Below are 140,459 nucleotides of genomic sequence, written 5' to 3' on the forward strand. Positions count from 1 at the left end.
TAAAACAACTTTTAGAGTTAGAAAATCAGGAAAATCAAAATTTATTAATATAAATTTCTCAGTGTACAACTATTCGAGAAGTTTGAAATTCTCATTCCGTTTTCGTATGTCATAGGAATGACTCAACTATTTGTGGTTAGATATCAATTTGACAAAAATCAAACGAATTGACAGTGATGATGAAAATTAAAACATATTCTGATATCTGATATCTCGTTTTAACTATAAATATTTATTTATTATTATTTATGATATTCATTCTCACCGTGCTTTGTGAGACATATTTTTTAAACGTCTTGAATGGAGATTTTCAAGTTTGCTCTATGACCAATGAAAAAGTATAGGCTGATTGCGAGTATTTTTTTACCACTGCTGTCACATGTTTGAATCACTATTTGTGGTAAGTTTTGTTCTGATACCTCCTTCAGGACTTGGGATATGAACCAGAAAACAAAAACCATTGTATATACTATATAGAGATTTGGGTAATTCCTAGACCGATTTCAACTATTTTTATCACCAAACTATTTTATATCTAAGATTATACGTCTACTTAATCTTGATAAGATATCATCTCACATACTAACCGATATATTCGGTATAAAGTCGGAAGTTTCAAAATCCTAATATGTGGTATATGGAGGCTAGAGGAAATATTATTGACCTGATTTTGTTCATTTTTGGCACAGAGACACTCTATTAGAAGGAACACTTCTCCTTTGAATTTTTTTAGAATATCTGTGAGATTTACCGATATTTTCAAAAAATGAGTCGCAAACTTCGAGGTCGATATCTAGTGATGATCCTTTGTACTAAATTTTAATTTCACAACTTTATTTATGATTTAGTTATGACACTTTATCTGTTTTCGGTTTTCGCCATTTTGTTGGCGTGACAGTCCGATTCCGAATTTCCATCTACGAAAGCAACACTCTTACCAAATTGCAATTTCTACTGAAGTTAACGGTACCCATAGTCCCTGACGCCATATGACAGTTGGTCTTACAGGTGGGTATGGTGCAAGGAAAAGTTGATAAAGACTTGTTATTGGTAAAAACATAATTTTTCTATTGAACATTATCGTATCTGGCAGATACAAATTAGTACAGAATAATATAGTATTTAGATATTAGTTATTTCTTTTCATTGCTTTTGAATGTTCCAGGTGTTACGACTTTTGGACTGGTCCTCATTTCTCTTGTCAACATCTTTGTGACCGCATTTGCGCACTTTCTTTTGGTCTTATACCAATGTGGGCATATTTCAATGAATAATTGTTACCGCGCCATGTATTCCAGATGATGCCCATCCCTGCTACTTTGTGTGGGCTATTAAGATATTGGCCGTTTAGGTTACTACAGAAAAAAGAAATAATATTTAGGCGTAACATTTAAAAAAAAATTTGAATTGGATTTTACCTGGTGTGACACCCGTTGTACCACCAGGCCCCTTTGAAAAACTCCGCACAATTAAAAATCCCATCGTCGTTGTCCTGATCGAATGTGCTGAACTTTCGTCCACTGTGTAAGCGAAGCAAGGCATCGCCTGCACTCCCTGAATATGGTCCCAAAACATTCAATACATATTTTTCACTTTCGTTACCAACAGCGAAGCTGTCATAGTTGGCGTACTTAACGGTATCGTTGAAATCACACAATTCGATTTGTAACTCATTTAGTTGCACTTGTGTGAGCGCATGCAATGTCCAGACCAATGAAGAAATTTGTGCCCAAGTTTCCGAAGCCAATCTTGTAATCATTCCAGTTGCGAAAGAAGTCGATATGTTCACTCTGTCGTCGCTGCACTAACAACCAAGGATCACCGCCATTGACATCGAGTAAACAGTAAACGTAGAAAGGTCGATGCTCCCAACCATCTAACGGTAAGCGTATTTGATATATACCGCTTTTGGCCTTTGAACCCGCTGAGCTCACTGCCTCGACACAGTTGGAAGGTAGCGGTCTTGCACTCCTCGATTCATTCAATATTTCCGTCGTGGCTGTGCTCAAGAGGAGCATAAGCAGCGCAGCGTTCACCAACATTATTTTGTAAGGAATTACCATGTCGTTTGATTCTTTTGAACTAATCACTGGAAAAAATTCGGAACAAACAAATTGCGAAATAAATTGCACGGACTCTTCATGATAAAGGGTTTCTCAATGAGGACAGTGTGAAATAGAACATACATATATGCAATTGAAAAAATATTGTTTTGATAAAGCATGCATCTAAGGTGTTGTGTTATCAGCTTATTTTTCATATCTAATAGTCTTGATTTTGCTACACATGATTTTGTTGAATATAAACACGAACAGCCGAACATTGTATACTATCGCCAATTTGACACAGTCAAAGCAAAGCGTATACACAAATGTATAATTATAATTTTTAACGCTATGATAACGAATGCGAGACGATTTCACAATGAACAGACTTACTGTGGAACAGTGTTTATTACTGAAATATGGCACCAATTATTGCAAAAATTGGAAGGAAATTTTACCTTTCGACTCGAATTTATTCGAGCTAGCCACGGCGGCCACTTGTCCAAATATAATTTTTGAAACAGAGACACACTATTAGAAGAAAAAGGTTTCCTCTGAATTCTGAGAGATTTACCTATATTTTCGGAAAATAATGTCCCCTTAGTCACTGAATTTTTCATGTTCGATATCTGGGGACTTAAAAAGTTATAATCCGATATTCACAATTTTTCCATAAGTGATGCCGCACCACAAATGTAGTATTTGTGTAAAGTTTCATATAACCCAAACTAGGTGTTACAAACAACAGTTATGTAAACAACACTATTATAATGTTGCGAGAGTATAAAAACATTATTTAACTCGCCAAACCTTACCGCATATACGCCCACAAATTTACACACATTTGCTCAATAAAAAACTAACAAGTAAGGAAGGGCTAAGTTCGGGTGTAACCGCACATTTTATACTCTCGCAATTTATTTATTTAACTTTATTTATATTATATAATACACAATTTGACCCACATATTCGTTATATATATTGTATAAAGTCCATTGAAAGTTGGAAACCATAATATTAGGTTAGAAGCACCGAGGTCCTCGTGTTCGATATATGGGGCCTTAACAACCTATGGTCCGATTTCGGTGATTTTAGAATGGGGCTGCCACACTATAAACGTAGTATTTGTGCAAAGCTCTGCACCGATATCTTCACTAGTGCTAACTTTATATATTGTAAAGTAAGCGATTCAGATAGTCTTAAAATTCTGGTATATAGGAAGTAGGCGTGGTTGTGAAGCGATTTGGCCTATTTTCACAATTCACATATCATTGGGATGTAATGAAACTATTACAAACCAAGTTTCATTGAAATCGGTCGAGTAGTTCCTGAGATATGGTTTTTGACTCATAAGTGGGCGATGCCATGAACATTTTTCATTTTGTAAAAAAATCTGAGTGCAGGTTACATCTGCCATTTCTTATGTGAAATTTAGTGTTTCTGGCGTTTTTCGTTAATGAGTTAACCCACTTTTAGTAGTTTTCAACATAACCTTTGTATGGGAGGTGGGCGTGGTTACAATACGATTTCCTCCATTTTTGGACTGTATAAGGTAGTACCTAACAGAAAAGACTCTACAAAGTTTCCTTGATATACCTTTAGTAGTTTGCGAAATATAAACAAATAACCGATTTGGGGGCGGGGCCACGCCCACTTCTCCAAAAAAAATTACACCCACATATGCCCCTTCATAGTGCGATCCTTCATACCAAATTTTATTTCCATAGCTTTATTTATGGCTTAGTTATGGCACTTTATGTGTTTTCGGTTTTCGCCATTTTGTGGGCGTGGCAGTGGTCCGATTACGCCCATTTTCGAACTTAACCTTCTTATGGTGCCAAGAAATACGTCTTCCAAGTTTCATCAAGATATCTCAATTTTTACTCAAGTTACAGCTTGCACGGACAGACGGACGAACAGACAGACATCCGGATTTGAACTTTTCTCGTCACCCTGATCATTTTGATATATATCATGGTAATAATATATAATTTGATATCTAACTCGTTTAGTTTTAGGACTTACAACCAACCGTTATGTGGACAAAACTATAATACTCTCGTAGCAACTTTGTTGCGAGAGTATAATAACCCCCTGAATTTCTTCAAAATATCTTCACTAGTGCTTATTGTATATATTGTAAAGAAAACGATTCAGATGGACTTCAAAGTTCTGGTATATAGGAAGTGGGCGTGGTTGTGAACCGATTTGACATATTTTCACAACATATCATTAGAATGCCAGAAAACTATTATAAATCGAATTCCAATGAAATTAGTCGGGCAGTTTCGGAGATATGTTTTTTGATCCCTAAGTGGGCGTAAACACACCCATTTAAAATTTATATATACCAGTTTGAATGCAGCCCTTCTGTACCTTCTTTATAATGAAATTTAAGGTTTCTAGTGTTTTGGGAGGTGGGCGTGTTTATTATCCGATTTCTACCATTTTGGGTTTGTATAAGGTAGTACCTAAAAGAAACGACCCTTAGCAACTTTGTTGCGAGAGTATAAAAATCACGAATGCATTTGTTGCGGTTCAATAAAATATATTATGCGCATAATATGCTTCATTTTGGGTATGATTGTTTTGCTATTTTCCACCTAATTTATTTTCGGCGCAATTGAACGCATTGTCAGCAGCACATATAACGGTAAATTTGCATTGCAAATCCACTTCCGCTGGTAATTGCCTCAACGCCATTTTGTAAAGCGAACAAAAACAAACAAACTTATATATGTTTACTATGTAAACGCCATTGGCTATCATTCTTGCATCGTTAACTTTCATTTTCATTGTCGGCATTCGCCATTATTCCACTCTATTAAATCGGAAATAACAGATATTAATTCGATTCCGTTTCCCGTAACTATCGGTTTCCAATGTGGCATGTGTTTAATCACAATTACTTAATTTACAATAGTGTATATGAGGTAAATTAATTTAATTTTGGATATTGTAATTCCAAAATATAATCAAAAAAAACATTTGTAACGAAGATAGAAGTGGTTTACTTCCTCATTTAGATAATTCTAGCAATAATATATACGGTTTTGTTATTCCAATCTAATATTTAGGTAGCTTTGTATCCAGCCTGGACATAAATTAATTGGCTTTTTGGTTGTGAATTCATCTGGTATGATGCCATCAGCGATCAAAACGGGATTTCTGATTTGTTCCGGGCAATGGAATATGGTGAACCAGCGCGAATAATTCGTAGTGCCTGCCAGGCAAGTTCTGGTGTAGTATCTCTGCAATTAAACAGTTATATATTAAGTTCATTTAATAGTATTTTATCAGAAATAACTCACAGTATTTGTCATCAGTGCGTAGCAAATGCGAAAACACTCTGCCTTAGCGCTACGTGCAGCTCGTTTCATTTCAAAATCTTCTATGTCTACTGAAAATGTGTGAAATATTATTAGTATTCACTTTTTTATTCAAGTATTTATTCCTTCTTCTAATGTATTTTCCTACTTTTTCCTATACCCGCGCGCACTTTGCATGTGTGATAAGACACTTCGGCAAAACAAAGTAGTTTTCCATAAAATGCTATTAATATAGATATGGAAATTAACAGAAATATTTTCAGTCCGAGTGCCATTTCGATACAGGAGTATTAAACAATTTGATGCTGAAACTACTATGGCTGAGAATATAATATATTTAATGAAAGTGTATAGGGACATATATTCGAATAAAATTCGAAACTCATTTAGGGCGAGTCCATTTGATATTGTTGAAAAATATATGATAATAATATATATTATGATTATAAATATATTGACTACTTCATGAGAGAACTTGAGGTCCCTCTCAAATCAGTGGATAACATCAAGTATTCATATGAGAATATTTCACTGAAATAATATATTCACTTCACTTGGAAATTTATTGATATCATATTTATGGCCAAATTGATTTGTATGTATGTTATTGGCGTTCAATCGTTTAGCCGGTTATAGCCGAATCGATGAGAGCGCGCCACTCTTCTCTTTCCTTCGCAGTTCGGCGCCAGTTGGAGATTCCAAGTGTAACCAGGTCGCTCTCCACCTGGTCCCTCCAACGGAGTAGAGGCCTTCCCCTTCCTCGGCTTCCTCCGGCGGGTACTGCATCGAACACTTTCAGGGCTGGAGTGTTTTCGTCCATTCGGACAACATGACCTAGCCAGCGTAGCCGCTGTCTTTTTATTCGCTGAACTATGTCAATGTTGTCGTAACTAACTCGTACAGCTCATCGTTCCATCGTCTGCGGTATTCGCCGTTGCCAATGTTCTGAGGTCCATAAATCTTGCCCAAAATTTTCCTCTCGAAAACTCCTAGTGTCGTCTCATCTGATGTTGACATCATCCATAAAGCAGGACGGGAATGATAAGCGACTTGTAGAGTTTGATTTTGGTTCATCGAGAGCGGACTTTACTGTTCAATTGCCTACTCAGTCCAAAGTAGCACCTGTTGGCAAGAGTGATTCTGCGCTGGATTTCGAGGCTGGCATTGTTGGTGTTGTTGATACTGGTTCCCAGGTATACGAAATTATCTACGACTTCGAAGTTATGACTGTCAACAGTGACGTGGGAGCCAAGACTCGAGTGCGCTGACTGTTTACTTGATGACAGGATATATTTCGTCTTGTCCTCATTCACCTCCAGACTCGCTTCGCCTCCTTATCCATGTGGGAAAAATCAGAACAAACGGCGCGGTTGTTGCTTCCGATGATATCAATATCATAGGCGCACGCCAGGAGCTGTACACTCTTGTAGAAGATTGTACCTTCTCTATTTAGCTCTGCAGCTCGTATTATTTTTTCCAACATCAAGTTAAAGAATTCGCACGATAGTGAGTCACTTTGTCTGAAACCTCGTTTGGTATCGAACGGCTCGGAGAGGTCCTTCCCAATCATGACGGAGCTTTTGGTGTTGCTCAACGTCAACTTACACAGCCGTATTAGTTTTGCGGGGATACCAAATTCAGACAACGCGGCATAAAGGCAGCTCCTTTTCGTGCTGTCGAAAGCAGCTTTAAAATCGCCAAATTGATTGAGTCAGTGATAAAATAGCTTCATTCTCAATTTTCCTAAAAATTTATGGATTTAATTTTGAAATATTGTATTTACTTTTTCGTGGATATATAATTGATGTTCGAAAGTGAACTCACCCTAAAGTCTCTTATTTATTAGTTGCAATGAAATTGTAATTAGAAAAGCTCAATTAAAAACACTATAAAAATGTAATCGTTAAATTATTAATTCTTCACTCAACATTAATTACTGTCAGTAATATGAGAGCCATATGTTACTTTGATTCGTAAGGAAAAAGTAAAGAACTAGAAACTAATTACTAGTGCTCTAGTGCTTTCTAAGTCCCTTAAGTTCTAATAAAGAAGTTCTTCTTATTATTACACCAACATCACCATACCTCATAAGATGAATCGGGAGCTAGTCGAAAACGAATATAAGGATATAGTCTATGATAGGCCCGGTCACAGATTATCGCGTTGAATTCATACAAGAGAGTAAGTGGATACTTCTTTAAAGTGGTAAAGTTTTGTTTTACACATTTTAGATAACTCACAATGTTAACAAGAAAAAACGTTAACTTCGGCTGTACCGAAGCTAATATAGTTTCTTTCAGTAACTATGTGTTTAAGCAAATCTAAAGATGTAAGAAAAAGTAAGTAAAAAAAACGAAAACATTTTACTAATTCTTTATAGCATATAGTGAACCGATCTGAACAATTTTTTCGGAGATCAAATTATTTCTATGAGCAATAACTCACACCAAATTTCGTGAAGATATGTAGTAAAATGCGGAAGTTTTCCATACAAACCATTGATTCCGATCGTTCAGTTTGTATGGCAGCTATATGCTATAGTGAACCGATCTGAACAATTTTTTCGGAGATCAAATTATTTCTATGAGCAATAACTCACACCAAATTTCGTGAAGATATGTAGTAAAATGCGGAAGTTTTCCATACAAACCATTGATTCCGATCGTTCAGTTTGTATGGCAGCTATATGATATAGTGAACCGATCTGAACAGTTTTTTCGGATAGTAAATTATTTCTATGAACAATAACTCACACCAAATTTCGTGAAGATATGTAGTAAAATGCGGAAGTTTGCCATACGAGCCCTTGATTCCGATCGTTCAATTTGTATGGCAGCTATATGCTATAGTGAACCGATCTGAACAATTTTTTTCGGAGATCAAATTATTTCTATGAGCAATAACTCACACCAAATTTCGTGAAGATATGTAGTAAAATGCGGAAGTTTTCCATACAAACCATTGATTCCGAGCGTTCAGTTTGTATGGCAGCTATATGATATAGCGGTCCGATATCGGCAGTTTCGACAAATGAGCAGCTTCTTGAAGAGAAAATAATATCTGCAAAATTTCAAAACGATATCTTAAAACCTGAAGGACTAGTTCGTATATATACATACAGACAGACGGGCATGGCTAAATCGATTCAGTTCAACATACTGATCATTTATATATATACTTTATAGGGCCTCCGACGCTTCCTTCTGGGTGTTACAAACTTCGTGCGAAACTTAATATACCCTGTTCAGGGTATAAAAATGACTTCAAAAATAAATTGTTGTGAAAAATTATAGTACAACATCATGGTGTACCTTGTTCAATTGGCTAATCTCCAACGATAGGAGAATAGATGATTATATGTATAGGTATTTCTAAATAATACAATATGTAAAACATGCTTTCTTTGCGCGTAATATATATTTTAAAGCAAGAGAAACTTGTGTTTACAAATAAATTATTTAAATACATATCCTATATGCAATGTTTCTACTTTAAAAATATACATACACACATATTGGAACATAATTCTTTGCACATATCTGCTCACTTTTTATGCTAAACTAATAAAAAGGCAAATATTTTGCTTTGTAACACGGCAATCATCCTTACGTAATACACAATAAACACTTCGTAAACATTTCGGCATCAATTTAGCAAAGGGTGCGTAATTGAATCACATATAAAACCCCAGAAGAGTGCAAAAACATAACGCACAGTGAAACAATTCCAAACAAAGTCAAAGCAAAAGCAAATTTCTCAACACAAATTCAAATATATTACAAGCATGGAAAAGCGACCGCAAAATACACACTTTGCCAATACTAAAATAAAAATTTTCTAATTTTTTTCTAAACATAAAATATTTGTTTAAGTTTAAATGTTAAAAGCGCTACTGTGTTCTGGGGTGAACGTATACACGCGCACCCCCGTTCCAGCCGAATGCTACAAACATAAATAGTGTGCAAAATCGCATTTACTTGGGATAACAAAGGGTTAACGTTAACCCTACTCAACTGCCAATCAGTGGCAGTGATAAGTGAGAAAATTGGGGGTACACCTAAAAGCACATAATGCCAATGCTGTAAATAATAATAAGAAAAAACTAGCTTTTTGTAAGGAGAAACGAAAAACAATTGAATTTACGGTGTTATCATTTTCCACTGCCTCCAGGTCGCACCGACAGGTAAGAAGTGAATATGCATAGCAAACAAACGGAAGATCTAAATCTATGCGAAAACAAGATGTTTAACAAAAAAAATATACTTTTATATTATGCTAATAGTGGTGACACTTTGGAGAGCATCATTAATATTATATTTTTGAGATAGAATATCACTAAAATGAACTTTTGACTTGATCTTACAAAAATTCTCATTAGAACCATCGAAGATAATATTGTTTTCTGAAATAAATCGAATTGGAAATTTTTCCGAGGATCTTTCAAAATAGTTCATATTTTCTGATCTGCCACACTGTAACAAAAGCCGCTACAAACAGAAATCGACTTCTATCGAAATATCGATCATTTTCTCCAATCACCACTTTTCGAAACTTCGCTTGTAATAATTTTATCAGCGATCAGAAGCTTTGTGAAATCTAATTTTCTGATATGTAGGTATGTATACAAATCGACATATATTTATACTCTCGCAACAAAAGTTGCTAAGAGAGTATTATAGTTTTGTCCACATAACGGTTGTTTGTAAGTCCTAAAACTAAAAGAGTTAGATATAGGGTTATATATACCAAAGTGATCAGGGTGACGAGTAAAGTTCAAATCCGGATGTCTGTATGTCCGTCCGTCCGTCTGTCCGTCTGTCCGTCCGTGCAAGCTGTAACTTGAGTAAAAATTGAGATATCTTAATGAAACTTGGAACACGTGTTCCTTGGCACCATAAGAAGGTTAAGTTCGAAGATGGGCGGAATCGGACCCCTGCCACGCCCACAAAATGGCGATAACCAAAAAGAGCTATAAATAAGCCATAAATAAATTTATGAAAATAAAATTTAGAACATACGATCTCATTAGGGAGGGGCACATTTGAATGTAATTTGTTTGGACAAGTGGGCGTGACCCCGCCCCCAAATAGGTTTTTTTTATATATCTTGTAAACCAATAAAACTATATAAACCAAACTTTCTGCAGTCGTTTCTTTTAGCCGTTTCCTTATACACTCCAAAAATGAAAGAAATTGGATAATAACCACGCCCACCTCCCATACAAAGGTTAGGTTGAAAATTACTAAAAGTGGGTTAACTCACTAACGAGAAACGTCAAGTTTTACGTAAGAAATGGCAGAAGGAAGCTGCACTGAGATTTTTTTACAAAATGGAAAATGGGCGTGGCATCGCCCACTTATGGGTCAAAAACCATATCTCAAGAACTACTCGAAAGATTTCAATGAAATTCGGTATGTAATATTTTCTTGACACCCTGATGACACTGGTGGAATATGGCGAAATCGGTTCACAACTACGCCTACTTCCCATATAACTCAATTTTGAATCCTTCTGATTCGTTCACTTTTATAATGTATACATAAGGAACCGATAAAGATAGCGTAATAAAACTTTACACAAATACTATATTTGAGCTCTGACATCACTTGTGGAAAAATTGTCAAAATCGAACCATGACTTTTCAAGGCCCCTGATGTCAAACATGAAGAACTCAGTGCCTAAGGGTAATTTTTCACCGAAAAAATATCTAAATAAATTGCGAGAGTATAAAATGTTCGGTTGCACCCGAACTTAGCCTTTCCTTACTTGTTTTATACACCCATTGCCTCTGTTTATATGTATGCAAATTCTCTGATAGTAGTGACAGGTGTAAACCTCATTTTGTGAATCCAAATATTTTGTTTTTATCAAAGGCAACAACAATATTGTAATGCAGTGAATTGAAAATCAATGTAAAATTCATTTAAAGCAAAAAATAAAAAAAAACAAGAAATAAAATAATAACATCACAACAGCAGCACCACCAACATAACTGGATATAAGGGTGGTACGAGGTTGCACTGAAAGCGACCGCAATTTTTGCTCAAATTGCCTCAACGAAATGGGGAAAATCGCTGTTATAAAGACAACGAAAGGGAGCGTTGCAATAAGTGGGTATGCGTTAAAGGTGGGCACACACATAGACACGAAGGAAAATTCATATCATTGTTTTCAGTAAACACATGCAAATGGGTGCCTGTTCATTGGGGTGAAACAATGCTTACTTAAACTCATATAAGAAATTTTTGGATAATATTTGGTGAAGTTTACTCTAGTTTTATCTTCTAAAATTCCAAATACGTATTCTGCATAACTTGAAACCAATTCATATATAGTAACTCATGACTCAGCAAAGGAAAAGACTACAAGACACATAAAAAAATATGCCACACCCTATTAAATTTTAATATATATGTATCATATATATAAATGTAACTTATGACCTCTGTATGGGTCGTATATCACATTCGCATTTAAACAGGCCTGTAAGTGGCACAGCTTAAACACACACGCATGCAATTGGACGTAGGGTAGATATGTATTTTCGCAGTTATTATTATGCCCTCGAGTGTTATTGTGAATGTGAAGTTTTGAAATCGAATTTGTGTTTTAGACACTAGCAAGCCTTTAAATATTTTTATGTAAATTGTACCTTTTTTCAATCTTTCCACACCCCAAAAAAAGGTTCTTGATTTTGCAGTAGGCATAAATAAAGCTTAGCAAATCGCTATTATCTTCGTATGAAAAATTGGCTGGCATGCACTAATCTTTACATTCTCTGATAATTTTTAATGCTCGATTGTAATATAAATCTAACACCGAACCACGATGTTGAAGTTTCTTCTATATTGAAAATTGTTTTGGAATAGTTTTAAAACTGTACATACTTTATCTAAATATTTCTTAAGTACTTTTTTGAAATCAAAAGGAGTTAGGTGTAAAGCAACCACCCAAACTACCGGATCACTGCAGTATATTTCAAGCGGAGGTGTTTGCAATTGGAAAAGCCGCTGAGCTATCCTTAATCGCACCAATAGGATACTAAACATATACGTCAGGCGGCAATCAAGACAATATCTTCCTTCAACATATCGGCCGAAAGTGTCTTGAGTGGTAAGACAGCAGTTGATGATGGCGCCAGAAATAGGCGACTTCAATTCTACTAGGTGCCAGGCCACAAGGGTATAGAGGGTAACGAAATAGTGGACGACTTTGCCAAACGAGGCGTAAGACTGTCATCCGAAAACATGATGAACGTAGATAAACCCATACACTGTCTATATGATGATCTAGACAGAAGCTTGGTACAAAAGTTCAAAGCGCGTTGGAAGAATATACCGGGATGCAAAACCGCAAAAGTTATGTGCAAGCGGTAAATAAGAAGTACACGAAATTTCTATTGGCGCTCGATAGAGACACTGGTCACTGTCTTGTGACGGCGCACGCCTACAAGATGGGGCTGATAGATCGCGAAGACTGCAGGAGATGTCAAGAGCAAGGCACCAGAGAAACAATGGAGCTCCTCTGCGAATGTCCTGCATTATCAAGACAACGGCTTCAGCATTTGGGGGCTACACATTACGTTAATCTGGAAGATTTTTCGTTGGTGAAGCCACAATGCCTTTTGAAATTCGAAACAAGCGCAGGCATCCTAAAGGATGATTACGCTTCATTAACTAAGTGACGGCACTCCATCTGGTATCGCAAAGGACCAAATCTGGGCCATGTGTGGCTTTTTAGCCTACCAGAATAACCTAACCTAACCTAACCTTTTTGAGATCAAGGTGTTATTTTTGTAACCATTATAAATTAAAACTTACCGATCCAAACAGTGTTAAATCGTCGAAATAACAGTGCCTGAAGTAACAGTTTACCCGAAAAATTCAGGTCAATACAGGTCCGATATCGTGGAACCGGTTGTTGTGGCAATTGTGTAACCTGAAATTGTGGAGAACTTCGAGTGTAATTGCCTTTAATTCTTCTAATCGGTGAATATTTCTGCAACATTCTTAAAGTAAGCAAAGCACTTTAATAAGTAGTATATTACGTGGATACTTCAGAATCTAATTGGATATTTTAGGAGAATATCTCTCTTTATTTTTTGGGTGTTACATAAGACACGGAGACTGGTAGAAAGTCAATTTCTTTGATTTCAAAAAATAAGTCTAATACTGCCCCAACATAAGGTCTTCTCGTAGGACTTCAGTACTTACAAACAACTAATGGTTCATTCAAGTTGCGTCACAGAGTCGAGTTTCAGGCTTCGTGGTTATTGACCAATAACTACTACTCCACTTTGTAGCGCAAAGTGAACCTACAGTAACCTTAACCTCACAAACTTTGGGGATTAGTGTATAATGTACAAAAGTCACAACTACAAATATTGTATAACTGATTGATTTTAAATGATTTGAGGCAGTTTCAAATTATTTCGAGGTTAAAGAATTACTATGTACGAATGATAAAAAATGTATGCGCATATGCAGTTAGCAAAAGCAAAATTCACGTAATCCAAATTTTTGCATACAAAATGTTCCCCATTGGCGTATAAATAAGAAAATAAAAATGCAAATACAAGTGAACGCTGGCAAGTTATTGTTAAATTATGCCAAATGTATTGAAAGGAATAATTTATCACCACAAATATTTGTTCTATAGAATATATGTGAGAATTTTAGAGAATTATACATTTTGAAATAATAAATATAAGAGCGGCATTATAAATTTATTTCATGTTATTTTTATTTAGCTCAAAAGCAGCAACTCCCCAGTGAACTTGAAGGTTTGTTCGATAATACAAACTACTTTCGCAAAATTATCCTTTCTTGAAATACGACTTCTTTCTATTTTCTATCATGAATGATACAAGAGACCTCCTAAATGCCTTATTTTAATTTATTCGTGCCAAGAACTTATGATCCTTTTCAACAGTCCTCCAAATTATTTGTTCCCAAGATGTGACTTACATTAATTGCAATTTTCATTCGCTGGTCTAATTTGTCTTGCCCTTAGTCCCATCAAAAACGGGACAATAAATTTCAACTCCTTTAAAAAATATATAAATGTATATAAATTTGTTACAAATCTCTAATTAGTAACTCTCCCAGATGCAGACGAAATCAACGCATTTGGTCATTGTAGTACTCATTAAAACCTTGTTAGCGACAAAAAAGTCAATAGCAGCCCGGTAGGAAATGTCAATCAATAGCAATGCTCTGCAATTGACGCCGGTTCAATACTCAAGCTTCATTACGTCATTGGCAGATGCCTCACATACGTCCACGCTTCACACTTCACAACAATGCCTTGACTGTCAATGGCAGCATTTGAAAAGCAACAGGCTTCATCGACCAGATCATTTTCATTTCTTACTGCCAACAGCAGTGTCTGAAGTCAATTCCCGTTGTGAGAAGCGCAATTAACACTCGCTTCACCTTATACATCCACACCCCCTGCACAACAAGTTCGTCTACATTTAAACGAGTTTCCAGCTGTCGCTTTGCACACGCTCTGCACTGTCGTTTTCTCTGCGCCACTTGGTTTCTTTTCAGTTTTCTCCACCCAATCCGGAAGCTACCTCATCTAATTGGACTTCCGTATCCGCAGTAGCATTGCTAAGATTACGCAGGGATTTCTTTTAAATGCGAATATTACCTATACCAAATTGCTGCGCCCGGACGAGACCCCACGTCGTCTGTGCCGTTAGGCTAGTTTATTTATATTTATTTCATTACATTGATAGCCAGCCGTGTGACTCGACTACGTGTGCGTATGTGTATGTAGTTTACTGAAGTTACACTTTCATGGAGACATATCTATGTATTTGTATGGAGTCTCTTTGGCTTCAGCAGTACGTCCAATCTGACTCATTATCGTTCCAACTTTAAATGCTTCAGCGCAGCATCAACAATCTTACAAGAAGCCAGTCGCCACGACGTCTACGAAGAAGTGAAAGCAACAGGCAGAGCTACTAGTCAAGTAAAATGAAGACTGTGCTTGCAGTTGGGTATCGGGGTGTACAGATCCTTTCGCCGGCTTGGTGTGGCACAGTGTGAAGTCGTGGCCAGCAGCGCGTCGAGGTGTTGAGTCATTTTTAATTGAAGTCAATTGCGCCATTGGTGGCAGTCATCAACGTTCGCCCCCGCTCTGGGATTCAGGCGTCTTTAAAGATAATCGTTTTAACTACTTTCATTTCAGCAACGGCTTATTAGAGTTGAATGGCTTTATGTTTTTCTTGGATATTATTATGAATTATTATATTTTTGCTAATTTTTGGACTAGTACGTAAGGCATGTGAAGATAGAATAGATTGCTAAAACTATCGTAGAAGAAAAATTTCTCCGGTTCTATTCCGCCATACTGAAGACTTTCGACCCCAAGAAACAATAGAATATTTATTTTCCGATAAGCTGATCGAATAACTTTCAGAACAATGATAATCGATATAAGAAACCTTTAAGACCCCTTACAACTCTTGGAACATATTCTGGCAAAGGGAAGAACTTTTTTTCATAGTTCTTGAATTTAGGTGGAGAAGTCTTGCGAACTAAATGAGGTTAGACAGATGTCGAGACGACATTTAAAGCTAAACCAAGGTGTGTTAAAGCATATAACTGGATACTGTCATTCGAGGCCACTAGCGATGTGACTATACGGTATCTTCTATGAATAAGTGGAGTATTTGCTTCGATGAACTATACCTTTAATACTTCATAATGCCAAATACTATATGAAATATTAAAAGATGTAAGAGTAACCGGTCTACATTAAATTAATTTTAATTCTTCTTCTTCTTGACTGGCGTAGACACCGCTTACGCGGTTATAGCCGAGTCCACAACAGCGCGCCACGTATCCCTCTTTCTGGCAGTTTGGCGCCAATTGGTTATACCAAGCGATGCCAGGTCCCTCTCTACCTGGTCCTTCCATCGGAGTGGAGGTCTCCCTCTTCCTCGGCTTCCACCAGCGGGTACTGCATCGAATACTTTCAGAGATGGAGCACTTTCATCCATTCGAACAACATGACCTAGCCAGCGTAGCTGCTGTCTTTTTATTCGCTGAACTATTTCAGTGTCATCGTATAACTCATACGCCATTGCCAATGTTCTGAGAACCATAAATCTTCCGCAAAACCTTTCTCTCGAAAACTCCTAGTGCCGTCTCATCGGATGTTGACATCGTCCACGCTTCTGCACCGTAAAGTAGGACGGGAATGATGAGAGACTTGTAGAGTTTGGTTTTTGTTCGTCGAGACCTTAAACCTTAAACTATAACCCACATAAAAACTGGAGCTTTAACCACAACATAGGCAGCGATTTACATATAGCGAAGGCATTTAGCCGTCAATAGACAAAACAAAACGGAAACTCGCTTAAATCCGAACAGAGAATAAAGCTACTTAAGTTTTGAAGAAGTTTGCGCTTATCTTTAATCTCAGGAACTTTGGTTTTCATACTCTTATTTCTGCTGGCCATACTTGATTACAACATGTAACACATAAATACTTGCGAGAAATATGAATATCGAAAAAGATAACACAAAAGAACACTCATGCACCCTCAAGAACACTTTGAAGCACGTAGATATGAAGACCAATTCAACTTTGCATAGCCCATTGTGCTCGAGATAATATCAACTTGTTTGGCTTACGTCAAACCACCATACGGCGCTTCAATAGCTGATTGTCACCTGCCAGGCGAATTGTGCGCTCGCCTTCTGCCACGCCTCGCTCCTTCAACTACAAGCACAGCCCGCATACACTGCACACACACCCTCGCACACATTCCCATTGGAGAAATTTTACTTTTGTTTGGATGTGTGTTTCCACGAACAACTTGAACTAAATTAAGTTTTGATAATTCCTAATAATCTGTTGCGCAAACTTTTCCCACAAAAATACTCACAGTACCCTCACTTTACTTTGTACACTTCCTGGGCATTATACCCATACATCCGGCACAGGGATTAAGTGATTTGTATGTGCGTTGCTGCGGCAAAGGCCGAGTGCGTATGCGAAGCCACCATCAACCCAGTGTCCATTGCGCCCGCTGCTCAAGTTCGTTTCAAGTGAACAATCGCCTTGTCAGTCTGTGGCGAAAGTTTGGCGCTAATGAATTGTTAAACAGTGTAAAGTAAATTGTAATATCTAGAGTCTCATCTAAGTGCGCTCATTGTTACCCTTATTGTTGTAAACTTTCATCTTTAATACAAAAGCGGTGGTTTACTCGAAACCGCAAGTAGCAATGGATGTATTTAAATACGCAGTTTTGTCAAAGTTTAGTGTGCTTGTATAGCTTTAATGATTTAATATGTCCAAGTAGTAATATTATATAAGTTTCCTCTCAGCAATTATTTTCGAAATAAATAAACAAAAAAATGTTTGTCATGAATGGCGGATCCAATATGGCGCCGCTTTTTTGAACATCGGAATCGCTTCAAAATCGTTATCCTGGGGTTTTCGGGATCGCTGATTACGAATTTGACGTTACTTTTTTAAAATTCAAAATGGCGAGCCGTGGCGGACATATTTTAAAACTTCTCTATATTGCATCCACCATTTTGAATTTTGAGTAACAAGTTTCAAACGATTCCGATGAATTTTTCAAAAAACCGTCCGCGATATTGATTTTCTAGAGTTATCTCAAAACCCTGATCTGATGGGGTTAAATGGACCTCGGATACGGTTTCAGTGACCCCAAAAACAAATAGCACACATAGTAAGATCCCCAGGTCAAAACAATTTTTTTTTGTGTGGCTGTGTTAGCAGATATTTGTATAGCTTTAATGAGTTTAATTTTCAGATCCTTTTCATCGACTATTTTGAAAACACATATCATATCTGCATAGTAATCCGAAATAGTTTGACTAATCGCACAAAATTACAGTTAACCTTATTACTTATTATATATTCATGAGTTCTAAAATGGCGAGCAAAACAATCGGTGGTTGATAGGTTAAAATTAGGACCAAGGCGAGTTGTGAACTTTTAAGTGTTGGGGATACGATTTTTCAGGACAATAGTTTACGTAGTCAAATTTAAAGAAAATCCAACACAAATTAAATCAATTGCATTGGTACTTTTACCCCTAAAATATCGGTGAGCCCTGATTAGGAAGAATGCGAAATAGCAGTACTAGAGCAGAACCATTATGTCAGTCCTGTAACATTAAGAGGAGACAAATAGAACAGTGGAGAATTGGTATTACAAGGATTGGCGCCGAAAGAGCCAAGGCTATCCCAATAATCGAGTTTAAGAAGTATTTCGACAATTGAAAAAAGCGCTGGCATAAGGGTAGCTATTTCGAATATGACACTTAGACTTTCTAAGTCGGATACAAGCACAAATGAACCAAAAGCATTTACGAACACAGTGTATCCACGCAGTTCGGACATCCGTCCGTTCGATTTGCTGTTGTAGAAATTTTACAGTCTCCAATGTCATGCAAATTATTGCATTTCGCTTCATTCTTTACAATTCTTATTCCAAACCAAAAAAAAAAAAAGTTGCAATTGCCTGCACATTTTCCATATGATTCTACTTTTCGCAAAAGACATTACTCATACGCAGTGGGTCACGAGTTAAGCGCAAAATTTTCCACTGAAATGCCCCACTAAAAGGCAAAACCACCTAAAACAACTTTTTTCAAAGAACAGAAATAAAACTTTGCTTTTTCAAATATGTTCTCACACATATCCAACATTGTATGATTCTTGCTTGCATAAGGATTGAATTCCATCGTTACTACAGCTTAGTCTGAATCTATATCTTTTTGTTTTAAAATTCTAACTCCCACGCAGACAGCAATCGCTTGCATCCAAGTGCAATTCCTAACACATTCATACCTATGTACTCGTATATATACATTGGTGCGCATAACTGTGTCTAAATCAAGCGGTAAATTCCCAAAATTCAAGTGTACAAAATCCAAGAGGGCAACATTTCTAAAAGCTTAATCGATTTCGGCATTCATTTTTGTTCATTCACGCATTTTTCAATTGTTCCAACTGTTCTTCTGTTACTAGCAACAGGCCGCCGGTCATTTGGGAAATACAATGGAATTGCAAACGAACTGCCAACATTTACTCTTTCCTTCCTTTTTTGCGTTTATTTTGTATTATTTTTTCTTGCTTCACAGCACGAGTATTTCCTTAGGCTCTTTCATTTGTATTTTTTTCTGTGTTGCTTACTTCCTTTCGGGCTGTTGCATTCAGCTTACCCATCCTTTGTGGCCTTGCTTCGAAATATTTTTGGTATTTAAAAATGTTTCAGTGTGAACTTGTATTTATGTGATTAGTTGTTTTGTTTTTTGGAAATTTATTTTTACTGAGAAAATTAATTGCATGTTATGAAAATTAATTTTAAGTTTAACTCTTTCAACTATTGTAGAATAAATACGTGATTGTTGCTCTAGGAGCCTGGTATCAGGTGCATAAAAAATTCCCTAAGTGTTTTCCTAACCTTAAAAAGCTCTAAAATTTATTGGCATGAGCTAACTCTCTACTCTACAGATGATAGAACTTACTGAAACCCTATAAGTCTCAGATAAAATGATTTGTAACACTTTCTAAGAGATCTATTGGCGAATATCTAATAAAGCCCTAACAATTGCAAAGCTGCGTTAGCCGATTAAATATGGGATGAATAAGACATGGAACATTTATACCGAAATTGTTATATCTACATAGAAACCATCAGACGAAAGCTTGAAAGCCAATTGAAATTGTAAACGAGTTAGTCCTATTGAGGAGACTACCCGATTAAAGGTTATTTTCATAATGCCGATGTCCGCATTGGACTTCTTCGCATAAGATGTATGTATATGGAAACTAGATCAATTTGATATTGAACAAGAAACGTAAAGTCATACCCTTTCGATTGACTGGCTGTTCGATTTAAACTGAGAGCTTTGAAGTTTCATGTAGCGTATATTAAGATTTCACCAAATAATCCTTCAATTTTTGAATGAATTTTGAACTGTACGCCACTTTCGCCTATTTTTCAGATTTTAAAAGATCTAACAATGACTATAGAACCCACAATACACCGAATTTGATCGCTTTGGCGACCTTGGCTAGATCAAACAGGTTTATCATGAAAACGGTGAATAACTTCGAATAAAGTTGCTGCTACTACAAAAACTACATTAAAACAAAAAATTTCTGGTAATCTAACAACAATGTCAGCCTCGAAATCCAGCGCAGAATCACTCTTGCCAACAGGTGCTACTTTGGACTGAGTAGGCAATTGAAAAGTAAAGTCCTCTCTCGGCGAACCAAAATCAAACTCTACAAGTTAAGCTTATCATTCCCGTCCTGCTTTATGGTGCAGAAGCTTGGACGATGTCAACATCAGATGAGACGACACTAGGAGTTTTCGAGAGGAAAATTTTGCGCAAGATTTATGGTCCTCAGAACATTGGCAACGGCGAAAACCGCAGACGATGGAACGATGAGCTGTACCAGTTATACGACGACATTGACATAGTTCAGCGAATAAATAGACAGCGGCTACGCTGCTAGGTCATGTTGTACGAATGGACGAAAACACTCCAGCTCTGAAAGTGTTCGATTCAGTACCCGCCGGAGGAAGCCGAGGAAGGGGAAGGCCTCCACTCCGTTGGAGGGACCAGGTGGAGAGCGACCTGGTTACACTTGGAATCTCCAACTGGCGCCGAACTGCGAAGGAAAGAGAGGAGTGGCGCATTATCATCGATTCGGCTATAACCGGCTAAACGATTCAACGCCAATCACATAGATACATACAATCTAACAATACTTATCAAAAAGCCTGTCTTTAAACCTGAACTTAATACCTTTTTAGAGCTTACAATTTCACTTTTTTACTCCAATTCCATCGTCCATTCCAGAAAACACAAATAATTTGAATAAGTTATGAATTTTTATTTTCTTATTTATATTATTCACGACTTTTTTTTAGTTTATTAATGATTTCACTGAAACATCGATACCATTTGGGGTACTAATATAGTATTCAGTACTTAGGTTATTTTTTTCATAATTTTTTTCATATTTTTCAATTTATACATATACATATCGATTTGTTGAATGTATGTAAGGTTGTATGTTTACGTGTAGAAACAGCTATTGACTTAAAGGATTTTAGATTTTGTTTGTTGCTTCTCGCTTTTCTTTTCTTTTGGGGAATTTTGTGAAAACGTTGCAGCTACTAAGAGATATCGGTGTAGACAGTTGTTGACTTTCCATCAATGCAATGTAAAAATGTATGTATGTGTGCAGTTATTTTAAATATATATATAAATATATTTATATATATATATGAGTGTGTGGCTGTGTGTATGTATGTATATCGCTTCATAATCTCCAATGCATTTGTATGCATTTATATATGTATGTATGTATGTATAATATGTATTTATGTATGTATATAAAACTTCATTGTATTACAATTCTTTAAAACAATTACAATATTTCATTTACTTAATATTTCGTTAATTAGCGCTACTAACTACACACACACTTTGACGTTTGCTATTACAATAGATAATTCATTTTTATTAGTACATACAATATATAATGATATTTTCTGTTTTTTTTTTTTTTTATTTATTATTAATTGTTAAGTATTCAATATTGTATTTCTTGCGCTTTAAATTCATTTCAATGGCCACGTTTGTGGGATGGTGCGACACAGTCGCTTTGTGACGACGTTCTTTTTTGGTTTGTTTAACTTTTGTAAGCAATTCGAATCCCGATTTTTTCATGAATTTGCTGTTTAATTTTTTATTTTTTATTTATTTAGTATTAATGTATGTGTATATGTACGCTTTATTTATAGGCTAAAAAGCTGTTGCTGCCGGTAGGTATTATTTTCCATTATAAAGTCGGTATTTAAAAAGCTTTTTAAAATATATATTTTTCTATTGTATGTTTTGGCCGTTTGCCTCAATCGTAAACACGCTGCTGATTTTTTTTTTTTGAAAAAAAAAACACTTTCTGCTGAGTTAAAGAAGAAATGATGAATTTTAAACGGAAACAAAATTCGAAAAATATTGTGTTTTGAACCAAATTTAGTAGTTAATTTAAAAATCCTTGTTTACAAATAGAAAATTGTTTACCGCTGAAGACCAACAACATCATTTTATAAATTTAAGCACTTAAAGATTATTTTATAATATAATATTAACAATACATACAAAATATTTAATTATAGAACATATACTCGTACATATATTTACTTTTTTTATATAATATATAGAATTCGTTTGCAATGCCAAGTGTTATAACAGTTATTACAGCGATATTAAAATAAGAAATATATATTTTATTTTTTTTACAGCGATATATATATTTGACAAACATAAATTGTACCCTAGTAAACCTAAAATATTTCTACACAAATTTGAGCAAGTATTAAGTGGAACCCTTTGGTCCGAAAATATGGATCATACAAATTGCAGTTAGACTCCACATACGTTCCACAGAAAGTAACAGAGCTTAATTTTTCTTTGCATTGTTTACTGAATATACAAATTTAAAACACATAATTAAACAAATATTTACAATTAAAATTTGTGCGAAAATTTTGAAGAATTTATAAATATTTATCAACATTGACTCAAACACGTATGTAATTCTACAGATTGTAACACAAATGTATAGTTTTTTACTTGAAAATTGCAATAAAAATATTTTCTTGATCTCTTCTAGAGTGCATACTACTTGAAATGTTACAAAAAAAAAATATTAAAAAAATATAATAAAAGTAATATATAAAAAAAAAATAAAAAAAAATTTAAAAATAAAAAAATATAATAAAAAAATGTAAACAAAAATATAAAAAAATTTTAAAATACAGTTGAACTTCAAGCTTCCTTAACTCGAAGTTCTCCATAACTCGAACTCTAGAATTGGCAATAGAAGTCAAATTTCATACAAATTTCCTACCATAAATCTATCTTTTCGATCAGGACATCATTTTTTTGTGGATTATGGTGATTCGAGTTAGGGAAGTACAACTGTATTAAAAATAGCAAATTATTTGTATGCACTTATTTCCAAAATAGAATCTATTATTTATATTCCAAAACCTTCACCCTCAAAATATTCAAATATTCTTTAGAGTTCTCAACAGCAACCAAATAACCTTTTCAAATGCATAAAATTTCATAAAACTGATCTTCAACTAAATCTTTAGAATACTAACATTGATACAGCTTAGCATTTTTACTATTTTCATAAATTGAAATATGTAACGGATATACAGATTTTGAAATTTAATTTTCAATATTGTACAACGTTAAGAATACTCCGGCAAACGCGTAGATATCCAAGGAATTAAGTAGTGACTCAAATTTGTTTTTGCTAATTACATTATATGGCAAAATCGATTTTTTTCTGGTATTGTACCGGACTCACGTTTTTTCTGGAGAATATATGGATTCGAAGTTCGAAAAAACGACTTTTTAAAAATAGTATTATTAATACATTTTTCTGTTAATTCAATGGTGTATAAAACTTTTCCGCCAAGCTTATCTAACAGATGCTAGGAAAGGTCAAAGTTTGATCTTCGAAAAACAAAAATTGTATATCGAAAAATACTGGACCCCTTATAACATCTGTCATTTAAGCTTTAATTAAGAACAAATTTAGATTATATCTATATTTTGGATTTTTTAGTATCTATATTCTGTAAGTAATAATAATTTTTTAGTCATTTTTGCGAACTTCGAAGGCAAATATTTCGATTTTGAAGGCTAACTTCGAAAATCGGAGAGTACACATTTTTTACTTATGACTCAATCTCCCGGAAAAAGTGAGTTTGGTTCAATACTCAGCAGAGTGTTGCACAGTATTATTTATTATTGCGTTTTCTAAAGAACTCAGCTGTTTATAGAGTGCACTACATCGAAAATCCTTAGCTAACTGCTAGCAAATTAGAAACTACAGGAATGTTTGTGTATTTTGTGTGTGCAATGCGTTGTGACATACAAATCAAATTTTTATTTTACAAATTTTGATGATTACATTTAGATTAGCGCCAACAGTTCAGCTACATATATAATATAAATACTTTTCACGGTTCTCGTAATTGTGCTGTGTATGTGTGTGTGTGTGGGTATGTATGTATGTGTGTGTGTGTTTTAAAATGCAGCAAGTTTCTTTCGTTTTAATTTGTTAATTTTCTTCATTCCACTCCACTCCACTCTCTCTTAATCCTTCAACAGGTATACAATTATTATTTGTATTTTTACAATTAAAGCTTATATTGTTGCTGTGGCATATATGTATGTACATCAACAACATCAATATGTACTACCTTTGTTATCAACATATTTAAATAAATATATTTAAAAGCCGTTAAAAAAGGATTTTTTCTTTTATAAAATTGCAAACCTTTGTAGCTCATACATATATAAAAAATAAACACGCGTATTTTCGTAAGTTTATAAGCATATATGCATGTAGTATGTACGTAATAGCACTAAAATAAAATTCCATAATAATATAAAGAAAAATATAATATGTTAAAAAGTAGTAAATACATTTAAAATGCATGTTTTTAGCTTTTTGCTTTTTGCGCGATGACAGTTTCGTTTTTCGTTATTTGCTTCTACACGACTCTTAATCTCAATTATTCAAAAATTTGACCAAAATGCCTTAGTTCAGTTTCAGTATCAGCAGTAGTAACAATTTAGCAATATCCAATATCATTCAAATTTTACTTTTGGGATGTTAAACATCCATTTTGCACAATTATTACGCTTTCAACTTACATTACTAAACTTAGTTACTAAGAAATATTCAATTTAATTCCACAACTTTACAAAATAACTTTGTTTCTACTTGGCAAACGACTCGTACATGTGTATGTAATTAAAAAAAAAAAATCAAAAAACCAAAAATAAAGAAATTGGCAATTATAAGGATACAAATTTGCAAAATGCAGACATCAGTGCGCACTTCGCAACACACATATATATATGGATCCATTTTACGTATACCAAACCAATTTATATGTTACTTTTAAGCATTCTAAATGATCAATGTCGGCTCAACGCAGCGCCATGACAGCTGTTCCTTTGTCTAGGCCTCAGTTTCGGCGCCCTTTAGCCGGAGCCGTGCGAAATCCTCAAAGATAATGTCATCATCTTGTGAATCATCCTCGTCCAATTGTATCAAATTGGTTGTGGGCACCTCTTCGGGCTGCGCCTCGCTAACACCATTGCCGGTACCAACAGCTTCCAATGACAAGCCACCATCACGTAGGCTCTGACGCGGCGACTTATCCATTAATAGTGGATTATCCTCCTCTTCTGGCTTGGGATGCATCAACGTGAATGGCAATTCAGCGACCAAATCATTGCCCATTAAAGCGCCACTGATGAGCAGTTTAACTTTCACCTTGTAGTGTACAATGATGCCAAGACTTTCGCGTTGTGCCGGATTCGTTATGAGCGTGCTGGACGCCAGATTTGTATCCTCGTGCTTCAACTGGCCGTCGAGCGCGAGTCCCCACTTGTCCTTGTTGTCGGCAAGCAGTGGACACAGTTCGAACACTTTCGACAGCGTAAAACCGGGCAGCACCTGACAACCGTCCTCCGATTCGGTTTCCGCCACCACCGACTTGTACTGCGCCGTCGAGAAAAGGCAAATGTCGGCGAATTGACGGACACAAACTTTAATCTTCTTTACGTTGCGATTCGAATTGTTGGCTATATGCACATTGACGGATATCTTCTCACCATGATGATAGAGCTCCTTATCCAAACTGGCTTCTAGGTGGATTTTATTCGGTTTCAACAGAAACTCTTTGCTCACTTCGATGGATGGCTGCTCGCCCACCTTGGACGGTGCGTACATAACCTTGCGTATGGTCAAACGGACAGAGTTGCGTTTATGCGGTTTATCATCGATGTGTTCGCCTGTGAAAAGTTGCATTTCATTGATTATTATTGTCAGTATTATTAATGTAAAGCAAAAACAAATGGAAAACAGTGTGTGTAATTGAAAATGAAAGGTTGTTGCTTGATCTTGAGACTCCAAAAAAAAACTGCGCTAAAACTTGTGATGAGTTTACACAAACTCATTATCAAAAGCATCATGTAATGCCGCTTAGAAATTCCTTAGCTACCGTTTTTTTCTAAGCGCTTAAAATCTAGCAATTAATGTTTTCCAGAGGATTGTCGTTGTTGTTGTTGTTATAACGGTTACCCAAACCTGCCTGAACCGGTAAGCCTAAATTAATTGTCATCGAAGTCAGCCTTCGGGAGGCCCAGAAAACGAGGTTTGAACCAAAGTGAAAGTGGTGTTAGGTGAGTGGGGTTTAGGGGATATGCAAAGAGGTAGTTAGTGTCATGCGGGGACTCTTTGCATGCGAGACAAATATTGCGTATGTCGGAGTCTAGTCTGCATAAGTAGGAGTTTAACCTATACAGAACGAAGTTGCCAAGTTCCACGAAAGTATCTCAACATAAAGTGTCTGGAGAACATTTCGTTATGCAACCTGTGGCTGTCCGGAGAGCGGTATTCTAACAAGTCTAAAGCTTCCTCAACAGCGACCTACTGTATACAGGCCGTATAGGGGCTGCATAGTTTATGACCGTCCCGCCGATAGCCTGGTAAGTGCCAAACAAGTTTCTTTGTCTTTTACTCCATGTGCTGCCGGCTAGCGCTTGAGGATTTTGTTGCGGATCTGTACTTTGGTAATAATTGTGGGGTTATTGGCAGTCGGAATGTTGATGCCATCGACAGAGATGTTCAGGTCTAGACTATACTCTTTCGCACAGTTGGCGAATAAGGTCGCTGTTGATTTGGTAGGGACTTAGGCTCCTAGCAGTGAAGAAGCAAGAAAGGTCGACAAAAGCAAAAAATCTGATCCAAAATATATTTGCAAATGTTCCGTTTGTTGCTGACCGGTAAATTTAGATTTTAAAAGCTACAATTAAACGAAATCTTCCAACATCCGTTTCCTAAACATTAATAATTCAGAAAAAGAACATCAAACATGAGACTTCTAAGCACTTAATTTAGCATTAAAACAAATAGCATCCTCTTTAAAGAACTTTGAAGAGGCAAAATTAAAAAAAAAAGTTGAATCTTTCGTATTTTATTTTCTCACGAGTTTGATGTGCTACACACGCATACACTTGATTACATATGTACATACAATTACGTATGTATGTATGTACGTAATTTCGATTGAGCTGCTGCAGTCGAATGCTAAATATGTTGCTGAAATTTACAGCAGATCTACTCATTAAAATTTCTGTTTAATTTCAGTGAATAGTAATTTATAGGCAAGTCAATTTGCGTCAATGTTAGACATGTGTAGACTCTTCGGTGCAAAGGGGGTAAAGAAATAAACAAAATTCACTTTTATTTACTATATGTATGTACATGTACAGCAAAGCACAGATGTATTGACTTTATGGCAACACAAGCACATGTTACGACATACAAACATACATACATACATATGTGTATGGCTACATACATATTTAGGCATGGACGTGCAAGCCAACTATGAGCAGCAGCTATTAAAGTTTCAAAAGTACTGTATACAAATGAGAATTCGTTGCTGTTAACAAGTTTATATTAGAATGCGTTGCAAAAAGGCGGCAAAATTAAAATTATGTTGTTGCGAATTTGTTTAAACAATTTGCTTCGAATTAAATTTTGCGAAAATCATTTATTTCTCAATGACCCTGGCCTATAAAAATTTTTATTTGAAAATACTTATTTGAAAATTCCATACGAAAATTGCAATTTTTTTCTAATTCTAATTCTAATTCTTCACGCTTCATTTTGGTAGGCGGATGTGAGTTGGTTTTGCAACACACATTCTACTTTTGACTGGATTTTATATAGCCACGACTGATAGCCTAAACGATAAAGCCCTATAATTATGATAATAACACTTCCACAATCTATACTGATTAATATTGAGTGTGCCACTTTTGATTTTTGCAATAATTATATGAATTACATGTATAGATGTATATAGATGTGCAAATGTATGTGGATATAGGCATGTAGCAGTTAATTATCGGAGAATAATTAACTTAAATGCTTGCCGATAGAATAGAAGCAGCAAATAGATAGAAGTACGATTAAGAAAAATAAACAAAAAGCGAAAAAAACACAAAAATCAACACAGTTGTATTTTATTATGTTCAGAATGGCATACCACGCATGTAAACGCCGAGTACGCCGAATACGCCACAGGCACAGATAACCAATACAGCAAGCGCAAAGCTCAAAGGCTTTGCTGTGAAAAATATACAGACAGACACACACACACAGTATTCGAATGTAGTGTGTGATCGAAGGCGATATCGTTTTGCAATGAAATCCCAATAACCAAAACGGCCAATGGCAACAGCTAACAATGCAATAAAAAATAAATGAGCTGAGTGGAATGACATAGCGGCAGTGGTATAGGCATTAGATTGATGAATCATGATTTATACGCCATAAGTGAAGCTTACTTTGAATTTCGTTGCTTTTAACAAACATTTTTTATCGTAGCAAAGCCGGTTTTTCGCAAGTAATTTAAGTGGAAATTTATTTTAGATATTTTAATATTATAAGAAAGCGTACGTGCTAGAATACATTCTGCTATTTATTGATTGTATATTAATAGGAAATAATTAGCGCAAAAATACGGGATATTTCTAAATTCCCACACATATGAAATATGTCAAGCATTACATATGTACATCTAAATGAAGAAGAAACATGAATCAATTAGTTGACGCTAACTATAACCGCGTTAACCCCTATACGTCATGGCTTTAAATGGTCTGCAGCCACTTGCGCAACAATTAAAACTGCGCACCAATGACGCACTCACACCCAGCTAGCCGGTGGCATTGTCGAGAAATGTGCCATATTTTTTGCGCACAGATAAACCCAAAGCAAATATATGCATAATTGAATCACAGTGTTCATTGTCATCATATTATTATCGACTAGATTAATTAACCTCACTGTGACATGCGTTATCACACACTAGCCACGACGACTACCAAAATGCGACTTTAGCAGTGAGGGTGTGCGCAATGAATGAATTTGACTTTGAAAATGACCTGAGTATACAATATTATTTGAAAGTCCTAAACATTTTTCAACTACAACCGACTTCAAAAAAATTAAATTTTAATTTTAAAATAAAAATTACCACACTGCACCACATTTAGTTTACTGCGGTTTACTTACCAACAAAGGCTTTTAATTCGTAGTCCACGCCACAAGATTTGCCGGTGTCGCCGGGAGCTGGTTGTAGCGACACTGATGCCGGACAGTACGGAGGAACTTCAAAGTAAAAAGGATATGCATTTGGTCCCAATTTTTTTATAAGCCGCTCTTGTAATCTTGTCAATGGCCGCTCATTTTGTTGTGGCGGATATATTTGTTCATGCGCTAGATACAGATCTTTGCGAAAAGTCAGGCCAAGCACATCCAAATCTTCACGACCATACCGAAAGGCGGCAAGTACTTGTCCAAAAACTTTGCGATCTTTCACATACTCGGGATCGATGAAGACTACACCGTCGATTGGATCGACATGTGTAACGTGATCGACGAAATCGCGCTTTCCTAGGTACACTGTGACCTTACCATTAGATGAACTCTTCTTAAATACTCGTGTGGCTTGGCGCCGCGAACTAGCATCAGCATCTGCACCACCACCTCCGGCCTCATCTGAAGAGGGTGTGGCAGTAGTTGCGGCTCCACTGGTGGAAAGGCTATTCATCGGTGTATATATTTTATTGAAACAGCCTCTATTCACTGGTTCGTTATAGGTGGTTACGCTTGCTTTATCAAATCGCTGCTATTATTGCATCTATCTGCAGGTGACACGATGATAGTAGGCTCATAAATTCCGTGAAATATCACAATTACCTTCTTAAGCGTTTCAGTTTGCTAATAAATATTTCCAAAATTGTATATCCTCAACTACGACTTCAGTACTATATTGCTATTTCTGGTATATTTTGTGTGAATGCACTTTTATTTTAGATAAAGTGTGTCTACGATTTTTTCCTCTAATTAACTCGTCCTCATTCTTTTTATATTTTTTAAACGATCAGAAATTAACCAACGACGACGACCAACCCAAAATATTCAGCAAAAAATTGACACGAAGGAAACGTCACACGGAATGTGTATACCGTACGGTGTTGCACATACAGAGGGAAATAACGACAACTTATCATCCAATAAGTTATTCAGTTAATTAAGATTTTAAATCATTACAGTCAAAACATGTGTTTTGTGAATCACTATAAACTTAGATATTAAGTTTTTATTACAAATTTTCTTGTGATATTTAATATCAAATATATGATTTTAAATTATATGAAAATTATTAAAGAAAACAACACTGGCAATTACGTCACAAATAAATTCGTAGACTGTCAACAAGAAAATAAGTCTCCCATTTTGTAATGCGTTCAAAAATGTGTTTAATAACAAAAAATACATTTGGTATTATTATTTCCACAGTGATTATTATTACGTTGTAATTACATTTAAATTAATGTAAAAGGGAACAACAACATTTAATAACATTTTACTAATTAGGGTAAGTTAATTTAAATAACGTATTAAGTATTAAAATCAAATTTTATAAAAATTTAATAAAATTTATATTTTATTGATGAGATATTTGAACCGAATTTTTAACCACTGAATTATTATGTCCCATCTGGGTAGTTCCGAATTTTTCATTTACATTTTAGTGGATCTGGCAACATTATTCAGCATCTACCATATGGCAATGCTACAAATATTTTTTTTATAATAAACACGTGTGTTCACAAGTAGCGTGGTTCATCCATATCATACATTTTCTCACTGATTCGATTCGATCAATTACTCTTTGTCAGAAAAAATATTTTAAAGCTTAAAAATGAAACAAAAGAAAGGAAATGCTGTGGCAAAATCACCCTTGAATGGTGTAAAAAACGATAGCATCATAAAGAAGCAAAAAAGTGAAGTTAGCACTCCAGCAAAAGGCACACCGGCAAAGAAAAATCAGAAGAAATTTGGCAAAACTCCTGTTAAAGAAGTACCTCCAAAGAAGGTAGAGGTGGAAGAGGAAGATGAATCCGAGGAGGAAGAAGATTCCGGTGCTGATGTCGCAGAAGATATAATTAACGAAGCTGAGGACTCTAATGCTGAAGATCAGGAGGAGGACGACGAAGACGATGATGATGATGACGATGACGAAGATGATGACAATGAGGGATTGTTAGATAACGAAGCAGAGGAAGATGATGATGAGGGTGATGACAATGCTGAGGACGACGAAGATGATGAAGAACCAGCTGAAGCACCCATTGAAAAACAGCCTACTGAGGTACCAGCCAAGGCTAAGTCTAAGAAGTCGAAGTCTTCGGAGGAGACTGGTGTGCAGAAAATTAAAACTGGTGCTCTGCCAAAAGACTTTCCAAAGGAGCAGGTGCTTGTGGTGAAAAATCTGCCCAAACGTAAGTAGTATTGTTGGATACATATATAAAGTATATAATATAATATCTTGCATTTTCACAGAATACAAACAAATTGACATCGTTGAGGTATTTGCTAAGTTTGGTCCCTTGCATGCAATTCATAATATTCATGGCCCAGTAAGCAGCATTGCATACGTTGCATACGAATCGCCTGAAGAAGCCGAAGCGGCGCAAGCAGCAACAAACAATACAGCTAAGGTAAAGGGAGCCGTTTTAAGTGTTAGCATTCAAGCACCAAATTCGAAGAAAGTTAAAAAGGCCGAACTTAAAAAGAAGACTTCCGAAGAGAAAAGAGAATCATTTGAAGAAAACAAAAGAAAGATTGAGGAAAGCAAAAGCCGCACTATTTATGTCAAGAATTTAAAAGCAGGTACTACACAAGACGAGGTTAATAGCCATTTCGCCAATTGTGGTGCCATCGAAAGTGTTAAAGTAATCACCCGTGGACAAAACTCGTTCAGTTTTGTATGTTTCGAAAATGAATCGGCAGTTCCTGCTGCTTTGAAACTACACAATTCTATACTAAATGATAGTAACATTTGGGTACTTAAGAGTGACCAGCAATTCAAAGAGATGACAAAGGATCCACAACGCACGATTCTGCTTAAGAATAACACAAATCTAAGTAGGTTACTATGCATTGTTGTTGTGTCAATATGCTAATTTCTATTTATTTGCAGCAAATTTCGAGTCTTCGAAATTGGAAGCGATATTCTCCAAGGTCGGCGAAGTAGAAACATATTCGATTTTGTGCAAGAAAAACGTATTGGCTTTTATCACATTCAAGGATCAAAAGGCTGCAAAGAAAGCTTTAAAATTGAATGGAACTAGTGCGCAGGGCATTGATTTAGAGATTGAAGAGTATAAAGTAATTACACCTAAAAATAAATCCTCTATATTTATACAGAATTTGAAACAAGGTAAGCTTGACAACATATTTAACTTTTACAAAAACAAAATTAATTTATTATGAGTTATATATATTTCGAAAAAATAATACAAAATCATTAAATTAACGCATATTACAAACATTTCAGGCGTAACCGAAGAGGAGATCCGTGAGCTTTTCGCTTCAACTGGACCAATTGAGAGCGTGAATATAATTAACAATTTCGCCATTGTTAAATTCGAGGATACTGAAAGCTTTTGCAAAGCTTTCCTCTTAAACGAGTCATATCTGCGCGGACAAATTATTTTCTTGGAACCATACTCGGATAAGAAACAACAACAGCTAAAGAAAAATCATCAAAAGCCAGGATTCAACAGAAAGAGACCGGCGGACTCGCAACATAAGGGCTTTGCTAAAAAGAATAAGCCTAACTAACTTAGCTATTGCTAAATACATTTTTAACTTCTTCTGGTATAAAAAGTAATTTTTACACATAGTTTTAAATATAATGTATAAAAGAAAAACCGTTTTATTTTCATTTGGACCACAAATCGACTATTGAGATTTACTATGTAATTATTAAACTAGTAGGAACAGATTATGATTATTTGACAGTGATCAGTTCAACATTCTTCCAGCTCCTATTTGTTAAGAATAAAATATCTATATAGTTCTTCAAAGTCTAAAAACACAATGCGGTTTTTGTCTCGTGCAAAAAGGTTTGAATCGTAAGAAATATTTGGAAAAATAACATAAATTGTTAAAACAGTATTTATTTATTTTTTGTTTTTAAAGTGGGTTTCTGATGGTTGAGTTTTCATAGGAACCTTCATATTTTGTATTTAAAAATAACCGCGGAAGGATATAGAAAATACTTTGAAAAGTATAGATGGAAAAAATTATTCATATTTTATATAACTATGCAAATTAGTTGTATTATGATGATTGTACGATTAACAAGAATAAAAATAGAATTTTATATTGTCTTGTATATGGACAGATTTAGGTATGTAATTATGTAGAAATCTTTGTCGTAAAAATTGATCTATGTCAGACTTGTAAATGTATATTTAATAATTTCATTGCACGATAAATTATCCGAAACGAACATTACTCGTTAAAGCGCTTTAACATATAAACTGATAAAAAATCGTAATTTCGGTGTTAGAGGGGTTTAAAAATTTATAAAAATAGAAATTTTGACTTATAAAATAGTACAATATGTTTAAAATATTATCCAAAAATATCAAATCGATGCGAGTTTGGTATTTCCTCAATTTTTTAAGTCGGTGGACAGGATTTATCGAAAAGTTATAAATTGATTTTGCTCAAATTTTGCACACAACACATTACATTATCCAGGTAATGAACGAATGAATGAATGAATTTTATTTTTATTACAGCTATTTCTTTCGAGCCAATATATGTAGTATGTTGAAAATGTGAGCAAAAAGCCGAGGTTTTTTTTTTTGTTAAACATTTTACATAAATATAAATTTTAATATTTTCTACTTTTACTTCGTTCATCAACTAGATTTATCCATGTATAATCGAAATATATTTGGTTTATTGATTTTGGATGAACCAATTGTGAGTTATGCTGTCTACGGCAAGAGCATTTTTTCAGGACACGTCATGGGAAATGAGGTCGAAATTTTTAAATAAAATTTTCACACAATACTATTTAAATACGTATATTTGATATGCCGAATTGTTTAAATGAAATATAGGATTGCATATATTTAGAAAAAATTGTAAACATACCATTTGTTTCAGCCTCTGAAACCCACCTAACCCATTAACTCGAATTAAGCTACTCTTATTTACGACTGCAATTTTTTCGCTGCATACCTGAAAACCTGCATAGGTGAGCAGTACAGTATATACACAAATATATTTCGTGTGTGATTCACTGCGACGCCGGTGGTTCATAGCACGCCGTATTTTTGCGCATCGAACTCAAAAGTCGCGTGATTCATGAAATTCACACTTATGCGCTGTTATATTTGTGATTCCTCCACCGAATCTTTTTTGGTTTTCGCTCTCCACACCACGTTTCCAATGAGTGTGTGCGCCAATGTACTGAAACGAGTATAATATTCCAATATATACATGTATGTACCTGTGTATGTACATATGTAAATGTGTATTGTTACGATCACGTCGATCGCTTTACCAACAAATTACATTCACTTTTGCATTATTTTTATATTTTTGTTATTATTCCGTGTTGATAATAACGAGAAGCAGATCCCCACGCCCAAATATTTGCGAAAGGTTTCTCTCACCTCCTATGCCATTGCACAAACCGACTTTCACATCACACACACACACCAGCGGATGTATGCACGTGTGTACGTATGTATAGCTGAGCTTGTACTATTTACAAACTTTTTGAAATTGCATGATGTGCCGTTGCATGTGCACCAGCCATGTAGCTACGTACATACATACATACATTGGAGGTCGTATTAAATATTCATATTGAAGTGCAAATAAATATTTGTACATACATACATTTGTATATACTTATAAATCTATACTGCGGCAGGCTGTTTGATGTAGTTAATTAAGTATCTATTGCCCCTCCGAGTCCCTGAGTTCAGCTATTCTCTTTCTGTACTTAACTCTTCTTTGATTTGTATTTTTTGTTTAGAAGCCCAGGGTTAGTTTAGGTTAAGTTAAAGAGCAGATCACTGTGTCACAGGAGATCCCACTTGGACAGCTAAAGACGTCAACCCTTTGTGATGTCGCAAACCCCACATAATGGATGACACTCACAATGACGCCAAAGCACTTTGAGCGTTTTACGAATTTTTACAGGCTTTAATTTATATTCTGGACAGTTCAACTGGTTCTCCCAAGTTCGTCCTTGCCAAGATGTTTCACCCGCAGCCTATCAAAAACTGACAATGAAGGAAAAAGTGTGTCAGTCTCTAATTTGGATCTGTCAGGATATTTAGCCTCACGACATGTAGGCCCATCGAGCAGTGTCCAGTAACTTTGGTAACAGGTTACTGTTACGAACAAAGAATCTCACTGAGATTCATAAATCCAAGAGTAAATAGCTCAATGGATCTCCTGCAATCCACTTTGGGCCAGAATGTTCTATCAGTCGCACAGGTACTGGTGGTTGTCCAACACCTAACGTGTTCATTCGATGATCACTGATCCGACGCGGATATGCAGGTGGATAGTATGCTTCTCTGAGTCGAATTGCCACCTTCGCGGCAATACACCTAACCGAAATATCAAGAGGAGCTTTATATTTGTAGAATGTCAAATTCTTATAAAAAGTAAGGGATAAACATCGATTTTAATTAATTTGAAAAACCATATGCCGTTGGAAAATATTAATCAGATCATCAAGCTCTACGGTTATTACACTTCTCGAGAGTAGAATAGGTGTTTGACCTCTAACTTTCCATACACCCGCTCGATATCATTTGCATAAAGAATATGAATAAAAGACAAGTTTAAAATAATTTTGAATTTTTAACATTTATTGTATTTCTAATATCGGCCACTTTAGTTACAGTGGTTGTTGTTAGTTACATGCACTCATATATATGTATGTATGTTTGTGTATTTGATGTCATGTCTATCTTGTACCACTTTGGGTATTTGTTGTTCTTTATTGGTAATTAATTAAACATATGTATGTTTGTAGTTCCGCTGGGTTCGTGCTTCGGCAAGTTTCATATTTTAATCTTTATATTTCTTATTACTGCATTAAATCAGTACATGTTTTGGTTGTTGTTGTTGTTGTTATGTTGTTTAAATGCATTTCTATGCAACTACATTGCTTGTATGTATGTATGTATGTATGTAAGTAAAAATGTATGTCTGCATGCACTTGTAAACATGTAGTTCAATATGTAATCATTTATTTTTTACCTTTGCATGGTATTTGGCGATCGCACTGATTTTGCTGATTAGATTTTCTTTAAACAAATCAGTCGTAATATTTTCTATGTCTGATATATGGATGTATGGTTTTTTTAGGTGGCAATATGCAATGAATAAGTCTACGCACATTTTATATGTATTAATTGATAAATGTCCCATTTTGAAGGGTAATTATTTGGTTTTAAAAGATATTCATAGCATTACGCACTAGTATTTTAATTTTAATTTTAATTTTCATAATTTTAATTGTGTATAATTGTATAATATGCTCTAGATATATGTATGTATGTAAATATAAAAGTTACATTTAAATTTTCAAGTTCATGGTAAATTCTATTGTAAGATACATAGGTAAATGAATAAGGTTTGTAAAAAAAAGTTCAAGTTCAAAAAAGAACAGTTCTATAAATACCGCAAATCAGTTTTTTGTTATGTATTTTGTAGTAGTTGTATAAGATATGTATGTATATGCATATACATATTAAATGTAAACTGTTTTTCCAGGTGTGACCGTGCAAATTACAATTGGAAACAAAGCTCAAGGTCCCGCTCGTATTAAAAAAATTTCGATTGTTTAATATGTGACTCATAAACGCAAATATCAATTTGCAATAGAATATTTCTGCTTTTTCTTATAAAATTTTTTGAAATTTTGTAAAACTTCGTTAAAAAAGAAATTGCTTAATATGAATGTTGCTTTTTGCGTTTGGCAAAAATGGCGAAATACTCGATCCATTACTTTGAAGGACCCATTTAACAATTTCACAAAACAACACTTTGTCAAGTACAAAGCGCCTTTTGTTCACTATAAAATCATACAAAAATTTCACACACTGGAAAATAAGAAAAAATCGTTTCTGCTAGATTTGATATTACCAATTGGAAGTACACTTTAATGCAATATGGAAGCTAACTAATTACTCGAAGAAAACCAGGGAGTTAGAGCATAAGAAATCTCGCGTAAGGGAAGCTACCGCGCATATCTATGTTACTGTAGTCAGTCTCCTTAATTAAAATATTTTATTAAAACGTCATATCTACCCATACAACACAATCATTATATACGGATTTAAGCTAAAAACACAGCAATATCAACTGTTTGTTTCCCCTCCCCCTTCAATCAAGTGCATTACAAAAGCGCTACTACCGTTCAATATCACTTGCATACAATTCAATTAACAATAAGGCAAATGAGATGTAAAGGGCACTACTGTTAAAGCAAGCAAAATTATTGAAAATAATTTATTTCACAAAGAGCTATTAAGGCTTAGTATTTAATAATGTTTTTTTCTTTTTGTTTGTTTGTTTGTTTTTCTAATGTGTTTTTGTATTTTGTGCTCTACTTGTTTGTTTTAAGCGGCACCATACCTACAATAAATCGATAATCGTGCTTATATACGCGCACATGTACTACAATAAATGTATGTGAGAGCAGGCAATGTGAATAAATTCGAGTTGTGAGTTGATTAAAAACGATTTACGTTTAAGTCTTAAATACTAAAATGCAATTGGAAAAGTGAGTGTTATATAATTTAGCGATTTTCAAAAATATATAAATTTAAGTACAACTTATAAGAGATTAAACAAGCTAACGAGTGTGTGTTTGTGTGAATGTAGAAAATGTGTGCTGTTGAAAAGAAAATAAAGAGTTATGGCAGAACATAATGTAATTATAACCTTAATTAAAAAAAATAATACAAATAATATTGAAAAATAAAAGAAAACACATGAATTCGTTTTATACTTTTTTGTAGCTTTTTAATCGTTTTTTTGTTTTGCGTACAAGTTTATCGTAAAAATTATCGTAGTTTTGAGAATAATATAATATTATATATATATATATATGTATGTTTGACAGACTTATAAGTTGAGAATTTCTTTTTTTTTTAATTTAAACAATAACAGAAAATAATACAAAGGAGCACAAATAAAAAGTAGGAATTTTCGGCATAAAATTACAAAAAATAATAATAATAATACACTGGGTAGGAGCACAGCAAGTCCACAATTTCTTTCATAAATAATATTTACTTGTGTTTTGTTTTATAATTAAGTATACTGTTTCGTTTTCTTGTGTTATACATTTACCACATATTGTCAACAGGAACAGAATAATGAAGTACAAAAATATATCAAAAATGCACAATTCGATCGTTAATGTGTTTAAAGATTAAAAGATCTTTTCGCATGCCATCTAATATTTAAGATATTCATATACATATGTGTATAAAAGATAATTCCACTTCATATATATTTTTACTTATGCTGCGTACCGCGCATACATTTTTTTTTAATATATTTTTATTTTTTATTAATTTTTTTGTTATGCTTATTTGCATTTAATATTTCTTTATATATTTTTTTTCTTGTTTTGCGTAATATTAGTTGTCGTTGTTAGGCCAAAAACTACTGGCTCTCAAAGTGGTAATAAGAAATTTTTTTCTTTAGCTTTTTCATAAATTTTATGATTTTTATTTCGTTTTTCGTCTTTCCCATACATTCACCAGAGCACAAAATCAACTATTTAAATAAATGACAAAAGTAAAAAAATTACTATGATAAACAGGAAAACATAATTAACGATAAGCATTCCAACATCAATTCATAGATGATAATGAGCATTAAAAAAAATAACTGAAACAATAAATATTTTTTGTCTTTAAATATGCAATAGAAAGGAGTAAGCCAAATCAGAGGAAATGACAAATATAATAGCAGAATTCACCAACGTGGTCTTATCCGAGTATAAAATAGCGAAAAAAGTATTTAAAACATTAGTCACCGAACTATTCAAGACAAAAAAGTATACAATGAATATAAATTAAAAAATACACATTAAAAATTGTGTTCCCTTTTCTGAAAAGGTTAACAATGTAGAGAACCATGCAACTTAATGGACTTTATCGTCCAATCAAGTATATCAAATACGTACATAATTGGGATGTGCAGTTTGTTATTTATGCAGTGTTCATCGCAATTAAGCGACACCAATGACAACTACATAAGTATTTTAGTTTAAATTGAAAATATTTTCGTTGAAAATATGCAATAATTTCATTTTTATGGTTTTTTTGTTCGTTTCACATACTAATTGTCATTTCAATATACCTTCATTCTAGTCACATCTGTATTCCACTATCGAGAGTTATTCGTTTGTTATGTGAATTTCCCGTATCTCTCATCTCAATCTCTCATCTTTCTTATCAAAGTTCGTCTAATATTATATAATTTCCTCTGTCAATATACTCTTCTGATTTCATTTGTTTTGATTGTGATTAGCAAACTGCTTAGCAATACAATTGTAAAAATTATGCGCAGCTGCTTTTACCCACCACTCCTTACTAATAACCCTCCTAGTACCTTGTGCATTATGTCTATTCGTCCAAAGGTAAATTCCCCCACAAAAACAAATATTAAATGACGACGATCGCTTTCTTTGATCTAACATTTCTTCATTTTGCTTACTGCACTTTAAAAAATACAAAGTCTTCTATTCCTCCTCTTTAAGCATCGATCAGAGATGCCTGTATATGCTGCTCCAATAGTGGATTTTCACCATTCTCTAGCTCAAGTTTGTGAATACCATTTTCTATCAGTTGCAGAGCATCACCTTCACCGTTACCGTTCAAATGTGGTTTCTGTTCCGATTGAATAGCAGCGGGTTCTTCTGCTCCTACAACAGCGGTACCGTTTGTCTTTGTCTGTTCTTCGGTATGTTTCAAATCTTTTGCAGATTTAGTTGGAGTTACTGCTTTCTTAGTTACATCTTTGGTTTTCGCTTTCAGAGCTGAGCTTGCCGTTTTCGTAGGCGAAAGTGAGGATTTGCCAGTTGTTGCAGGTCTGGTGGCACCCGGTGGAGTCTTTTTCAGCAACGTACTGCTGGTGGTTTTTGCAGCTGTTGCACTAACCGATACACTACCTACGGTGCGACGAGTCGTAGTCGATGTTAAGGTTGATGAATGCGTAGTCTTCGGGGCAGGGCGAGCAGTAAAAGTCTTAGTAGTTGTAGTTGTTGTAGTGGTAGAAGTCGAACTCTTAGCACGACTTGCTGCAGTGGTTGTTGTGGTCGAACTTTTAGTTACGCCATTAGCAGTTGGTGCAGTAGTCTTAAGAGGACTTTTAGCCGCAGCTACTCCAGTACCTGTGCTAGTTGGGGCCTTCCGCAGCTGCGATGTCAAAGTGGTGCGTGGCGATGACAACTTCGGTTTGGTTGTACCCGATAGACCTAAAGTGGTTGGCTTAGTGGGTGCACCGCTGGTTGGTTTGGGCTTGGCGGTGGCTGTGCCATTGGTGGCAGTCGTCGATGCCCCTGTGGTAGTTGGTGCTGAACGACGAGCCGTAGTCGTGGTAGTGGTACGTGAAGCAGTCAATTTAGCAGCAGTCGGTGCTGTCGCTGGGCGTGTTGTAGTTGTTGTTTTAGTAACTGTTCGAGATGCTGCAGTAGTGGAGGTTAACGGCTTGCGAGCAGCAGTAGTAGTTGATGATTTAGTTGTTGTTGTAGTTGTGGTCGGTTTCTTATCAGCGGTAGCAGTCGTCTTAACCGGAGCAGTACGTGGTCTAGCGGCTGACACTGTCGATAGAGATGTTTTACCAATCGGTTTTTTAGCTGGTTCTGCAGCCTTTTTAACATCGATAGCCTTTGATTTCGTCGAAGTTGGAGTACGAGGCTGTTTAACATCAGTTTTCTTGTGTGCATCCGCAGCAACTGCAACAGCGGCAGCCGTAGCTGCCAGAGCACCTACAGCAGTTGCAGTGATTACAGTTTCTTCGACAGCTGACGCGGTAGACTCGTTAGCAGCTAACTCCACATTGGCTTCTGTAGGAATAGACGAAGAATGTTGATCTGGGCTTTCCAAAATTGGTTCAGCCACAGCCGATACATTTGCATCAAAGTTACTGCTTTCGTCTAATACAATTACAGGCTCCGAAGGCAACACTTCTACTTCCGGCTCAGGCTGTGCAATAAGCTCTGGCTCAGTAACTGGTTGTACTTCTGTCTGTGGCACATCTTTCAGTTCTGGCTCAGATACGGTCACATGCTCTGGCTCAGCAACTGGCGACTCCACTGGTACTTCATGTTCTGGCTCAGCGATGGGTGACGCTACAAGTTCCGAACGAATATCTTCATGTTCTGGCTGAGCAACGGGTGACTCCAACAGGTCTACATGACTATATTCATGTGCTGGCTCAACTGATAATTCAACAGACTCAGGCTCGACTGGATCAGCAATATTGCTTTCCACAGATAGAGCAGCTGGTACATGCTCCTCAAATCCATTCAGTTCCAACTCCAATTGAACAGGTGATGCTGCTGGTGGTTGTTCATCTTCTGGCTTTGTTAATAACAAATTGTCCTCGTGATGTTCGTATGTGGACTGTGCTGTTTCCTCCTGTAGGTGCTGTTGCTCCTGTTGTTCGTTGTAGTAGCTTTGTTCGTTTTGTTGCGAAATGTCAGCATCTGGCTGCGATTCGGTTGAAAATACTTGATTCGCTTCAATTGGTGTTTCCTCAACCGTTTCGTGATGTTCGGGTTCTGAAGCAGCAAATGGATTCAGACTTTCGACGATGTTAGCTGCGGTTTGTGCAACCTCCTCTACCTGTAAAAACAAGAAAAGACATAAATAAATATTACTATATGTATATTAGCTTTAAGAATACGCTACTGTAAATAACATTTAATTAAGGAAAATACTAAAATATAACACATTTTTACCGTTCTCCAATTTAAGAAATGCCTCAAAAAGAAAACAGATAAATTGTTGTACACAAAATTTCATGTTCGAACACAAAATCAACATTTCTAATGGAGTTGTACACATTTGTGCTGCATCATTAACGACGCTCCACGTTTGAACCATCATTCATAGTGAAGACGTTTCATACCACGTATGTACAATATGTACCAGTGTATATGTACATATGTATAGGCAAAAGACATTGACATTTAAATCCACGAAAGTAAATAGTTTGAGGCACACAACAAAGAATTTTTCACAGCTGGAAGTATGTCCGTCAGCCAGACACTGCTATCGATGATTAACAACAATTAAGAAAACTATTTGATAATTGTAGACAACAAAAATATATGAAGTTGCACACTGACGAACTATAAATTGGATTACAACTGCAGAGTCGGCAAATTTCGCTGAGTAATGAACTCTTTAATAACAGTGATAATGATGAATCTCAAGCTACAAGTTGGAAACATAAAAGCGTACTATATATGTATTTGTATATGGATAATGTTATCCGGCGAAACACAAAACAAATACAAAGTAGTGGAATAGTTAGAAACAAATAACGGATAATAATCAGGCAGAGCAGAGAACGTGGAAGTAATGGAAGTGACCGCAGACAGCTACAGAATACAATCACAGCGCAAAATTAGTTTTCGAAGACGAAGCTACACATACAAACGCTTTGTAGAACAAAAGCAATAATAACAAGAAAGAGAGCAAAGTGTAAGCATAGAGAGTTAACAAATTAAAACGGAAGAAAAAAAAAACATTTTTAAAGTAATTAGTTACAAAATAAAAAAATCTCATAAAAAATCAGAACAATATTCCATAGGGTATATATTTGTAATTAAATAGAAGATTATTGTAAAAAAATATGACAATACAAAGTTAAAAAAAAGTCTTATACACATATGAATATATATATCTTTCAGTATTAAAAGTCTACTTAGTTTTTATAACTTTAATATTTTATCCATTATGACTTTTCCATATGAAGTTTTTATTATTTCCTAAGCCTCATTGCCTCCCCGCTCACACACTGCTCGTTTAACGTTAAGGTTTAATGTACGCTAATACGTTATCATAGTGAGCTTTAAGCGAACGAAAACTACAGACGTTCATGAATATGTATGACAAAGAATTTTAGGAAGTGAGTTTTGCAAAGTAATTGCACGTGCTTGGGGTGCGCAATTGAGTCAGGGAAAGATTTATTTAAATACAATAGTTCATGAATATCTATACAAACACTAGACCGAAAACGAACAACAGTTCCTTAATAGTTCAGCTAAGACAGTGAGAGTTTAGAAGAAATGATGATTCAGATATTAATTTCTTCTCAAAGCTTAAAACTCTCAAGCTCGGAAAGTATTAAGCTTATGTCACTGTAGTTTCAGTAGAATATATATTATGATTTGTTTCGTCTAGAAATTTTTTAGAATATAATGTCTAGTCTTTGTGAATATTGATAATAATAAACACTTTATTAGCGAAAGGTAATGAGAATATTCACTACACCAACGGATGCGAGGTGACACAAAAATGTCTAAAAAAACATTAACGAAAGCAAAGCCAGCAACGAAAAGCACCAAATAATGAAACATGAAGAGGATATACGATATAAATATAATTTTGTGAACACAATACCATCAGACTTTTACATATACATATGTATGTATGTTTATATGTAAATCTATTTTTTTAATGACGGAAACAGTTTGCGGGAGCAGCACTTTGGAGTCGAGGAGGTCGGTTTGGACGATGCTCGAGCAGTCAAATAGCCCACAACAACAAAAACTTTAGCGTCAAAATAATTTCTTGCTAAACTTAGCAACTCCTCACACAAGTAATGTAGAAGTTAGTATCAATGTATGTATGTATGTAAGTGTGCAGCATGGTGCGTTCTAAAGGGAACAACAAAACGGCAAGACAACAAACAAAAACCAGAGTGACAGCCGAGGAAATAATAAAAAACAAAAAATTGTGGCAACAAAAACCAGAAAGTCCAAAATCCAACAAATACAACAAGAGCGCTGAAATAACGGCAGTGTGGAGCTGGTTTTTGGTGTTCAGCGTTTGGCGTTTGGAAAAGTTATTTAAAACAAATGAAGGCAACTGAAAATGTCATTGACCAAACCTAGAGGCTCAGGCACAGCACAGAGGCAGCAATAATAAAAGCAACAGTTGCTGGCATTCAACTAATAGTAGCAAGCGCTAACGCCACTTGCAACGAAATGCCAGCTTTTGTAGGTATTCATTTGTGTAAAATTTCTTGTACACACATATGTATGTATATATGTGTATAGTTGATTATGTACAAGTATTATGTAGCGTTTGTCTAAAGCTGGGAAAAATTATGGTGCTCGGCTGCGGAGCAACCAAGTGTAATGAGGTCACATATTAAGCCGTGCTAAAATCAGCAGCACATACACATACAGAAATACATATGTACGTAGTACATACCAACATTAATTGCGCCAGTCTGCTAATGCCAGCTTTACTGGTTATGAGTTAGTCATCCGTCCAGGCAAAGAGCTACTGCCGGCATTTACAAGCCGCATATCTATATAAGTATGTAGGTATGTATATTCAAAACAGCTAACAACCACACAAATTTGTTGTCTAAGCTCGACTCGCAACGCCATCAGCTGTAAGCGCCAACTAGCGATTGTCTAAGCAAGCAGACGCCATCGTCAGCGCTGGCACAGAGATCGATGCACTGCACGCTGGAATTGGGCTACAACCACTCAAGCAGCCAGCCAGTCAGTCAGCCAGCCAGCCAGCCAATGCGCGAGCACCTATGTACCCATTGCCTGCACAAATTCGCACGAACAATTTTCGTTCGCATGCCAGCAAAAAAGGCAGAGAATTAAATAAGAAATGGAGTGGCGAAAAATGAAAAATCCAATACCGACTAACTTTAGCTCCACAACACGAGAAAGTAACACGCTCGCAAAAGGCAAATGTGAAAGAAAGATATATGTACTTGATAATGATGTATAATTAATTAATCATGTGTAGATTTGCTTTTTCTTCAGCAAAAAAAAACAACTACAAAATGTGCCGCCCAATTTGGTGGTGTTGCTTCGCTATTTTTGGATTTGTGAGCGATGAATTATTAGATAATTTGCACCAGAAAAGGCGTTGGCTTCGACACTCATACACAATTCATTTTCATACTTGTAATGAAATTGATTTGTTACAGGCATTCGAGGAGCATTAACATTACCTTTAAATATTTTGTTAATTTCAATTAGATGTAAATATGTAGATTACAAATCGATACGTGACGATTGAAAATTCAATGTATTTTTCATAATTTTATAATTTTACAAAAATGAATAACTTTCAATATATTCCGTCAAATACTCAGGTGCCACTTATTCTTGAATATCAAATTATTTTGTTCAGTTAAAAATTTTGTGTACAAATCTTGAGACAATCAGAATTGAGGTTTCAAAATTGTGTTAGATGAACTACTATTCATTCGAGCAACGAAGAAATTGTTCTCGGCTATAAGCTTCTGAAAACAATTTTTAGGTTAGAACTGTACACCTTATCTCATTATTACGCTTTATTCAATTATCACCAGCCGCACACTGTTTAGACTTTTCTTTAACCTGGGACCTTTAAGTTATGTAAGTCGCACAAATGGGAGACGAGATTTCTGGCGCCTCGTGGCGATTGTAATTCTATATGGAGGCACTATTTTTAGAATTTGGAAAATAATTTTGCTGCGTTGCACATTTTAAAGGCGCCTATGTACATTTAAAAGCTAAGTTTTTGCAAAAAGCACTGCTAATCAACAAAGGCTATCGCGAAAGCATCTTAGTGGCAAAGCAAAAACAACAACACTTACTTATGTATATAGCTTTGTGTGTATTTATAAACAAACATTTAAATCATTAAATGTATAGTAAGTAAGTGTTCCTGTTTACCTAACTACCAGTAAGTTTTTGACAAAAACATTAGTTATACATATGTACATACAGGCAAATGTGTTTAGCTGTACCCATGCGTTGTCTTCTTTATTTTTATTTTAATTTTTGTGTTGACTAATTTTGAAATCAAATAGAAAAGCGGAGAAGCCGACCGGCAAAATCGGCATATTGAATGTAAATACATGAATTACACTCACACACATGCAAGCGTGCCAAATAAGATTGTACACTCATGTTGAAAATAGTAGCAATAGTGTATATAACATTTATGTATGTGTATGTGATTCATTTAAGATTTATAGGTCGTATTCATAGCAGATTAAACTTTGAAAATTGTGTCAAAAAGTTGCATATAACCTATACATATACTCTTATGTATAAGCTTGAACTGTTTCCTGCCACAAACACATGCTGCTACTTTCCATAACCAGACTGCACACACACACACACACACACACACACACACACACACATACACACAAAGCCAGAGTATTTATTGGCAAATAAACAAAATGCTCAAATGATGACATCAACAATGCGCTGACAAACGCCTATGTACACTCATTCATTCATATGCGTATATAAAAAGCGCAAACAAACGAAGAAATGAGTGTGCTGTTGAATTATGAAGTGTGCAAGCGTGATAGTGGGTGACGGACGCCGTTTGCCGGCTTCTAGCTCAGCTAAAATGCATAAGCCCCACAAGCAATCCATTGAAACCGACAAGTATTTGCCATCGACTTCAACAGAAATTGTACAGCAAGACAATACATTTGCGTTAACGGTGCTACAAACATATATACAAAGGTATTTGCTGCTTGTGTGAACAATTACCGGCTTACATACATACATACATACATACATATATACCAAATCGCTCAATGCCATATTAACACTTTTATGGCGAGCCAAAAACAAAAAAAATATATAAAATAAAAGAAACGTCTACATAACAACATTGAGGTAATAGCGATTATTCACCATTAACTTTTGCAAATTTGGCACCAACTAAATATTCACTTAAAAAATATTTAAGAACGACTTGAAAACCGATTGTCAGTTTGAGATGGTTTTTGCGCTTTTTTGGTCACTACAAGAGGCAAATAAAGAAGTCAAAGACTGAGTGGCTTGAGTGGAGCGGGTTTATGGGCGTTAACGCATTTTAGAAAACTGAAAAACAGTGTGTAAGTATACATATTTATATGTATGTGCAAGCAATTGTAGCTTTACGATTTATACATTTTCACTCCTTGTAGTTGCGTACGAGCAAATACATTCCATACGTATATGTACTCGTATATGGTATTACAAATATGCCTTTGGTCATAAAGCTAAATTAAGATGGCACACAATTACTCTTGCTACTGTAGCTTAAGAAAATTTATTAGCTTGAAATATTGACGCTTTCGACTTTATTGTTTAATTATGCGTAGAGGAGCAGCAGCTGGCGACAGTGACAGCGTTGCATACGCCCGCGCTAACGACAAACTTTATGACAACATCCACAGCCATACAGTGACTCATAAAACAGTTCATAAATGCGTCGTTGTCTTTTTCTTCAATAGTAGATTCAAATATATAAGTTTTGCATATTAAATATATATTTAAATATTTTATTAGTTAGGGTATGCCTTTGAAATAAAATAGAAAAACGTTTTTGTTGCTTGTATATTTTTTACCGTAGCATTATCTTTCCTTTTAGCAACCAACAATGATCGCGGTGCGCAAGGTCAGTGCAGTCTGGTAGGTGATAAGTATATTAAAGTTCATCTTATACCGGGTACAGCTAAGACAACGCGATAAGTTTAAGGCGAAGTTCGTGCAGATCTTAAATAATTAAAAGAAACAACGGTTGTATGGCACACACAAAGCGTTCTACAAGCTACTTTATTCTTTAAATTATTTGAATATTTTCAGGAAGTGTGGAGAAATCAGAAATTTTTAGATATTTTTGTATTTATATTCTGGAATATATACATTTTAGACCAGATATATTCCTTATATTGTAGTAAAGTATCTAGAATAAATCTTATTTTAATGTGTTACCTTGAATTTCTGCATATAAAAATATTATTGTGGCATATTTGAGTAAATGTTAACCTCAAATTTAATCTTTAGTGATTTCACCAAATTTAATTATTTCTTTTTGATTTCTGACACTCATCTATTAAACAAGCGATTCACAGCTTAGAATGCTATTGTCGGCTACTGTCTACTTTTAATATTGGAATGGCGTCGGAGAAATGGGGTGGAACAAATGGGAAGTTTTAACTGTTGCACTAAACAAATAAGTATGGATTTCCGAAGTGAACCACTGGCTGGGCATGAGTAATACATTATGACATATAAACTATGCCCTCACATGGACAGTACGCGACATACACAAAAGCCAAAAGTAATGGAAATGCCAACCATAGCTTTTATCGATGGGCCATTAAGCCTTAAAAAGGAAAACACCATAGGCCGAAAATGAGCCAGCCAGCAAGCAAAGAAATAACAATAAATACTTGGCGGCTACATTTTACACTTTATTACATTAAGTGCATTCACGAATTTACATACAACTTAAAATAATGGTTTGCATATGTACTTTATTTATACACTTTTACACCGACGTGTGTGTGTGTGTACTTTGTATGAAATTTATTTGAAAATGTGTGCGCGTACACATTTTGTACTTTGCCAAATTAAGCAGCCAAATATCGTAATTTCTATTTTTAAATTTGCGCAACGTCGAAGTATTCGAGCGAAGAGACCGAAAAATTAAGCAACAGACGAAGGCTTGTCATTGCTCCTCCATTGCCGCCTGCAAATGTTGCTGCCACATCACACGCAACAGGGCATACTCGTACATACATATGTACACATGTGTGGCTGTGCTTGCCATCAAGCGATCGTTAAAGAGATGTAAGACTGACAGACAAACTGCCGATGTGCCATACTGTCAGTCGGCAAGCCGTTAAAGCATTCACCGCTCGCTTGTTCGGTTACTGCTGCTGTGACTGTGAGTAATCGAAGCGTGTGGTGAAAGAAGCGCAACAAACCACTAAAATTCAATTGAAATTTCTACACGCCACCAACAATAGCTAGATAGACACCGAAACAACCACATAGACATGCGCCAGCGGCGAATGGGAGTTGGGGAGTCTAAGGAACCAACCCAATATAAAAGGGGACGAGTACATATGTACATTTGTTCTTTTGTGTGTACTTGCAAGTAAGTATACGTCACCATAAGTAATGATCATGCGCATTATGAGTTAAGTTTAGAATTTAATTTGTGTATCACATTGTTCTTCATGAGGGCAACTCGTTGCAATGTGCCACCACCATCAACACTACCACCACCACCACCGATGACAAATGCTTTATACTTTCTGGTGAGACAATTATAGCTGGAAGCAGCAGCGTTCAACATTCTCCTTCACTTCAGCCATTTTCACAACCACCGCATACAAAGTGAGAGGAATTAGTCATCGTTTTACCACACCTAATCACAAGTCAAGTATCCTTTTATTATACCGCATACACTTATGAAGGTGCAGGCCAAATGAATTGTTGCGTGCCAACCAATGCATTACTGACTTCCCACAATTCATAAGCTTTTTAAATGATTGTATGAAAATGATATCACTACAAAGCCGTTAGTCATGTGTAAAAAGGCAAAAAGTGACTCGTTGGACTTTTCAAAACGATAGCACTCCCCACTTTCCGTCTCACACTTAAAGTCAATGTGTAAATGGAGAACATTTACAAGAAGTTTAATAGAAAATAATATTAATTGTAAATGATTATTTATATTATTTCACTAATTGATTATGTACGCACACACACACTTTCACAAATTTATATGGTGGACCTATATATGGTGAACTTAAAGTGTAAATACACACATCATTTTAATTGGCATTACAGCCGCCTAAGGGCCACACTCATACAAGTGCTTGTGTATTTTGACACTATTCTCCAATTTGTAATGGTTGTAAATAACAAAGAAAAATAATTTTGGGTATGACCGGAAGTCTCACCGTATTCCCAATAGAGTTGTAAAGAAAGAAAATAGTAAGTAAAATAGGTGTTGGCAAAGCATAAAAAATATAATAAGAAGAAATTGAAATATCATTAATCTTTTTGAAGGTGCCTACTGTAGCGCATAAAAGAATTATAAAAGCATCACATGTTGGAAATTACAACATAATGTTATACATATGTTAGAAGGCATGTACCATATCTAGATGAGAATATGAGAAAGAATAATGAAAACTCATTCAAAACAGTGGGAAGTAAAGTATGTGTCTGTGCATGATATGATGAATATTCATTAATGTACATACATACGTATAAATATATATTTATATATAATATGAAAGTGTATATAAGGGCGTGTATATGTATAGTTAAATGAGTTTATTAAAGATATGCCGCCAACACCAACACTTACATTATTTGTAATGTAATGTATGTATGTAAGCCAGCTTTGTAGCAGCAATCAATTTATGGTGAGCTTATTTTGTCTACCAAGACTTAATTGTAGGTGACTACAAAATTTATAATAAGAAACTGTTACGATTATTGCTTCAGTGGTACAGTTATTAAGGTGTGTGGGTGTTGGGAAACGGCATTAGCCAACAACTATTCGTCAGTGCGTTGACTTGGCGCTAAGTTCGGATTATGCTTTCGGCAAGCGCATATTTCAATCATTGGACAATTAAAATGTAGCCAAAACAGCTCAGCTGTCAGTCAAATTTGTTTATGGGAAAACATAAGGGAAGGAAGTGACTTTCACGGCAAGAGACACCGAAGCGGAATGCCGAAAATTTCCTATGAATGCATACAAATTGTCGTGAAAATGCCGTGAAAATGTCTCAACACCGCGATTTGCATAAATAAATGATTTTCGCCGAAAAATAAATAAATAATACCGGTGAAAGGTGATTGCTGTTGGCCAATGAAGATGCCATTGGTAAACAAACATTTTAGATTTCCACGAACCATGACCATATTTTAGTTCATTACACTTTCGGAAATATGAAAGAGTTGGTATAATCAAACTACGAACAAACATATTTCCGACAAGCCTATTTACCTAGATTCAATTGTTATACACATACAATTGCATATCAATGTAGACAAGTCTGGGAGTATGCAGTTACTAAAGTAATAATACCCACAACACATTTATTCGACAGCGAGATAGCAAATTTTATAAAAAAACTATACTACTTTAACAAAATGAAACTATTAGTTAACAAAGGACGTTTCTCTTACAGAGTAATTTTAATTCTACATAACCTCAATAATTTGAAAACGATCTAAGCAAAAATGCTTCATTGTAATAAAACTTAAGGCATATCAAACCTGGCAAAAACAATATTTCGGAGAAGACAGAAAACTTTTAAAGCCCTCTAACTAATAAAGTACTAAAGAGTACAATCTAATTAATCTCTAATTAAAGTACAATCTCATAATCTCCACAGACTTTCCCCAATTTCGATTAGATGTATTTTCTACATTCACAAATCACGCGACGAAAACTGCACATTATTTTGGACTATCCAATTATGTAACCAGCAAAAATATTTTATCAATAATGATATTAATGAATAAATATGCCGATTATGTAGTTAGTTATAGATACTAAATATCTAAACGAAACCGCTAAGACTTCAACAACACAAAAAACAACAAAGGTATTAGCGTTGTCCACAGCAAACCGGCGGAATTTTGCGAATTGACGTGGCCGCTCGAAAATTGCGAATTGTGAATTGCGCACGTCGAAAGTCGAGAGATACGAGCAAATTTTCGCTAACGAGAGACAAAAAAAAAACTAAATAAAACAAAAACAATTTAGCGAACGAATGGAAGATGGGAAATAGAATAGAAAATAATAAGGCCGCAAAATGAAAAAAAAGAAATGCTTTGCTCGAATTGTGGAAAAGTAGTGAGCAGCAACGAAAAGATGCAAAGCTATCCAGGTGTGTTGGAGCAACATAGATTCGAATGTACATATAACTGTGTCTGTAGCTCGGTACGACTGAAGTTATTTGGGAGTTAACGGTGAAGTACTGCTCTTGCTTGCGTTGTAGTTGCAATAGCTGACTTTTCGATATAGTAAAACAATACACAAAATAGAAAGTTAATTACAAATACTCCAACGGATGAAAGAAAATTAAAAATTCCAAAAGGAAAAGGTAGATATCAACCAAAAAACAAAGAATCAAGGTTGATGAACACCATTGCAAACTGTGATTCATTAAGAATACACGTACACGAAAAGAGTGTGTTTGTGTTTTCACGAAAAGTCGCAAGCGCAATAAAACTGCACGAACGAGAAGCAAACAAACCATGTGCAAACGAAAAGTGTCGAAGTTGTGGCATTGTTGTACATACACACGTATATTTGTATGTCCACTTGTCGCTTTTGGTTGGAAAATATGGAAATGTATGACTATAAACTGGACCATTGTGTCGAAAATACCAATCGGTATTCGATGCATATGTGCAAGTGTGTCTTTAGAATGTGATAGTATCTAGATATATGTACATATGTAAGCCACAAAAGCAGCAAGTGGATACTGAAAGTATCGCAAAACCGACTGATAGTGCACAACACATTTGCGTAGATATCAAATATTTATATGTGTAAATATAATAAAAGCAAAGCACAGAAAAGAGAAAGGTAAGCCGCACCAATAAAACAATATCTGTAGGTATAGAGGCATGAAGGTATGTATGTACCTCACAAAATATCTACACCAGCTATAAAGGTATATACTATATATACCTAGGTTAATGCGCATGAAAGCATCTACAACAGTACATAATATACACACACACTCCAGTTCTAATAAAGTCAGCTGAGCTTTGCGCCAATGCACGACGTCAGCGACGACGGCAACTACGGCGACGACGTGCAATCGATAAAGCGTTTTTAACTGTTTTTTTTTTTTGTGTTACCATTTTCCTTAATATTTTTTGCAGATTGTGAAAGTAGAATAGAAGTAGCAGTGAACTGTATGTATGTATGTACGTATGTATGTTAGTGCAGCAATGGCTTAGAGAAATGTTGAAGAGATAATTGTGTTGCAACCACTGTCCAGTATATGGAAGTACATAACGTAAAACGAAAAGAGTAATCATAATACGCTTAAAATTATAGTGGCACGAAACAGCTTGGAAAGGTAATAAAGCACCTGACACAATGCTTGCCGTGCAATGGCCCACGAGCACAGCTAACAGCTAGCAAAAGCTAACGCTTAGTGTACAACCAGTGAGTATTGGCCGCTGATGTTGTGTCTTGCGCACACAACTATTGTGGCTTCTACTTACTACTTACTACTCGTGGGTATTTTAGCGCTGGCTTCTGTCAGTAAATGCACTAAAGTACATAAAGTCCATAAATTTTATGCATATGAGCATGCCCAGTTGGCGTTAGAGAAGTAAGTTAGAGAATATACTCGTATAAATGGAATTTGGAGAACTCCAGTTTGGCATTAGAATAATTATAATTATATAGAATATTCAATATATCTAAAATCAGTTATAATGTAAAACACACAGTCTCGAATAATAAAATAATTTTTATTTTAAGTTTTTTCTTAATTTGTATACACTTACAAATGGTGCAAAGAAAATCCTACTATATTATCATTAAGAGTATGGCTTTTCCCTAGCGGGTTACAGGAATGTGTACATATACGAATACATATATTTAATGATACTTGAAAGCTGCAGGCACAAGGCAATTGCGAATATAAACATGCACAGCTGAGGAAAATGCAAATATGGCAGAAATTACAATATGAAAAATGCACGGCCGCAGTACCAAAAGAATCTGCCACAGATATGTTTGTATGTATTTCATGCAGCACACTTGCCACGAATAATTACACTCAAGTATTTTAACATTCTTACAACATCTTTTTGTTAGGACGGTTTCAAAGTCATTGCCTTAGCACGAGTCAGTACTGGTCTATTTTATATGTATGTGCTTTAACATATTTAATACATGTAATTTAAATATAAAGTTAGTTGAATTAAGAATATTTTATATTTACATAATTTTAGAATTATAAAAACCTTTTATAGCAAGAATTGTAATACTGAAACGAAGGGAATTATATCGAAGAAATAGTTCCTTCAAAATTCAATATTTAACAAAATCTTATTTGCTTTCACTGAGTTCATTTCGAAAACGCTTCAGCGCACACTAATTAAAACTTGCGGTTTATTATTGAAAACTTCAAATTAAGTTTACCTAAACTCGTGTTTCTTGTAAAATTATGTTAGCATTTACCTAAGAGAAAAATTTCAATGGAATTTCAAGCGTAAATATATTTAACACCAATTCAACACGAAAGTTAGCTTCCAGAATAGCAAGACATATAAAGGAAGAAGAAACTAGATGTGAAAATATGTGCAACAAGAAAACGTTTTAGCCGCCCTAATAGGAACGTGATTGCGCGATGGCTTCACGGTAACGATTTGCAGCGCTCAAAACTGCTTGGCAACAGCGAAATCTATCGCAATGGAGTTAAAATCTTTGTATTATGCAATTATGCAGTGCCACAGGAATACGAAGTGTGCCCACTCAGCAAAATCCCTGGAGAAATCAATAAAATCTAGACAACTAGTTTAGCTTATGTTGAACGCGAAGTATGTAAGTACATAGGTGACTATGTATGTAAGCAGGGGCACTTTTGGCTTTTTTGGGTTGAGTGAAAGGTGAATACCGTTCACTACACTAACATATCAAATTTAAAGGAAATGTAGAGGTCAATAAGAATATCTGCATATTAAACAACACAAAAAAGTGTTGTAACTCACCAAAACACAAATAAAATTAAAAAAATCATTAAAAAAATATACGTATGAATTAAGTGCTGTATACAGAGAGAGAGAGAGACCGATCAGCTGACATGTTGAACATGGTTCAACATTCAACAAGTTTACTCAAGCAATTGTCTCTTTTTGATGAATTTGAACTGAATAACCTTTATGTGTGGTGTCAACTAATGATTAATATACAAACTTATTTATTTTAGGAAATTTCGAAACTTTTTCTCGAGGTTTATTTTACTGCACATGCGTACATATATGAATAAATATAACTTAAATTTCAAAGCAAAACTAAATTTTCTTCCTTCTGAGCAGCAACCCTATTTTTACTCGTGGCATTATTCGACCCCTTCGTCTTACGCCACTTTCATTTTGCACTTATTTCCTACATAATTCGTTTCTTTTTTTAATTATCTGCAATTTTCACTGCAGGAGGGAAAATATACACACATATAATGCATGGTCTCGGTGGATGCGTCGGGCTGACTATGCAACTGTTGCCATCGGCACGGCACAGCATCTTCCATTGCCTTCCGCCATGCAACTTGACGGCATCTAATTTTGAAGATTATTCCTATGTACTTTCGTTTGTTTTCTTTTCTTTTGCGTCTTCTAAGATAGAAGGTGAACATGGTGTGTGCCGTCGTATCTTCAAACTGTGGGTAGAAACATCCGATGAGTAGTCAGTCGCAAGATAAATGGCTTACATGTGCTATGGAGCAGCGAGTGGTAAGTGCCAGTTAGCACTGCGTAGTATTTGATGTGCAGCAGAGAGACATTCATAGGAACGCTGTGTAACCAGATAGCTATATATTTATGAAGATAAATACACTTGCGCTCCCTGAAATAGACATGCTGCTTTATAACGTTAAAGTTATAAAACATATTTATTGTCTGCGCGTTGTTGCAACAACGTAAATATATTTTTTTATGAAACTTTTCGCACAAGTTTCAGCGGTTCCCAACCCAAAAAGTAATCGATTTACATTTATTTAATGAAAATATTGAATAAATTAGAATGGAAAGAGTTAGAATTCACACTAGCTTACTGAATTTATTGAAACACAAATGTTGAATGAACTAGTACTTTCTCCTAACTATTTTTTGATTTTATATCGTGATCTTGTTAGAATTTAAAATTTTTGCTACCTTCGACTTTTGTTGAAATTTGAATTTATCAGAACATTAAAAGCTGAACTTTCATAAATTGTCTTATTGATCAATTTTCACTGAAAGGACACGAGCGCACATCTATTATAAAGCATTTTCGCCACTCAACAAGCGAAATTATTTTACTTCTCATAGGTGTGTAGTACGTCTATTTACAAAAATATTGTGCATATAACGCCACATGCATTAATATACATAAATATACTGCGCAGCTATTGAACTTGGCACTTGTAAAGTTTAAAAATACACAAAATCGTATTTCAACGTTGCAGAAACGAAAGTAAATTTTTCTGGCTGCAGAGACACACATCAAATGGATTCAAACTATAAAACAAATGACAACCATCAGAAGCAGCTAAAGGCTGACAAGTGAGGCCAACAGCCCACAGCCGAACGACGCATACGAAATATCAAGACGTGAGGCTAGCCGAAGAACACAACCAAAAATAAGGCGGGAGAAACAACCCACCGGCAGTGCGAACGCTAGAGTGCAACGCCTCCATAAGAGCAACAATTTGAAATCAAAGCTTTTAAAATATTTCGTTATATTTAAAATAAGACACGAAAGGAAGCGAAAGTACAGCATTATCGTTGAAGAACATGCGAATATTAATCGGCAAGAATTTTAAATAGAAATTAATAGACATTAAACTTTTTATTCATTTTTTTTAAGATAATAAAAATGCTTTTGTCTTCGCTATCATTATCTTCTATCTACTCGTTACTATAGACACGATATTTATATACACATGCGTACATTTGAAAACATTTATATTTTTATAAAATGCATGTACTGTCTCCTGCGGTTTATTTGGACTCTCGTACGCTCTGTTGCTAGCAATATACCGGCAGCAGGCCACTGAGTGATTAGGTGTCGTCCACCCGCTGTGCTATTTTTACAATATACTCTGCAAGTTTTCGCTTTATATATCGTTTGTTGAGAGTCGAAGGTGCTGCTAAAACAGAATACGTTTTTTTTTTTTGTTTATTAGAGTGTGAGGTTTAGTAGATTAGTAGACTCTGCAATTCAATTGATCGGCGAACGATTGGCGATGTGTGCAATTACGAATGAGATGCGAATCTGCTTTCTCAATCTTTTAATGGAAACCTAAAGAGCGATGCATTAAGGCAAAGCGCGGAAATTCAGATAAATCTTTGCTGAAGTTAATTAAATTAGAGCTGATTGCGCACTTTATGTACTTCCGCCATTCAGAGAGTATGCACGCGAACTTTTCAAACTATTTGCGATTGACCAATGTTGGGAAAATTTAAAGTGAATTCATTATTTATAGCATACCTCGCTTAAATGTACAATTCTTTTAATTTGAATTCAATTAATTTCGACTTCCAATCAGACTTTCTTAGAGATTAGTAATGTAATTTTAAACTGTAGTTTATAGAGGAAATGGTTTATAAAAGAAAGCGCATTTAGACAATTGTTAAGAATCACAAAAAGCGCTAAAACGAGTCTAACTTGCAACTTATAACTTGTAAAGTCATTGTAAGCAAATGTGACTTAACCATATAACGGTATATTTTGTTTAATGTAAGAACTGCAAATAGCAGCTTGTCTATTATGTAAACAGAAGAACCAGTTTCCGATATACATACATATAGAGCTAGCTTCCTGTCGACATCAAATTTTTATGGTCTATGCAAACATTATCTTCAAAAAATCTAGTTTTTTTACAGGTGCAACTTATATTCATTTGTATGTATGCATATTATTGCAGCATACAATTTACTAAATTTGACCGATATAACAATTGAGGCAAGTACTTTGTAATTTTTTTCAACAAATTTTTCGTAGTTTCAAAGGCAAACCCACAGCACACCAACACGCTCCACAGAAAGGTGCTCCAAAGACGCATATACTGACTCATACATACAGAATATTTATGTATATAAATATGTATTATGTGTACGTGTCTAGAGTTGAACAGCGCCAACATGGTGTGCACTCATTAGGAGTAAAATCCAGTTAACCCACACATTGATAATTATTTTTGCAGACATTTAAGGTTTTGTATTTTTCTTTTACTGATTTTATTTTTAATTTTTTTGTTATTTTTTTTTTGAAGCAAGCGAAGCGTACATCTTTAGCAACTATGGCACCAGCAGCAACGTCAAATGAAACCCGTTTTTTTGATACGAACAATACAATGCAAAGAGTTATAATTTATTTTTGTCGTTTTTAGGGGGTTTTGGGCCGAGGCTGACTACACCAACACACCAACAACGACTGAAAGTGGGTAGGCAGACCGGCCGGCAAGTACACACACCTACATGTACACACACACACTTTTATTATGTTTGTATTTGTATTAACTTGTGCACACTTGGCATGGTAAGTGAAGTTGTCTTGGAGGATTAATGTGGTTGCCACACACAACAGCCGCACGAACGAATATTGCAATGGAAATTGGTTCATATTTTTTGCTCTGTTGGTGGTGCCGTTTCAGCTGTTTCTCTGTTGTCATTGTTTTTGGGAGTTGAAGTTGCCGTCGCCATTACAGCGACTGTCTCACTACTACAAGCGCTGTAGCTGTTGTGGTTCGAGTTGTTGCAGCTTGTTGGCATTTGTCCCACGTACCCGTTTTTTGTAGCACATTTTTGTTTTTTTTTTTTGCAAAACGAATATTCCAGTATAATATGTCAATGCATTCAAATAATTCATTTAATTTCACGACCGAATCAGGCGATTTTTAGAAATTTCCACAAAACTACATTTGAATAAGCAAAATATATACGTGGTTGGGAATATTAATTTTTTTTAAAGCAAATATGAGTGTAGATTAACGTATGCACGCGTTTAAAGGTATTAAATGTGTTTACAGACTTGTGAGTTATTTTTTTATATATATTAACAGAAAATATGCATAGGATTACCTTTTATTATAAAAAATCGAACAAAAGATTTAAAATATATAAAATAAATATTTAAAATCAAATCCAAACCAGAATACTAATGTACCGCTCCCTCATTTCTAGAGCTGAAGAGCTTATTGATGAGTGAGTCATTTACGAAATTTAAATAAAATATATTTTACAAAATCTGACGTCCAACTAATCAATTTGACAAGTTAAATAGTCTAATGAGAAAGAAAATACGTTTAAGGTGATTCACGCATAAATATTTCCGAAAAAGATTCAAATTTAAATGTATACACAATGATGTTTTATCGTAGATAACTGTGATATTCTTCTATTTTAGTATTTATATAAATCACTAATATAATAAGCTGTTAGTATTGTACTAAACAACTTAGTATGTAGTATTGTACTAAACACCTCTTCAATTCCATTAAATTTTCAACACTCTTATGAATGCTCCTCCTATTGGACTAGTTTAAGTCTATGTGAGAAAAGTCTAACCCCACAAGCCTTATAAGATTTAGATTTACGTCTAATTAGACCTTAAATTTAAGTTTCCTAAAAGTGTATACATATGCATTTTGATTACTGAATTATTAGTCATGAAAAGTTATATAATAAAATTATATAAATGTATATATGTGTGTACATTCGTATGGGTTGATCTCTGTTATTGATTTGAAAGCGTTAACTGTACATACAAATGTATGTTAGCTGTCAAAAAAATTTAATTGCATACAATTTAATTATCCCACAGAAATCGTTAAATTATAGCAATTTGTACATTGCTTCAACGCCGCAGCAGCAGTGGCGTAAATGAGTAGCGCAATATCTTGTACTTACAACGAAGCTCAAAACAAGCGTTTAAAATGTATCAAAAGAAAAAGTGTTTGAGTGCAACATTATTATTATCTATTACGCTCCAAATACGAAGTATTAACTAATTGTTTTTTTTTTTTTGTTACTAAAATTCCAAATACACATACGATATCTAAGCATTCAATATACATACATATGTACATACAAAGTATTGAAAACGTGCGACAATATACTTGGAATGTGCTCCTTTTAGCAAGAATGTGTGACAAATATTAAATAATGTTATTAAACTTTTCCAAATACTTACACATATTTGACATACATATTTTGTTAGATATTTGGTAGGTAGCCGTACAAATACTAAATGTCATAGAACATTTATGACACCATCTATTAAAATAACGGCATTAACGAACCACTATCAAAGTAGATATCAGCTTAAATAAGCCGACTAAAAATGCAAGGCTTGTAGTATATCAACTCTATTTATATTTTCACCATGCGAATTATTACTTTTTATTCACTTTATTTTATTTATTGTCATTTCTTTTATTTTTTATTTTTGCATAATCTTACCGCTCACATTTTGTTGATAATTTATACAGCGATACACATCTATACATATCGTCGCATACGAGCGGATGATTCATTGTAAAACGAATGGGTGATTTTGTGTGTTTCTGGTTTGATCAACAGTAAAAACAGTCGCACGGAAACTTGATTCCCATTCAACTCGGCGTTCATTTATTTAATCATTCGCTACCTATTGTCTAGCCAGTATTAGTTTTGCGCTGCCGCCAGAAGGCCAATCGCTCTGTTATTCAGCCCAATCCAATTCAATTAACATCAATCTAATTTTCTAAATATGAGTGTCGCAGATGGCTGAAAAATTCATAAAACGGTTACTGCAACCATAATGTGACCGGCTACCGGGTTGGAATAATACTGGGAATTTTTATGTAAATCGACAAGCTTTTCAAGCATTATGGCGCACGCTTTAATTAGTACGAAAGTAATTTTTAATTAACTTAAATTTTATATGACAAGCAGCAAGAAATGTTGGCTTCAAAAATTGAGATCGGGCTCTTCTCAATAGGAAAGTTAACTTAAAAAAAAAGAGAAACCTAAATTGTAATAAAACAGATCGATGATACAGTAATTGCGTAAGCACTTCATAGGAGCTTCTAGTGTTTGACCGTTCTAATCTATTCGAAAATAGTTAATGAGTTTTCACCTCATTTGCTTTAAGTACAATTAATAAACCTAGAAATTAGTCACAGCAATTTGAAATTGTATGGGCGTGTTGAAAGAAATGTCTTGCCAGAGATAAGGGCCTACATTGTAAGTGTCTTGATTATGATATTCATATCAAAGAGAACATTGAGTGCGACAATGTCTCTCCGGCGTAAACACCTTAGGAATATGTTTATGTTTACATTATTTGTTTTCATTCATTGAATTTTTGTTTACAAACAAAAAAATCGATTGAGTTGTAATTTTACACATACAAACATATGTATATAAGTATTTATGCCCAATAAGTTACCCTTGAAAAATATCATTTACATTAGATATTGATTAAAGAGAGATAATTTGAACCATTTTATTACCTCATTTTGAGTCAGACGCTACTCTTCTATATACCAAGTTCTATTCTCCTATTTTTTTTTTTTTTTTTTTTTATATAACATATTCAATTACATATCAAAGAAATATTAGATACATATACATACATATGTATGTAGGATTATTAATAACAAGCTCGTAACGAAAGTGTTGATGTCAGTGTGGCCTGGGGGAAAGCACTATAGGAAGTTTGATAACAATATGACCTAATTCACTCAACCACATCGCATGACTTCCATGTTGCAACAAAAACTACAGTCTTCATTTACATATAACGAAACATTTTCTTAGGAATACGCCACATACATATACAATATTTTTTAAACATAGTTATGTACTCGTAAATAAATATATACATATATATATATATATATGTACCAGCATACTTGTATGAGTGAAATAATTGTAACGTAGCACTCAGTGACATACAAGAAACATTTATGAATGATTCGGACTGACTCACCTTAATGTAACACAACAGATTACAATTACAACTAAATAATCATATCATGGTTAACAAATGTAAACTTAAAGGACTACACTATATACATATACCATATCTGATTTATTAATCAAGTCAAATACAAGAAAAAAATAAATATCCTAATTAAAAACTAAATAAAACAGATTTCGAGGTCCATGTTTCGAGTGTAATGTGTGAATTTAAAATATACATAGACACATGTAAAGAAATAAGACGATACATATACGTACATACATAGTGTACATATTATACATTCATTCATATATAATTCCTTATATTCCAATAAGAATTCCTTATATTCCAACAATAATTCCTTATATTCGAAGGGCAACAAAACTCTAATTGCTCACACTCTAATCGGCACTGATTCTCACTCAAATATTTAAATAACTCTATTCCTATTTTTTTTTTACCAAGAACAATGACAGCATATAACTTGAGCAAACATCCAGTATAACTCTCCAATGAGAATGAAAACGAGTTTGAAGGACGATTTCACCGCACTTCGGCAAAGACTACCGACCGTTGTGAGGAAACTGCTGTGAAACGCATTATACCAACAAATTTAATGATTTATCAAGTGCAAGTGGCGAAATAGTTGTGTTTGTTGTTGTTTTATTTTATTAGTATTTTTTTTTGTAATATTTATATTTGGATTTAATTTCGTTACAAAATTAAATGTATTTCTTTGTATAAACAGAAATAAAAATGTACAACATACCTGTGAGAGGATTCCATCATTTGATGATATTATTAAATCATCCATTTTCTGCTCGAGTTCTTCTGTTTCACTCAAATTTGCTTGTTCTTTGGTTTCTTCGATTAGGTGCTTTTCTTCAGTTGATATCGGAGAAGGTGATATTATATCAGCATCAATCGATTTCGGTGTAGGCGTAAATTCTGGTGCGTATATGTTTAAAGAAGTAGGTGAAGTATCGAGAGCAGTCTCTGGTTCAGTTTCAAAAGTACCAGGTGCAGAGACTTGAACAATGTCAAATGAAGGATCATTAATGACAGGATTATCTCCCTCAGCGTTGATTTCGTTAGTATGGAAATTCGATTCATCAACGGCAGAAAACTCAATGCCCGGTGCAAATGGTTCTTGAAGCTGTTGGCGTGCTTCAGAAGAAGTACTTTCAAGGTAAAATGATTCTTGCATATTTGCAGCATTATCCATATCGATCGGAATTTGTGGAATATCCTTCACTGATGAATGGAATTCATTTTGCAAGTTCATTTGCATCTCTTCCGTGGATGGCGAATGTGAAATATTTTCTTTTTCTTCAACATCAAGCAACTCTTTTCCTTCGGCGGTGAATTCTTGTTGTGATGTTTCCTCAACAAATGAAGTGTTCAAATCTATTGGTAATGGCTGTACTGTATTAAATACATCTTCGATAATTTCTAAATTTTCTTTAGGGATCTCTTGTGTTTCATCATCTTTTTCAACAGCTAACGGTTGTAAATCCATTTCCAAATCGACGGAAGTCTCGGGACCATGATCAATCAAGTTTAAGGGCGATTGATTGAGCCTATCTGAATAATCTTCATTTGCATCTCTTTCTATTTCAAGCATATTCGCGGCATAATTATTGAGACTTTGCAAATGATCATTAGCTAATTGAGACTTTTGCTGTGTGTGCTCTACCGTACCAACACCTATCAAATCGTCTTCTTGCTCCAATTCATGCGGGCGTTTTGCAGCTTCGTGTTCAAAATCATTTTCTTCTGGTAAAGCAATGGCGTCCAAATTGGATTCAGCACTTCCCTTGCGTGGGCTCTGAGCAACAAAATCGTCATCGCCCAGTAAATGACGTGGAAGTGACTTTGGTTGGGCTCGTAATTGTATTTCGTCAGCACTATTTGAAGCTACTTCTTCATCCACAAATATTTGGTTATCACTGTTACCCGTAGTTGGAGAAGTGGGAATTGATCCAAAGCTTGGAACAAATTCTATTGCATTTGGATTTAATTGAGAGTGCATTTCAGAGTCAAAATCACTGTTTCCAGTGTTTTCCTCAAAGGCAATATCGCCATGAACATTTGAAATTGATGGAACGGTATTCTCTTTATCCTCATTTGAAAATTCTTCGTTCTTTATTATATTTTCTTCGGTAGACAATTGCTGTAATTCTTGGTTTGGAGCACTCTCGCTAAGGCTATTTGTTCTATTAGTGTTATTGGTTGCTAAAGAACTGGGGTCGTCTTCTTCTGTCTCATCCGCATGGCTACCAGTATTAGGACAATCTTCCAACAAATCTGCAACTTGTTTTGGCAGAAATTCTTCTTGTGGTATATTTTGAATTTGCATTTGCACTTGCAACACACCGGTATCTGCATAGCCGTCTTCACCGGCTGTAGAGGTAGTATTCGAAGTTGTTGAAAAATCACCATCATTTTTTATTATTTCTACGTCGACTTCTTCATTCTCTACAATGCCGGTTGCGGCATTGTCAGCGTCTGCGTTAACTGCGGCTGAAATGCCAACGACACCGTTACCAACTTCGTGATGGTCTAGCAAAAGTATATCGTCGGCACCGACATCACCATGCTCGTATCCATATCCATGCCCGTTGCCAACTTCCTCTACACTTTCCACGTCTTTACAAGCCACACCGGCTTTCAACTGCTGCAGTTGCTGCTGCTGCTGCTTTTCGCTCTGCTGCCCTTCTTTGATATATTTCCATTCCTCTTCATCATCATGCTCTTCATGTACCTCAAATTTTCCCCCAATCTCATCTACAGCAACATTATCACACACACCATCACCTCTATCCATCTGCAAATTCTCCATTAAATGTTGAGAATTTTGCAAGAAATTGTCCAAATGCGCATTATCCTCGTGCTCCATTTTATTCTAACGTTACGTTTTTATCCGTAATTTCTTATTTCCTTTTTCTTTGTTCACGCCTACTGGACCTTATTCGCTTCTTAGCTCAGACTACCAAGAGTACTTGAAATTGTTAAAACAATCGTTGTCTGAATTTAAATATTTAAACGTCACACGAACTCTTAACACATACAGTTCAAAAATTGCTCAATTTTCACCGTTTAAATTTAATATTTTCAACTATTTTTCCCAACAAACTTTCTGTATGATTTATAAGTCTTCACAAATTTGCTGCACTTTTCGCACTGTGGAGATTTCAAAACCGACCGAAGAACACACCCGGCAAAATTATCCAACTGGCGCACGAACCAAATGGGCGGCACGAAATTCGCTCGTATAAAGCGTTGCCACTACAATGTTATTATTAACTATGGGCTACCATTCCAGCAAATATTGTTAAGTTAAGGCGTTAAGTTCACTTAGAGATCAGCAAATGAGCTAACCTGCAACTTGTATACAATTTGAAATGTTTCCAATTTTGATAAAAAGCCTTTTTTTAATACTGTTATATTTGATAAACTCATGTAATAGAAGAGCCCAATATTCAACCTAAGTTCGTTATGATAAAAATAGCAAAAAATAATTAATAACCACCATATTTTATAAAAATTAAAGATATAAATAAAACTTTAATGATAATTAAGTTCATATCTATATATTAAAATGTCTTTTAATAGAGTACCCAATTTTTTAAATTTCAATAATAAGGTTTTAAGATGAGTTCTGAGTTTCTTATTAATACAGTCCACATTATGTGGAATTTGAATGTTTGTGGTTTTAATTGTAAATAATGCTGGTTGGATTGGTTAAACAATAATAAAATAAGGTGGCATCATTTTAAACTAAAAAACGTGTGGAGCTGATCAAGTTTTGTGTTTTAGGTGGAAGAATTTTCGGTGCACTTGTATTTTATTGAAACCAAATATATAAAATGACGAAGAGTAAGAATTCTGACTTAGAGAAGAATAATGTGAAAGCAAACGTGCTGGAGAAAAGCAAAAAAATTAAAAAGGATAAGAAAAAGGGCTTGGAGGACAAGAAGAAGTTAGAGCAGGCCGTAACTAAAAACAATGAGAGTCACATTGCTCCTTCAAACGGAAGTCCTGATGCAGGTGCTATTGTTAAATCTAAGAAGCCAAAGAAAAATAAGTCCAAACAAAACAAGGCAACAGATAACGTTTCTCCAAAGGATGGCGGTGACAAACCCATAGAACCTATCGAGAAGAAAAAGGCTAAAAAATTAGCAAAGAAATTAAAGAAAAAAGAAAAGAAGGAAGCTAAAAGGGATGAAGTTGTCAAACAGGCACCAAAAGGAAAATCAAAACCACAGTTGGAAAAGGGCGATAAATCTGATACTAAAGGTAATTATATAGTAACTTTCTTAAAAATGTACATTACCTCTAATATCGTAATTGTTAACCTATTTAGAAAAAAAGGAACATGATCAAATCAAAGCTGAATGCACTGTTTTTGTTGGAAATTTACCAGTGAACACTAAGCGTGTTCAATTGGTTCGTCTGTTCAAAGATTATGGGCCAGTTAATGGTGTTCGTTTTAGAACAGCGAATGGAAAAGTACTGTTTAAACATAAACATCGAAGAGAGGCAGGTACACTAAGCGCTTGGATAGTACTTAAGGATCCCGACACTGTAACACGTGCATTGGCTTTAAATGGCACCGTTTTCAAAAATAATCACATACGTGTAACACGTGGAGATGTAAAGAGTGCAAATACGGATTCGAAACGTACGGTTTTTGTCGGTAACCTAAAGTACAGTAAGTGTAAAATTAATGTTTGACACAATGCATATTTTAATATCAAAATCATTTTAGGTGCCAATGAAGAGAAGCTGCGTGAAATATTTTCCGCTTGTGGAGACATTGATTATGTGAGATGTCTAAATGATGATAAAGGTTGTAAAGGTGTAGCCTATGTTTGTTTCAAAGCGCCAGAAGCCGTAGGATTGGCGTTGGAACTGAATGAAACTGTACTAGACGAACGTCCAATTCACGTTGAACGATATTCTGTTAAAAAATTGGGTGCAAAGAAAACAAAGGATGTAACAGAAGTAGAGAATAAAAAGAAACCAGCCGGTGGAAAAACTCAGAAAGACAAATCCAAAAAAGTTAAAGGAGATAATCCAAAAACTAAGCAAGATGCTGATACAAACAAAAAATCAAAGTTTCGCGGTGTCAAAGTCGATGGTACCCAAGTAAAGAAACAAAAGAAAAAGGTGACAAGTCAAATGCAGAAATTAGCCAAGAAGATTGCGCCTAAGGAAAAATCTTAATATAATAATCACATCGTAGTTTAAAAAAGTACAAACATAATTTGTATTTTAGAGCTAGTAAAAAGTAACACATGTACAAGTTATGAAAATTATTGTTTTGTTTTTATTTCTAATTGCTTTCTTAATTTTGCCTGAGCCTCAATGGGAAACCTATTTATATGTTTTTTCGCACAGGCCAAACAATAGGAACTAGTATAGTAAAAACTGCATTCCGCCCCCTTGCAAACGACATTTTCGCATACTGTACACTTAGCACCCATTATAACAAAGTACTCTGCTTTGGGTTTCCAACGCATTGGAGGCGGTTGAAAAGGATCACGCAGCACAAAAGAATCCTCCAACAGCTTGAGTCCATAAACAAAGGGCGGACTTTTTCCATAATAATGAACCATTTCCAACATATTGCATACGGTGCATTGAAACTTAATTTTTGGAATACGTTCGTCATTTTGTGTTTCATACTTTTCTGAACTCGTTGGAACATTTGCATTGTCTTCCAAGCGTGAAATCTCAGCTTCCTCGTCTTTCACATTTAATTGTAAATCTTCATAATTATTTAAGTGGTCGTATGAAGAATGGTCCGAGATTTTGGAATCCTCCATAGCGAACTCTGTAAGTGAACACATAATAAGACATCGAAATTCTCAAAATCGCCATGCATACACATATTTATTTAAATACCATTAATTTGAGATTGTAAATAGATGAACTCGAAGTTACATAAAAATTGCCAACGACTACTAACCACTAGTTAACAATATGTATAGTGTAGTATTTCAAAAATTTCAAATCTAGCAGCCTTCAACTCGAGCTTTCTTTGGTAGTTCAGATGGCCACCAATACGGTTTTTCGACGTAGCACACATTGCCATCTACATACAATTTGGTTGGGCCTAAAGCTTGTTCTACTCGCAAAAGTCCTAAAGCCCTATCTAAATTTGCACCGCGGATTACACCAATATTGGTACCAGCTTCGGTTGAGATATTTATAGATTTTGGTGAAGCTGGAACAGATAAACGCAAAGGCATTATACGCTTTCGCACTACTCCTGTGTGATGGACTCGTGCCGTTAACTCCTGGCCAAGATAGCATCCTTTGTGAAAGCTTACGCCGTGCATGTAGTCACAATTGGCTTCTAATGGAAAACTTTTGCCTGGAGGAAGGTCTTGAACGCCTTCTCCAACGCCAAAACGATATCGATGCATCCGGTAATTGCAGTCATTGGTTGGTTTTGCTACCGTAATGTCGCCAGATTTAGAAAACATATTTGCTAAATCTTTCCAGGTTTTATCAGATTTGGTTATGACACGTGTACCTAGGTCACGTATGCGAGGATCTGGAGTAGAAATTACTTCTTGTCCCACTTGAAGACTTGTATCCATTCGAACGGCGCTTCCTACTGGATTAAAAACAATCCATGGTCTGTACTCTCCATCAACTGCATCAATTTGAATATTTCGTCTCACGCGGTAAAGACGCAAATGTCGGCGTAATTCGTTTGATATAAATTTATCGCATTCAATTAGAAAAGTATTCGGCTCTGGCGTGCGATATATTATGGAGTCATACAGGACTCTGCCGGCCTTATTAAGGAACATTGTGTACATTGCGGAGGTCTTAGCAAGAGGTGTGCTTCCCGATTGCAGGTGAGTCATATCGTTTGTTATGAGTCCTTGCAAGAAGGGCACAACTTCTTCTCCCTTCACTCGCACTAACACTCTGTCCGTTAATTGCTCGACAACTAAACGCCTATCAGCAAATTTTTCATTGCGTTGCACCCACATAAAGTTGTTTGTCGTCTCAATAAATCGCGCAAAACTCGACTTGATTTTTGTCAGACCTTTTAGGATATTCATTTTAAAGCGTCTGTGAATGGCGGAACATCCGATTAAACTTCATATACAAAATGAAATATTGATTCACTTACGTTCAATAATTACGTGAAATAGTATTCAACCTAAATTCCCTCTTTTGAAAACCGCCTAGTTTTAGCAAAAAAAAAAAAGTTTATATAAAAATTTCGAAAATTTGTCAATACAACTTGCAATGAAAAGCTCACAAATATAATTCAAGGCAAAATAGATGGGAAAATATCAGAACAGCTGATGTTTAGTTGATAGATTTTTTAATTTACTATCGAAATTCAAATGCCGAATATCGATTAAAGTACTTAAAAAAGGGTTCTTCAACTTTGCGAAATTTGAATTTAATGACAATTAAATGACAATTATCATCCAATTAGTTAAACTGTTTATATATACAAAGAAATTCGCGCACAAACAACTTAGCCAATACAAAAATTGTATAAAGAAAAATATAACAAAGGCATATACTATCTTTATACTAATTTTTATTATTATTAACCCCGTAACCATTAAAAACAAGAAAACTTGTAAAATATGTTGGATCAGATATGATATACATATTATAAACATATTAACGCTTTATATTAACTTGCAACAATGTTTATATACATACATATAAACAGGTTTTACTTAGCATCCAAAATTTCAAATTTAATACCATGATCGTGCTTTTCCAATTCAGATATTAAACTTGTTTTTGCAAATGCAGCTCCTGGTGGTAAAACGCCACCAGGTCCTGGCATTTTATCACTTTCCTTTAATATTATTACAGCCGTACTAAGTAAAGCTACGCAGGTGGCTCCGTAACCAGGATTCGGACCCGAGACCTTGACCGTTAATGCTTTTGTTGGTGGCTCAGTGTATTGGTCAGTTGGTTCCGACAATCTCTCCGAATTGTCCCATCCCTTTGCTCTCATGGTAAGTGAAAACTGTGCTATCTCCATTTCTTCTTCTGAAGGACCTTCATGGGATGCAAATCCAAATGAGAAAACTTTAGGATATTTCAGCAATAAGTAACGACCAAGTGAAAACTTAATTAAAAATCCAAATGAAACTGTAAAGAAAGCTACTAGAATAGCAGAAATCCATGACTTAAAAGTGATATAAGCGTGCATTTGAACAGGGCGCTTATGGTCATTTTCATAAAGAAAACGTTGTGAACGCATAACAACTGAACGATCTGCTCCAGGGAATGGGAGGCAAACTCCATTTACAACGTCAGAACGAAAAATAAACGGTCGATGTTTTAAAACTGGAGTGAATTTCGGCAATTTTTCTTCGTATAACTTCGCACGTATTTCTTTTAGTTCGTCAGAATTGGCCAAACGATAAACAGCGCTCTGCCAAGTACCATAATGTATTCCAGCACCTCCTTTTGAGCTGTTTCCTTTTGAGTAATTCTCAAGGTAGCTTTCAACTGAATTTACTACTCCATCAAAATTTTTTTCTACAAATATTACTCCAAGGTCAGCCGGTATTGAATCAAATCCACAAGCAGAAATAATAAAAACTTTTCGTTCCTGTGCTTGTTTGTTATATTTCAGTTGCATCGTTTCCATATATTGAGGTTCGCCAGTAATATCGACTTGATGGGTACCAGCTTCAAGACATGCTCGCACTACAGGCTCCCCAAAGAATCGATATGGGCCGCAACAATTTACTAAAACACGACAACGCTTTGCCATGGCCAGGAGCGAAGCTTCGTTTTCAACATCAGCTAGTATAATAGGAATATCCATTAGATTTTTCTGCGCTTTAGCACCCATTTCTTGGAGTACCTTTTCAAGTTTTTCTTGACTACGTCCAGCGATCCCCCAACGATAGTTTTTAAGTACATTAACAGCTTCCAAAACGGTGTATTTACCAGTAAAACCAGTAGCACCAAATATAATAACGTCCAATTTTTCCGACATTTTTGCTTTCGTAGTTAGTGACTTATTGTGCAATGTAATGAAATGATAAATTATAATTGTTGTTGTAAATTTTGGGTTTGCTTATCTCTTCTGGTCTAAAGTCGACTTTTTATTACAACTGCCAACACGCTAATAACTCCACAATCTGAAATATATTATACGAATCAGGTTACTGTTGGTTCATTATATAAAGTGGAAATTAAAGTGGGATCTTACATCTTAATTAATTGATAAGTATTTGATCCTAATGATAACAAAAAAGTAAATATAACTTTGTTTTATTAATAATATTTGCTCCGTCCCCCACCAGAGAGTGTCTACTACATATATATCTAATATATACTATACGTTCTCTGATTATTACCCAATTAGTTATTCTTTTTATATGTATGTACTTGTACAAACAAAAAAATCGCAGTATAAAATACTTACCCAATTTAATAAATGTATAGAGAAAAAAATTCAAAGACATTCAATATATTTATTTTAATTTTTATTAATATGTATTACATCTTAATAGGTTTCAACTTATAAAACAAGAAAATTTGAAAAATATGTTGTATTAGATATGTGCTATTTTGGATCTCGATTAAAAACATAAACATATTAAAGCTCTATGTTAACTTGCAACAATGGTTATATAAGAGGGATTTACTTATTAGCCAAAATTTCAAATTTAATACCATGATCATGCTTTTCCAATTCAGATATTAAACTTGTTTTCGCAAATGCAGCTCCTGGTGGTAAAACGCCACCAGGTCCTGGCATTTTATCACTTTCCTTTAATATTATTACAGCCGTACTAAGTAAAGCTACGCAGGTGGCTCCGTAACCAGGATTCGATCCCGAGACCTTGACCGTTAATGTTTTTGTTGGTGGATCTGTGTATTGGTCCGTTGGTTCTGTCAATCTCTCCGAATTGGCCCATCCCTTTGCCCTCATGGTAAAAGAAAATTGTACTCGCTCCATTGCTTCTTCTGAAGGACCTTCATGAGATGCAAATCCAAATGAGAAAACTTTAGGATATTTCAGCAATAAGTGTCGACCAAGTGAAAACTTAGTTAAAAATCCAAATGAAACTCCAAATAAAGCCACTAGCACAGCAGCAATCCACGATTTAAAAGTAATATAAGTATGCATTTGAACAGGGCGCTTATGTTCATTTTCATAAAGAAAACGTTGTGAACGCATTACAACTGAACGATCTGGTCCAGGGAATGGAAGGCAAACTCCATTTACAATGTCGGAACGAAAAATAAGAGGTCGATGTTTTAAAACTGGAGTGAATTTCGGCAATTTGTCTTCGTATAACTTCTCGCGTATTGCTTTTAGTTCGCTGGAATGGGCCAATCCATAAATTGCGCTCTCCCAAGTACCATAATGTATTCCAGCACCTCCTCTAGATCCGTTCCCTTTTGAGTAATTCTTAAGATAGCTCTCAACTGAATTTACTACTCCATCAAAATTTTTTTCTATAAAAACTACTCCAAGATCTGCCGGTATTGAATCAAATCCACAAGCAGAAATTATAAAAACGTTTCGTTCCTGTGCTTGTTTGTTATATTTCAGTTGCATCGTTTCCATATATTGAGGTTCGCCAGTAACATCAACTTGATGGGTACCAGCTTCAAGACATGCCCGCACTACAGGCTCGCCAAAGAATCGGTATGGGCCGCAACAATTTACTAGAACACGACAACGCTTGGCCATGGCCAGGAGCGAAGCTTCGTTTTCAACATCAGCTAGTATAATAGGAATATCCATCAGATTTTTCTGCGCTTTAGCACCCATTTCTTGGAGTACCTTTTCTAGTTTTTCTTGACTACGTCCAGCGATGCCCCAACGATAGTTTTTAAGTACACTAACAGCTTCAAAAACGGTGTATTTTCCTGTAAAACCAGTGGCACCAAATATAATAACATCCAATTTTTCCGACATTTTGGCTTTTGTAGTTAGTGACTTTTTGTGCAATGTAATGATATGATAAATTATAGTTTTTTTTATGTAAATTTTTAGTTGCTTATCTCATCTGGTCAAAAGTCGACTTTTTATTACAACTGCCAACACGTTGAAAACTCCACAATCTGAAATATATTATAAGAAACCGGTTACTGTAGTTCCATTATATAAAGTAGAAATTACTGCGGGAGCTTACACAATTGTTAATTGATAAGTATTCGATCCCAATGATAACATAAAACTAAATTTAACTTTGCTTTATTGATAATATTTGCTCCGTCACCCACTATATACGGTTTTTAGAAACTCCGAAAATTCGCTCAATGGAATGATTTTGCAGCGGTATCTTCAAATTCCATGATTGCCATACTTAAAAACCGGTGTAAAATTAATATCAGAAATAATGTTCTTAATAAAAATGATATATCGGTTGAATAATAACAAATGTGTACATATAAATTTTGTAATAGAAAATTTAAAAATTGTGTTATTATTTTTACTTTCACTGCTTTAAAATTTTGTCGAATTTGTTTTTGTATATTTTAAGTAAACAATGGCAGTACCAGAGAATGTAAAATGTTCTCTGTTCAGCTAGAGAATGTAAATACAAACATACTTAAAAAATTTTATTTGTGGGGAATTCTCGGTGGTAAGATAGCCTCCATCTTGGAAAACCACAGTGCTGTATATATTGAGTACTTCATTTTAGTGAAACCTTAGTCATAAAATAGCAAATAATATATATATATTAAGTGTAATTATTTATTTTTGCTATATTTCGCTTATAGAAGATTTTAACATCAATGTGTGCCATATTATATGCAAAAAATTTATTTCATGTAGAGGAGATATTTGTTTTTATTTTCAAATTCAATTTTTGTTCAAATTTCAAATTCAAGAAATGTTAATAACTTAGCAATAAATAACATTTATTGAAAAAACGTGCGAAATAATTTAAAATAATCACAATAATAATGAAAAAATTTTATTTAATATTTGTATTGTAGCACACAACCCAAGTACGCCTCGGTGGTGTGTAAAAAGATGAAAAATAATGTAAACAAACCAAAACTAAGATGTAAAATATATAGATGGCAAGGAATGTAGAATGTACGTGAAATGCGTCATTATTTCACAATAATTTGAAAAGCACAAATAACCAAAGTTATTTTAAACAAAACTTATTCGTTAAACGTTACCAATGGAAAGTGGATCGGAATTATGTGCAGAAAGTTTGAAAAACTTGGTGAATAAAAATGAACAAACTTGTTCTTTAAATTCAACAGACATTATTGAGAGTGTTGGCGCGAAGTGCAACAAAGAACTTTGCGTGAAAATGATTTCAGAAATTAATGAAAGTTCAAGCAATACCGATATGATAAGAGATGTCAGTAAAACGGATGTTTTACGTAAACGAGATGCTGTTAGTGTAGATCACACAACATCGAAACGTCGCAAGCTCTCTGAAGAAGAAATACCAGTAGTAACATCAAAGGATAATGCAGAATCTCAACCAACACCTAGCCAAGTTCAAAATGAAAAAGCAGCAGAGAGTATTATTAACATTAACACGCCAGAAGCACAAAATCAGGAGGAGAACAACTTGGTAGTACAAGTAAAAGTGGAGTGTACGACCGAAAGCGACGAAGAAAATTTAACTAACATTCCTTCTGATTCTGGTAGTTCTAATCCGATTGATATAAAACCAGCTGTTAAGGTAGAAAAAGCGGACGCTAGTTCCACTTCACGGGAGTCTTGTCGATTTGGCATCCGTTGCTATAGGTAATAAAATACTATAATTTGCTTTGATATTTACGGGTCAAAAGTAATTACAATGACTTTTGATTCTTAAAACAGACGAAATCCAATGCATCGTTTAGAAGAAGCTCACCCAGGCGATCATGACTACAGGAGACCTAAATACCCACCGCCTCCTAAAGGAACACCTGATTGCCCTTACCGTGATCAATGTTATCGCCGAAATCCAATACATTTTGAGCAGTTCAGTCATCCCCCAGAAAGTAAAGAAATATAATCTGAATAACTGATTAAATATTAATTTTTCGAAATTCAATTCGATTATAGATTAAACTTTCTTTTTCGTATTTTTACTCGAATTTGATTTCATATTTAAGCTGATTTTGAGCAAAATTACAAAAACTATCGACTACGGCAAAGACGTCGACAGCAACAGCGAGACGATAATACAATTGAATTGGGTGATGATAATGAATCTGAGGATCCTTTCAATGACGACGAAGCATTCGATTCGGATTATGAGCCGAATAGTGACGAGGACGATGAAGAGGATTATGATGCTTGTGACAGAGCTGAAGAATGATGAATACCTAGTTGTTAGTGATATAATTTGTAACTGAGTGTGTGTAAATGGCGTGACAAATATTCATTGGAAGTATTTACAATTGTAAAACGATGTTTTGTAAATACATAAATTTATAAGTATAATATATAGTAAATCCGAATTGGTTATTGCAATTAATCACCCAAGAAGAGAAGTTGCGATATAGATATGTATGTAAATGACAAAATTTTTTAATTTTCCAGATTTTATCTATATTAATTCAGAAATAATGTGCGACTCTTTTATTGTTACAATACAATTTTTTTTAATAAAATCCTTCATCCAAATCTTCAGTGACTTTATTTTCAAACACAGCACCCCATTTCGCTGCTTCTCCTCCACGTACTTTCACGTTGTAGCAAACATTTTCAGCTTTTAAAACACTTTGACGCATTGTATAAATTTTACGTGATAATTCGCGGCTACGTTGCACATTAAGGCTTATATACCTGAAAGAAATGAAATGTATTTTGATCTTTTTTGGGTTGTTCGAGTTGTAATACCCTGAGTAAAGTTGCTGCAGAACCTTGCACGTTTCCAAGCACACATCCGTTTCTCCACTACCCAGTGAATTAATGCACCGTCTCATTAATTCGCCGGTTAGATCTGATATTCCCAAAATATATTCTGTAGGGTCAACGAAGAATTCAAACTTTTGGGGTTCTGAAAAGATACAAACTATAAACGTGGAACATTTTATGTACTTTTACTAATGGCATACCTGTTTTAATGTCATGTTCAACTTTCACATCCATTGGACTGTCTACTGGTAACTGAGAATCGTCTTTCATTTGATGAGGTTTGTCGTCTTGTTCGTACTGCATTTTTTGTTGCAGAAAGTTCCAATCCGACATTGTTCCTGATATTTCGTCAGCGCCAACTTTATAATACTCCATAAAACTATAGGCTTCAATGAATTCCTGTAATCCCGGTGAGTATGCACCACGGTATTGATAGGGATCCTGCCCAATAAGTTCCAAAGCTATAGACTTGAAATTTATCTCAATCACTTTTGTCAAGCGTTGTTCGGCTTCTTCTAGTACCTTAGAACGATTGTTTTTTCTACCGTCTATGGTATGTAAAAGGAAAATTATACGTTTTGCTTCAATGGTAATATCGCGACTAAGCTTCACAATTCGTTCATATCGATCATGCTTGTCATCCAACTCCCGTGCGTATTCCTGGAATACTTTAACAACGGGATTTGATTCCTCATTCAAATTAGCAGTGGGAGCATTTTTATTTCTTTGCTGATTTCGTCGGTTGTTCGGCCGATATCGTGAATTTTGAGACATTTTAGATGTTATCACGTTTATATCGTCTGTTGAATTACGTCAGGAAAGACTTTATTAAAATCGCAATTCTTTATAAGTGCACAAATATAAAATTAATAATTTCTAATACTGAAACTCAAATGCCAGAGATAAACAAATGCACTTATATTAATCGATAATTTTCAATTATCATGAAATTGGAGATTAATCGATGTTAGATTTAAAGCTGGCGCCATAACAAGACATGAAGGCAATAATCATTGCTACTACCACATTTATTGCCAGGTATAAATATTATAAATACTATCCTGATGATAACTCTTGTTTTTATTTTTTTTTAATAATAAACAATAATATAGTTACTAGTATTATCGTAGATTAATGCGAAATTTCAGATCCACGAATCGATATATGTTCATTCAATCCAATTATTGCTCAAGTTTACGCATACGCTTACAATCGGTTTGGAGTTTTACCATTAGATTTTTCTATTGCTCAACTCAGCTGTGGATACTGTCAAAATTGATCATTATACCGACATTCGTGGCAAAGAGATTTGTTTACTTTTTGTATGTGTTCGATTAAAGAATAAATAATAATTTCTTATATATTGTTTAGTAAACTATCTTAAAGTAATGCAAGATCAAAACAAAACCTTTGCAAGAATTGATGGAAACAAAAACTCGACGTCTTTGTGTTTTGACAAAAATGATTTCATGAAGGTTTGTGCTTATATTAATTGCATATATCTATGTACATATATATGTATATAAATTTATTGTTTTCAACAGGGAAACTTTTCCGTCGATGAATTTTTGCATAAAAATCGAAATGCACCAAGTCTGGAACAGCTGCGTGATGACTTGGGAATATATTTGAAAGATTTGCGGGCCTCTATGATTGATCTCATTAATGAAGACTATGCTGACTTTGTGAGTTTGTCCGCAAACCTAGTTGGGTTAGATCAATCCATTGCAGATATAGAAAATCCTTTGCTTCAGTTTCGTAAAGAAGTCGAAAATATTCGTGCTTTGCTCCAAGAATGTGCTTCAGAAGTTCGTCATAATTTGGAGAAAAAGCAACAATTTCGTGTGCAAAAGCGAAATTTGCAATGTTATCAGAAAGTGGAAGGAACCTTGCAAAAGCTTGAAAGCTTATTAGAACATCAACTAAAAGAAAACCTTAAACCAATTGATTTGGAGCGTGCAGCACTTGAATTAATACAATTGCAATTTAATCAAAAGTTTTGTTGGGATCTATTAAAGGATGAGCAGAAAAAACATTCCGAAAGATTGCAAAATGAAGTTTTTGCTAAATTGCGCATATTTTTTAATGATGCCTTGAAAAGTTCCAATAGTACATGCTCGGAACTTTTGGAGCGCTGTTTAAGAATTTATATAACACTTGATGCTTGTCCAATGGCAGAACAAGTTTTTCGTGAAGACATCGTTGCACCTTATATGAGTGCTAATATTTCGGAACATTGCCTGCAAAACTCTCCACAAGGTTTATCAGGGATATACGGAAAGATTTTAAATTTTATATCACTCCACATGACCGATTTGCTACGCTTGACACACTACACAGACAAACTTAGCGGTTTTAATTTTTTAGTTAATAGCTTTTGGGTGGATGTAGAAATGCGTTTGGAAACTCATATGACATCGATCTTTGCACCCGGTAATTCCGACGTTTTCTACATGAAATATAAATGCACACGAGACTTTTTGTCAAAGATTGAAGAGCTCTTGGCGAATGACAATGCGGTGCGGGATTTCAAGCAACACAAACAAACGATAAGCTTCCAATCGCGGTGGAATCTACCAGTTTATTTCCAAATATGTTTTCAGGTAGGAAAAAGTAGTGATACAACTCTCCCATAACATAATTCATAGAATTTGTATAATATTGCAGGAGATAGCTGGAGAGTTTGAAACGGTGCTGGTACCTTTGTTACATGCAGATATGATGATTTCTAAATCAAAAGTAGTAAATATTGGCTATCAATTGGCCGCATTTAATAGCGCATCTAAAGCTATAGAACATTGTTGGAAAGAAGGTGTCTATCTCTCTGAGATTTTTCCAAAATTTTACAAACTAAGCGTCCAAATTTTACTACGACTTTCTCGGTGGATCTCCGACGTTTTACAGCTCATTACAAAAAGCAGTTCAAAAAACGTGAACAACTTGGAGGGACCTCCTCAAATCAACAAAACGAATGTACTAATCGCATTGTATGCAGATGTACAGGTGCTTATCGGACAATTGCCTCAAATACAGCGACACATCGCAATAAATATGCCGCAGGAGTTACAAAGTGATGCAGACTTTTGTAGTATTATTGCAAAATCAATCGCCGATGTGCGGGGAACACTTGAAAGCCATCTCGGTACGGTTGAAGCTGCAATAGTGGACATTTTAATATCTGAAAGTGGCATAGAAAGTGTGCGTCAAGTTAAAGAGTTGCCGCGTTTGTATCGGAAAACCAATCGGGATATACCTGCAAAGTCATCGCCATACATTGAACAGATGCTCCGTTCATTGAAAGCATTTCAAAACGAACAAAGTTCACAACTCGGAAATGTTATTGCCACCAATGTTTTATTAAAAGTATGCTCAAAAATAACTAAAGAGTAAGTAAATTATTACCAAGTTTCTTATTAGAAGAGAGCTAATTGTTCTTTATTCCTTTTCTGTTTAGTTATTACGTTGCCGTCAAGGATGTACTTACATCTGTGCAAAAAACAGAGGAATCACTACGTCGTTTACGCAATCTTAAGAGCGGCGCTACAGCAGCACTAACGACCGGCGCAACAACGATGTCGGACGATGATAAAATACGATTGCAACTACACGTAGATGTCATTGCATGGACGGGGGAATTGGCCAAAATGGGTCTAATGCCTTCGCAAGTGGAAGACTTGCTCGAATTGAATAATATTGTCGAAGCAAACTCGAAATTGAAAGAAACCAAAGATAATCAATAAGAACAGCAAATTTGTTTAATTTTGATAAATACAGAATTTACTGAGCATGTAATATTTAACACTAAATATTTAATTGACAATTTGTATTTATATTTTACAAACGTTCTGTTAATTATACTTCCGCTTGAAATCAATGCCTGGTACGCACTTCTAATTGTTAGGCACTGTTTATTATTGTCATAGTATTTATCAATTATATGTGGTGTGCAGTGACAATTATAGAAAATAATATGCTTTAGTATTTAATTTATGCTATCAAAAAATATAAAAAATCTGTATTATATTTAATATCGTAATTTGTAAATAAATGCATCATTTCATTTTATATACTTTTGGTGTTGAGATTTACGCAAACATTATTTTCGAAATTAAGTATACTTACTTACTTTCATACATATATGTTTGTTACACGGTTTGTAAATTCAATACGCAAAAAAATGGATTAGAAAATTATAAAACATCAAATTGTTACACATAAATAATGCAATCAGGCATTATTCGCCACGAACTTTGAAACTTATTGTACACAATTATATATTTTTATAACTTCAACTCTTCGGTATCGGGAAGTTTTTGGAAGAATGAGTTCACGCGTTCCTCAGTCACCGCTTCCAAGGTGGATGGATTCCATTTGGGCTTTTGATCCTTGTCAATAAGTAAAGCGCGTACTCCCTCTTTAAAGTCACTGTCTTCCAAATGACGTACAACCATGCGGTACTCCATTTTCAAGCATTGTGGCAGAAGAAGTTTGGAGCCCAGCTCAAGTTCGCGAAAAGTGACTTTTAAGGAGAGTGGTGAAACTCTTTGAAGCATCTATAGATGAAAAGATGATAATGTATTAATATTTACATAAATATATTTCATATACATATACATCCTATATCACATTGTCCTTACTTCAAGAGTTTTATTTGCCCATTCGCTTCCATCTCCTTTCAGATTTTCAACGATTTCCTCAACAGAGTTAGCAGTGAAACATTTGTTAATTTTATCCAATACACCTTGCAGAACGAAGTCTTTGTTTGTGGGTGAATTATATTTATCAAGAATATCTTGAACAGTATCGGCATCCTTACAATTAAGCAGATCGGTTTGTAAATCCCCTAACTTTGAGCTTTCACAATAATGTGTTGCTAATCCAGCCTTTAATACATCATCACCCCTTAGACGAAAACCAGTTAGACCAAGGAACAGACCCAATTTTCCTGGCAAGCGTGATAGAAAATAAGAACCACCAACATCTGGGAAGAGGCCAATGGCTGTTTCAGGCATTGCCAATAGTGTACGTTCGGTGGCTACACGATATTTCCCATGGATCGAGAGACCGACACCACCGCCCATTGTAATGCCGTCGATAATGGCAATGTAAGGTATAATATAATTGCCGATTAGCGCATTTGTAGTATATTCTTCACGGAAGAAAGCTTTTGATTCCTCGGTGGGTCCGGCTTCTACTATGGATCGAACATCCCCTCCAGCGCAGAAGGCTTTGTCACCAGCACCTTTTATTATTACCATCGATTTGGTCAGTTCACATTTCTTCAAGTGCTTGTATACTTTTCGTACCATATCCAAGTTGATTGCATTCAAAGCATTTGGCCGATTGAGAATAATCATACCCTTGTCGGAGGATTCAGTCGCTATAACATAGGAAGACATATTGCGTTTGTCCATGGGAGAGGACGTGAGAGAAGCGCTTAAATGCATTTTTGAAAGTAGTGGGGCGGTGCAGGTACGATGACCAAAGGCATATATTATTCGATGTATTGGGTGCATCTGACAAAAGACATTATTTAATATTGGATATATTCAGATGCTAAAATATGTGACAAAAAAAGTACATAGAATATATAAAAGTCAATAACTGATTCTCACATATCGAGGTATCTACTGAGTTTTATTGTAATCGTATATGTATTTTTTAGCAACATTTGAATTAACATTAAATAATTATGGTCAAATTCCAATTATTGCACAACTGTATTCAAAGCGCACTAATCCGGATAGTTTTAAGAAAATTTCTAGCTTAGGATTTTTCATGATTTTATTTTTAAATGTGTCATAATAAGTCTTGGAAATTAGATGTTTTAATTAATCATAATTTCTTGTGTTACGGGCTAAGGTATGTGACAGATTCTGAGTAGTTGTGGTTTTGATTCAAAGTTCACAAAATAGATAACATTATTTTTAGTATCAAACCAGATAAACACGCCTTGTTTTTCCATATTCTTGAAATTAAATAAGGACTTCAAATTACTTTTACTTTATTGCATGTATAAATATTACTCGAAAGTTAATACAGAATTAGAGCGCAATTATGCTAAGGTTCCCCAAAAATGTCGCATTTATATACCGGAGCGACTTTGATGTGCCTGCCAAGCATGTGACAACGTAAATTTGATACTGGGTTGAATATTTTATTTTATTTACTCAACCAATAATAGGATCAAAGCTAATACGCCAACTTTAAAACGTGATTAAATTAAAATTAATCAGGAAATGCGACACCCCGAGTATATTCACATGAGTAGTACTGCATTACAGAGCTATTCTATATGATTTTAAGAATAGAATTAGATTAATTTTACACACACATATACATATAGGTGCAAACACAGCTTAACACAAGAATCTTAAATTTTTTATACACACGTTGCGCACTTTAATCAAACTACTTCCAAATGCTTGATTATAAACTCCTGCATTTTTATGAATGATTTAAAATTAATACATATAATTCAGTAATTTATGCGACCCCAACCAACTTACGATTCTTAAATCCCCTGCGTAGGTAAATATAGGTAGTTGCTTTTAGTTGCGCAATCAAAAAGCTGTTGTTCTTATATTACTCGTGAACACTATATCACTTCACTTATGTTAATGTGTTCTATGGTCGTTTATCACATTACACTTTCTCACCGGTTCTGTTTTGATTATTATTTCTTTTTGTTGTCTTTCGCCACAGTGTGTGCAATATGAAAGAAATAAAGAAGTTCGTGCCTTATGATTAATTTACATATACGTAAAAATTAGACCCTATTTATGATTGTTCACATGACACAGCACCTTGTGACATCACCCGCACATCACATCACACACCACGCCATCAACACTCAGCACACACACAACACAGCGTAACAAACCACTCAGCACACACACAACCCAGCATAACAAACCACTCAGCATGCAACACAACAACCACACAATCACCAACGTTCATCTCATTTATTCAGCAAACAAGTTTACAAAAGGGATAGCCCACAACGGGATCGTCCTTCTTTTCGTTTTCGCCAGCGCCCTTAGTGGTTCGACCGATAAACCCGATCAACGTGAGAAATAGCCGTCCGCGACCGTGGTTTCGTGTGTGTGTGCAACGTCAAAGTGAATTTTTTAACCTTTTTCTTAACTGAATTAAACAAAATTATTATTGTGAGAAATAGAATTTAAAATTAAAATTAAAATTATAACGATATTGGAATCAGTGCGTTTTCTTTCCCCCTTTCACAGTGCGTTCAGTGTCCTCTACATTTACGTAAGTATCTAGTATATCTGGTGCATATACGTGAACAAATGGTCCTTCGAGCCTTTCGGAAAGGCACCTAAGGTAGAAAAAAAAAAAATACAAACCTCTAAAACAATAAAGTGACCAAATAAAGTGTAAAAGTCCAATCGAAATTGGACAAGTGATATAGTTGCAATAAGCAACCAACAAAATAAAAGTGAAATGAAAGTGTAAAACGACACAAAAAAAAAAAAAAAAAAAGAAGTAATAGAACAAATAAAAGTGGGAAAAAGTGCATATGTTTATACAAACAAAAATATATATATATATCTACATATATTACAAGAAATTGCATACGTGACCAAATTTAACTAATTACAACAAACGGCAAGAAACAAACAAAAACAAAACTAACTATAAAGCACAAACTCGGGCGCGGGCGCGGTACAAAAAAAAAAAAAACAACTTAACAAACACAAAACTAATACAAAAACAAAATAATACATAAGGAGAACACAGGAGTCTGCAAACAACGAGGGAGGAAAACACCATTTAACAAGGACAGCGCTGGACAAAAAACAAGAAAAGAGCATAAGCAACAATAACTATATGTATATACAAGCCCAAAAACCCTTGGCGGAAGAAAAGTGAGTCCGTTCCATTTTTTATATTACAAAAATTTTTGATTAAATTTCATGCGCATATGTATGTAAATTACAGTTTGAGCGGTATTTCGGGACACCGTTATTTTATAACACGAGACTGTACTTAACAGCAAGTTCGGTTTATATATACGTAAAATAACTGATCAAAAAAGTACAGTCCTGCCGATTTGCTTAGTTTGTGTCTCTGAACACACCACTACATTATACAAAAAAAAAATAACCACAAAGTTTAAAAAGGTCAAGTATTATATGCTTGCAACTTTCTTGCGATACCCCTTGTGCTAAAAAATAGCAACAAGCAGGATCGTGCATAACAACCAAAGCAAAGGCAAAAAAAAAAAAAAAAAAAAAAAAGTCGTACTTACATACATATGAGCATATTCGCCGCGAAATCCATATATACATATTGCTAAATTTTTTACCCTTTAGAATATACATATATACCTATTTATATACACAACGTATGGTACATACATAAATGAACAAGTGAATTACATTACCTGCCTGGATGTTAAATTCGTGTCCCCAAACACACCAAAAAAAAAAAAAAAACAATTTATAAGACAAGTATTCACTACTTGCAAATTCTCCTGCGATACCCCTTGAGCTTTAAAGCAACAAGCTGGATCGCTTACAATAATCCAACAAAGGCAGAAGAAAAGAATAAAAGAAAATAAAAATATTATAGCTCTAATTTCATTTATGTATGTACACATATGCCCTTAAACATATGACTCTCTCCCTTTGCTCATATATACATATTTACATACATACCTATACAAAGCTTATATACAGCTTCTCAGCGCTCTCATCAAAAGGTATTAATATAAATACCTTCCTACATACATATGTACATATATACTTGTCTTTCCTTACCCTTTATCTCATCATTTACATTGGATGATTATTAACTATCACCTATTACCAAATCTCTCATTTACTCTCTACAAAAAAAAATTTTTTTTACATACATACCTACATTGTGTAAAACATACATACAAATACAAATTTATTTTTCCTGCGTTCGCGTCGAATGGTTGTCAATATATAAACACGTTTATACATAAATGCATTTCAGCACTTCTTCATATGTTATACATTACATATGTACATATATAATATAACAATTATACGAAGCTAAGTGATACGAACGAAACAAAAAAAAAAAAACATACAAACATACATGCATAAAGCATATGCAAGCACATGCAAATAAAAAACATATAAACATTTTGCTTATTACGATTTTCCTTTCGTTCGCGTTCTCAACTTATTAGATACAAATATACAAATTAAGTGCGAGTGAACAAAGATAAAATAATTTGGTACACTGTAAAAAATTTTTTTTTTTCAGTCATATTTAATAAAAAAAAAAAAAAAAACACAATTTTGTTTTATTCTTATTATTATTTATGTGGTTTATGCGGAAATTATTATATATACTATAATTTAAAAGTCTAACATATAAAAATACAGCAAATAAAATCTGTAGTCAATGAATTATAAAAAAATTCTCAAATTTCAATAATCTTTAATTGTATTAAATTCAATTACTTATACGTTTTATTACAAGAAGAATTTTCAATTCATTTGGAATTTCAATAAATAATTCAATATTAAGCTAAAAGCTTCATATTCGAAACAAATCAAATGCAATCCGACAAATCAAAAGAGGTTAAACCAAGAACACCTATATCATTAGAAATTCCTAAAATGGCTGATGAAGATAAAACACAAGGCCCACCTGCAGAAGCTACACGCTCAAAGCAGAGTGTAAAACAAAAAAGATCAAAAGATCATTTATTATCAAAATTCATCAATGAAGGTGATACTTTTATAAGCTATTGCACAAGATTCAAAGCTTCCCCTATCGCTGACATCTCTGAATCAGTTTTAAAGGCAAAACTTGAAAGTGTCCACGAAATATGGGCACGCCTTCTGGCAGCGTACGATGCAGTAATTGAAGCTGACGACGCTGAACTCCCAGAAAACATAAAAGCTTCGGCGACAGCCAAATTAAATAATTGCCGTGATCAGAAAGAAATAATAAATGGAATGATAAGCGAACAATTAAATGTAATAAGGCCAAATAGCGCCACTACTCCCCCACCCAGAGTAGTCACAACAACAAAAGAAGACCTAGATAAAGGCATGTATCTAAATGTACCAACTTGTGATACTGAAGTTTTTACTGGATGTTATGAACAATGGCCGTCCTTCCGGGACATGTTCACAGCCCTTTACATAAACCATCCTAGACTTGCAGAAGCACAAAAACTATTCCAACTAAGGTACAAGACACAAGGGGAAGCAGGCATTATCGTCAAGCAATTCGATATAAATGGCGACAATTTTAAGCTGGCTTGGGAAGCACTAGTTGAAAGATATGAAAATAAAAGGGTAATGATAGAAAATCCCATAAAAACTATATTACATTACCAAAAAATTAAACAAGAAACCAGCCAGGAATTTCAAAAATTTTACTCAACAGTGACTAATTGCCTGTCAGTGTTAAAAACACAAAATTCCCCCGTAGAATATTGGGACCATATGATAGTAACTATCTGTGCAGAAAAACTCCCTCAGGCTGCATTACTACGATGGGAACAATCACTTGACGATAGAAGAGCAATGCCCACATGGGACCAAATGAAAAAATTCCTCGCTGCTCAGTACGAGATAGCTGAGCGAATGGGCAGCCAAAATATGAATGTATCAAACCATCAAAATGAATCGAGTAAAAACTCGTTCAAACCTCAAGCCAGCAATAATATGCAATACAATAGACACGTTAATAAAAGCCATTCCTTCGTGTCAAATCAAAATAATCAACGGCAATCATTATGTGAAATTTGTAGGGGGGGTCATAAAATAAGATCATGCGAGAGATTTAAAAAACTATCCGTTTCTGATAGGAACAATCTTGTCAGACAACACAAACTTTGTATCAACTGTCTGTCGAATGCTCATACGACTAAAGACTGTGAAAGCAAATTTAATTGTGTGTATTGTCAACGAAGACATCACTCATTGCTTCACATTACAAATTTTCAAACTATGAAGCAAAATCAGTTTCATAAAACCACAGGGTTAGTCGCTACGACTACATCAAACAATCCCGAAATTTCAAATCCCGAAAAAAGGGAAGAACAACCATGTTGCTCTAAAGCAGCAAAAATTCAAGCGCTTCATTCAGAAAATGAAAGCAAAATTCTGTTACCAACTGCGGTCATCACCATTGAACATAAGGGTGATTTATTCAAACTAAGAGCACTAATAGATCAAGGCTCTCAAAGATCTTTTATATCTTCAAAGGCTCAAAATCGGCTCAAACTGCCAATAAAACATTCAAATTTCCAAATTTCGGGAATGGGCGGAAGAATTATTCAAAATTCCAACAAAATATGCCCAATCACCATAGTATCTCCAAGTGCGGATATTAGAATAGATGCGCAAGCCATCGTTCTACCGCAACTAACAAATTTGCTTCCAAGCTATGAAATTAATAAAAAACACTGGGAAAAATGCTCACATCTCAAGTTAGCAGATCCCAACTGTCACACCCCATCACAAATCGACATATTATTAGGCAGTGACTTAATACCTCAAATAATTCTTGAAGGTATTGAGAAAATCTCCAATAAATTGTTAGCCCAAAATACAATCTTTGGGTGGATTATAAGTGGCCAAGTCACTGAAAAAATAAATTCTTTCACCACTCAAGTGGAAAATATCTCAAACGAGTATCTAAATAATGAACTTAAAAAATTCTGGGAAGTAGAAGAATTACCTCAGACTATCCAACCTTCAGAAGAAGACCAGGCATGCGAAGCCTACTACAAGTCCACAACAACAAGAAACGAACATGGTCGTTATGTTGTGCGACTACCATTCAAACCAACCTTTCCAGAAACCACAGCTTTAGGCCACTCTAGAATATCAGCCGTCCAGCAATTTCTAAGCCTGGAAAAAAGCCTGATAAAGAAAAGCGAGCTTAAATCAGCATATGACGATGTGATGTACGAATATCTTGATCTCAATCATATGGAAGAGACTGTACCATATGAAAAAGTATCTAAAGGTAGATATCTATCTTTTTATCTGCCACATCACGGGGTAATTAGACCAGATAAAATTACAACAAAAGTACGAGTAGTTTTCAATGCCTCGAAGAGTACTAGCTCAGGCAAATCACTCAATGATGTACTATACACAGGGCCAACGTTACAACCTGATCTCATGTTGCTAATTCTAAATTGGCGCATGTTTAAATACGTTTTCAATGGGGATGTAGAAAAAATGTATAGGCAAATTCTAGTACACGAAGATGACCAAGATTTTCAACGCATAGTCTTCCGCAAATCAAACAATAGTCCAATTAACGACTACAAACTCAAAACAGTAACCTTTGGCATAAATTGCGCACCCTACTTGGCCATTAGAACGTTACATGAAGTTGCAAAAACATGTGAACCAAACTTGCCTTTAGCATCTTCTGTGTTGCAAACACAAACATACGTGGACGACATACTATCAGGTAGCCACAGTATCCCATTAGCGTGCAAATCACTATCTCAAGTGATCAAAGCACTTAATTCAGCAGGTTTTCCCCTAAAGAAAATTACATCAAATCACCCCGAAATAATAAAAGATATAAAAAAGGAAGACTTATTAGATACAGATTTTCTTAAATTTGAAAAGGCTAGCACAACCAAAACTCTAGGGATTCAATGGAATGCGATAACAGATCAATTCTCATATACAATTGAGTCAATATCTGCAATGTCCGCCATTACAAAACGCCAAATACTTTCCTCGGTGGCAAAACTTTTCGACCCCGCAGGATGGCTTTCGCCAATAATGATTCAAGCAAAAATCCTCATTCAAGAATTGTGGCAAGATGGCACTGAATGGGATGAACAGGTAAAACCTGTACGTTTAACTAAATGGGTTCAATTTGCTAACAACTTACACACCATATCAGAAATTCGAATCCCTCGATGGGTTAACTTCACCCCTGACATTAATGTAGAATTACACGGGTTCTGTGACGCCTCTGAAAAGGCATATTGCGCAACGGTCTACGTACGAACTCAGTACGATAGCAAAATATCTTCACATCTCTTGGTAGCCAAAGCCAAAGTTGCACCTTTGAAGACACTAAGCCTGCCACGGCTCGAACTGAATGGTGCTCTTCTGTTAGCAAAATTAATTTCAATAGTTCAAAACCATCTCAACTTAAATGATCACAAAATGTATCTTTGGTCAGACTCAGAAATAGTTTTAGCATGGTTAGAAAAACCACCATATACCTGGAAGACCTATGTATCTAATCGTATATCGCAAATCTTAGACTTAGTTGGCCCAGCCAAATGGCAACATGTTGCAAGTGCAGATAACCCCGCGGATCTTGGAACAAGAGGTTGTAAACCACTTCACCTCACCAGCACTACACTCTGGTGGAACGGTCCTACATGGCTAACAGAATCACAAGAGTTCTGGCCAAAGTCTCCTGCTCGGAATATAATACCGCCAGAAAGTCGGAAAATTGAAAATTTTCATATCACTCCCGAAGAGGATGATATTCTTCACCGATTTTCATCATTTCCTAGAGCACTAAGGGTAATCGCTTATATGCACAAATTTACCCAAAGACTTAAACAAAAAATAAAAGGAATACCAAATGACCCTTGCGTGCAACTAACGCATTCCGACTTGCAACATGCTAAAGTTAGTCTTATCACATACACTCAAACGCGCTATTTCAATCCAGAGAAGTCAAAGTTGCTTGAAAAACGACCTCTCGAACAGAGAAGCTCACTTCTCGTCTTAAACCCATTCTTGGACGCTAAGGGATTAATCAGGGCAAATGGAAGACTAGCGAACTCCAGCCTTAGTTACAACGAACGACATCCCATCATTATACCAGAGAAATCCCGTTTTACTCATCTATACCTAATATATCTCCACCAGCTTACAATGCATGGTGAGCATCGCTTGATGCAACAAATGGTCCGACAAGAATATTATATACCGCGACTAAAGCCACAAATAAAAAGAACGATCTTCACGTGTAAACAGTGTACTATGTACAAACACAAGATGCGTACTCAGATAATGGCAGCCTTACCACCTGAACGCTGCAATTATGCTCTCCCCTTTACCATCACTGGGGTTGATTTTGCTGGACCTTTCCAGATAAAGGCCTCAATGTTAAGGTCGTCCTCTTTTAGAAAAGGGTATGTGGCTGTCTTTGTATGTTTCACGACAAAGGCAGTACACCTGGAGCTATGTTCAGATCTGACTACTGCGGCTTTTCTTGCAGCATTTGCACGCTTTGTCGGACGACGCGGATTTCCTTCAAAGATAATGAGCGACAATGGAAAAAACTTTGTCGGAGCCCAAAGAGCCACAGAGAAGGAGTTTATAAACTTCATGAAAGAAGTCTCGCCTGAAATTGTCAATAAATATGCACCCCAAGGGATCGATTGGCAATTTATACCCCCATGTTCTCCACACATGGGCGGACTCTGGGAATCAGCAGTAAAAAGCTTTAAGTCCCATTTGAAGAAAACGGCAGGTAATCATAAATTCAATTATGAAGAGTTTACCACACTACTCGCTCGAATAGAAGCCGTACTCAATTCAAGACCCATATCACCCCTCTCGCAAGATCCCTCCGATTTCACCGCCCTCACGCCAGGCCATTTCCTCAGAGGAGCTCCTCTTCTCGCCATACCTGAGACAGAAGGAGACTCACTTAATTTAACAAATCGATGGGAAAGAATCAAGATTCTCCATCATGAATTCAGTCAAAGATGGAAGGAAGACTACCTCAAAGATCTTCATAAGAGACATCGTTGGAAGACCACCCAAAAGGAACCCAATGCGGGAGAATGTGTCATCATCCAGGACGAATGCCTACCTCCCACCGAATGGCGGCTAGGCCGCATCGAAAAGGTTCATCAAGGATCCGATGGTCACATAAGAGTTGTCGATGTACGAACGCAAACCGGCATATTAACTCGACCACTCGTTAAATTATGTTTTCTTCCAAACAACGAAGAACAACTTACACAAAAACCGCAAAATCAAACACAAATTTAATCAAAATTAATCAAAATCAATACCGCCAATTCACTCGCAAAATCCGAAAAACAATCGTTCACAATTCGTATACGCAAACAGAAATTCAAATAAGCGCGACTAGAATTAAGCAATATATATATACATACATACATGTATATATACACATACGCATCCACAATACTTTACACCAAACTATAAGTCAATTTTAATAAAATCTCATATTCCCATAGAAATGGATGTAGACGAGAGCCAGAACACCATCAAGACAGTGAGGTCCGAGATCGTGACACCCGTCCCAGCGCCGAGGACGCAAAGGGTTATGGGACCATCATCCGCCGCAGCAGCGAGGGATAGAGGTGAAGAACAGCCGATTGAGGATCAGGGGCCTCCACGCTGCAGTCTGTGCCATCGCCCACACGCTCTTAAGAGATGCCCCATTTTCCAGAGCATGAAGCCAGCACAACGCCGCCAGATCGCAAGAGCTCATGGGCATTGTATGACCTGCTTGGCAGACGACCATGCCACCAACGACTGCTGGGCCGACAGTATGTGCCAATACTGCCACCGACCACATCATACGATGTTCCACAGGTTTCCCAAACGAGCCGATACAGAAAATACAACTCGTATTCGTCGCAGACCACAACGCGATCTGGCCCAACGCAGAGGAGAGAATCACAACGAATACGTACAAACCACACGTTCGCGACCACGTTTGCGTCCACAGTTGCGAATCCCTCCGCCACGTCGAACTCATCAGTATAAGCAACGACGCTCAACGGGATTGAGGGCAGTAGTTAACACGTTACAACAGCTTCAGCGGCTTCTAGGCGATTAATCCGCCTAGGGGGGCCGGGATGTTCACATGACACAGCACCTTGTGACATCACCCGCACATCACATCACACACCACGCCATCAACACTCAGCACACACACAACACAGCGTAACAAACCACTCAGCACACACACAACCCAGCATAACAAACCACTCAGCATGCAACACAACAACCACACAATCACCAACGTTCATCTCATTTATTCAGCAAACAAGTTTACAAAAGGGATAGCCCACAACGGGATCGTCCTTCTTTTCGTTTTCGCCAGCGCCCTTAGTGGTTCGACCGATAAACCCGATCAACGTGAGAAATAGCCGTCCGCGACCGTGGTTTCGTGTGTGTGTGCAACGTCAAAGTGAATTTTTTAACCTTTTTCTTAACTGAATTAAACAAAATTATTATTGTGAGAAATAGAATTTAAAATTAAAATTAAAATTATAACGATATTGGAATCAGTGCGTTTTCTTTCCCCCTTTCACAGTGCGTTCAGTGTCCTCTACATTTACGTAAGTATCTAGTATATCTGGTGCATATACGTGAACAATGATATATGTGCATATGTACATGCATTTATATAAAATGATTTGGGAAACAATAGGAAGAGGTCATTAATTATATTTCGATCTCAATAAGAATTTTCTTACGAAGTCAACATGTCTCCCATGCTTAGGTTGCATCAAAATCAAATTGAAAATTTAATCAGTGGAATTGGTTAGTAAACTTACCTATATATCACTATATATATTGGTTGTTTTGCGACGTTGGAATGTGTAAAACAATAAAAATAATTATAATTTTTTGCTCTACTTATCGATCAAAATATGGTTAGATCGCCGATAGGAAATCCGTCCGGGAATGTTGAACCGGCTGTGGTGATAATTGAATGCAATTAATTGTAACAACTAAGCTGTTTTCACAGGGTCCAATTATAGTAGATTTATATTTTCCATAATCTTTCCCTAGTTCTCTAGAACTGATATTTTTTGCAAGTTCTATTGTAAAAAGCATAATCGTACAATTATTGAAAAGTAGTATAGAAATTATTTGCATACTGCAATACTGGGATGGCATCTAGGAACCAGCTTCTGGTTCCATTTGTTCGAACTTCTTTATATTACAAAATTGTTTAGAATGGATGATAGATTTAACTGAAAAACTTCCGACCGCTATTAGGAAATAACTGATGTTGATATTTCTGCTGGAATTTATTTTCATGTTAAACTAAAATAAATCTTTCATGTTGTTTTCAAAAAGAATGCGATACCCTTTATTTCAAATATAACACATATTCTTGGATGTTATCCAGTTTCGCTTCATTTATATCGTATTGTTTTTGTTTACATTTTGACTACACACAAAGTCCTTAGACCTTATAACCTACCAAGTGACGTTTGCCAATACATTCACCAATATAAAACCAAAAGATAACCTCGGCAGTGATAAGTGTGTTTAACCATGCCTCCTTCACTGTCAGGTTTTTGTATGCACCAGTGCGGGCACCATTAACGAGGCGACCAATTCCTTGACGAATAGCTGGAATATCACCTGGAGTGGGTGGTGTTAGCTCCACTTTTGCGTACTTAAGAAAAGTTTCAAGTTGTGGTCTAGCTTGTACCAGCAGTTCTGCAACATTATATAATACAATACAATACATATTACGAAATTTTCATACAAATTTTAAATACGTACTGTTTACCAAGGTGGATCCTTTTGTTGCAATGCTCGCCATTTTTTGTAATTTGCGCTACGGTACTTTGCACTACAGTAAATAAAGAAAAATTACTTTTTCAGAATTAATAGTGGTAGCGGCAGAAGACAAAATTTAAGTCTTGTGGAAAAAATCAGCTAAACGTCAAAAACTGCCACAAGGTGGAATGTATTTGGGCTGAAAAAGTGGAATATAACAGTGTATTTTATTCGTATCATTAAACCGGGTATAACTCGGTTCTTAACAGTGATGGCTCAAATTGTATTCCACTTAGAAAAACTTTGTATTCGATTAAGAAATATAGGTTTAAAAACCTTTTCTATAGCTGTTAAATAAATTAGTATTAAATATTATAGCATTTTAAATTATACATAGTTTCTAAATCACATATTAGGTATACTTGTTTGACCGCGGTAAATTCTAGTCGAAGTGGAACCGGATATATAGTCGGAAACTTTTACATCAGCAGAATTCTTGAATTGCTCGAGTTTAACGAAGAGTAACACTTCTTAGACGATTTTATAGTGCCACTTTTTCGTACTTAAGAATCCGAGTTTGGTTTTAGGTAGTGATAGTCACACAAAATGCCTAGTTTTACAAATATTTCAATATTTTATTAAGTCAATTTAGGCATAAAATACTATGTCCTCTACGTAGAATACACAATAATATTTATTTATTTTTATTATATGTCATAAATCCCAAAGAACTTGCTCATTCAATGTGCGGCTTCAAAATTTTTTCATTCTTCTTCACAGGCTCAGTTGTTTTTTTAAACGATGAAATTGCTTTCTCTTCTTCGTTTAGTTTTTTAATAAGGAAATACATTTCTGCAACACCAATTACAAGTGCACAAGATATTCCTAATACTAAACGCAGACCGAACTCTATGCCACCAAAAATAAGTTCCAATCCTAAAAAGCCGAATACAAAACCAGCCGCGACCGAAAATATAAATTGTAATACTGCAATCATTTGACTATTCATGGCCTTAACTGTAAAATAAATATACAAATTAATGTGTGTAATGATTAATTATTGAAATTAATAGTATTTGACGTTGATAACATACCCTGATAGGCTATGGTGTCCTCGGGTACATATTTCAGTGTTGCATCTACGTTTTTTGTCATGTCTAGGTACTCCCTATTTTGTTGTTGCTCACGTAATCGCTGACAACGCGCTTCGAGCTCTGGATTCCTTTCAATTACTTCATTCATAGGCAAATGCAAGCGACAATTTTCAATTAGATCACTTAAATAAATATCCAATCCTTTCTTTTCACGTAGTTGCTTTAACCACGACTTGACCCAACGAAGATCAGATAAATATAAAAACTCTCCTCCTGCGTTTAATTCAGTCTCTTGGTCGCCGCTATTGCGATTTGCTTTTGGAGGAATGGCTTTCGGTGCATCTTCATCTAAGAGTTCTTCTACTTGTCGAAGTAATTTCAAATCAATTTCTTCCTTTTTTATGGAATCTGAGCCAAGCAACTCAATACCACTCTCAATATGAAAACCATTTGTTTTCAAAACTTTTTTTAAATTTTCGGGAATTTCAGTGATGATATCTTTATGTTCCTCAATGAGTTGCAAGAGTTTCCGAGACGGTTGTACTCGAACGCGGGTATCAGCAATACTTATCTTTGTCATTTTGCCACTGTAACAGCAACCTTATTTAGGTATGTTCAATTTGACTTGTAAATCTGAATAAAGTTCATCTATTTCTTCCTCCTTTTCTTCAAATGAGTTCTTGACTCGTTTGTATTTGTGTTCCAATTCTATAAGGAAATTTGCTTTCTTCTCTTCACGATCTTTACGAGACTGGGTTAAAGATTGGGAAGGCTATAAAAATTGCAAAGTATTAATACATAATGTTAGCTTTGTGTCAGAGAAGCTGCTGTTCTAACCTTTCTCTGTGATTCCACCTTGGTGAGGAAGCCTTCAACACCAATTAACAAATTATTAACTTCTAGATTTAAATCCTCTAAATATGTTGTACTAAGAACCATGCACCGCTCATGTAGGTCGTACTTCACGTCGCCTATAATTTCAGTAACTTTGAACAACGTTTCCACCTCCACTTCGTTACGTTTCAACTCAAACTCATTCAGAAAATTGTTTATTTCCCCATTTACGAAGGCTCGGTGATCCAAAATTCGTTGCTCGGCAGTGGATAAATCTAGGTGAAAAGGTATTGCAAGATTACATTACAAAAATTAAATATTATTAACCAACCTCGTCCCAACTGGCTTAACATTTTCTTTGTCACATGAGATTAGTAAATTATATGACAGGGTTGTATTTTCATTGTAATCGGGGTATTCACTATGTGTTTAAATACAATTTGGGTTAATGTTAAATTCTTTGAATGGAATAATGTGCTCCAAAATGCAAAATCCAATCCTATAAAGATACAAAGTAAAATACTACTCTCAAAATATATGTTTTTAGAGTTGGTCAGAAGAGCTGATTGTATAGTCTATGTATATAATATTAAATTTATTTCCCATCTATCTACTAATGGACGCTTTGAATCATAATAAGGGAAAAGGTAACATTGCTGTAAATAGGTCCAAAAGGATTACTGCTAGAAAATGGAAATACTGGGAATAAAAGCTTCGTAGATTGAAAAGTAAAGATGGGCGATATCCCGTACATTGAGTATCGACTTTTGGTATTCTGTAGCTTTCAAATTTATGGCAACGCTTCTAAAAGTCACGTACTCACTCGAATATTAACCAACAGATGTCAATTTTTCTCTGGCAGTAACAAACAGCGGTACTAAAGTAATAAAGCAAAAATTACGGGAATTATTCTTCTAAATAAATGTAAAATCTGAGTGTTTCTGCAAATATTAGAGAAAAACTATAAACAAAAGTAAAATTTACGTCAATAAAATGAGTGAAGAATTCAAACTGCCAAAACGTTCTCGAAAAAGGCTTCGTGAGGTAAAGCGTAGGGCACGTCCGGAGTTGGGGGACAAAGAAGCATGGTCCGCCTTACGATATTACGAGAGATTCCAAGATTTTCAAAAATTCGAAGATAATGTTGAACGCATTAAGGAGTCCGACGTCAGTTCCGAGGAGTTTATAGAGCGTTACGAAAAACCTTATCTTCCAGTAGTAATTGAGTGCTGCCAAGAAGGGTGGCCAGCAGAAGAAAAATGGACAGTATCACGACTTGCAAAGAAATATCGGAATCAAAAATTTAAATGTGGAGAAGACAACGAGGGTTACAGCGTTAAAATGAAAATGAAATACTATGTTGAATATATGCGGTCTACTCTCGATGATAGTCCCTTATACATATTTGATAGTAGCTTCGGTGAACATCATCGTCGTCGTAAATTGCTTGATGACTATACGGTACCGAAGTATTTCCGCGATGATTTGTTTAAACATTGTGGAGAAGATCGTCGTCCACCATACCGTTGGTTTGTAATGGGGCCGGAACGTTCTGGTACTGGTATACACATAGATCCATTGGGAACAAGCGCTTGGAACGCACTTCTTAGAGGCCATAAACGTTGGTGCTTATTTCCAACTCAAACTCCTAAAGAACTGTTAAAAGTACCTAGCGCCGTGGGCGGAAAACAACGCGATGAAGCAATAACTTGGTTCAACACAATTTACCCACGAACTAAACAACCAGACTGGCCAGCAGATTTTCGTCCCCTTGAAATATTACAAAAACCGGGTGAAACTGTATTTGTGCCAGGCGGGTGGTGGCATGTGGTACTGAATCTAGATGAAACGATTGCCATCACTCAAAACTTTTGCAGTCGCACAAATTTCCCGATAGTTTGGCACAAAAGTATACGCGGTCGACCAAAATTATCACGCAAATGGTTACGTGTTTTGCAAGAAAAAGAACCTGAATTAGCAAAACTTGCAGAGAGTATTAATGTAGAACAGAGTACTGGCTTTGCTTCGGATAGTTCCAGCAACTCAAGTTCATCATCCAGTTCCTCATCGTCATCATCCGAAAACGAAGGTAATGACAGCGAAAGTGGCAGCTCCAATACGGATAGTGGACAAGAAAGTTTAACGGCTAAGAAAAAGAAAAAGAGGCGCTTGGGAGGTGGTATGGCATCCAGCTCTTGATGTCGGCTGCGTTGTAGTGAGGGAAATGTAATGATAAACGCAGAGGTGCAATACACTCCCTATGATAGTGTTCACCAATCTAAAGAAGAAGGCAAATTTAAATTAGGTGAATATAAAAGCTTGACTAGAATGCTCCGAATGCGTTTGAAAACGCTACTGCACTGCAAGAGTTAACATTTTATATCCAAGCACTTCAAGCCCAACATTAATTAAACTCATTAAATCAAACGATCCAACAATTCAGTTTAGCTAAATATATTTATGTAAGAATTCTAAACAATATTTAACGCGGATCTGATTTATTTTAAGCGACTGTATACTTTTTAATTTGTTTAGTGACACTAAGTAGTAACAGTAAAATATATAGCGTTTCCAGTTTGAACTTTAAAAATCATATTGAAACATTACATCAAATAAATGGTATTAAAAAACTATACAAAATATTCTATCTTTTTGTTTTTCGAGGAGTGCTTACTCCGGGTAGGACTCATGTTGGTGGTGGATGGTGAGATAATATGAAGTTTTGTCACTTATTTGCGTTTATGAAATGTGTTTTGATTTTTATCGATGAGGTTTTAAGTTATCTCCCAAGATATTGTATTTTATATAAATTTAATCATATAGTGATGTATGCCAGGACAACAAATGGTGTTGCCGTCAAGAAATGTACAAAATCAGCGGACATTCACCCACCACTTCAATAAAAACAGCAAGTCATGTACATACATTTTATAAAATTGTTTATTTGGAAATTCTAAACAAATAGTAGACAAATTGCAGCTAACTTAGAGCGAAAGGTTGGAAATGATATTGAATTGTTTGAATATCCGTTTGTGTTACCCTTTAAAATTAAAATATACATACTACCCACAATGCTTATAGGATGGTTTTTTGTGTTGTGTTTCATTACTTTTACTTAATGATTCAGACTGCGCTTAATTTTAACTTTACCGTTACCCTCGCATTATTTTGCATTGTTTTTTGTTTTTTTCTGTTTTACATCCACATCTGGTTTAGACTCTGATTTTGTTGGGTTATAGTTATTTTTGTAATAATTTCTCTATTTGAAGTATTAATATGAAATCATTGTGGCACTTCTAATTCGTGTTATGATGCCATTGCAAGATTTTTCGATTTTATTGACTTGTTGGTTGGCGATTTTGTATGTATAAAGTTGCCAAAATAGCTTGTATCCGACTTGTTTTGAATTGAAAATTAAAAATCAGCTTTTAATCAATGTACTGCGCTAACCAACGGAAACCTTCGCCATAACCCTGTCGCTTCAGTACAGAAGACATGAATAACTCCAGTGGGCGTCCTGGAAGCTCCGAACGTTGCACTTTACCCTAAAATGTAAGAGATTTCCAAATATATTATTCACTGCTATTAAGATATTTATAATATTATTTATGTTAAGTACCTTGCCGGTTGTCAACTGATAGAGACCGAAAACATTTCTAAGTTCGTCTTCGCTTGCGGCACCTGGTTTATCGATTTTGTTACCCAAAATTAACACGGGACAGTTTGACAGCGCTTCATCTGTTAACAATGAGTCCAATTCGATTTTGCTCTCTTGGAAACGACCTCGGTCCCAAGCGTCTATCAAGAAGACGATAGCATCCACTGCGGGGAAGTAGTCCTTCCAAACGCGGCGCGCTATATAAATATAAAGATAGAAATATTTACTATATACCTTCGATATGTAGCATCTTGATTATCAATGTTTTGTGTTATATTATTTTAAAACAATTGAAAATCAGCTCTTTAAGTTATTTTATATACGACCAATACGTAAAGTAGTATATAATTCTAAAGCAAATACTATAATCGTATGAATATATTATATTTTGAAAATACTTATAAACATGATGCAGTCGCACATTTTCATTTTGCCTGCAATAGTACAACTATTCACAAGTTGTTATCAATTTATTTTCCTACAACGCGATGTAGTGTTTTATCTGCATACTAAGCATTTACAATCTTACAAATACTATATGCCCGATCATTGTCAAGTTTGATGGGAAGATATATATACCAAAGTGCTTACGAATTTATTATTATCTTAAATACTTGTGCACAATGATAATGTATATTTTCACCAGAGTTCAGGAAATAACAAAAATTTACATATATGTATGTATGTATATGTTTCAAAGCTAATAATAATACTATATATACAGTCATATAACATATAGCACATATCATAACCAATTTGGATGGTACAAACTTTAAACTATATTTTGTGAGAAAAATTCCTTTTCAAATTGAAAAATGTGCATTAGCTGTTGCGTAATAATAATATACGTATACTACGTACAATTTTGTGCATAATAACAGCTACGAAAATGTGATAACCGATCAAAGCATCAGAATATTTTTTTTTACATTTTGACTGTACAGTTTGGTTTTCATGAATGTTGATATAAAATTTATACTATAATAATTTGTTGATAGACTTCGGCAATGTTCATTATTGTTTTTTGTTTTAATTTAAAATTTTCACTAATATTTAATATAAAAATAATCTAACTTACCTTGAGTGTGTCCTCCCAAATCGAATGTGGTAAAGCGCATGTTGCCAATTGACAATTCTTCTGACGCTATATAATTAATCAGGAAATGAAACACTATTTACAACAAAATTTTATTATTTGCTTACTAGGATGCAGTGTTGGTACATGCTGTGCCAGTTTATCGTCTTTGAGCATATGCAATAATGTGGTTTTGCCGGCATTATCCAGACCAAGGAACAAGAGCTTGCCGGATTTCTTCCACAGACCTGGCAAAAATTACATGAAATTTAGCTTGTGTCGTTAGATAAACAAAAGTATAGACATATTACACATAAAATATACAATATCTTGACGTATGCATCGTTATTATCTTTTAAATAACAATCATTTAATTAATCATTAAAGTTCTATCAATAAGATTGACCCATATATGGTTTTACTTACATATATTTATTATTTTCATATAATATATTATTGCTGTGTAATTGGAACACAGACCAAATTTTCCTTTGTCACTGTCAATGCAAACAAACGCACTTATTTTATAATTTATTTGTGTTATACAAATATCAGTATATAATATAAAATCGCGCAGTTTGCTTTGCCAAATTTAGAAAATCATACTAATTAGGTTTTCTACATATTTTATAATTGATGTTAAATATTTACCCAAGTATCCCAAAACACCAGTGAACCAATCCCAAATGAACATTTTGCTTTTTATTGGTGTGTAGTTATCTGTAAATATAATAAAACATGTACTTATATTTCAATAGCTATAATATATAATACAAAAACAAAAGTAAAATATTTTTTTATATAACAATATTTTATAATTATGTACCCTGGTAAATTATTAAACGAAACAGATCTACATATTGGCCCCATCTACGCCTTATTTAGCACAATTTGTGGCCTTGACATGAAATAAATTTTTACGAAAAATTTCGTACAGAAAATCATGTCTAATTGTGCTGGTAAGAAGCAGCAGTAAATGGTATAGAAGCAACTTTCAAACAATGGGACAAGGTCGCATACATAGCACCGATTTCTGTGTATGTGGAACTTTCTTTACATTAACAATGACTTTTGGTCGTTAACATTTCACCTAGGAAGTTGTAATATTAACCCTTGTTCCCATCTCTTGACCAAGTGAACTTGCATGAAAACTATGTATTGGCGAACCGTACATTTTAGCAAGTAGAAGTAGTTTTTTTTATATGCATCACAATGGAAGTAGTTTAACTAGGTGCGACCAATGATTGAGATACAAATCATATCACGCCAGCTTAAATAAGACGACTCGTGTTAACATTACACTTCACTTTTGCTTTACACACCACACCTAATGGCGATTGTATCACTACGAATATTTACCTTATAAATAATTTACAATAAAATTATAAAATTTCAAAGAAATATTGAAACTTTTAATTTATTCTCGCCTTTTCCCGTGTTTCAGCGATTTCTTTTACACTAAAAAAGAAAGACGAAGGCGATGACAACGGCGACGATAGTGGACAAAAGAATAGCCAACGACAGAGGAGACAGCGACAACGACACGACAGCAAAGCAAAATCCAATTCAAAACTTTTTTCCTCGTGTGCGTTTTGAACTTGCTTTGCCTTCTGAAATGCAGAGAATGTCAAATTAAATAGTTGAAATTTTGCTTTTCGCCCTTCTTTCATTTTTCTATCAACTATAGTGTTGTCTCGCTTTTTCCCATACAGTTCTAACGTAAACAAAATTGTCATTTATTGTGGTTTTTAAGTCAGTACATCGCTTGTACTCATTCTTCGATGAAAGTAAATGATAGTTGTGGTATTCATAATCCAACTTATAAGAGCCAAGATATTTTTTCGGAAACAAATCGTCCAATATTTTTTAATTCCAATTTAAATTCTAATTTTCCATTAAAGGTAGAGATAAGTAATTCATTACATTGTATATCTGTGCATTTTATAACAACAAAAATTGCCATAAATATGTATACATCATTTGTTATATTATAAATTACAAATTATAAAGAATATGTATAAAAACCAAACGTTAATTTTATTGGCGATGTGTGTGTAAACTTACTCTAAATAAACAAATATTGCACCAATATTTGCTGATTGGTATTTATTTATAAATAGCTCAGCCCCAAATCAATGCATTCAAAGCGCCATCTATTGTGTGTTAGACAAAGTACATACGATTTAATTTTATTTGACCACTATTGCAAACTGTTTTCGAGGTTTCAAGATATTATATAAGATTTGTTTTAAGATAATTAACATTTGCAACCTGTTACCATTTCTTATTCGCCAGCTAGATACACCAAAAAGTGCACGTAGTTCTCTCCTCTCTATGAAGTGGTTTTTGGCACAATCAAATAAGAATCCAATTTTGTAATATTTTGGTTTTTATTAATAATATTGAAATAATAAATTGTTTAAGTAATCGTATAAAATTCTATAATTGCATATATATGTATGAATATGAATCTTGATATGCCATGTCTACAAACATTATACATTAAAACGGGCCATAGCCTGTAGAACGATTTCTTCAACCTGTATATTGAAAAATGGAAAATAATAAAACATTAATTTTGAATTTTATTAACTTGTGATGCACTTGAAGTATTTTACCTGCACATAATCTGGCGTCTCCAATGCATATATAACCGCTTGAGCTACATCATTGGCCTGCAGTTTTGGCATATCGGCAATAGCTCGAGAATAAACGTTCAACATATCAGTATCTACCATGCCTGGACTTATGCTCTGTATATATAAGAAAATATGCATATTTATATATAAATAAATTGAATTCGTAATGATAAAGAATATAATAAAAATGTTATAATTTTCAATTGTTTATAGCCGATTTAAGATTATGTCCTAAAAGAGTTATCATTAAAACTATGAACGAGGATTTAGAGTTACTAGCTATATACCAATAATATCTCATATACTCACCGTTAATTTAATATTTAACTTGAGAAAATGTATCTCCTGACGGACGGTTTGACATAGTGCCGTTAAAGCATGCTTCGTCGCAGGATAAACGCTAAATAACGGCACTGGCACTTCCGGTATGCGATGGCCGAGGATGCTGGGTCAATGCGAATGAAAAAAATTAGTAAAACAGGTGTAATTACAATTCTGTGGCGATACTTTGGGGCACAATTTGAATTGTGCTGACAGTAAGCGACGAAATTATTACCTGTTCATAATTATGATGTGGCCCTTCACTTTACTCGCACGCATTTGCTTCAATCCTTCACGCAGGCAAATGGAAGTAGCAACCACATTCAGCTCGAACAATTCTCTCATATCCTTGCCACTGGATTCTTTGAGGAACACAATGTTAAACACTTGCAACGGAACTTCTAAATTACTTATTACCTGATATAAAATTCGCCTTCAACATGCCTGCATTGCATACCAGTATTGTAATTGGTGGGAAATTCTCTTGTACATATTTGAAAGCGGCAGTGATGCATTCCTCATTGCTCAGATCACAGTGGCGGCCATGAATTTTGCCGCGTCCTGTCACTTGTTTATTCAAATCCTTGAATAGAAATAAATTCTAATAACTGAACTCTTCCCTTTACTCAACTCTTCATATGCGTACCTCGATCAATTCGGAGCGTCGTGCCAATCCCACAACGGTTATGCCTTTGTTAGCTAAGAGCACAGCAACTTGTGCGCCAATGCCCACAGATGCGCCGGTCACAAGTGCCACTTGTTGCACACACTCTGCTGCTGCAGCTGACATTTTCAGTAGGAAGACCTTTGCGTAGTTCCTTAGCTTTCGCTTCTATTCAACTGTCAAGTGGCAAGTCAAGCCGTCTTTCGCTTTCAACGTCGAACACTGACTGATTGCTTTGACGTGCTAATTTTAGCATCAACCTAAGTAGCCGGCTTAGCTGTGGATCTATTCATATAAAAATGCATAACCCGCAAGCGGTGTACAGTGGCGCATTAATTCATTATGACAGAGGAGAAGCGGATACTGAAGCAATTGATCTGGATATTTAATACTCTAAAACGCAGAAATATAAAATGATTGCTGATTTACTTGCATAATTACAAACACATGAGCCAGAGAGCAGTGGAATAGTTGAACTGAAAATGAACTAGTTCCAAGAAGACCAGACTCGTTATGATTTTAAATGGTTTAATAGACTTAATTTATTGAATATCCTTAAATATTACTTAAATAAACTGTTCATTAATTTCTAACAATTTCTAATTTTAAAAGTAGAAGCCAACGTTTTGTTCCACTATTGAAGTATATTTCGTTTAAACTGTTTCGAACTAGTCCGAGATTGGTATATTTCTGACTAAAATCTGACGAAGGAGCTGTCGTAAAGAGCAGACCAGCTTTCAAGAGAGGTAAATACCATTTACATTGAAGTGGAAGCCTGTGGGTAGTCCGTAGTACACTTGCGTTAGAGTGCTGGTCATACAGACTTCGCGCGAGCTCGCCAAACGCTGGACAACAAGGTATATTTGGCCCATGGAGACCGAAAACAGTTTCTACAATGGAAAGTTGAAGCTGTCTAAGTGAGAATATCTACAGTCGTGGAGATCTACCCCTTAAACTAACCTAACCTCTCGAAAAAAACAAGTTACTTGTATGTAATTGTATTGTAACAAAATAACTAGTTAGGTTATGGCAAAAAAGTCGTACGAGTTTTTTAACTAGTTATTTTCTCTGAGGGGTTCGATTGCATGCATTGAATATAACAAAAACTTTGGAGAAGGGGTATCATGGGTACTCTACTGAGGGGTTATGAGTACTATAACTGTATATATGTAGATATACTAATTTTAAACAATCTGGAAGCTCTCAACAAAAGTGCATTCAACGGTTTGCAGTTTTTTGCTCACTTCACTTTATGATGTAATTCGCACTAATCACTTTTAATTGACTAAATTTCTTTGTTCATGCCCTTTGTCAATATTTATCCATGTCAATTGTTGCAATTGTATATATATGTATGTACATATGTTTCAATTAATATGCAAGTCAATCTGTGCCCAAGGTGCTAATGCATCCATGTGAATATCAACCCATTGGCCGCGCGTTCATTGTCCCGATGACTCCAACCCTACTTTAGGTTTGTCAATTTATTGCGTCACTTAAATATCTAAATGATATATATGTAAGAATATAATTTATTTGACTTGGACAGCATTATCGTAGTATCGGTAGCTATAGGCTATATATACGTATATAAACATCTCAGTTACACTCTTGTGTGAAAAGGAAGCATTTACATAATTGATCTAATATGAATAAGATTGGATGAACTGATGTTAGAACTGTTTAAGAGGAAAAAATTGTTAAGATTTAGAGGATTATATACGAGGGCTGCTATATATGTATATTTCTGGCCTAATAATGAAAATAGGAATATTTATCAACGAAAATGGTTTTATTGTTTTTCAAAATATTCTCCATCAAGATTTATACCCTTTTGCATGCGCTCAAACCAATTTTCGAAGCACTTTTTTGAGCCTTTTTTTGAGCGATTGTCAAATTGTGCGGGATTCACCGAGAACAGACCTTTTTCACGGCCAGGTGCTCATGCAATATCGAATGTATGCTGGTGGGAGAAATGCATAGGCATGCCTCTATCTGAAGGTACGTTACATGACGGTTTTGCATTATCAGTTCACGGCATCGATGTTTTCTGGCACAACGGCTGTTTTTGGACGACCTTCACGGAATTCGTCTTTGAGCGAGCGTCGACCACGATTGAATTCGTTGTACCAGTTTTTCACAGGGCTATAGGGTGGTGCTTCATAGCCATACAAAGATTTTAGTTCATCGATGCACTCTTGTCGCGATAATCCACGTCGAAAGTTGTAAAAATGATCACACGAGTTAATTCCATTTTTTGGCCGAGATGAATTTTTTAATTCCCTGTAAATAAAACAATTCACGATGTAATGACAAAACGTTCTGAGTGATGTTATGCTAAAAAATGTCAAACTTTCCAATGGAAATGTCAGATTGCACCAGACAACACTTAGTGTTGCCTAGGCCAGAAATATATATAGCAGCAGTCGTAATAATATTTTCTGAATAAAACCAAACTAAATTTAAATAACAGAGCGTGAAACTCCTCGAGGAGTCTTCTCACATTTTTTTTTATGAAAGCATTACTCTTCTAACTCCATTCGTTACAGTTAAATATGGTATCTCTCATGTATCTCAATTTGTTCAAATTCCTCACATATTGAGGTGTTCACGTTAAGTGAGCTGATTTTTGTATATGTAAATATAAATTACATAAATTCAAATGCAGTATCTTCATATAAGTCATATCGAGTTACTTATGTGGTTATTTGAAGTTGTATGGCTTCTTAATCCAATATGATTTTGTGTGTTAAATCATATATCGTATATAATTATGTAAATCTTAAAGTACTTTTGCAAGAAAAAATCACTTCAAGATATTACTCAAGTCTTTTGGTGGAGCTTTCTTACAAAAATCCACATGTGCTTCTTGAATCCATGATCTTGAAATTGTTGATTGACTTTCGAGACAGCGCGACTAGGAGAAGAAACAACTTTTTAATGTAAGATTTTGGTGAGCTCCCATCGTCGTAATGGTAAATGGTTCTCAAAACATCATGTCAAAACATTTATGCCAGTAAAAGAAATTCATACAAATAGAAAACAAATTTTTCAACAATATTTTTAAATGGCGTCTTACAAAATTGTTCAGATAGTATGGGGTTGCAAAAATAATGGAATCTAATCTTTTCTATAATAATATATTCTAATAATATGACAAGTGGTACTAAAAGCTTTATGCTTTATTCGCTTTCTACAGCTTCAGCTTCATGACTATTGCTCTCCAAATGTGGATTTTCCAATTTTATTGGCTTCTACAACTTCTTCAACCAACTCATATATATAATGTAAAGTAACGGCCAAGTAACATCAATAATTTGCTTTCTACAAAGTTTTTAACAGCGAAAGAATTGGTGAGCAAAGATGATCAAAAATAAAATGTTTGCGCAAAGTAAGAGTGCAGTCTCAAACTACGAGTATCTACCAGATATACGATGGTACACATAGCACGTTTGCATTTCGTTAATTTGTATTTCAAAGGACCCGGCACGCGACTTGCACACGAAATTGACGTCACGGTCGACCGACTAAAAACCATTTAAAGTTTTCGCTATAAATGCAATGCAAAGTGATACTATTTGGCGACTCTTTCCAAGTTGCATGCATTGGACAAACACAGTAGGACAATGAAAAGGGAGAACGAAGTTTTGTCAAGGAAAACATAAAGAATTGCCAAATCGAAAATAACATATTCTGTGCCAAAACATTTACATTAAACATTTCAAAATTGCTGCAGTGAAAACCGCAGTTGCGGAAAGAGCTATTCTGTTCTATTGGAGACATTTTCAGGAAATGTCGGTGGTACCGCGAAGTTGTAACTTTGTTCAACGGTATCAGTTGAAGCTGCTTTGTAAGTTGTAGGAGAAGGTAATGCTACATACAGAGGCTTTTTATGTGAAGATGAATCGCTTCAAGTGTGCTTCTGAAATCAAACAACAATGACAACCCTTTAATGATTCCTATTTATTTGACCTTTCATAGACTTAGTCATAAAAATGTTCATCTATATCCATCTCAAGAAAATCGTTTTTTTTAATCTCGCTCTTTTAAATATCTCATAGACCTCTTTTAAATACTTTGGCTTAATGGATAAAAACCTGAATGAAAAACTGAACAATACATCATCCATTATACCATCGTAGAATTTTTCACTTACATTGCTCGATTAGTTCCAAGATGATGGGTCTGGAGTCAAGGAAAAACATACATTATACCTACATATATATTGTAAAAGTATACGTAATTTCGCAAAATGAAATCGTGTGTAGTTTGATTTGTATAGTATATTATTCACGGAACAAATTCATATTGACGTCTCTATTGATTTTTATTCCTCAAATTCAAGGACAATTCCGCATTATTTTGCTTTATAGTTATAGACTTGTTGTGTAATTCAACCGAAGTGTGTCTTACTCAGTTATATTCATTTATATTGATGCTCGGCAGACATTTTAGTAGATCCATTCGACCAATTGCCTTAGCTAAATGTTAGTATTGTAGTATTGTAGGTAATAATACAAGACAATACCAACAATAAACCAGCATCTTGTCGTATTAGAGCATTGCGACCAAAAGCCAGTTACAACAGCAACAATGGATAAATCTGACAATGCTTGTTTAACACAGAAGTGAAGAATAACACAGGGAAATGACATTTGCTCCCCCAACACAGTCGAAACATATATTCACACACGGGATAAGTGGGGGAAAGGTGAAAAACTCAAGGAAATACTACGAAAGCTGACAAAACCAATAAACAAACATACGCTAGTATTTTTAGTAGATATGGACGATATTTATCGATATTTTCGAGATATCGATTTTTGATTGAATTTTTGTTTTATGTAATTTGTGTGGCTGGCTTTGTAGAACTATTCCAACAAATGGTTTTGAAATTAATTATTCGATAAGTAAGTGAACGGACTGCGTGGAGCTTTTAGTTGAGCTTTCTATTAGAAGACATTTAGAAATGAAAATATTTTATGATAATTTAGAAGAATGAATTAGAGCTACGCCATCGGGACAATATTAAACTGCCCAGAGTCTTTAAATTGGCACACTCCTTCAATATTCGATAAAAAATCAATATTGGAACCACAATAATATCGATATTTTACACACATCGCCAAACCCTCGTTTACGTTGTCCTCAAGAATTAGATAATAAATACATTGAAATGCTTAGTTGATTCCATATACATACATATACCATAAAATGCCGTTATACAGATGCAGCAACAAAGGAATAAATTGATCCTGTTGAAGCATTTTGGTTACGGGTCGATGTCTACAAACGTTTTGTTGTCTGACACTTGTCTTCTACAGTTGGCTGGCACATCTAACGGCATCTTCCTTCTATTATATTCCTGAATTCGGATTGAAAGTGAGAAAATACAGAGCTGAAAATGTCTCGGCAGAAAAGTCAAAGCGATTGAAAATGTCTTGCAGCATCAATACAACAATAATGCCAATAAATTTGCTATCAAAACGTGTAAAAATAATCTCACAATAACATCAGTGACCCATCAGAACGAATGTCAGCAGCATGCCACATGCCATCGTATGGCTCATTGTGCAGAGAGTCTTACTGTTGGCGCTCAGGGCAGAAGAAATTCCAACCGCTAAACAGGATTTATTTTGCTGGCAGTGGCGGTGAGTGGTGACGCATTTGAATGGTGCTCGTTGTGGGTTTGACTGAGAGACGGATTTGCATTTCATCGGTGTTTGGGTGTCATTTTGCGTAATATTTGTCTTTAGTTTTTAGAATATGCACATAAATATTATATAATTGCCTTTGGTTAAAGAGATGCCGAAATAGATTTTATTTAAAAGCAGAAAAAAATTCCGAATACCTTAGTTGAGGTTAAGTAGTAGAATATCTAGTATCTATCGATATTTTTGGAGACATTCAGCAACCTGTACCACAAAAGTCATCTATTATGTTATCCGCATAAATAATATATGATCCATCACTATATATCGTGACGAAAAAATAAAAAAGAAGAGAAGCATTATACTCAGGAAACACCTTGACATCATTTGAAAGTCAATTAATATCTCTAATAAATCGATTCAATTCGTTTTGGTCAGTAAATATATCGTTCAATAGAGTTCGCCTTATAAGTCCTTATACTTCTTCTAAACGAATCCGAAACAAATCTATCTGCTCCGAGGCAATCCCTCAAGAAAACATCTTGAAATTAATATTCAGAAATAACTTGAAGAGTTGCATTTCGAATAAATATATGAAGACCGAACTCGTTTATGTTAGGATTCGTTGTTAATATTTGTTATTTGTGGAATAAACCGTTAAGTACTTAAACGCGGATTGTTCTTGACAGTTTGGGTGGACTTTCTAAAAATATTTCTACAACAGATGCGGCCAGCTTTGTCCAATAGAAGAGGAATTGTTATTCAGCAGAAAAACTTCAGGTCTCACACAACGAAGTGACTCGCCATGAACGTCGGCAGTATATGCATTCATCTTATAGTCCTAACATCACACCAAGTGATCATTACCTGAAAAAATATGCCCAAGAGCAGCTTGTAAACATTATGAAATAACCTTCAAAAGGGCAAGAAGTTATCGAACAAAGCGGTGCATATTAGATCTAATTCGGATCGTTCTAGGTGTACTAAAGAAAACCTTCAATAAGTTTAATTCAGAACAATGAATTTGTTTTTATTACTTCTAATCGTATTTCGAAGTTATAGATAATTTCGTATACCTGGGGACCAGTATCAACAACACTAACAATGTCAGCCTCGAAATCCAGCGCAGAATCACTCTTGCCAACAGGTGCTACTTTGGACTGAGTAGGCAATTGAACAGTAAAGTCCTCTCTCGACGAACCAAAATCAAACTCTACAAGTCGCTTATCATTCCCGTTCTGCTTTATGGTGAAGAAGCTTGAACGATGTCAACATCAGATGAGACGACACTAGGAGTTTTCGAGAGGAAAGATATATGGTCCTCAGAACATTGGCAACGGCGAATACCGCAGACGCTGGCTAGGTCATGTTGTCCGAATGGACGAAAACACTCCAGCTCTGAAAGTGTTCGATGCAGTACCCGCCGGAGGAAGCCGAGAAAGGCCTCCACTCCGTCGGAGGGACCAGGTGGAGAGCGACCTGATTACACTTGGAATCTCCAACTGGCGCCGAACTGCGAAGGAAAGAGAGGAGTGGCGCGCTCTCATCGATTCGGCTATAACCGGCTAAACGGTTGAACGCCAATCACATACATACGATACAATCGTATAATTAGTATAAACTGAAACAAATTTTTTGTCTGAATTTTCAAAATCAATTATTTAATTGTTGAGAGATTTAAAGCTTGAATTACTGTATAACAAATTATTATTATTATCAAAGAGTTTGGTTCGAATACTCTTAATATGCGTATCATTGCGCTCCTTTGTTAAACTAAAGTTAAGAAATATGCTTTAGCGATTTATTTATATGTATGTATAATATATTTTGCCTGATATTATATTGAGTATCAAGCCATGATTAGCGGCTTTTCTATTCGTACATTTGTTGTTTGCATTAAATTCGCATTTCGCCATTTCGTTATTGACTCGGTTGGAATTGTGTAATTTAGTGATCGCTTTTTGGTCGTTTTGGCGATTTTTAGCGACCGGAATGTGCGTAATTAACATAATTATAACAACGGCGCAAAATTATTCATTTGTGATATCAACAAAAATATTAAGTACTTGAGTGCTTATTTTATGTTATTGGTTTCATTTTCATACGAGAGTATATTAATGCGTTGAAATTGATACTACTTGCCGCAAATTACAAAATACATATATTTATGGTGAGTGCTTTGGAATAGCTAGCAACCGAGTTAATTGCAATTGGATTATCTAAAATTAAACACTTTTAAACACTTTTTGTGGGTTATGCATAATGGAGTCAATTGAGTGTTACGCGAGGTGTGTTCAAAAAATAAAGGGAATTTTTAGTAGGGCCTTTAAAATAGTCCCCATTATACACTTCACTTTGGGATAGCCCTTGCACAGCTCTTTTAGATTCCCCTTATGTTTGGAAATAGGAAAAAAATTACAAGGAGCCATGCCTGGCGAATATGGGGCTGGGGCATCGTTGCAGTGACAATAATTATTTGTTCAGATTTTTAGCTTTCAGATTTTAGGTCTAAAGATATAAAGTGTTGGTTTTAGTACATTTCATACTCTGATAGTAGAGCGGCGATACTAGCCTTAAGTTCGCGCACTATGCGCTCAAGGCTGGTTAGAGAAAGCTTATCTACACTATTATTGGCTGCGTTAGTTTTCGATTAAATTCGCCTGAGTTCCTGCCCACTGCGTAATGACGGGAAATTGTAAGGCTGATTCGCTTACTAGGTCAGGTACGTCTGTATCACTAATAGTAGTATGGGAATATGTAGGAGGACCGTAGTCCTATTGTGGTTTACTACTGGGCAGGTGGGTCTCTGCTGAGCTGGGCATAGATTAGTCTGGCACTGATTAGTCTGGCACTTGCGCAGTCACCAGATTCTTCTGGCCTAAAGTGAATCGCAGGATGTATAATGAGCTATTTGCCCTCAGTAAAGTTCACCTCTCTTTAGTCGTAGGGGTTCTAACTGACCATAGCCCCATCAGGATCCACGCTATAAGGTTAAAAATCTTACCGGATGCTAGCTGTGGAAGCTGCATAGAGGAGGACGGGGTGGACTCATCACTTTCTTCTGGAATGTCCCGCCTTTGCGGGAATGGATCAAGTAGAAGATTTGTAGAAAGGTCAGGGCGCCTTGTCGAATCCTAATATCTAATTTTGGCTTTACAAAGGACTGTCTTTCATAGTCTACATCTACATCTCGATTATTCTTTCATTTAAATTGACTCGTTTTGTGTAGAACTTGTTTTTTTTAATATAAACTGATTTTTTTTGAATTTATATTACTAAAAATTCCTTACTTTTGATGTGGACTGCGTTCTCACGGTGGTTTTTCGAAAACAACTTCGGGTTATTTTTAAAGTTTACTCGTGATCATTGTGTTCAAATCGCGAAACAGTGATCAGAACGCCTTCTAAACTAACCTACAGAGTAAAATGAGGGGTATTTGGGGCATAAACAGTCTATTTGTGAGCCTTAGAGTGTGAAGTTAATAAGTAATCTAAATAAAATAGTTAAGTGTCGCACAACTTTAACGTTGCAAGTATTAGTAACCCACTTTTCAACACTTTATCTGCGCGCAAATTTCGCAAAAGCTTTCAAACTAAATCATAAACCGGCTCACAGTTAACTCACAGCTACCGTTACTACTGCACTACTATTTCTACTGCCGCAGTAAAAAATTATTTGTTATGCCAACATAAAAAGAAACTTTACCCTGCGCACCGCTGGCGTTGCCTTTCCTGAATATGTTGCAGCACTTTTATGCGACAGCTGCACGCTGCCATTGCGTAAGTAAGCGCGGCGGGCTGGGGTATGACGGCAGCCAACCCAACATATGTGCAGCAACTAAATTTTCCCAAGCATAGCAAACTTCTTAACGTACTTGGTAAGTTTAATTTTTTTCCTGCGGAAATAACTTATTTGCCTTTTTAAATCGTTCGTCTGTTACGTCTTTAGGATTTTGGGGAAATTATGTCAACTCTCGGACGAAGTTTTCGCTGCAATGCATCACCACTCTTCCGCGCGCTTCGTTGGCCATTCGAACGTCGCCACTTTGCTGCATGACTAATTTGCCAGGCGACGTCCGTTGTTGCCGCTGTGCCTGCGCGCTGGGCGCCCCTCTCTCTGCCCCACTGCTCCCTTCGCTGTTGCTGTGCTACAATGTGCCAAAATTGTTACAAGTGAACTCTTGATTTGCCACCACCACCACCACCACTGACGACACTGCCACTTAGTGCGCTTTGTAGCCTAAAAATGTGAAGTGACTTTCGGGTCCATTCAACCAACTAACTAACTTTTTCGCCTATGCAGGGCTCACGCTCGATTCTGACAATGTGTATGTGTGTGTGTGGCTGTGGTGCTGCTGTTTGCTGCCGAAATGAAGATGCGCACGCAAAAGTAACATCATTCATTGCTGGCCGAAAAATTTCTTTGCATTTTTATGTGCTGCTTGCGGCACAAAGCAGACGTGTTTGGCCCACTGTGCGCTAACGCGTTTTCGCATATCCTGTTGGCCAGCGCCGACTTGAGGAAATGGTCAGCGGCTGTCTTGCGCTGAGATAGGCTGAAAGTCCTTTCATTTGCATGGGCTTGGACCTGTCTCTTGCAGTCACTGGTGCTCCCTGAGCTTCTACACAATGGTTGCAGCCGAAAAAAAAAAACAAAAAAGATTGAAGCCGCTAGTACAAGTAACTATTCCAAAGCATGTCAGTGTACCGCTATTGTAAAAAATAAAGTGTTTTAGTTGAATGTCACAGGCGTTTGAAAAGCGGCTGCAAGTCCCCGAGGCATTCTAGTTCTTATTTATTTTTTAAATGCTTGTAATTTATTTATCTATTTTTATTTTTTGGTTTTCCTTTGCTAACTGGGTCAGTAGTTAAGTAGTTTCCTGTAAAAAAGCCAACAGTTGACAAGATAATTGTGAAGATTTAACTTGTCGCTTCTTTTTCATTGCGGGAAATTAAAAATGCAGCTTAGAGAATATGCTTGAAAGAAGAAGACTTATGTACTTAACTTCCTAAATTATTTCTAAAACTTTTGGTTATGCAAATTAAGGAAAACTTATTAAAAAGCTTATGACAGTTGTGCTCAGAAATATTATGAACTGATTAAAAAAGTGCCGTTAATTATGAAAATGGATTGCTTTTATTTAATTTATTTTAATAAATTTAAATGTCGTCACTTATTCTAAAGTTAGCTTGAAAGATTATAGTATTGACTTCATATTGGTGCTGGTTGTCCATTATCAGTCTAAACAAGTAAGGAAAGTCTAAGTTCGGGTGTTATCTTATAGAATAGTTTATACTCTCGCAAATTATTTATTTAATGTTATTAAGAAAACACACAATTCGTACCGAAAAAATAATATATAAGGGCTGAGGTAATTCCTATAATTAGGTATATGGTAGCTAGGGGGAGTTATGATCCGATTTTAACCATTTTTGGTACAAAGACACATCATTAGAAGAAAAATATTCCCTCTGAATAACATTAAAATATCTGAGATATTTACCGATATTTTTGGGGAAAAATTACCCTAAGGCAGTGAGTTCTTCATGTTCAATGTCAGGGACCTTGAAAAGTCATGGTTCGATTTTGACAATTTTTCCACAAGTGATGTCACAGCTCAAATACAGTATTTGTGTAAAGTTTTATTCCGCTATCTTTATCGGTTCCTTATGTATATATTATAAAGTGAGCGAATCAGATGGAATTCAAAATTGAATTATATGGGAAGTAAATGAGATTTCGCCAATAGTCCATCCATGTCATCAGGGTGTCAAGAAAGCGTTATATAATGAATTTCATTGAAATCGGCCGAGTAGTTCCTGAGATATGATTATTGACCTATAAGTGGGCGACACCACGCCCATTTTGTAAAAAAAAAATCTGAGTGCAGCTTCCATCTGTCTTTTCTTATGTAAAATTTAGTGTTTCTGACGTTTTTCGTTAGTGAGTTAACTCACTTTTAGTAATTTTCAACATAACCTTTGCATAGGAGGTGGACGTGGTTATTATCCGCTTTCTTTAATTTTTGGACTGTATTAAGAAGTAGCGAAAAGAAACGACTGCAGAAAGTTTGGTTTATACAGTTTTTTTGGTTTGCAAGATACATATTTACATAATGGGCGTGGCAATTGTCCATTTTCAATGTTAACCTCCTCAGAGTGCCAAGGTATATGTTTTCCAAGTTTCATTAAGATATCTGAATTTTTACTCAAGCTATCGCTTGCACGAACTGACGGACGGACAGGCAGACATTCGGATTTTGACTCGTCTCGTCACCCTGATCATTTTGATATACATATATAACCCTATATAAAACTCGTTTAGTTTTAAGACCTACAAACAACCGTTATGTGAACAAAACTATAATACCTAAGCAAATTTTTTTGCGAGAGTATAATAAATAAAATAAAAAGGAAAAAATCTCTGTAATTGGTATATTCGTCTACGGTAGCAACAAAAGTAATGAAATCGACAAACTTAAGAAGAGATGTTTAATAGAGAGAGAAATATATTTGGAGCCAATGTATGTATATACTAAAATGAAAAAAAAAAAAACATTAATTTGCAATTGATTTTATTTATTTTATTGAGTTTTTTATTTATTTTTGAATCATCTGAAAGATACAAATTAGTACAGAATAATATAGTATTTAGATATTAGTTATTTCTTTTCATTGCTTTTGAATGTTCCAGGTGTTACGACTTTTGGACTGGTCCTCTTTCTCCTGTCAACATCTTTGTGACCGCATTTGCGCACTATCTTTTGGTCTTATACCCATGTGGGAATATTTCAATGAATAATTGTTACCGCGATCTGAATTCCAGATGATGCTCATCCATTCTACTTTGTGAGTGCCATTAAGATATTGGCCGTTTAGGCTACTACAGAAAAGAGAAATAATATTTAGGCATAACATTTAAAAAAAATGAGAATTGGATTTTACCTCTCCTGACACGAGTTGTACCACCAGGCCCCTTTGTATCTCTCCGCACAATTACTAGTCCAATGGTCGTTGTCCTGATCGTATGTGCTGAACTTTTGTCCACTGTGATGGCGAAGCAAGGCATCGCCTGCATGCCCACCTGAATATGGTCCCAAAACATTCAATTCATATTTTTCACTCTCGTTACCAACAGCGAAGCTATCGTAGTTGGCGTACTTAACGGTATCGTTGAAGTCACGCAATTCGATTTGTAACTCATTTAGTTGCACTTGTGTGAGCGCATGCAATTTGTCCAGACCAATGAAGAAATTTGTGCCCAAGTTTCCGAAGCCAATCTTGTAATCATTCCAGTTGCGATTGAAGTCCAGATATTTATCCTGTCGACGCTGCACTAACAACCAAGGATCACCGCCATTCCCATCGAGTAAACAGTAAACGTAGAAGGGTCGATGCTCCCAACCTTCTAACGGTAAGCGTATTTGATATATACCGCTTTTGGCCTTTGAGCCCGCAGAGCACACCGCCTCGACACAGTTGGAAGGTAGCGGTCTTGCACTCCTCGATTCATTCAATATTTCCGTCGTGGCTGTGCTCAAGAAGAGCATCAGCAGTGCACCGTTCACCAACATTATTGTGTAAGAAATGACCATGTCGTTGGATACTTTTGAACTAATCAGTGGAATAGAAATACATGAATATTTATAAATCATTTGAATCACTTCGCATTGTAAAAAAAATCGAGAAATAAATTGCATAGACACTTCACGATACAGAGTCCTTCAAGAAGGACAGTGTGAAATATTTAGAACATATATTCTATTAAAAAAATGTTGCTTTGTTAAAGCATGAAACTAAGGTGTCGTATTATCAGCTTATTTTTCAAATATAATTGCCGGACCGCATAGTCTTTACAATTCCAATTTTTAATACCAAGTGATAACGATTACGAGACGAATTGAAACCGTCGTGAATACCGAAGTGAATACCTAGAAAGCGATAATTGAAGCAAAATTTGAGATGTTTCCCTGAAAGTTGAAACTTGGCACATACATAAGTTCTTTGAAACCATCAGAGGCTTTATATTGGTGATGAACCATTATGATGGCTAAAAAATTATGTTAATCGAAAAGCTATTAAGTATTATACAAGGTGTTTTTTAGATGTAGGCTTTTCAATGAGCCAATACTATTTCCGAAGTCGGCTAAATTCTTGGCCATAACATTAATTTATTTAATTTACTTGTAATAAAGTTGCAAAAGTGAAGTTTGGGACAAATGATGCCAGTGCGAAAAAATGCATTTCAATAATTTTGCATTTCAATAATTTTGCAGCATTACAAAAAAAACCATTAGAACCACCCTATATTCAGACAGCGTAAGAAATTGCAATATGAAAACTAAAAAGCAAAGTGACACAAAGACCCTCGTCAATTGCATGATAAAACAAATTTATTAATTGCTTATGTCTTACGGCAAATTCATTTAAATTACTAGAAATAAAAACTAAAGAAACAAGTAAGGAAGGGCTAAGTTCGAGTGTCACCGAACATTTTATACTCTCGCAATTTATTTATTTAACTTAATTAATATAACAAACAGTTTGATTCACATATTCGGCATATATGTATGTATATGGTCTAAAGTCCATTGAAAGTTTCAAAACCCAAATATATATATTCATTTAAATTACTAGAAATAAAAACTAAAGAAACAAGTAAGGAAGGGCTAAGTTCGAGTGTCACCGAACATTTTATACTCTCGCAATTTATTTATTTAACTTAATTAATATAACAAACAGTTTGATTCACATATTCGGCATATATGTATGTATATGGTCTAAAGTCCATTGAAAGTTTCAAAACCCAAATATATATATACCTATGGGAGATAGATGAAGTTATGACCCGATTTCACACATTTTTGGCAAGGAGACATATTATTCTTCAAAATATCTGAGAGACTTAACTATAATTTCGGTAAACAATTTGATAGAAGTACTGAGGTCGTCATATTCGATATATAGGGTCTTGAAAACTTATCTACCGATTTCGACGATTTTTAGTAGGGTGATGGCACTCTTTAAATACAGTATTTCAGCGAAGTTCTGTTCCGATATCTTCACTAGTACTAACTTTATATATTGTAAAGTAAACTATTCAGACCGACTTCAGAGTTCTGGTATATGTAAAGTAAGCGTGGTTGTGAACCGATTTAGACTATTTTCACAACATATCATTGGGAAGGTAGGAAGATATTATGACCCGAATTTCATTGAAATTGGTCGAGTAGTTTCCGAAATATGGTTTTTGCCCCATAAGTGGGCGGAACCACGACCATTTAAAATTTTGAATACCATTTTGAGTGCAGCTCTTCTGTACCTTCTTTATAATAAAATTTAAGGTTTCTGTTGGTTTTCTTTACTGAATTAAAGCATTTCTAGTAGTTTTCAGCATAACCTTTGTATGGGAGGTGGGCGTGGTTATAATCCGATTTCCTCCATGTTTGGACTGTATAAGGTGGTAACTAAAAAAAAAAACGACTCTAGAAAGTTTCCTTGATATAGCTTTAGTAGTTTACGAGATATGTACCATAGCTTTATTTATAGCTTCGTTATGGCACTTTATGTGTTTTCGGTTTTCGACATTTTGTGTGCGTGGCAGTGTTCCAATTACGCCCGTCTTCGAACTTAAACTTCTTATGGTGCCAAGAAATATGTCTTCCAAGTTTCATCAAGATATCTTAATTTTTACTCAAGTTACAGCTTGCACGGACGGACGGACAGACATACATCCGGATTTGAACTTTACTCGCCACCCTGATCATTTTGATATATATAACCCTATATCTTACTCGTTTAGTTTTAGGACTTACAACCAACCGTTATGTGGACAAAACTATAATACTCTCGTAGCAACTTTGTTGCGAGAGTATAAAAATTAGCAAATAAAGACAATTAAGAAAAGCCTTAGTTCGGGTGAAACATTTCATATTTTTTTACATTTTATACTCTTGCAAATTATTTATTTAATGTTATTAAGAAAACACACAATTCGTACCGAATATTCAGTATAAAGTGCATTAGAATAACGAAAATCATTGTATATAGTAAAAGGGGGCTGGAGTAATTCCTGGTCCGGTTTCAACTATTTTTGACACCAGGATTACACGTTATATAGTCTAACGGAAGTTTGAAAATCCATATATTAGATTTATGGGGGCTAGAGAATGTATTGATCCGATTTTGGCACAGTGGCACACTGTTAGAAGGAACACATCTCTTTTGAATTTCTTTAGAATATCTGAGAGGTTTACCAATATTTTCAATGAAAAATTAGCCACAAACACTGAGGTCCTCATGTGAGATATATGTGGTCTTGAAAAGTTATAGTCCGATTTTGGCGGTTATTAGACGGATGATGTCACACTATAATTGGATTATTTATACTAAGTTTGTTCCGATAACTTCACTGGTGCTCAATTTATATATATGTATAGTAAAGTGAATGAATGAGATAGAATTCAAAATTGCGATATATGGGAAGTAGGTGCGTTTTTGAACCGATTTCGCTCATTCCCAAACTTTACCATAGGCATGCCAGAGAAATGTTATGAACCAAATTTCGCATTTCCTGAGATATAACCCATCGTCCATTTTTTTATACAAATATTTACCATCTTTACCATAAAATGTAGGGTCTATTGGTTTACCTTCCTGAATTTAAAGAGTTATAGTAGTTTTCAACATGACATCTGTATGAGAAGTAGGCGTGGTTATAATGCGATTTACATTACGCATAATAAAGTACCAAATGGAAAAGACACCAGTTTGGTTGATATAGTTTTAGTAGTTTATGACAAAAAAATTCATAGGGGGCACGCCCACTTTCCCAAAAAAAATTTGCTTAACTTTCACACCATGGCAGAAGCAAGTGACATCCATTTCCACCACACCTTACCATATCCCGATTTCATTAAATCACAACAGCTAAGGCTCTTTATCAGTCATATACCAGTTTCAACGAGATCGCAAAATGTGCCAAAATCTTCCAATTCATGAAAGGTGCTGTATTTGTATAAAATCCGTTTGTATTGTTCAATTGGATCGATTGGTATTCCCAAGATGACTTTGAACTAATATAAGATCTCAATTTTCCATCCCAAATAATTTTATACAAAATATACCTTTATTTGGACACTTCTGTATATAATTGTAGAGCGATATTAGAATATGTCGGAAGTCCTTGCCCTTGGAGACAATTGGACGTTCAACTCAAAACTCAAAAAATTTAAATGCACTAAAATGCATTCACTGCCAAGTCAAGTTGCACAAATTGAAACCCCGGAGAACAAATAGCGTCAAAAAGTGCAGAGCGGACAAGAATTAAATGCCAATGCTAAGCCATTCGGGCATACCCATTCTAGCAGCTGAAGAAACAACAATGTTGACTGTGATATCGTTGGACTGCAACACGTACGTACACTTTAACGGCAAACAAAAAAAAAGAAGAAAGCAACAACAATAACAAAGCAAACGCACACAGCATGCAGAATTCAGCGAATGCACGAAGATATGGGCATGGCAGTTGAAGGATGGGCGAGAAAGCAAAGAAAGTTTTTGCCGTTGCATAAACAAACGCACAATGTTTGTGCTGATTACAGTGCAAATAGCTTTTGATTTCACAAATCAAAACTTTTTGTGCGCGAGCGTGATTTATGCGCGCGCCGGAGTAGCAGTGTGGTGATGACACAAAATGGAAAAGGCCACTGGACACTGCAGGCAAATCAATGCCGTTCGCACTTTGAAACCGGGATGGGGATGAGGTGGGCTGGTTGGCCATGGCATCTTTGCTGCGTGGCTTGCATGCACGGATGCGCGTTGCGGCGGACATAACAATGTTGCAAGTTAGCAGTGGCAGCAACTTGCAACTGGCAACTGAAATCTTTGCTGACTTCCTAGATTACTTCCTGATTTGTGACGCTGATGCCGCTGAAGGCGTATCATTTCGCGCGGCGTCGTTTCGCACTTATTAAATACATTTTGCGCATCTGGCTTGACGGTTGGCTGGCTTCAGGCTACATGCCATACACACTTAGTGTTTATGTGCTTTTAATAATCAGAGTAACGTACGCTGGCTACAAAAAGAAGAGACAAACCTTGTTTGTTTGCCGCTCGATGCGGAACGCTTGTGGAAATCCACTATTATGATATGCGACCACTTATTTACCGCTAACTATTTGCATACAGCAACCCCTAAATACGGTTTACGAACTTTTACGATACATCAATTCAACCCATCATAAGCAGAATAGAACGCGATATTCGAAAATTGCTAGAATTGTTTCATAACTGTTACTGATTCCATTCAATTGTCTTTATTTGCTTAATTTTTATACTCTCGCAACAAAGTTGCTAAGAGAGTATTATAGTTTTATTCACATAACGGTTGTTTGTAACACCCAATACTAAACGAGTTAGATATAGGGTTAAATATATCAAAATGATCAGGGTGACGAGACGAGTCAAAATCCGAATGTCCGTCTGTCCGTCCGTCTGTTCAAGTAGTAACTTGAGTAAAAATTAAAACTTCTTGATGAAACTTGGCACACTTGTTCCTTGGCACCATAGGAAGGTTGTCGAAGATGGGCAAAATCGGAAAACTGCCACGCTCACAAAATGGCGAAAACCGAAAACACATAAAGAGCCATAATTAAGCCATAAATAAATCTATGGAAATAAGATTTGGTACAAAGGATCGCACTATGAAGGAGCATATTTTGATGTAATTTTTTGGGGGAAGTGGGCGTGGCCCCGCCTCAAAATAAGTTTTTTGTATATATCTCGCAAACCAATAAAGCTATGAAAACCAAACTTTCTGCAGTCGTTTCTTTGCGCTACTTCTAAATACAGTCCAAAAATGAAAGAAATCGGGTAATAACCACGCCCACCTCCCATACAAAGGTTAGGTTGAAATTTACTAAAAGTGAGTTAACTCACTAACAAAACACTAAATTTTACATAGGAAATACCAGAATCACTCAGATTTTTTTACAAAATGGAAAATGGGCGTGGCATTGCCCACTTATGGGTCAAAAACCATATCTCTGGAACTACTCGACCGATTTCAATGAAACTTGGTTTGTAATAGTTTCCTTACATCCCAATGATATGTTGTGAAAATAGGCCAAATCGCTTCACAACCGCGCCTACTTTCTATATACCAGAACTTTGAAGACTATCTGAATCGCTTACTTTACAATATATAAAGTTAGCACTAGTGAAGATATCGGTGCAGAGCTTTGCAAAAATACTATGTTTATAGTGTGGCAGCCCCATTCTAAAAATCGCCGAAATCGGACCATAGGTTTTTAAGGCTCCATATATCGAACACGAGAACCTCGGTGCTTCTAACCTAATATTATGGTTTCCAACTTTCAATGGACTTTATGCACTATATATGACGAATATGTGGGTCAAATTGTGTATTATTAATATAAATAAAGTTAAATAAATAAATTGCGAGAGTATAAAATGTTCGGTTACACCCGAACTTAGCCCTTCCTTACTTGTTTTTAAATGTTATGCCTAAATTTCTCTTTTTTTAGTAATTTAAACGGCCAGTATCTTAATGGCACTCACGAAAAAAAAGGGATGGGCATTATCTGGTATCCTTGGCGTAGTAACAATTATTCATTGAAATATGCCCACATGGGTATAAGACCAAAAGATAGTGCGCAAATGCGGTCACAAAGATGTTGACAGGAGAAAGAGGACCAGTCCAAAAGTCGTAACACATGGAACATTCAAAAGCAATGAAAAGAAATAACTAATATCTAAATACTATATTATTCTGTACTAATTTGTATCTTTCAGATGATTCAAAAATAAATAAAAAAAATCAATAAAATAAATAAAATCAATTGCAAATTAATGTTTTTTTTTTCATTTTAGTATATACATACATTGGCTCCAAATATATTTCTCTCTCTATTAAACATCTCTTCTTAAGTTTGTCGATTTCATTACTTTTGTTGCTACCGAAGACGAATATACCAATTACAGAGATTTTTTCCTTTTTATTTTATTTATTATACTCTCGCAAAAAAATTTGCTAAGAGAGTATTATAGTTTTGTTCACATAACGGTTGTTTGTAGGTCTTAAAACTAAACGAGTTTTATATAGGGTTATATATGTATATCAAAATGATCAGGGTGACGAGACGAGTCAAAATCCGAATGTCTGCCTGTCCGTCCGTCAGTTCGTGCAAGCGATAACTTGAGTAAAAATTCAGATATCTTAATGAAACTTGGAACACATATACCTTGGCACTGAGGAGGTTGGTATTGAAAATGGGCGAAATCGGACAATAGCCACGACCATTTTGTATATATCTTGCAAAACAAAAATACTGTATAAACCAAAATTTCTGCAGTCGTTTCCTTTAGCCATTTCCTTATACAGTCCAAAAATGAATAAAAGCGGATAATAACCACGTCCACCTCCTATGCAAAGGTTATGTTGAAAATTACTAAAAGTGAGTTAACTCACCAACGAAAAACGTCAGAAACACTACATTTCATATAAGAAAAGGCAGATGGAAGCTGCACTCAGATTTTTTTTACAAAATGGAAAATGGGCGTGGCGTCGCCCACTAATGGGTCAAAAATCATATCTCAGGAACTACTCGACCGATTTCAATTAAATTCGGTATATAATATTTTCTTGACATCGTGATGGCATGGATGGACTATGGGCAAAATTACATTAACTTCAACTATAATTCAATTCTGATTTCCATCTGATTCGTTCACTTTATAATATATACATTAGGAACCAATGAAGATAGCGGAATAAAACTTTACACAAATACTGTATTTGAGCTGTCGCTTGTGGAAAAATTGTCAAAATCGGACCATGACTTTTCTGATATCGAACATGAAGAACTCAGTGCCTAAAGGTAATTTTTCACCGAAAATATAGGTAAATCTTTCAGACATTTTAATGTAATTCAGAGGGAATCTTTTTCTTATAACAGTTTGACTCTGTTCCAAAAGTGATTAAAATCGGGTCATAACATCCCCTAGATCCCATATACCTAATTATAGGTAATATAAAATTAAGTGAGCGTAAATACTACGATATATTGTATCTTGGTGGTGAAAACGATTGAAATCGGTTCAGGAATTACCTCAGTCCCCATATACTATTTATGATGATTTTCGTTATTCTATTGGACTTTATGCCGAATATATGGGTCGAATTGTGTTAGCTTTATAAAATTGCGAGAGTATAACATGTTCGGTCGTACCCGAACTTTCCTTACTTGTTTTTATTTCATTCTTTTCCATAGGGAAGCTGGTTTGCATTACCATTGAAAGCATTTTCTCTTCCTTTTAAATCTAAAACGCTACAAAAGTTCTTGACAGCTAGAATAAATGCATCGCTGCATCAATTAAATACATCGAGACAATTGAAAACTTGTGCAACCATATTTTCGCATTCACATGCAGCGCCCTCAACTATTGTTACTGCAGCTTTTGAGAACCTTATAACTAAACAAAAACTTTTTTTTTGATTTTTGAAATTTATTTCAATTTTCATTTGCAATCCGCAGGCGAGTCGATTGGTTTTGTCATTGATAATTCGGACTCAATAAATCACAAAATAGAATAACAGCAAAGCCAAACTCAACACCCAAGCGCTGACGCGCCGGGCTCAAAACAACAAACATACACACATACATATGTATCTATGAACAAATAAAGGGGGCATCTGTGTATGTATGTGTGTGTGTGCATAAATAAACAACAATGGCGATTAGTGTGCGGAGTGTCGAATAATTTGTCACATTATTTATTTAAGTTTCCAAGCAGTTGACAGCTTTAGAATTTATTTGCGCAACCATTGGATTTTATAGCCAAATTAAACTGGTCAAGCTAATAAGCGAGCGATGGGTGCAAGAGACACAAGCACATGCACACGTACATACATATGTATATGTATATGAATATGTATGTATGTATGTATTTGTATATGTATGTATGTATGTATGTATGTATGCATGTGTATTTGTAGACTAAGCACAATTTCGTTCTGTTGCTGTCAACACTGTCATTTGTTGTCGATGCCGCAGCGGCAAACAACTATTTGCTGTTTACCATTTGCCACATGCCACATGCCACATACCACATGAGAGTCGCCTAAAATTTCAATTAATACACTATTTAATGGACGTTTTGCTGTGTGGCGTATTTTGGTGGCAATGACCAATGTTTAAATGTTTATACGCACGCATTTAAGTGTGATTGAAAATCGAGACACATACACAGACACACACAGGCACAGGCAGACTCGTGTGCCACACTCTCGACAGCGGATAACAATTAAATGGCGAATTTTATACGAAAATAGTTAACTGTGGCAATTGTGTGACTCAATTGTTGTTGTTGTAGGTTGCTAGGTGTCTGTTGTTGGTTGTTGCCATTTGTCTGCCACACGCACTCAATGAGGTGCGTAATTTGACACCAATAAATTTGCCACGATCCGCATACAATGCCGCAAATACCCATTGGTGTACAACAACAACAACAACAACAGCAATAGGTATAACAACAAAAAACAGACAGAAACATAGCGATTTAGGGATTATGCGCCGCGCCATGTCAAATCGCTTGTCACGCCAGTCGAGCGTGCGGCAAAGTAGCGCGAATTGTACGCGTATGTATGTATGTATGTATGTATGCAACATAACATCGATTAAAATATGTTTAATTGAAAATTCACTAGTTGTTTTAATGTAGCCGTATTTACTGTTGGTTGTTGCTTAAGTTTCAGCGTTGTTTTTTTTTGTGTGGATACAACCAACATTGACGTGGTTTTCACTATTTACTCGCTTGATGATGCGCGAGTCTCAATTTTGGAGAATTTTACGATTAAAATTGCTGAAATAGTTAGGTGACAGGCGGGATAAGGTACAAGTATATTGTGGTAGAGAGATAACGGTGTCTTTCTTTGCGAAAAATAGCTTGTCGAAAGGGGATAATTCAAGGTTGCCACAAACTGTGCTGCTGTTTTAATTAAGGAAACAAGGTTGTGGTGATGGAGGAATTTACCTGACGACGGATTAAAGTAGAGTATATTGAGTGGAGAATTCTTAATAATTTGGGTTAACTAATGAAGTGTGTGCTACTGTTTCACTCATACACAATGAAAATAGGTGAAATCGGTTAATAAACACGCCCACCCCCCATTATTAACCCAAACGATTACCCTCCTCCCGCCCAACCGACGCGTGGGGCGCAGTCCGCATACGAGCGGAATTTGCCGAGTCTAGAAAGGCAAGAGATTTTTAAGCGTCCGGTTCTCAAACTGCTCAGCTACAGAAAGAAACATTTCAACAGCTGAGATTTAAAAATTTATTAAAACAAAAAGTTAAAAATTTCTGAATATTATTTATTAAGAGAAGACAAAATAGTTTTTTTGATGCTAAATATTGAGTCAGATGGATCAAATGTGCTGGAATGCGAATTAAAATCATGACATATTCGGCAGAATGGTTCATTTAACTCAAAATTTGTTCTAGAAGATTTTAGAAATAATGGTCTAAACTGCCTGGATGAACGCAATGGGACATTAAACTTAATATCAGACAAAAGGAATGAACTACAAACTAAACCATTCAGAAGTTTTACTAGAAAAATTATACCTAGCATTTCTCTGCGACTAGTGAGTGTGGGAAGATTTATAAGTTTTAAACGACTAGTATACGGGGGAAGATTCAATCTTGAATCCCAATGTAAGTGGCCTAAAGCAAAAAGTAAAAATTGTTTTTGAACGGACTCAAGCTTATTAGAATGGGATTGATAGCTAGGATTCCATACCACAGAACCATACTCCAATATAGGCCTTACCAATGTTGTAAAAAGAATTTTAGTAATATACGGATCACTAAATTCTTTAGACCAACGTTTAACAAAGCTAAGAGCACCTTTAGCTTTTAAGACAATTGAATTTACATGAGAATTAAAATTTAGTTTAGGGTCCATATTAACTCCTAAATCAACAAAGCTAAAAACTTGCTCTAAACTGAAGTTATTTATTACATAGGGGGAAAGATCAACAGTTCTACGGGAAAAGCACATCGTTTTACATTTTTTAAGATTCAGTGGCATATCATTTTTGTGACACCAAGTAACTAAATTATTTAAATCCGATTGCAACTCAGTCCTTTCGTTATGAGAAGTATATGATTTAAAAAGTTTTACATCATCCGCATATAATAAAATTTCTGAAAACTTAATTACTGAAGGTATATCATTGATGAACAACAAGAACAGAACCGGGCCGAGATGACTACCCTGTGGAACCCCTGAAGTGACACTAATTGAATCGGATAATGTATTATTAAATAAAACTTGTTGTTTTCTGTTAGTAAGATATGAGGATACCCATTCAAGAAGTCTTGGTTGAAAACCAAGAAGATTCAGTTTTTGCAAAAGAATTGAGTGGTTTACTCTATCGAATGCTTTACTAAAGTCTGTATATATAACATCAGTATTCTTATTATCCCTAAAACCCATTGACACATGGTTTACAAATTCAAGCAAGTTAGTTACTGTAGATTTCCCTTTACAAAATCCATGCTGAGAGAATGAAATTAAAGGAGAGATTAAGAAAGTTATTTGGTCAGTGACAATAGCTTCAAAAAGTTTGGGTATAGCTGACATTTTAGCTATCCCCCTATAGTTCTCAACAGATGATCTAACTCCACTTTTATGCAAAGGTAATATAAAAGAGTTTTTCCACATTGACGGAAAAATACCTTGTTTAAGAGATAGGTTAAAAAGCTTAGTTAAGGGCAGATAGATATATTTTGCGCAATTTTTAAGAAAGCTTGAGGGAATCATATCAGGGCCATATTTAAACGAATTTTTTAACGTAACTAAATAATTTAAGACATCTGTTTCAGAAATAATTGGTGTATTAATTACAGTACTCGGACATAACACTTGATGATATGGCACATTCATAGGGTAGTTTGAACAATAATTGGATTTGAAGAATTCTGCAAACATATTAGAAATAATATAATTGTCACATGACATTGTTGATTTATATTTCATCGCGGACGGAAAATTTGAAATCCTGCGTTTGGAGTTAACGAAACCATAAAACAATTTCGGATTACGAATCATATTATTTTTTACTTTGATTATGTAGTTTTTATAACATTTTTTGTTAAGTTCCTCAAACTGACGACGCAATTTAGAATATTTTAAATAGTCAACAAGAGCTCCAGTTCTTTTATAAAGTTTAAAAGCACGAGCTTTTTTATTTTTTAATTTACATAGCTCATTCGAATACCACAAATTTAAACTTTTTCTTTTGATAATAAAACATTTCGGAACAAATCTTTCAAAAATATTAAAAATTGTTTCATTAAAATGTGATACATTTAATTCAATATTACCACTATAATCAGGCCAAGTCAATTTAGAAAGTTCACAATTAATCTTTTTGAAGTTAGCTTTCGCAAAGTTGAACCGAGAACAAAGGTCCTGTTTGTTGCATACAAGTAATTCGTCTATGATTTCGATATTAATTTCCAAGGCAGGGTGATAAGAATCCTCTGGCAAAACTAAAGGATCAGATCGGACCACAGAAACTGTTGAAGTATTATCAACATAGACCAAATCTAAGAATTTACCAAACTTGTTCGGAATTAAGTTAATTTGGTTAAGACCCATCCCAGACATTTCTTCCAAAAACTCATTAAAGCTTAAACGAGTGCAAAAAGGGGTAATGCAACCGTCAACAGATTTCCAAGATACACACGGTAAATTGAAATCGCCTTGAACAATTATGTAATCAGTATTCTTAGCAATTGAAAAAACATTATTTATTAAAGAAACATGCTGCGTATATACAGATAAGTCCGATTGAGGCGGAATATAAGATAAAGTTAGATAAATAGAACATTTATTAATACAAATTCGTATGCACTTAAATTCAATAAAGTCCGCATGAGGAACTTCTACTTCTTCAGATGGAATTGAAGAATGCACAGCAAATAGTACACCCCCCCCCGACTCTGTTCAGTCGATCGCATCTAAAGATTTGAAATTCACTATTTAATATTTCGTTATCAAAGATATGAGGTTTAAGCCAAGTTTCAGTAAAAGCGATGACTTTAAAATTACAATTAGTGCTGTTCAAATACAATTTTTTTAATTTTGTATTTAAACCCCTTACATTTTGATAGTGAATTTGTAATGAATTTTTTATAATTAGTTTTTTGAATCCGCGGCATTTTTTGGAATATGAGCAATTACAGTTTGTTTTTGTTGCTTTTGCTCGAATTCGCGCACGAAAGCACCAGGTGGCCAAAATGATTCATCAAGTAGCAATTGAAAATTAACAGCTGAAACGCCAATCTTGAAAGAAGATATGTTTCTTTCGTATTTAAAGTTAAATTTTCTGACATCAATATCAATATCGTTAATTTTTAATTTCGACGAGATGTAAAACTTTATATCTTCGATTGTGGTATCCGAAGCGAATCTCGAAACGAAAATTGATTTTCGTTGAGGTATTACTACCAAATTTTTTGCCACAAACTCAGAGTTAATAGGAGCCGGATCCTGAATAGTTTTCCGCTTAAGGTTATCGTTAATTGTTTTCGGAGGATTAAGCACTTTTGAAGAGGAAGGCTTCTCTCCTTGAGGGCAAGGAGATGAGAGATTAATAAGGTCTAATTTCACCGGTGACATACTTTTCACGGACAAAGTGGCAGGTTCCTCATTAGACGGACGTTTACGTTTTGATGAAGGCTTAGCATTATCATCTTGATCATTCAGGCATTTAAATGATGGAAACAGCACTTCATAATGCTTAAATTTTTCTGTAAGGTTTTGAAGTTCTCGACCGATTTCTTTAAAATTATTGCGCGCCTGTTTAAAAACTTTAAATAATTCAATATCTGTCGGTCTACACTTTAAGCACGACCAGCGCAGACCCTTTCCATCGAGAATAGAATCTAAGATTCTACCTGTCAATCCAGCACATTTAAGATGGGCAAGCCCGTCACAAAGCCAACAAGAAACAAAACGATCAGAATCGCCTTTAATAGTACAATTCGGAAAATTGCAAGTCATTATGAAAAAAAAAAAAAAAAAAAAATTAAATTGAAGGAAAAAACAGAATAGTAAATAATAATAAAAATTAAAATATGATATAATAGTAAATAGAAAAACAATAATAGTTATACTGAATTAGCCGAGATCACAACCAATATAATAGTGAGCAGTTTGAGAAGCACTGAGCCACTTAAAAATAACACGCAAACAGCTGTGAGCAAAAATGAAAAAAAAAGACGAATCAAAAGAAAAAGAGCAAATTAAAACAAAAACAATATGCAATCGCACAAACAATTGCAAAGTAGGAAATAAAATTGATAATTGATAACAACAACAAATGATTTAAAAGACTCGGCACCAGAATTTAAGAAAATAGTTAAAATACATTTAAAATTTAAATATAACACAAAAGCAAATTAGCACAAATACTTAGCTTTAGATTACACTTATTAAAAGTAAACTTTCTTTAATTATATTAATAAATTTAAGCACAAATTCAAGAACCGAGAAAAAATTAAACTTCACAGTTTGACGTGTTGCCAGATTTATATTTTATTATACAGGTTATTGTCGAAAGTTACTAAAAGTGCGTTAACTTACTAGCGAACAACACCAGAGACTACTCGACCGATTTCAATGAAATTTGGTACGTTATATTTTCTTGACACCTTCATTGACACGCTGGAAAATGTACGAAATCGGTGCCAGCACTCATATTCTAAGGATAATTTTTTACCGAAAATATCTGTAAATTTCTCAGATAATTCAAAGTTATTTTTTACTTCTAATAGTGTGTCTCTGTACCAAAAATGGTTAAAATCGGGTCATAACTGCCTTAGCTCCCATAAGCCTAATAGTAACAATAACAATTAAGGGAATATATGTATAACCTTGGAAATAGTGTAGCTTGGTGGCAATTGGATTTAAACTTTACTTCTTCCTTTGATTAAACGCTAGAAATTGCCGCCGGGCACTACGCCATTTCCATTACGTCTGCCCGTACAAATTGTACACAAAAGTCATACATTTCAGTGTTGGCGGCATAATTAGACCATCAATTGTGGAAAATTCATGGTTTTCATGAAGGAATAAACGAACCAGCCAACAGCCAACAGCCAACAGCCAACGAGCCAGCGGACAAATGAATGGGAGAAGCGACATGGGCAGCAATGAATGGCTGAGTACTGCCAACACAATGCAGGCCGCTGGAATAGACTTCCAAATAAAACGGAAATATTCCCAGAAACGACGGACGTATCCATATACATACAAACATATGTGGTGGTGCGTTAGATTTACTCTTCTGTACGGAATTGCGTGAGCTTGTTGCTGGACGCTCAAATGGTTGAAAATACGTTCGATTCACAGTTGGTCGTTTTGTATGTAATTTTTATAACATCGGTACGGAGTGTCACGCGCTCGAAAATGAAAGATTTTTTTTTTTTAATCCAACAATTGCCGGAAAATGGTTTAGACTTGGTTCTCAAATCTATTGTTATTCTCAGCACAAAATTTTTCGAGAACCTCGGCCCTTTTCTTATCTTTTTGAAAGTTTAAGATCCTACATTAAAAATTTACATAACGAGTGCTCTATAAAACCGTCAAATCATGCACACAATTGTTCACATGGTCTGTGAAATCGTATATGCCCTCGTTTCTGCCACAGAAATGGAACAAAGAGATTCATGGCAACAGGCTAAATGTTTCTACTGACAGAGGCTGCAACAAGAATGTGCGTTCCCAGTCTTAAAGCTTATAAGTATTCATACATTTGTGAAGACAATGTGTGGAGTGACGTTGATAAACATAACTGTAAACATTTTTCCTTCTGCAACAGATTCTACTGTCCATCAGCAAATCTATATGCTTACTTCTTATGAATGTTCTTGATCAATATTTTTCCGCCAATTCATCATAAAGTGTTACCAGCATTAATTTCTCGCGCTCTTCTCTCTCGCGCTCTCATGAGATACATCACTGTCAGCTGTAAGGTAGCTTGTTGCAAAATAACGCCGCTTTTATTGCGCTTAAATGCACCGAGCAGGTTGTTGTTGCCACACATGCTTATGCAACACTGTGTTGCACCCTAATAATTCTCCGAGTGAAATTAATTTCTTTATTACTTCCTTTTGCCACATAAATTAGCTAACGAAACAAACTTAGAGCGCATCCGGCTGCTGCCGCTTCTATAATAACCTAAAATTCATTTATTCGTGTGTGAAGTTGCAACAACAAAGACTTATAGCGCCGCCCCGCTTACCACTTGTTACTGCTGCTATTTGGTGAATTTGTGCCGCCATTGCTTTTGGTGCCAAGTTTTCTCGCCTGCCAACGCAGGCCGTAGCGCATACCATCGGCTTGAAGATGCCCGACTGTGTGGCCCTGTGGGTGTGTGTGTGTGTGTGTTGGTTCAAAGTGAAGTGAACTCGCATATTTTATTTATAAAATAAATTATATGCTAAGCGAGACAGCCCGCTTGCACGCCCCTTTTGAATTACACACGTTGGCACACTGCGAAAGCAGGAAGCAGCAGAGTCGCGCCGAGGTTCGAGTTCTTCTGGGTGGTTCGGCGATGGCTGTAAACAGCTGTTTCGGTTAAATTGGAAAGTGCAGTTGAAGTTGCTTACAGCAAATATGTGCGTTCGTGTTTGTATTTACTTGTGAGCGTGGTAGCATCGGCATGAGGTTATAGGCGCCGCTCACGTAACGGCATGTCGCATGCCAAAAATGACGTTGAAGTCGAACTCCATCATCCGGTGGATATTCTATAGACTTTGGTGACATTTATACACGTAAATATAACGGTATATATGTATGTATTCTTAAAATACCGCTGGCTTCTGGGTCGGCAAAGAAATATATTTGAGCCACAGCATATAAATGTAGCTGCTGTGCGTCACTCGAATTTCGCACTGCACAGTGGTCCAACGAAAATTGTTGCCGTTGGTTGACTGAAAAGTAGCAGAAAATAGGAGAAAACAGATAAACACGCCGGTATGCATATTCAAAGCCACATTTGCGTATGTGAGTTGTATATATAATATGTATGTATGTATGTGTACGAGTCTGTAGAAGTGCTACAGTGCAGCACCGGGCAAAATTCATCTTGTGTGTATGAGTCCATATATTCATAAAAGTTTCGTTGTTCGTACTCTCACTCGCATTCAACTCATTTCTCCAGCGCCACACTTTCGACCATTTTTATGCATGACGCGTACAATTATGTGATGCATATAATTTTCTGGAACAATTCCATCAACGTGAATTATGCTTAACATACTCGTTCATATTCGCCATTCTTTTTATTTGGCTTGTAAATTTTACGTTTGCTCGAAAAGCACAGGAAATGAGAAAAAAATTTACAGGAAACGACATTGAAAGGTAGCGCCGAAGAAGTATACATATGTATTTGTATGAGTCCTGGTAATACTCATACAGTTAAATTGGTGTATAGCTACAGAATTGTTGAAAGTATTAATGGTGTAATGAGCTGTATATGATGAGTTATAGACTTCAGTCTTTAAAAGAGAGCGTAGTTATTGAGATTGCGCCTAAAAGTATGCTTAAATTCATATTTTTGGAATATTTACTGTTGGTCAAAAGGGTTATTGATAAGGTTATTAGATTTTAATATAGTTTTATAGAAAAATGTCTGTGTAATATTTTGGTGATTTTCATAAGGTTTGTGAATTCAATCGATTCAGAAATAATTTTGTTAAACTTCGTTTTAGGACATTGAAATCTAAAAATCTCTAACAAAATTAGACCAGCTTCAAATATATAAATCTATATAATTAAAAGTAATTTCCTTCGTCGACATTAATGTTGTCACCTTTAAAATTGTCCGCATTCTATACTATAGACTTTTCGCATAGCCAAATTAATAGATCAATTAAAATTTTGATTGAGAAACAAATTTTGGCACTTCATACTGCCGGCTACTCGATAACCGATCAGCTGTTACACTTTTTTGTTTTTACTTTTCATAAGAAGTTCGTAAGTTTCATCAGCTGTTTGCTATTTTGGTAAGTAAGGTAAGGTAAGTTGGTAAGTTTCATCAGATGTTTGCTATTTTTTTTATTTCCAGAAGCGCAATCTTTGTCGCAGAGTTGCATTTAATTTTCAAATCAATTAATATTCAATCAAAAAATTAGTATAGATTTTTTTTTGTATGGTAAATCGTTCTTAATTAGCCTTTTAATCGACCAGAGGCCGGTTAATTGCTCAATTAGCTCCTGTGTGAAAACGTTATTATGCACCTATGCCTGCACTTTATACAATCGTCGAAAACTAACACGATTTTTGGGATATCATTTAGCTCTTTCAGCGATTGCTTGGAAGCTTATAAAACGATGGCCTTTTAATGTTCTTTTTATTTTTGGAAATAGCATAAAGTCACACGGAGCGATGACTGGTGAATATGGAGACTGGGGCATTGTTACTGTTTTGGTTTTGGACAAGCATTCTAGAACAAGCAAAGAAGTGTGAGCTTTTAACAAACAAAATCGTTAAGATCTAACCTTAGCAGCTGGTACTAAGGTATGAAAAGAGCTTAAATGTTTTGAACTTTTATCGGAGTTTTTATATCAGTAGAATATAATATACAAAAAAAATTGATAACTGGCTTTTTGTACAAAGGGAGATTTAAAAATTCCCGTTATTTTTTGAACACGCCTCGTAGTGGTTTATGCAAATCTTGTGTCTTGTGGCTTCATTTAAATGAATCGTGTGGTTTTATTATGTACTTCAATGCGCTTTCAACAAACTCTCGCTATACGAAGTCTTCGTATGAGCAATGCTTGGGATTTCCTTAGCCAAAAATAACTTCAAAACCAGTTTCATTCAGTGCAATTCCCACCGAAATTAGGAAAGTACAATCAATAGAAATTGAATGAAACAATTATAAGTGGCATTTATAGTTTTAAATAACCAGCACTTTAAGTGCTTTTTCATTCCAAGCGTGTTTGACTGTATACAGGGTGTTAGGTATTTTTGTTTATTTCAATTTGATTATGAGCTGAAAATGTTTATGTGCGAAATTTTTCTTCGAAGATAATGGCATCTCACTAACTTTGTATCTGATTTAAATAATTTTGAAAGGAATCTGTAGATCCGTTGAGCTGTTATTATCTATCGGTTGAAGAACCCCGAAGAAAAATGATGCGTCGGTTCGGGTTCGAATATATGGTATTTTATGTTTGTCATATCAGACAATATATGTTTGTTCATCCAGCGTTTTCAAAGCATTGAGAAATTTACTTCAAGCAAACACAGGAAGGAAGATATAGATACAGGTATAGATATAGATAGAAAGGAAGATATTGGCATACAATTCTAAATTTCAAAATTTTTGTCTTAAGAGAGAAATATGAGCATAGAAAAACTTCAATAATTTTAATACCGTAATAAATTCTTACACTAGCTTTTATTACGACTTCATGTACAATACATCCATATATTGTGTCATATTTTTCCCCACGATTTTTTCTAAATAAAAAAAATTTGTTTGCGGTCTCTTAAACGAACGATTCATTAAAAGTGTAAAAGATGCTCAATCGGAAATTTTTAAATTACTTGTAAGCCTCTTAAAGAACAATAACAATAATAATAACAACGAAAAATGACGAACAAAAATTTGTTAAGAAAATATAAACCTCAACAGACAACCAAACAAAAGTAGATAATGGCTCCATTAAAAAAAAAATATGCGTAAAGCTTATTAACAGCAGCGTGAACAGTGAAGAGTTTAGTTTGTCAGCAGCAGTTAATGAGCGTTCAATTGGCAATAAGCAGCGGTCAGTTTGACATTGTTTTTGGAAATCGCGAGTGAAACATAAATTTTGAAGCAATAATTTGCATTATTCAGACGCATATGTGTATATAGACAAATATATTCAAGTGATTTGTAAAGTTATATAAAAATTGGTGTTGAAGTCGTTGTGGGTGATTTTTTTTATTTTTAATTTTTGAGTGTTCGTTTTTTAACTAAAAATTTTTAAATAAAAAAAATTTGAAATATGAAATTCCGCTGCAATTTGTTATTGTTGTTATTGTTATTATTCTACATTTCGAGTGTTAATGCGGCGAATGTGATTAATTGTCGGCATTTAGAAGCGGTTAAGCGTGTAAAACGACAAACAGCCGAACAACAACAATACCAACAAACGCAAAGGTAGTGAAGGCGGTAATTAATTACAACGCCGTTTATTCTTATTATTGTTGCATTCAGTGTTGACAAATAATTAATTTTGCTTGCAATTTGTTTTTTTTTTTTCAAAAACCGGCAAAACGCGTCTTATCAGGCATGTGCACCAACAGCATTCAACTCAATCATCCTCCATCTATCAGCCAAATGTCAGGTTTTTTAACGCACATCCAGCGCAGCAAGTGCAACAACTGCAAGTCCAGAGTGGAACTCAGCAACGCGTTGTGTTTACAATGCGGCAGCAACAGCAATCAGCAGCGCAACAACAACAGCAACAATTTCCATACCAACAACAACAACATACGTCCGCAGTAGCATCGCAGCAATATACGAATAATCAGCAATATTTCCTAGGTAACGGTTATCAACAGCGGCAACAACAACAACAGCAAGTGTACAATGTCACACATTTGCCGCGTATCAGCCAACAGCCACAGCAGCAGCAACAGCAATTTCGTACGCAGCAACCACAGCAGTTCCACCAATCACAACAACAACAACACTTACAATTCTACAAGCCACAAACAACAACAGTAACACAGGGAAATACACAGTACTCGAACCAACAACCCATCTCATACCAGCCTCAACCACCGTCACAGCCACCACAGGGAACCACACCGCTACCCAACCAAGGCAACGCCGGCATAACTCCAATTTTCGCGCCACTACTGCCCTCATATTTCAAGTAAGTTCCGCTGTCGATTATTAATTTTTAGTTAATGTTTTACTGTTAATTGATTGAATTTTTTCTTTCTGAATAACAGTGAAGATGAAGATGACATGTCGCTCAAATACCCGCCATCATGCGAAATGTGTTGCATTCCAGATCAAAAGCCATGCGAAAACTGTTGCGATACAAATCCACTTTTGAGTGCCGCCGTTTTGAAGTCATCAACGGGTTAAAGGATATTGAATTGGCATTTAAAATTTTCTTTAGCTATTTGTTAAGTTAGTGTTAAGTATAAAGGCCGCAAGGGGTTAAAAAGGTGTAAATTTAAGCTCGACGAAAGCTCTTATTGAATTTAGAAAATAATAAAGGTGAACATAATTTGTTGTTAACTTCTCCTTTTGTATGAGGATATGTTATAGGTCGCCTTCGTACAGCTAATCGTATATTTTTATCTTCTAGAGAGTTAGAAACAGTTAGAGTTTATTAAAAATATGACATTGTGGCTATGGAACATACCCGCTCCTAAAAATTCTGACTATAAGAATTTCCTCTTACCTTGACAGACATGTACATATTGTAGTATGCTTAAGAAACCATACGTGTATCACCTGTGTTCTGAATTTTGTTCGATAGCAAATGGTGTTCCATACTATAATACAGTGCTAGAAACCACTGCAATTGTGAAATGTACTACAATAGATCACATTGAACACACCGAAAGCTTTAAGCTCTTCTGCCACAATCATACATATGTTTTCTGATATTTTGACAGCTCGAAAGACAATTTAATTCAAAATAAACTGAAATCAATTAATTATAATGGAAAATACAGTGGAACTTCTCTAACTCGAATCACCATAATCCACAAAAAACTTCGAGTTATAGAATTTTCATTAAAAAAAAAAATCGTTTATCGTTTTTTTAAATACGTTAAAACATGTAATTCTGTATTCCATGCCTTTTTTACATGATTTATCCACAAATGTAATTCCATATTGTTCACCTACATACGATATAGAGGGACTCTTTTAAAAATCTGTCTTGATAATAAAATTTTAAAATTTGTATTATGTCCTGGTCGAAAAGTTCGATTTATGGAAAACTTCGAGTTAAGGAAGTTTGAGTTTTGGCAGCAAATTTGTATTAAATTTGATTTCAAAACGCTATTGCCAAATCAAAAGTTCGAGTTATGGGGATTTTCGAGTTATGGAAGTTTCACTGTATACATTTTTAGAGATAAGACAAGATGAGTTGTAGTAAAATGCTAAAAATGGGTAACTCATACGCCTAGGCCTTCTAAAGCGACAAAGGAATAAAGAAAGATAAGATTTGGGAAAGAGTTTTATTGTAAAGGGTGTGCTTTGACATGTGTCTTAACAATTGTATAAAATATCAGCTTCATAAAAATATTGCTTTATTGAAGACCCAACGACTAAAAAAACACTCGATATAAACTAGAAATCACCAACTCTTTTGAGAAGAGATTAGAAGTTGTTTTTATACTCTCGCAACAAAGTTGCTACGAGAGTATTATAGTTTTGTCCACATAACGGTTGGTTGTAAGTCCTAAAACTAAACGAGTTAGATATAGGGTTATATATATCAAAATGATCAGGGTGACGAGAAAAGTTCAAATCCGGATGTCTGTCTGTCCGTCCGTGCAAGCTGTAAATTGAGTAAAAATTTAGATATCTTAATGAAACTTGGAACATGTGTTCCTTGGCACCATAAGAAGGATAAGTTTGAAAATGGGCGTAATCGGACCACTGCCACGCCCACAAAATGGCGAAAACCGAAAACACTTAAAGTGCCATAACTAAGCTATAAATAAAGCTATGGAAGTAAAATTTGGTATGAAGGATCGCACTAGGAAGGGGCATATGTAGATGTAATTTTTTTGGGGAAGTGGGCGTGGCCCCTCCCCCTACTAAGTTTGTTGTACATATCTCGCAAACTACTAAAGGTATATAAAGGAAACTTTCTAGAGACGTTTCTTTTAGGTACTACCTTATACAGTCCAAAAATGGAGGAAATCGGATTGCAACCACGCCCACCTCCCGTACAAAGATTATGTTGAAAACTACTAAAAGTGGGTTAACTCAATAACGAAAAACGCCAGAAACACTAAATTTTACATAAGAAATGGCAGATGGAAGCTGCACTCAGATTTTTTTACAAAATGGAAAATGGGTGTGGCATCGCCCACTTATGGGTCAAAAACCATATCTCATTAACTACTCGACCGATTTCAATGAAACTTGGTTTGTAATAGTTTCTTTACATCCCAATCATATGTTGTGAAAATAGGCCAAATCGCTTCACAACCACGCCTACTTCCTATATACCAGAACTTTGAAGACGATCTGAATCGTTAACTTTACAATATATAAAGTAAGCACTAGTGAAGATATCGAAGCAGAACTTTGCACAAATACTATGTTTATAGTGTTTCTAAAAATCACCGAAATCGGACCATAGGTTGTCAAGGCCCCATATATCGAACATGAGGACCTCGGTACTTCTAACCTAATATTAGGGTTTTCAACTTTCAATGGACTTTATACAATATATATGACTAATATGTGGGTCAAATTGTGTATTATTAATATAAATAAAGTTAAACAAATAAATTGCGAGAGTATAAAATGTTCGGTTACACCCGAACTTAGCCCTTCCTTACTTGTTTTTTAATTAATCTTAGAGCTTTGAAAGATATGCTCGGTACTAAAAATACTCAAAGTTAATTTAATAATAGAGCATTTTTATAAAGTTTCTTGAAATGAATTCTTGAGTTTGCAACAAAATGCTGCAAATGGGTTACTCATACGCCTAGGTCCTCAAAGAAAAAGAGAAATAACAACTTTAAACACTTATAAAGTTTAAACAATAATTTTGGTTGCAGTTTATATTAAAAAGTGGCCTTCAAAATTCCATGACGTGCTACATTTTATTTAAATGGACCCATCAGTAACACTTTTTCTTTAATTTGCTTGGATACCTCTAAAGGACGTAAAAGTAAAGTACTTCAAATCATCAAACGTGTAGGAAATTGTGCTTACCACATTGTACCGTTATACATAACAGTGTGAACTGCC

The 140,459-nt window shown here is 35.2% G+C and overlaps 22 protein-coding genes, 3 long non-coding RNA genes and 1 pseudogene across 28 annotated transcripts; 10 read left to right on the forward strand and 16 right to left on the reverse strand.

Annotated features, from left to right (window-relative positions):
- Positions 1 to 1,059: 1,059 nt before the first annotated feature.
- LOC114804870 (ficolin-1-like) lies at positions 1,060 to 2,130 on the reverse strand (annotated as a pseudogene).
- A 2,768-nt stretch (positions 2,131 to 4,898) lies between these two features.
- On the reverse strand, positions 4,899 to 5,686 carry LOC105220176 (uncharacterized). Of its 2 annotated transcripts, none has more exons than XM_054227723.1 (3): positions 5,523 to 5,686; positions 5,357 to 5,442; positions 4,899 to 5,296 (listed from the first exon to the last, which is right to left on the reverse strand). In XM_054227723.1, the coding sequence occupies exons 1-3, from the start codon at positions 5,647 to 5,649 to the stop codon at positions 5,102 to 5,104; spliced, it is 408 nt and encodes a 135-aa protein (XP_054083698.1). In that variant the 5' UTR covers positions 5,650 to 5,686; the 3' UTR covers positions 4,899 to 5,101. The 2 variants fall into 2 exon arrangements, with proteins under 2 accessions (XP_054083698.1, XP_028900714.2); XM_029044881.2 differs by having other exon boundaries at positions 5,357 to 5,445.
- Positions 5,687 to 7,333: 1,647 nt separating this feature from the next.
- On the forward strand, positions 7,334 to 26,277 carry LOC128920466 (uncharacterized). The gene is made up of 2 exons (XR_008470535.1): positions 7,334 to 7,555; positions 20,376 to 26,277. It is a non-coding gene; the product is annotated as an uncharacterized LOC128920466 (long non-coding RNA).
- Positions 24,545 to 30,479, reverse strand: LOC105220166 (beta-arrestin-1). The gene is made up of 3 exons (XM_011196582.3): positions 30,259 to 30,479; positions 29,572 to 30,203; positions 24,545 to 26,276 (listed from the first exon to the last, which is right to left on the reverse strand). The coding sequence occupies exons 2-3, from the start codon at positions 30,107 to 30,109 to the stop codon at positions 25,438 to 25,440; spliced, it is 1,377 nt and encodes a 458-aa protein (XP_011194884.2). The 5' UTR covers positions 30,110 to 30,203; positions 30,259 to 30,479; the 3' UTR covers positions 24,545 to 25,437.
- A 665-nt stretch (positions 30,480 to 31,144) lies between these two features.
- Positions 31,145 to 33,528, forward strand: LOC105220155 (DNA-binding protein modulo). The gene is made up of 4 exons (XM_011196572.3): positions 31,145 to 31,847; positions 31,909 to 32,493; positions 32,549 to 32,788; positions 32,906 to 33,528. Exons 1-4 carry the CDS (start codon positions 31,268 to 31,270, stop codon positions 33,190 to 33,192), a joined length of 1,692 nt encoding a protein of 563 aa, XP_011194874.2. The 5' UTR covers positions 31,145 to 31,267; the 3' UTR covers positions 33,193 to 33,528.
- A 6,268-nt stretch (positions 33,529 to 39,796) lies between these two features.
- On the reverse strand, positions 39,797 to 65,336 carry LOC105220092 (205 kDa microtubule-associated protein). The gene is made up of 2 exons (XM_011196504.3): positions 62,875 to 65,336; positions 39,797 to 42,263 (listed from the first exon to the last, which is right to left on the reverse strand). The coding sequence occupies exons 1-2, from the start codon at positions 65,002 to 65,004 to the stop codon at positions 40,170 to 40,172; spliced, it is 4,224 nt and encodes a 1,407-aa protein (XP_011194806.2). The 5' UTR covers positions 65,005 to 65,336; the 3' UTR covers positions 39,797 to 40,169.
- On the forward strand, positions 46,971 to 48,484 carry LOC114804878 (uncharacterized). The gene is made up of 3 exons (XR_003752980.2): positions 46,971 to 47,305; positions 47,379 to 47,526; positions 48,045 to 48,484. It is a non-coding gene; the product is annotated as an uncharacterized LOC114804878 (long non-coding RNA).
- On the forward strand, positions 48,600 to 49,801 carry LOC128920462 (uncharacterized). The gene is made up of 2 exons (XR_008470532.1): positions 48,600 to 49,559; positions 49,647 to 49,801. It is a non-coding gene; the product is annotated as an uncharacterized LOC128920462 (long non-coding RNA).
- A 533-nt stretch (positions 65,337 to 65,869) lies between the features above and the next one.
- Positions 65,870 to 67,426, forward strand: LOC105220099 (uncharacterized). The gene is made up of 3 exons (XM_011196516.3): positions 65,870 to 66,404; positions 66,472 to 66,819; positions 66,877 to 67,426. The coding sequence occupies exons 1-3, from the start codon at positions 65,975 to 65,977 to the stop codon at positions 67,332 to 67,334; spliced, it is 1,236 nt and encodes a 411-aa protein (XP_011194818.2). The 5' UTR covers positions 65,870 to 65,974; the 3' UTR covers positions 67,335 to 67,426.
- Positions 67,207 to 67,936, reverse strand: LOC105220107 (cysteine-rich DPF motif domain-containing protein 1). The gene has a single exon (XM_054227712.1). The coding sequence runs from the start codon at positions 67,934 to 67,936 to the stop codon at positions 67,424 to 67,426; it is 513 nt and encodes a 170-aa protein (XP_054083687.1). The 3' UTR covers positions 67,207 to 67,423.
- Positions 67,937 to 67,975: 39 nt separating this feature from the next.
- Positions 67,976 to 69,405, reverse strand: LOC105220116 (putative transferase CAF17, mitochondrial). The gene is made up of 2 exons (XM_011196534.3): positions 69,262 to 69,405; positions 67,976 to 69,200 (listed from the first exon to the last, which is right to left on the reverse strand). The coding sequence occupies exon 2, from the start codon at positions 69,188 to 69,190 to the stop codon at positions 68,126 to 68,128; it is 1,065 nt and encodes a 354-aa protein (XP_011194836.1). The 5' UTR covers positions 69,191 to 69,200; positions 69,262 to 69,405; the 3' UTR covers positions 67,976 to 68,125.
- Positions 69,406 to 69,664: 259 nt separating this feature from the next.
- LOC105220737 (saccharopine dehydrogenase-like oxidoreductase) lies at positions 69,665 to 71,257 on the reverse strand. Its single transcript, XM_054227657.1, has one exon. The coding sequence runs from the start codon at positions 71,110 to 71,112 to the stop codon at positions 69,826 to 69,828; it is 1,287 nt and encodes a 428-aa protein (XP_054083632.1). The 5' UTR covers positions 71,113 to 71,257; the 3' UTR covers positions 69,665 to 69,825.
- A 316-nt stretch (positions 71,258 to 71,573) lies between these two features.
- LOC105220125 (saccharopine dehydrogenase-like oxidoreductase) lies at positions 71,574 to 73,526 on the reverse strand. Its single transcript, XM_011196544.3, has 2 exons — positions 73,268 to 73,526; positions 71,574 to 73,196 (listed from the first exon to the last, which is right to left on the reverse strand). The coding sequence occupies exon 2, from the start codon at positions 73,048 to 73,050 to the stop codon at positions 71,764 to 71,766; it is 1,287 nt and encodes a 428-aa protein (XP_011194846.2). The 5' UTR covers positions 73,051 to 73,196; positions 73,268 to 73,526; the 3' UTR covers positions 71,574 to 71,763.
- A 632-nt stretch (positions 73,527 to 74,158) lies between these two features.
- On the forward strand, positions 74,159 to 75,726 carry LOC105220135 (aprataxin and PNK-like factor). The gene is made up of 3 exons (XM_011196554.3): positions 74,159 to 74,853; positions 74,929 to 75,092; positions 75,207 to 75,726. The coding sequence occupies exons 1-3, from the start codon at positions 74,273 to 74,275 to the stop codon at positions 75,410 to 75,412; spliced, it is 951 nt and encodes a 316-aa protein (XP_011194856.2). The 5' UTR covers positions 74,159 to 74,272; the 3' UTR covers positions 75,413 to 75,726.
- On the reverse strand, positions 75,364 to 76,843 carry LOC105220144 (translin-associated protein X). Its single transcript, XM_029044859.2, has 3 exons — positions 76,155 to 76,843; positions 75,937 to 76,096; positions 75,364 to 75,882 (listed from the first exon to the last, which is right to left on the reverse strand). Exons 1-3 carry the CDS (start codon positions 76,726 to 76,728, stop codon positions 75,699 to 75,701), a joined length of 918 nt encoding a protein of 305 aa, XP_028900692.2. The 5' UTR covers positions 76,729 to 76,843; the 3' UTR covers positions 75,364 to 75,698.
- Positions 76,844 to 77,228: 385 nt separating this feature from the next.
- Positions 77,229 to 80,019, forward strand: LOC105220084 (conserved oligomeric Golgi complex subunit 2). The gene is made up of 4 exons (XM_011196492.3): positions 77,229 to 77,429; positions 77,499 to 78,557; positions 78,622 to 79,340; positions 79,409 to 80,019. Exons 1-4 carry the CDS (start codon positions 77,343 to 77,345, stop codon positions 79,692 to 79,694), a joined length of 2,151 nt encoding a protein of 716 aa, XP_011194794.2. The 5' UTR covers positions 77,229 to 77,342; the 3' UTR covers positions 79,695 to 80,019.
- LOC105220074 (3-hydroxyisobutyryl-CoA hydrolase, mitochondrial) lies at positions 79,687 to 82,624 on the reverse strand. Its single transcript, XM_011196480.3, has 3 exons — positions 82,464 to 82,624; positions 80,592 to 81,470; positions 79,687 to 80,507 (listed from the first exon to the last, which is right to left on the reverse strand). The coding sequence occupies exons 2-3, from the start codon at positions 81,468 to 81,470 to the stop codon at positions 80,235 to 80,237; spliced, it is 1,152 nt and encodes a 383-aa protein (XP_011194782.2). The 5' UTR covers positions 82,464 to 82,624; the 3' UTR covers positions 79,687 to 80,234.
- Positions 82,625 to 82,744: 120 nt separating this feature from the next.
- LOC128920443 (uncharacterized) lies at positions 82,745 to 92,303 on the forward strand. 2 transcript variants are annotated; one of them, XM_054227701.1, is made up of 2 exons: positions 82,745 to 83,226; positions 91,181 to 92,303. In XM_054227701.1, the coding sequence occupies exon 2, from the start codon at positions 91,183 to 91,185 to the stop codon at positions 91,786 to 91,788; it is 606 nt and encodes a 201-aa protein (XP_054083676.1). In that variant the 5' UTR covers positions 82,745 to 83,226; positions 91,181 to 91,182; the 3' UTR covers positions 91,789 to 92,303. The 2 variants fall into 2 exon arrangements, with proteins under 2 accessions (XP_054083676.1, XP_054083679.1); XM_054227704.1 differs by lacking the exon at positions 82,745 to 83,226 and adding an exon at positions 83,303 to 83,847.
- A 724-nt stretch (positions 92,304 to 93,027) lies between these two features.
- LOC105220067 (ATP synthase subunit g, mitochondrial) lies at positions 93,028 to 93,662 on the reverse strand. Its single transcript, XM_011196470.3, has 2 exons — positions 93,477 to 93,662; positions 93,028 to 93,410 (listed from the first exon to the last, which is right to left on the reverse strand). Exons 1-2 carry the CDS (start codon positions 93,514 to 93,516, stop codon positions 93,151 to 93,153), a joined length of 300 nt encoding a protein of 99 aa, XP_011194772.1. The 5' UTR covers positions 93,517 to 93,662; the 3' UTR covers positions 93,028 to 93,150.
- A 422-nt stretch (positions 93,663 to 94,084) lies between these two features.
- LOC105220055 (transmembrane protein 199) lies at positions 94,085 to 95,147 on the reverse strand. Its single transcript, XM_011196447.3, has 2 exons — positions 94,568 to 95,147; positions 94,085 to 94,490 (listed from the first exon to the last, which is right to left on the reverse strand). Exons 1-2 carry the CDS (start codon positions 95,145 to 95,147, stop codon positions 94,210 to 94,212), a joined length of 861 nt encoding a protein of 286 aa, XP_011194749.2. The 3' UTR covers positions 94,085 to 94,209.
- LOC105220059 (biogenesis of lysosome-related organelles complex 1 subunit 5) lies at positions 94,879 to 95,886 on the reverse strand. The gene is made up of 3 exons (XM_011196457.3): positions 95,733 to 95,886; positions 95,405 to 95,676; positions 94,879 to 95,339 (listed from the first exon to the last, which is right to left on the reverse strand). Exons 1-3 carry the CDS (start codon positions 95,752 to 95,754, stop codon positions 95,169 to 95,171), a joined length of 465 nt encoding a protein of 154 aa, XP_011194759.2. The 5' UTR covers positions 95,755 to 95,886; the 3' UTR covers positions 94,879 to 95,168.
- A 361-nt stretch (positions 95,887 to 96,247) lies between these two features.
- LOC105220038 (bifunctional arginine demethylase and lysyl-hydroxylase PSR) lies at positions 96,248 to 98,696 on the forward strand. Its single transcript, XM_011196424.3, has one exon. It carries the CDS (start codon positions 96,395 to 96,397, stop codon positions 97,598 to 97,600), a length of 1,206 nt encoding a protein of 401 aa, XP_011194726.1. The 5' UTR covers positions 96,248 to 96,394; the 3' UTR covers positions 97,601 to 98,696.
- On the reverse strand, positions 98,320 to 101,757 carry LOC105220044 (GTP-binding protein SAR1). Of its 2 annotated transcripts, none has more exons than XM_011196435.3 (6): positions 101,494 to 101,757; positions 100,786 to 100,854; positions 100,263 to 100,382; positions 100,138 to 100,203; positions 99,021 to 99,256; positions 98,320 to 98,946 (listed from the first exon to the last, which is right to left on the reverse strand). In XM_011196435.3, the coding sequence occupies exons 2-6, from the start codon at positions 100,826 to 100,828 to the stop codon at positions 98,830 to 98,832; spliced, it is 582 nt and encodes a 193-aa protein (XP_011194737.1). In that variant the 5' UTR covers positions 100,829 to 100,854; positions 101,494 to 101,757; the 3' UTR covers positions 98,320 to 98,829. The 2 variants fall into 2 exon arrangements, with proteins under 2 accessions (XP_011194737.1, XP_054083685.1); XM_054227710.1 differs by lacking the exon at positions 101,494 to 101,757 and adding an exon at positions 101,307 to 101,331.
- A 746-nt stretch (positions 101,758 to 102,503) lies between these two features.
- On the reverse strand, positions 102,504 to 104,020 carry LOC105220034 (farnesol dehydrogenase). Its single transcript, XM_011196415.3, has 6 exons — positions 103,741 to 104,020; positions 103,512 to 103,677; positions 103,330 to 103,456; positions 103,083 to 103,218; positions 102,753 to 102,887; positions 102,504 to 102,674 (listed from the first exon to the last, which is right to left on the reverse strand). Exons 1-6 carry the CDS (start codon positions 103,882 to 103,884, stop codon positions 102,630 to 102,632), a joined length of 753 nt encoding a protein of 250 aa, XP_011194717.2. The 5' UTR covers positions 103,885 to 104,020; the 3' UTR covers positions 102,504 to 102,629.
- Positions 104,021 to 115,977: 11,957 nt separating this feature from the next.
- LOC105220025 (ficolin-1-like) lies at positions 115,978 to 117,036 on the reverse strand. Its single transcript, XM_011196404.3, has 2 exons — positions 116,354 to 117,036; positions 115,978 to 116,291 (listed from the first exon to the last, which is right to left on the reverse strand). The coding sequence occupies exons 1-2, from the start codon at positions 117,001 to 117,003 to the stop codon at positions 116,138 to 116,140; spliced, it is 804 nt and encodes a 267-aa protein (XP_011194706.2). The 5' UTR covers positions 117,004 to 117,036; the 3' UTR covers positions 115,978 to 116,137.
- Positions 117,037 to 136,234: 19,198 nt separating this feature from the next.
- LOC105220017 (putative cyclin-dependent serine/threonine-protein kinase DDB_G0272797/DDB_G0274007) lies at positions 136,235 to 137,757 on the forward strand. Its single transcript, XM_011196394.3, has 3 exons — positions 136,235 to 136,658; positions 136,789 to 137,379; positions 137,459 to 137,757. Exons 1-3 carry the CDS (start codon positions 136,504 to 136,506, stop codon positions 137,595 to 137,597), a joined length of 885 nt encoding a protein of 294 aa, XP_011194696.2. The 5' UTR covers positions 136,235 to 136,503; the 3' UTR covers positions 137,598 to 137,757.
- Positions 137,758 to 140,459: the final 2,702 nt, after the last annotated feature.

This window comes from Zeugodacus cucurbitae, chromosome 2 (assembly GCF_028554725.1).
Source record: "Zeugodacus cucurbitae isolate PBARC_wt_2022May chromosome 2, idZeuCucr1.2, whole genome shotgun sequence".
Taxonomy (NCBI): Eukaryota; Metazoa; Arthropoda; class Insecta; order Diptera; family Tephritidae; genus Zeugodacus; species Zeugodacus cucurbitae.

Coding starts and splice junctions, on each gene's coding strand:
- LOC105220144 (XM_029044859.2), bottom strand. CDS start 76,728: ATGTCTCAAAATTCACGATATCGGCCGAACAACCGACGAAATCAGCAA. Junction 76,097..76,154: donor TGAACATGACATTAAAACAG/GTATGCCATTAG, acceptor GTATCTTTTCAG/AACCCCAAAAGTTTGAATTC. Junction 75,883..75,936: donor CTGCAGCAACTTTACTCAGG/GTATTACAACTC, acceptor CATTTCTTTCAG/GTATATAAGCCTTAATGTGC.
- LOC105220017 (XM_011196394.3), top strand. CDS start 136,504: ATGAAATTCCGCTGCAATTTGTTATTGTTGTTATTGTTATTATTCTAC. Junction 136,659..136,788: donor CAATACCAACAAACGCAAAG/GTAGTGAAGGCG, acceptor GCGTCTTATCAG/GCATGTGCACCAACAGCATT. Junction 137,380..137,458: donor CTACTGCCCTCATATTTCAA/GTAAGTTCCGCT, acceptor TCTGAATAACAG/TGAAGATGAAGATGACATGT.
- LOC105220059 (XM_011196457.3), bottom strand. CDS start 95,754: ATGTTAAGCCAGTTGGGACGAG. Junction 95,677..95,732: donor GTTAAGCCAGTTGGGACGAG/GTTGGTTAATAA, acceptor CTTTTCACCTAG/ATTTATCCACTGCCGAGCAA. Junction 95,340..95,404: donor AGGTGGAATCACAGAGAAAG/GTTAGAACAGCA, acceptor CAATTTTTATAG/CCTTCCCAATCTTTAACCCA.
- LOC105220116 (XM_011196534.3), bottom strand. CDS start 69,190: ATGAATATCCTAAAAGGTCTGACAAAAATCAAGTCGAGTTTTGCGCGA.
- LOC105220107 (XM_054227712.1), bottom strand. CDS start 67,936: ATGGAGGATTCCAAAATCTCGGACCATTCTTCATACGACCACTTAAAT.
- LOC105220092 (XM_011196504.3), bottom strand. CDS start 65,004: ATGGAGCACGAGGATAATGCGCATTTGGACAATTTCTTGCAAAATTCT. Junction 42,264..62,874: donor ATGATGGAATCCTCTCACAG/GTATGTTGTACA, acceptor TTGTTTTTACAG/GTAGAGGAGGTTGCACAAAC.
- LOC105220125 (XM_011196544.3), bottom strand. CDS start 73,050: ATGTCGGAAAAATTGGATGTTATTATATTTGGTGCCACTGGTTTTACA.
- LOC105220166 (XM_011196582.3), bottom strand. CDS start 30,109: ATGAATAGCCTTTCCACCAGTGGAGCCGCAACTACTGCCACACCCTCT. Junction 26,277..29,571: donor CGAATTAAAAGCCTTTGTTG/GTAAGTAAACCG, acceptor AACTTTTCACAG/GCGAACACATCGATGATAAA.
- LOC105220135 (XM_011196554.3), top strand. CDS start 74,273: ATGGAAAGTGGATCGGAATTATGTGCAGAAAGTTTGAAAAACTTGGTG. Junction 74,854..74,928: donor TTTGGCATCCGTTGCTATAG/GTAATAAAATAC, acceptor TTCTTAAAACAG/ACGAAATCCAATGCATCGTT. Junction 75,093..75,206: donor GTTCAGTCATCCCCCAGAAA/GTAAAGAAATAT, acceptor TTCATATTTAAG/CTGATTTTGAGCAAAATTAC.
- LOC105220025 (XM_011196404.3), bottom strand. CDS start 117,003: ATGGTCATTTCTTACACAATAATGTTGGTGAACGGTGCACTGCTGATG. Junction 116,292..116,353: donor TACAACTCGTGTCAGGAGAG/GTAAAATCCAAT, acceptor TCTTTTCTGTAG/TAGCCTAAACGGCCAATATC.
- LOC105220737 (XM_054227657.1), bottom strand. CDS start 71,112: ATGTCGGAAAAATTGGACGTTATTATATTTGGTGCTACTGGTTTTACT.
- LOC105220067 (XM_011196470.3), bottom strand. CDS start 93,516: ATGGCGAGCATTGCAACAAAAGGATCCACCTTGGTAAACA. Junction 93,411..93,476: donor AGGATCCACCTTGGTAAACA/GTACGTATTTAA, acceptor ATAATGTTGCAG/AACTGCTGGTACAAGCTAGA.
- LOC105220084 (XM_011196492.3), top strand. CDS start 77,343: ATGCAAGATCAAAACAAAACCTTTGCAAGAATTGATGGAAACAAAAAC. Junction 78,558..78,621: donor ATTTCCAAATATGTTTTCAG/GTAGGAAAAAGT, acceptor ATAATATTGCAG/GAGATAGCTGGAGAGTTTGA. Junction 79,341..79,408: donor TGCTCAAAAATAACTAAAGA/GTAAGTAAATTA, acceptor TTTTCTGTTTAG/TTATTACGTTGCCGTCAAGG.
- LOC105220155 (XM_011196572.3), top strand. CDS start 31,268: ATGAAACAAAAGAAAGGAAATGCTGTGGCAAAATCACCCTTGAATGGT. Junction 31,848..31,908: donor GGTGAAAAATCTGCCCAAAC/GTAAGTAGTATT, acceptor GCATTTTCACAG/AATACAAACAAATTGACATC. Junction 32,494..32,548: donor TAAGAATAACACAAATCTAA/GTAGGTTACTAT, acceptor ATTTATTTGCAG/CAAATTTCGAGTCTTCGAAA.
- LOC105220038 (XM_011196424.3), top strand. CDS start 96,395: ATGAGTGAAGAATTCAAACTGCCAAAACGTTCTCGAAAAAGGCTTCGT.
- LOC105220074 (XM_011196480.3), bottom strand. CDS start 81,470: ATGCACCCAATACATCGAATAATATATGCCTTTGGTCATCGTACCTGC. Junction 80,508..80,591: donor GGGCAAATAAAACTCTTGAA/GTAAGGACAATG, acceptor TTTCATCTATAG/ATGCTTCAAAGAGTTTCACC.
- LOC105220176 (XM_029044881.2), bottom strand. CDS start 5,649: ATGGCACTCGGACTGAAAATATTTCTGTTAATTTCCATATCTATATTA. Junction 5,446..5,522: donor GCGCGCGGGTATAGGAAAAA/GTAGGAAAATAC, acceptor ACACATTTTCAG/TAGACATAGAAGATTTTGAA. Junction 5,297..5,356: donor ACGCACTGATGACAAATACT/GTGAGTTATTTC, acceptor GTTTAATTGCAG/AGATACTACACCAGAACTTG.
- LOC105220055 (XM_011196447.3), bottom strand. CDS start 95,147: ATGACAAAGATAAGTATTGCTGATACCCGCGTTCGAGTACAACCGTCT. Junction 94,491..94,567: donor GGACACCATAGCCTATCAGG/GTATGTTATCAA, acceptor TTTATTTTACAG/TTAAGGCCATGAATAGTCAA.
- LOC128920443 (XM_054227701.1), top strand. CDS start 91,183: ATGGATGTAGACGAGAGCCAGAACACCATCAAGACAGTGAGGTCCGAG.
- LOC105220044 (XM_011196435.3), bottom strand. CDS start 100,828: ATGTTCATTTGGGATTGGTTCACTGGTGTTTTGGGATACTTGG. Junction 100,383..100,785: donor TGGTGTTTTGGGATACTTGG/GTAAATATTTAA, acceptor AATTTTTGCCAG/GTCTGTGGAAGAAATCCGGC. Junction 98,947..99,020: donor ATCAGTTGACAACCGGCAAG/GTACTTAACATA, acceptor CTTACATTTTAG/GGTAAAGTGCAACGTTCGGA.
- LOC105220099 (XM_011196516.3), top strand. CDS start 65,975: ATGACGAAGAGTAAGAATTCTGACTTAGAGAAGAATAATGTGAAAGCA. Junction 66,405..66,471: donor CGATAAATCTGATACTAAAG/GTAATTATATAG, acceptor TAACCTATTTAG/AAAAAAAGGAACATGATCAA. Junction 66,820..66,876: donor TGTCGGTAACCTAAAGTACA/GTAAGTGTAAAA, acceptor AAATCATTTTAG/GTGCCAATGAAGAGAAGCTG.
- LOC105220034 (XM_011196415.3), bottom strand. CDS start 103,884: ATGTCAGCTGCAGCAGCAGAGTGTGTGCAACAAGTGGCACTTGTGACC. Junction 103,457..103,511: donor GAAGGCGAATTTTATATCAG/GTAATAAGTAAT, acceptor TGTTCCTCAAAG/AATCCAGTGGCAAGGATATG. Junction 102,888..103,082: donor AGTTAAATATTAAATTAACG/GTGAGTATATGA, acceptor TTATATATACAG/AGCATAAGTCCAGGCATGGT.